The following is a 144,179-nucleotide window of genomic DNA, read 5'->3' as shown; positions in this document are numbered from 1 at the left end:
TATACATAAATGATATCACCAAAACAATACCTGCCGAACTCCTAAAACTTTATGCAGATGACACAATTTTAATGCTTGCAGGGAAGAATTTAGATCTTCTCACAAAGAAAGGGAATGAGCTTCTAAGGGTTATAAATAACTGGATAGAAAATAATGGTTTAAAATTAAATAAACTTAAAACGGAGTACATGATTTTTGTGAATAGGAATAAGAAAATAATTGACTCGGTCTGTAAAATAATTATAAATGGAGTTGAAATAAAAAAAGTACATAAATTTAAATATTTAGGGGTATGGTTGGACGATACACTAACATGGAATAGTCATATAAATTACTTATGTAAAAAACTGGCTGGCGCAACTTATATTATTAGAAAATGTAAAGAGTTTTTTCCAAGGAGTGCTCTGTTTAACCTTTACTATAGTTTTTTCTATTCTCATCTAAGCTACGGCATTGTGATCTGGGGTAATACCTCAAATAATAATTTAAATAGAGTTAAAACTTTACAAAAACGAGCCCTAAGAGGAATCTATAATCTAAACTGGCTTGCTCCATCAAAACCCTTATATACAAAAAGTAGACTTTTAAATATTGAACAACTATATAAAATGTCATGTCTGAAATTTATCTACAAAAATATAAGTCTTATGTGTACCCCCTTATTTGAATTCAATATAGAAAAACGCCTAACCAGACAAAAAAAATTATTAAAACCTCCGATGTGTCGCACAATGAAAAAACTTAGTTCTGTATTCTACCAAGGAGTTATTTTATTTAATATGTACTATACAAACATACAAGGTCTTAGAACTATAAGTGCAGTCACAAGTTCTTTTAAAAACTTAATACTAAATAGCTTTTAAATGTAGTCTTTAAATAAATTTAATGAATTAATATTTTTTTTTCTCGTTTTTGTGTATACTCTTTTGTTTCTTTTTTATTTTTTATTTATTTCAAATTTATTTCAAATTTGTTAATTTTTTTTTAATGTTTGTTTGTTTTTTTTTCTTTGTTTACCAAAACTTGTTAATTTTATTAATGACAAAAAGGGGCTATAAGTCGCTTGAAGACTTGGCCCCTGGACAACCTACTTAACTCATAATCATAAAAATAAAATACTTTGAATTGATATTTCTTCAAAACCCTGTTTGACTGAAAAAATTTACCAAAATTAGGCATTTCAACACGGCAATTTGACAGATAAATGGATTTTGGAGCTGGAATTAATTCAAAATTTATATTTATTTTCTTAGTGTGGTTAACAAAACAGAGCTGCCAGGCTTATTTATATCAATAATTATTCAAGTTTATTGATTTGTTAATCAATTGCTAGTGTCAATGTTTCTTCAAAACCCTGTTTGACTGAAGAAATTTACCAAAATTTGGCATTTCAACACGGCAATCTGACAGATAAATGGATTTTGGAGCTGGAATTAATTCAAAATTTATATTTATTTTCTTAGTGTGGTTAACAAAACAGAGCTGCCAGGCTTATTTATATCAATAATTATTCAAGTTTATTGATTTGTTAATCAATTGCTAGTGTCAATGTTTCTTCAAAACCCTGTTTGACTGAAGAAATTTACCAAAATTTGGCATTTCAACACGGCAATCTGACAGATAAATGGATTTTGCAGCTGGAATTAATTCAAAATTAATATTTATTTTCTTAGTGTGGTTAACAAAACAGAGCTGCCAGGCTTATTTATATCGCTAATTATTCAAGTTTATTGATTTGTTAATCAATTGCTAGTGTCAATGTTTCTTCAAAACCCTGTTTGACTGAAGATATTTACCAAAATTTGGCATTTCAACACGGCAATCTGACAGATAAATGGATTTTGGAGCTGGAATTAATTCAAAATTTATATTTATTTTCTTAGTGTGGTTAACAAAACAGAGCTGCCAAGCTTATATATATCAATAATTATTCAAGTTTATTGGTTTGTTAATCAATTGCTATTGTCAATATTTCTTCAAAACCCTGTTTGACTGAAGAAATTTACCAAAATTAGGCATTTCAACACGGCAATTTGACAGATAAATGGATTTTGGAGCTGGAATTAATTCAAAATTTATATTTATTTTCTTAGTGTGGTTAACAAAACAGAGCTGCTAAGCTTATTTATATCAATAATTATTTAAGTTTATTGATTTGTTAATCAATTGCTAGTGTCAATGTATCTTCAAAACCCTGTTGACTGAAGAAATTTACCAAAATTTGGCATTTCAACACGGCAATCTGCCAGATAAATGAATTTTGGAGCTGGAATTAATTCAAAATTTTCATTTATTTTCTTAGTGTGATTAACAAAACAGAGCTGCGAGGCTTATTTATATCAATTATTATTCAAGTTTATTGATTTGTTAATCAATTGCTATTGTCAATATTTCTTCAAAACCAAGAAATTTACCAAAATTTGGCATTTCAACACGGCAATGTGCCAGATAAATGGATTTTGGAGCTGGAAATATCCATAATTCTCAAGAATTAATTCTAAATTTATATTTATTTTCTTAGTGTGGTTAACAAAACAGAGCTGCCAGGCTTATTTATATCAATAATTATACAAGTTTATTGATTTGTTAATCAATTGCTAGTGTCAATGTATCTTCAAAACCCCGTTTGACTGAAGAAATTTACCAAAATTTGGCATTTCAACACGGCAATTTGAGAGATAAATTGATTTTGGAGCTGGAATTAATTCAAAATTTATATTTATTTTCTTAGTGTGGTTAACAAATAGAGCTGCCAGGCTTATTTATATCAATAATTATTCAAGTTTATTGATTTGTTAATCAATTGCTAGTGTCAATGTTTCTTCAAAACCCTGTTTGACTGAAGAAATTTACCAAAATTTGGCATTTCAACACGGCAATCTGACAGATAAATGGATTTTAAAGCTGGAATTAATTCAAAATTAATATTTATTTTCTTAGTGTGGTTAACAAAACAGAGCTGCCAAGCTTTTTTATATCAATAATTATTCAAGTTTATTGATTTGTTAATCAATTGCTATTGTCAATATTTCTTCAAAACCCTGTTTGACTGAAGAAATTTACCAAAATTAGGCATTTCAACACGGCAATTTGACAGATAAATGGATTTTGGAGCTGGAATTAATTCAAAATTTATATTTATTTTCTTAGTGTGGTTAACAAAACAGAGCTGCCAGGCTTATTTATATCAATAATTATTCAAGTTTATTGATTTGTTAATCAATTGCTAGTGTCAATGTTTCTTCAAAACCCTGTTTGACTGAAGAAATTTACCAAAATTTGGCATTTCAACACGGCAATCTGACAGATAAATGGATTTTGGAGCTGGAATTAATTCAAAATTTATATTTATTTTCTTAGTGTGGTTAACAAAACAGAGCTGCCAGGCTTATTTATATCAATAATTATTCAAGTTTATTGATTTGTTAATCAATTGCTAGTGTCAATGTTTCTTCAAAACCCTGTTTGACTGAAGAAATTTACCAAAATTTGGCATTTCAACACGGCAATCTGACAGATAAATGGATTTTGCAGCTGGAATTAATTCAAAATTAATATTTATTTTCTTAGTGTGGTTAACAAAACAGAGCTGCCAGGCTTATTTATATCGCTAATTATTCAAGTTTATTGATTTGTTAATCAATTGCTAGTGTCAATGTTTCTTCAAAACCCTGTTTGACTGAAGATATTTACCAAAATTTGGCATTTCAACACGGCAATCTGACAGATAAATGGATTTTGGAGCTGGAATTAATTCAAAATTTATATTTATTTTCTTAGTGTGGTTAACAAAACAGAGCTGCCAAGCTTATATATATCAATAATTATTCAAGTTTATTGGTTTGTTAATCAATTGCTATTGTCAATATTTCTTCAAAACCCTGTTTGACTGAAGAAATTTACCAAAATTAGGCATTTCAACACGGCAATTTGACAGATAAATGGATTTTGGAGCTGGAATTAATTCAAAATTTATATTTATTTTCTTAGTGTGGTTAACAAAACAGAGCTGCCAAGCTTATTTATATCAATAATTATTTAAGTTTATTGATTTGTTAATCAATTGCTAGTGTCAATGTATCTTCAAAACCCTGTTGACTGAAGAAATTTACCAAAATTTGGCATTTCAACACGGCAATCTGCCAGATAAATGAATTTTGGAGCTGGAATTAATTCAAAATTTTCATTTATTTTCTTAGTGTGATTAACAAAACAGAGCTGCGAGGCTTATTTATATCAATTATTATTCAAGTTTATTGATTTGTTAATCAATTGCTATTGTCAATATTTCTTCAAAACCAAGAAATTTACCAAAATTTGGCATTTCAACACGGCAATGTGCCAGATAAATGGATTTTGGAGCTGGAAATATCCATAATTCTTAAGAATTAATTCTAAATTTATATTTATTTTCTTAGTGTGGTTAACAAAACAGAGCTGCCAGGCTTATTTATATCAATAATTATACAAGTTTATTGATTTGTTAATCAATTGCTAGTGTCAATGTATCTTCAAAACCTCGTTTGACTGAAGAAATTTACCAAAATTTGGCATTTCAACACGGCAATTTGAGAGATAAATTGATTTTGGAGCTGGAATTAATTCTAAATTTATATTTATTTTCTTAGTGTGGTTAACAAATAGAGCTGCCAGGCTTATTTATATCAATAATTATTCAAATTTATTGATTTGTTAATCAATTGCTAGTGTCAATGTTTCTTCAAAACCCTGTTTGACTGAAGAAATTTACCAAAATTTGGCATTTCAACACGGCAATCTGACAGATAAATGGATTTTAAAGCTGGAATTAATTCAAAATTTATATTTATTTTCTTAGTGTGGTTAACAAAACAGAGCTGCCAGGCTTATTTATACAATAATTATTCAAGTTTATTGATTTGTTAATCAATTGCTAGTGTCAATGTTTCTTCAAAACCCTGTTTGACTGAAGAAATTTACCAAAATTTGGCATTTCAACACGGCAATCTGACAGATAAATCGATTTTGGAGCTGGAATTAATTCAAAATTAATATTTATTTTCTTAGTGTGGTTAACAAAACAGAGCTGCCAGGCTTATTTATATCGCTAATTATTCAAGTTTATTGATTTGTTAATCAATTGCTAGTGTCAATGTTTCTTCAAAACCCTGTTTGACTGAAGATATTTACCAAAATTTGGCATTTCAACACGGCAATCTGACAGATAAATGGATTTTGGAGCTGGAATTAATTCAAAATTTATATTAATTTTCTTAGTGTGGTTAACAAAACAGAGCTGCCAAGCTTATTTATATCAATAATTATTCAAGTTTATTGGTTTGTTAATCAATTGCTATTGTCAATATTTCTTCAAAACCCTGTTTGACTGAAGAAATTTACCAAAATTAGGCATTTCAACACGGCAATTTGACAGATAAATGGATTTTGGAACTGGAATTAATTCAAAATTTATATTTATTTTCTTAGTGTGGTTAACAAAACAGAGCTGCCAAGCTTATTTATATCAATAATTATTCAAGTTTATTGATTTGTTAATCAATTGCTAGTGTCAATGTATCTTCAAAACCCTGTTGACTGAAGAAATTTACCAAAATTTGGCATTTCAACACGGCAATCTGCCAGATAAATGAATTTTGGAGCTAGAATTAATTCAAAATTTTCATTTATTTTCTTAGTGTGATTAACAAAACAGAGCTGCGAGGCTTATTTATATCAATAATTATTCAAGTTTATTGATTTGTTAATCAATTGCTATTGTCAATATTTCTTCAAAACCAAGAAATTTACCAAAATTTGGCATTTCAACACGGGAATGTGCCAGATAAATGGATTTTGGAGCTGGAAATATCCATAATTCTTAAGAATTAATTCTAAATTTACATTTATTTTCTTAGTGTGGTTAACAAAACAGAGCTGCCAGGCTTATTTATATCAATAATTATTCAAGTTTATTGATTTGTTAATCAATTGCTAGTGTCAATGTATCTTCAAAACCCCGTTTGACTGAAGAAATTTACCAAAATTTGGCATTTCAACACGGCAATTTGAGAGATAAATTGATTTTGGAGCTGGAATTAATTCAAAATTTATATTTATTTTCTTAGTGTGGTTAACAAATAGAGCTGCCAGGCTTATTTATATCAATAATTATTCAAGTTTATTGATTTGTTAATCAATTGCTAGTGTCAATGTATCTTCAAAACCCTGTTTGACTGAAGAAATTTACCAAAATTTGGCATTTCAACACGGCAATCTGACAGATAAATGGATTTTGCAGCTGGAATTAATTCAAAATTAATATTTATTTTCTTAGTGTGGTTAACAAAACAGAGCTGCCAGGCTTATTTATATCGCTAATTATTCAAGTTTATTGATTTGTTAATCAATTGCTAGTGTCAATGTTTCTTCAAAACCCTGTTTGACTGAAGATATTTACCAAAATTTGGCATTTCAACACGGCAATCTGACAGATAAATGGATTTTGGAGCTGGAATTAATTCAAAATTTATATTTATTTTCTTAGTGTGGTTAACAAAACAGAGCTGCCAAGCTTATATATATCAATAATTATTCAAGTTTATTGGTTTGTTAATCAATTGCTATTGTCAATATTTCTTCAAAACCCTGTTTGACTGAAGAAATTTACCAAAATTAGGCATTTCAACACGGCAATTTGACAGATAAATGGATTTTGGAGCTGGAATTAATTCAAAATTTATATTTATTTTCTTAGTGTGGTTAACAAAACAGAGCTGCCAAGCTTATTTATATCAATAATTATTTAAGTTTATTGATTTGTTAATCAATTGCTAGTGTCAATGTATCTTCAAAACCCTGTTGACTGAAGAAATTTACCAAAATTTGGCATTTCAACACGGCAATCTGCCAGATAAATGAATTTTGGAGCTGGAATTAATTCAAAATTTTCATTTATTTTCTTAGTGTGATTAACAAAACAGAGCTGCGAGGCTTATTTATATCAATTATTATTCAAGTTTATTGATTTGTTAATCAATTGCTATTGTCAATATTTCTTCAAAACCAAGAAATTTACCAAAATTTGGCATTTCAACACGGCAATGTGCCAGATAAATGGATTTTGGAGCTGGAAATATCCATAATTCTTAAGAATTAATTCTAAATTTATATTTATTTTCTTAGTGTGGTTAACAAAACAGAGCTGCCAGGCTTATTTATATCAATAATTATACAAGTTTATTGATTTGTTAATCAATTGCTAGTGTCAATGTATCTTCAAAACCTCGTTTGACTGAAGAAATTTACCAAAATTTGGCATTTCAACACGGCAATTTGAGAGATAAATTGATTTTGGAGCTGGAATTAATTCAAAATTTATATTTATTTTCTTAGTGTGGTTAACAAATAGAGCTGCCAGGCTTATTTATATCAATAATTATTCAAATTTATTGATTTGTTAATCAATTGCTAGTGTCAATGTTTCTTCAAAACCCTGTTTGACTGAAGAAATTTACCAAAATTTGGCATTTCAACACGGCAATCTGACAGATAAATGGATTTTAAAGCTGGAATTAATTCAAAATTTATATTTATTTTCTTAGTGTGGTTAACAAAACAGAGCTGCCAGGCTTATTTATACAATAATTATTCAAGTTTATTGATTTGTTAATCAATTGCTAGTGTCAATGTTTCTTCAAAACCCTGTTTGACTGAAGAAATTTACCAAAATTTGGCATTTCAACACGGCAATCTGACAGATAAATCGATTTTGGAGCTGGAATTAATTCAAAATTAATATTTATTTTCTTAGTGTGGTTAACAAAACAGAGCTGCCAGGCTTATTTATATCGCTAATTATTCAAGTTTATTGATTTGTTAATCAATTGCTAGTGTCAATGTTTCTTCAAAACCCTGTTTGACTGAAGATATTTACCAAAATTTGGCATTTCAACACGGCAATCTGACAGATAAATGGATTTTGGAGCTGGAATTAATTCAAAATTTATATTAATTTTCTTAGTGTGGTTAACAAAACAGAGCTGCCAAGCTTATTTATATCAATAATTATTCAAGTTTATTGGTTTGTTAATCAATTGCTATTGTCAATATTTCTTCAAAACCCTGTTTGACTGAAGAAATTTACCAAAATTAGGCATTTCAACACGGCAATTTGACAGATAAATGGATTTTGGAACTGGAATTAATTCAAAATTTATATTTATTTTCTTAGTGTGGTTAACAAAACAGAGCTGCCAAGCTTATTTATATCAATAATTATTCAAGTTTATTGATTTGTTAATCAATTGCTAGTGTCAATGTATCTTCAAAACCCTGTTGACTGAAGAAATTTACCAAAATTTGGCATTTCAACACGGCAATCTGCCAGATAAATGAATTTTGGAGCTAGAATTAATTCAAAATTTTCATTTATTTTCTTAGTGTGATTAACAAAACAGAGCTGCGAGGCTTATTTATATCAATAATTATTCAAGTTTATTGATTTGTTAATCAATTGCTATTGTCAATATTTCTTCAAAACCAAGAAATTTACCAAAATTTGGCATTTCAACACGGGAATGTGCCAGATAAATGGATTTTGGAGCTGGAAATATCCATAATTCTTAAGAATTAATTCTAAATTTACATTTATTTTCTTAGTGTGGTTAACAAAACAGAGCTGCCAGGCTTATTTATATCAATAATTATTCAAGTTTATTGATTTGTTAATCAATTGCTAGTGTCAATGTATCTTCAAAACCCCGTTTGACTGAAGAAATTTACCAAAATTTGGCATTTCAACACGGCAATCTGACAGATAAATGGATTTTGGAGCTGGAATTAATTCAAAATTTATATTTATTTTCTTAGTGTGGTTAACAAAACAGAGCTGCCAGGCTTATTTATATCAATAATTATTCAAGTTTATTGATTTGTTAATCAATTGCTATTGTCAATATTTCTTCAAAACCCTGTTTGACTGAAGAAATTTACCAAAATTAGGCATTTCAATACGGCAATCTGCTAGATAAATGGATTTTGGAGCTGGAATTAATTCAAAATTTATATTTATTTTCTTAGTGTGGTTAACAAAACAGAGCTGCCAAGCTTATTTATATCAATAATTATTTAAGTTTATTGATTTGTTAATCAATTGCTAGTGTCAATGTATCTTCAAAACCCTGTTGACTGAAGAAATTTACCAAAATTTAACATTTCAACACGGCAATCTGCCAGATAAATGAATTTTGGAGCTGGAATTAATTCAAAATTTTCATTTATTTTCTTAGTGTGATTAACAAAACAGAGCTGCGAGGCTTATTTATATCAATAATTATTCAAGTTTATTGATTTGTTAATCAATTGCTATTGTCAATATTTCTTCAAAACCAAGAAATTTACCAAAATTTGGCATTTCAACACGGCAATGTGCCAGATAAATGGATTTTGGAGCTGGAAATATCCATAATTCTTAAGAATTAATTCTAAATTTTTTTTATTTTCTTAGTGTGGTTAACAAAACAGAGCTTCCAGGCTTATTTATATCAATAATTATACAAGTTTATTGATTTGTTAATCAATTGCTAGTGTCAATGTATCTTCAAAACCCCGTTTGACTGAAGAAATTTACCAAAATTTGGCATTTCAACACGGCAATTTGAGAGATAAATGGATTTTGGAGCTGGAATTAATTCAAAATTTATATTTATTTTCTTAGTGTGGTTAACAAATAGAGCTGCCAGGCTTATTTATATCAATAATTATTCAAGTTTATTGATTTGTTAATCAATTGCTAGTGTCAATGTTTCTTCAAAACCCTGTTTGACTGAAGAAATTTACCAAAATTTGGCATTTCAACACGGCAATCTGACAGATAAATGGATTTTAAAGCTGGAATTAATTCAAAATTTATATTTATTTTCTTAGTGTGGTTAACAAAACAGAGCTGCCAGGCTTATTTATATCAATAATTATTCAAGTTTATTGATTTGTTAATCAATTGCTAGTGTCAATGTTTCTTCAAAACCCTGTTTGACTGAAGAAATTTACCAAAATTTGGCATTTCAACACGACAATCTGACAGATAAATCGATTTTGGAGCTGGAATTAATTCAAAATTAATATTTATTTTCTTAGTGTGGTTAACAAAACAGAGCTGCCAGGCTTATTTATATCGCTAATTATTCAAGTTTATTGATTTGTTAATCAATTGCTAGTGTCAATGTTTCTTCAAAACCCTGTTTGACTGAAGATATTTACCAAAATTTGGCATTTCAACACGGCAATCTGACAGATAAATGGATTTTGGAGCTGGAATTAATTCAAAATTTATATTTATTTTCTTAGTGTGGTTAACAAAACAGAGCTGCCAAGCTTATTTATATCAATAATTATTCAAGTTTATTGGTTTGTTAATCAATTGCTATTGTCAATATTTCTTCAAAACCCTGTTTGACTGAAGAAATTTACCAAAATTAGGCATTTCAACACGGCAATTTGACAGATAAATGGATTTTGGAACTGGAATTAATTCAAAATTTATATTTATTTTCTTAGTGTGGTTAACAAAACAGAGCTGCCAAGCTTATTTATATCAATAATTATTCAAGTTTATTGATTTGTTAATCAATTGCTAGTGTCAATGTATCTTCAAAACCCTGTTGACTGAAGAAATTTACCAAAATTTGGCATTTCAACACGGCAATCTGCCAGATAAATGAATTTTGGAGCTGGAATTAATTCAAAATTTTCATTTATTTTCTTAGTGTGATTAACAAAACAGAGCTGCGAGGCTTTTTTATATCAATAATTATTCAAGTTTATTGATTTGTTAATCAATTGCTATTGTCAATATTTCTTCAAAACCAAGAAATTTACCAAAATTTGGCATTTCAACACGGCAATGTGCCAGATAAATGGATTTTGGAGCTGGATATATCCATAATTCTTAAGAATTAATTCTAAATTTTTTTTATTTTCTTAGTGTGGTTAACAAAACAGAGCTTCCAGGCTTATTTATATCAATAATTATACAAGTTTATTGATTTGTTAATCAATTGCTAGTGTCAATGTATCTTCAAAACCCCGTTTGACTGAAGAAATTTACCAAAATTTGGCATTTCAACACGGCAATTTGAGAGATAAATGGATTTTGGAGCTGGAATTAATTCAAAATTTATATTTATTTTCTTAGTGTGGTTAACAAATAGAGCTGCCAGGCTTATTTATATCAATAATTATTCAAGTTTATTGATTTGTGAATCAATTGCTAGTGTCAATGTTTCTTCAAAACCCTGTTTGACTGAAGAAATTTACCAAAATTTGGCATTTCAACACGGCAATCTGACAGATAAATGGATTTTGGAGCTGGAATTAATTCAAAATTTATATTTATTTTCTTAGTGTGGTTAACAAAACAGAGCTGCCAGGCTTATTTATATCAATAATTATTCAAGTTTATTGATTTGTTAATCAATTGCTAGTGTCAATGTTTCTTCAAAACCCTGTTTGAATGAAGAAATTTACCAAAATTTGGCATTTCAACACGGCAATCTGACAGATAAATCGATTTTGGAGCTGGAATTAATTCAAAATTAATATTTATTTTCTTAGTGTGGTTAACAAAACGGAGCTGCCAGGCTTATTTATATCAATAATTATTCAAGTTTATTGATTTGTTAATCAATTGCTATTGTCAATATTTCTTCAAAACCAAGAAATTTACCAAAATTTGGCATTTCAACACGGCAATGTGCCAGATAAATGGATTTTGGAGCTGGAAATATCCATAATTCTTAAGAATTAATTCTAAATTTATATTTATTTTCTTAGTGTGGTTAACAAAACAGAGCTGCCAGGCTTATTTATATCAATAATTATTCAAGTTTATTGATTTGTTAATCAATTGCTAGTGTCAATGTATCTTCAAAACCCCGTTTGACTGAAGAAATTTACCAAAATTTGGCATTTCAACACGGCAATCTGACAGATAAATGGATTTTGGAGCTGGAATTAATTCAAAATTTATATTTATTTTCTTAGTGTGGTTAACAAAACAGAGCTGCCAGGCTTATTTATATCAATAATTATTCAAGTTTATTGATTTGTTAATCAATTGCTATTGTCAATATTTCTTCAAAACCAAGAAATTTACCAAAATTTGGCATTTCAACACGGCAATTTTAGAGATAAATGGATTTTGGAGCTGGAATTAATTCAAAATTTATATTTATTTTCTTAGTGTGGTTAACAAATAGAGCTGCCAGGCTTATTTATATCAATAATTATTCAAGTTTATTGATTTGTTAATCAATTGCTAGTGTCAATGTTTCTTCAAAACCCTGTTTGACTGAAGAAATTTACCAAAATTTGGCATTTCAACACGGCAATATGACAGATAAATGGATTTTGGAGCTGGAATTAATTCAAAATTTATATTTATTTTCTTAGTGTGGTTAACAAAACAGAGCTGCCAGGCTTATTTATATCAATAATTATTCAAGTTTATTGATTTGTTAATCAATTGCTAGTGTCAATGTTTCTTCAAAACCCTGTTTGAATGAAGAAATTTACCAAAATTTGGCATTTCAACACGGCAATCTGACAGATAAATCGATTTTGGAGCTGGAATTAATTCAAAATTAATATTTATTTTCTTAGTGTGGTTAACAAAACGGAGCTGCCAGGCTTATTTATATCGCTAATTATTCAAGTTTATTGATTTGTTAATCAATTGCTAGTGTCAATGTTTCTTCAAAACCCTGTTTGACTGAAGATATTTACCAAAATTTGGCATTTCAACACGGCAATCTGACAGATAAATGGATTTTGGAGCTGGAATTAATTCAAAATTTATATTTATTTTCATAGTGTGGTTAACAAAACAAAGCTGCCAAGCTTATTTATATCAATAATTATTCAAGTTTATTGATTTGTTAATCAATTGCTATTGTCAATATTTCTTCAAAACCCTGTTTGACTGAAAAAATTTACCAAAATTAGGCATTTCAACACGGCAATTTGACAGATAAATGGATTTTGGAGCTGATATTAATTCAAAATTTATAATTATTTTCTTAGTGTGGTTAACAAAACAGAGCTGCCAGGCTTATTTATATCAATACTTATTCAAGTTTATTGATTTGTTAATCAATTGCTAGTGTCAATGTTTCTTCAAAACCCTGTTTGACTGAAGAAATTACCAAAATTTGGCATTTCAACACGGCAATCTGCAAGATAAATGGATTTTGGAGCTGGAATTAATTCAAAATTTATATTTATTTTCTTAGTGTGGTTAACAAAACAGAGCTGCCAGGCTTATTTATATCGCTAATTATTCAAGTTTATTGATTTGTTAATCAATTGCTAGTATCAATGTTTCTTCAAAACCCTGTTTGACTGAAGATATTTACCAAAATTTGGCATTTCAACACGGCAATCTGACAGATAAATGGATTTTGGAGCTGGAATTAATTCAAAATTTATATTTATTTTCTTAGTGTGGTTAACAAAACAGAGCTGCCTTGCTTATTTATATCAATAATTATTCAAGTTTATTGGTTTGTTAATCAATTGCTATTGTCAATATTTCTTCAAAACCCTGTTTGACTGAAGAAATTTACCAAAATTAGGCATTTCAACACGGCAATTTGACAGATAAATGGATTTTGGAGCTGGAATTAATTAAAAATTTATATTTATTTTCTTAGTGTGGTTAACAAAACAGAGCTGCCAAGCTTATTTATATCAATAATTATTCAAGTTTATTGATTTTTTAATCAATTGCTAGTGTCAATGTATCTTCAAAACCCTGTTGACTGAAGAAATTTACCAAAATTTGGCATTTCAACACGGCAATCTGCCAGATAAATGAATTTTGGAGCTAGAATTAATTCAAAATTTTCATTTATTTTCTTAGTGTCATTAACAAAACAGAGCTGCGAGGCTTATTTATATCAATAATTATTCAAGTTTATTGATTTGTTAATCAATTGCTATTGTCAATATTTCTTCAAAACCAAGAAATTTACCAAAATTTGGCATTTCAACACGGCAATGTGCCAGATAAATGGATTTTGGAGCTGGAAATATCCATAATTCTTAAGAATTAATTCTAAATTTATATTTATTTTCTTAGTGTGGTTAACAAAACAGAGCTGCCAGGCTTATTTATATCAATAATTATTCAAGTTTATTGATTTGTTAATCAATTGCTAGTGTCAATGTATCTTCAAAACCCCGTTTGACTGAAGAAATTTACCAAAATTTGGCATTTCAACACGGCAATCTGACAGATAAATGGATTTTGGAGCTGGAATTAATTCAAAATTTATATTTATTTTCTTAGTGTGGTTAACAAAACAGAGCTGCCAGGCTTATTTATATCAATAATTATTCAAGTTTATTGATTTGTTAATCAATTGCTATTGTCAATATTTCTTCAAAACCCTGTTTGACTGAAGAAATTTACCAAAATTAGGCATTTCAATACGGCAATCTGCTAGATAAATGGATTTTGGAGCTGGAATTAATTCAAAATTTATATTTATTTTCTTAGTGTGGTTAACAAAACAGAGCTGCCAAGCTTATTTATATGAATAATTATTCAAGTTTATTGATTTGTTAATCAATTGCTAGTGTCAATGTATCTTCAAAACCCTGTTTGACTGAAGAAATTTACCAAAATTTGGCATTTCAACACGGCAATCTGCCAGATAAATGGATTTTGGAGCTGGAAATATTCATAATTCTTAAGAATTAATTCTAAATTTATATTTATTTTCTTAGTGTGGTTAACAAAACAGAGCTGCCAGGCTTATTTATATCAATAATTATTCAAGTTTATTGATTTGTTAATCAATTGCTAGTGTCAATGTATCTTCAAAACCCCGTTTGACTGAAGAAATTTACCAAAATTTGGCATTTCAACACGGCAATCTGACAGATAAATGGATTTTGGAGTTGGAATTAATTCAAAATTTATATTTATTTTATTAGTGTGGTTAACAAAACAGAGCTGCCAGGCTTATTTATATCAATAATTATTCAAGTTTATTGATTTGTTAATCAATTGCTAGTGTCAATGCATCTTCAAAACCCTGTTTGATTGAAGAAATTTACCAAAATTTGGCATTTCAACACGGCAATCTGCCAAATAAATGGTTTTTGTAGCTGGAATTAATTCAAAATTTATATTTATTTTCTTAGGGTGGTTAACAAAACAGAGCTGCCAGGCTTATTTATATCAATAATTATTCAAGTTTATTGATTTGTTAATCAATTGCTAGTGTCAATGTTTCTTCAAAACCCTGTTTGACTGAAGAAATTTACCAAAATTTGGCATTTCAACACGGCAATCTGCCAGATAAATGGATTTTGGAGCTGGAAATATTCATAATTCTTAAGAATTAATTCTAAATTTATATTTATTTTCTTAGTGTGGTTAACAAAACAGAGCTGCCAGGCTAATTTATATCAATAATTATTCAAGTTTATTGATTTGTTAATCAATTGCTAGTGTCAATGTTTCTTCAAAACCCTGTTTGACTGAAGAAATTTACCAAAATTTGGCATTTCAACACGGCAATCTGACAGATAAATGGATTTTGGAGCTGGAATTAATTCAAAATTTATATTTATTTTCTTAGTGTGGTTAACAAAACAGAGCGGCCAGGCTTATTTATATCAATAATTATTCAAGTTTATTGATTTGTTAATCAATTGCTAGTGTCAATGTTTCTTCAAAACCCTGTTTGACTGAAGAAATTTACCAAAATTTGGCATTTCAACACGGCAATCTGACAGATAAATCGATTTTGGAGCTGGAATTAATTCAAAATTAATATTTATTTTCTTAGTGTGGTTAACAAAACAGAGCTGCCAGGCTTATTTATATCGCTAATTATTCAAGTTTATTGATTTGTTAATCAATTGCTAGTGTCAATGTTTCTTCAAAACCCTGTTTGACTGAAGATATTTACCAAAATTTGGCATTTCAACACGGCAATCTGACAGATAAATGGATTTTGGAGCTGGAATTAATTCAAAATTTATATTTATTTTCATAGTGTGGTTAACAAAACAAAGCTGCCAAGCTTATTTATATCAATAATTATTCAAGTTTATTGATTTGTTAATCAATTGCTATTGTCAATATTTCTTCAAAACCCTGTTTGACTGAAAAAATTTACCAAAATTAGGCATTTCAACACGGCAATTTGACAGATAAATGGATTTTGGAGCTGGAATTAATTCAAAATTTATATTTATTTTCTTAGTGTGGTTAACAAATCAGAGCTGCCAGGCTTATTTATATCGCTAATTATTCAAGTTTATTGATTTGTTAATCAATTGCTAGTGTCAATGTTTCTTCAAAACCCTGTTTGACTGAAGATATTTACCAAAATTTGGCATTTCAACACGGCAATCTGACAGATAAATGGATTTTGGAGCTGGAATTAATTCAAAATTTATATTTATTTTCTTAGTGTGGTTAACAAAACCGAGCTGCCAAGCTTATTTATATCAATAATTATTCAAGTTTATTGGTTTGTTAATCAATTGCTATTGTCAATATTTCTTCAAAACCCTGTTTGACTGAAGAAATTTACCAAAATTAGGCATTTCAACACGGCAATTTGACAGATAAATGGATTTTGGAGCTGGAAATATTCATAATTCTTAAGAATTAATTCTAAATTTATATTTATTTTCTTAGTGTGGTTAACAAAACAGAGCTGCCAGGCTTATTTATATCAATAATTATTCAAGTTTATTGATTTGTTAATCAATTGCTAGTGTCAATGTTTCTTCAAAACCCTGTTTGACTGAAGAAATTTACCAAAATTTGGCATTTCAACACGGCAATCTGACAGATAAATCGATTTTGGAGCTGGAATTAATTCAAAATTAATATTTTTTTTCTTAGTGTGGTTAACAAAACAGAGCTGCCAGGCTTATTTATATCAATAATTATTCAAGTTTATTGGTTTGTTAATCAATTGCTATTGTCAATATTTCTTCAAAACCCTGTTTGACTGAAGAAATTTACCAAAATTAGGCATTTCAACACGGCAATTTGACAGATAAATGGATTTTGGAGCTGGAATTAATTCAAAATTTATATTTATTTTCTTAGTGTGGTTAACAAAACAGAGCTGCCAAGCTTATTTATATCAATAATTATTCAAGTTTATTGATTTGTTAATCAATTGCTAGTGTCAATGTATCTTCAAAACCCCGTTTGACTGAAGAAATTTACCAAAATTTGGCATTTCAACACGGCAATCTGAGAGATAAATGGATTTTGGAGCTGGAATTAATTCAAAATTTATATTTATTTTCTTAGTGTGGTTAACAAAACAGAGCTGCCAGGCTTATTTATATCAATAATTATTCAAGTTTATTGATTTGTTAATCAATTGCTAGTGTCAATGTTTCTTCAAAACCCTGTTTGACTGAAGAAATTTACCAAAATTTGGCATTTCAACACGGCAATCTGCCAGATAAATGGATTTTGGAGCTGGAAATATTCATAATTCTTAAGAATTAATTCTAAATTTATATTTATTTTCTTAGTGTGGTTAACAAAACAGAGCTGCCAGGCTAATTTATATCAATAATTATTCAAGTTTATTGATTTGTTAATCAATTGCTAGTGTCAATGTTTCTTCAAAACCCTGTTTGACTGAAGAAATTTACCAAAATTTGGCATTTCAACACGGCAATCTGACAGATAAATGGATTTTGGAGCTGGAATTAATTCAAAATTTATATTTATTTTCTTAGTGTGGTTAACAAAACAGAGCGGCCAGGCTTATTTATATCAATAATTATTCAAGTTTATTGATTTGTTAATCAATTGCTAGTGTCAATGTTTCTTCAAAACCCTGTTTGACTGAAGAAATTTACCAAAATTTGGCATTTCAACACGGCAATCTGACAGATAAATCGATTTTGGAGCTGGAATTAATTCAAAATTAATATTTATTTTCTTAGTGTGGTTAACAAAACAGAGCTGCCAGGCTTATTTATATCGCTAATTATTCAAGTTTATTGATTTGTTAATCAATTGCTAGTGTCAATGTTTCTTCAAAACCCTGTTTGACTGAAGATATTTACCAAAATTTGGCATTTCAACACGGCAATCTGACAGATAAATGGATTTTGGAGCTGGAATTAATTCAAAATTTATATTTATTTTCATAGTGTGGTTAACAAAACAAAGCTGCCAAGCTTATTTATATCAATAATTATTCAAGTTTATTGATTTGTTAATCAATTGCTATTGCAAATATTTCTTCAAAACCCTGTTTGACTGAAAAAATTTACCAAAATTAGGCATTTCAACACGGCAATCTGCCAAATAAATGGTTTTTGTAGCTGGAATTAATTCAAAATTTATATTTATTTTCTTAGGGTGGTTAACAAAACAGAGCTGCCAGGCTTATTTATATCAATAATTATTCAAGTTTATTGATTTGTTAATCAATTGCTAGTGTCAATGTTTCTTCAAAACCCTGTTTGACTGAAGAAATTTACCAAAATTTGGCATTTCAACACGGCAATCTGCCAGATAAATGGATTTTGGAGCTGGAAATATTCATAATTCTTAAGAATTAATTCTAAATTTATATTTATTTTCTTAGTGTGGTTAACAAAACAGAGCTGCCAGGCTAATTTATATCAATAATTATTCAAGTTTATTGATTTGTTAATCAATTGCTAGTGTCAATGTTTCTTCAAAACCCTGTTTGACTGAAGAAATTTACCAAAATTTGGCATTTCAACACGGCAATCTGACAGATAAATGGATTTTGGAGCTGGAATTAATTCAAAATTTATATTTATTTTCTTAGTGTGGTTAACAAAACAGAGCGGCCAGGCTTATTTATATCAATAATTATTCAAGTTTATTGATTTGTTAATCAATTGCTAGTGTCAATGTTTCTTCAAAACCCTGTTTGACTGAAGAAATTTACCAAAATTTGGCATTTCAACACGGCAATCTGACAGATAAATCGATTTTGGAGCTGGAATTAATTCAAAATTAATATTTATTTTCTTAGTGTGGTTAACAAAACAAAGCTGCCAAGCTTATTTATATCAATAATTATTCAACTTTATTGATTTGTTAATCAATTGCTATTGCAAATATTTCTTCAAAACCCTGTTTGACTGAAAAAATTTACCAAAATTAGGCATTTCAACACGGCAATTTGACAGATAAATGGATTTTGGAGCTGGAATTAATTCAAAATTTATATTTATTTTCTTAGTGTGGTTAACAAATCAGAGCTGCCAAGCTTATTTATATCAATAATTATTCAAGTTTATTGATTTGTTAATCAATGCTAGTGTCAATGTATCTTCAAAACCCTGTTGACTGAAGAAATTTACCAAAATTTGGCATTTCAACACGGCAATCTGCCAGATAAATGAATTTTGGAGCTGGAATTAATTCAAAATTTTCATTTATTTTCTTAGTGTGATTAACAAAACAGAGCTGCGAGGCTTTTTTATATCAATAATTATTCAAGTTTATTGATTTGTTAATCAATTGCTATTGTCAATATTTCTTCAAAACCAAGAAATTTACCAAAATTTGGCATTTCAACACGGCAATGTGCCAGATAAATGGATTTTGGAGCTGGATATATCCATAATTCTTAAGAATTAATTCTAAATTTTTTTTATTTTCTTAGTGTGGTTAACAAAACAGAGCTTCCAGGCTTATTTATATCAATAATTATACAAGTTTATTGATTTGTTAATCAATTGCTAGTGTCAATGTATCTTCAAAACCCCGTTTGACTGAAGAAATTTACCAAAATTTGGCATTTCAACACGGCAATTTGAGAGATAAATGGATTTTGGAGCTGGAATTAATTCAAAATTTATATTTATTTTCTTAGTGTGGTTAACAAATAGAGCTGCCAGGCTTATTTATATCAATAATTATTCAAGTTTATTGATTTGTGAATCAATTGCTAGTGTCAATGTTTCTTCAAAACCCTGTTTGACTGAAGAAATTTACCAAAATTTGGCATTTCAACACGGCAATCTGACAGATAAATGGATTTTGGAGCTGGAATTAATTCAAAATTTATATTTATTTTCTTAGTGTGGTTAACAAAACAGAGCTGCCAGGCTTATTTATATCAATAATTATTCAAGTTTATTGATTTGTTAATCAATTGCTAGTGTCAATGTTTCTTCAAAACCCTGTTTGAATGAAGAAATTTACCAAAATTTGGCATTTCAACACGGCAATCTGACAGATAAATCGATTTTGGAGCTGGAATTAATTCAAAATTAATATTTATTTTCTTAGTGTGGTTAACAAAACGGAGCTGCCAGGCTTATTTATATCAATAATTATTCAAGTTTATTGATTTGTTAATCAATTGCTATTGTCAATATTTCTTCAAAACCAAGAAATTTACCAAAATTTGGCATTTCAACACGGCAATGTGCCAGATAAATGGATTTTGGAGCTGGAAATATCCATAATTCTTAAGAATTAATTCTAAATTTATATTTATTTTCTTAGTGTGGTTAACAAAACAGAGCTGCCAGGCTTATTTATATCAATAATTATTCAAGTTTATTGATTTGTTAATCAATTGCTAGTGTCAATGTATCTTCAAAACCCCGTTTGACTGAAGAAATTTACCAAAATTTGGCATTTCAACACGGCAATCTGACAGATAAATGGATTTTGGAGCTGGAATTAATTCAAAATTTATATTTATTTTCTTAGTGTGGTTAATAAAACAGAGCTGCCAGGCTTATTTATATCAATAATTATTCAAGTTTATTGATTTGTTAATCAATTGCTATTGTCAATATTTCTTCAAAACCCTGTTTGACTGAAGAAATTTACCAAAATTAGGCATTTCAATACGGCAATCTGCTAGATAAATGGATTTTGGAGCTGGAATTAATTCAAAATTTATATTTATTTTCTTAGTGTGGTTAACAAAACAGAGCTGCCAAGCTTATTTATATCAATAATTATTTAAGTTTATTGATTTGTTAATCAATTGCTAGTGTCAATGTATCTTCAAAACCCTGTTGACTGAAGAAATTTACCAAAATTTGGCATTTCAACACGGCAATCTGCCAGATAAATGAATTTTGGAGCTGGAATTAATTCAAAATATTCATTTATTTTCTTAGTGTGATTAACAAAACAGAGCTGCGAGGCTTATTTATATCAATAATTATTCAAGTTTATTGATTTGTTAATCAATTGCTATTGTCAATATTTCTTCAAAACCAAGAAATTTACCAAAATTTGGCATTTCAACACGGCAATTTTAGAGATAAATGGATTTTGGAGCTGGAATTAATTCAAAATTTATATTTATTTTCTTAGTGTGGTTAACAAATAGAGCTGCCAGGCTTATTAATATCAATAATTATTCAAGTTTATTGATTTGTTAATCAATTGCTAGTGTCAATGTTTCTTCAAAACCCTGTTTGACTGAAGAAATTTACCAAAATTTGGCATTTCAACACGGCAATATGACAGATAAATGGATTTTGGAGCTGGAATTAATTCAAAATTTATATTTATTTTCTTAGTGTGGTTAACAAAACAGAGCTGCCAGGCTTATTTATATCAATAATTATTCAAGTTTATTGATTTGTTAATCAATTGCTAGTGTCAATGTTTCTTCAAAACCCTGTTTGAATGAAGAAATTTACCAAAATTTGGCATTTCAACACGGCAATCTGACAGATAAATCGATTTTGGAGCTGGAATTAATTCAAAATTAATATTTATTTTCTTAGTGTGGTTAACAAAACAGAGCTGCCAGGCTTATTTATATCAATACTTATTCAAGTTTATTGATTTGTTAATCAATTGCTAGTGTCAATGTTTCTTCAAAACCCTGTTTGACTGAAGAAATTACCAAAATTTGGCATTTCAACACGGCAATCTGCAAGATAAATGGATTTTGGAGCTGGAATTAATTCAAAATTTATATTTATTTTCTTAGTGTGGTTAACAAAACAGAGCTGCCAGGCTTATTTATATCGCTAATTATTCAAGTTTATTGATTTGTTAATCAATTGCTAGTATCAATGTTTCTTCAAAACCCTGTTTGACTGAAGATATTTACCAAAATTTGGCATTTCAACACGGCAATCTGACAGATAAATGGATTTTGGAGCTGGAATTAATTCAAAATTTATATTTATTTTCTTAGTGTGGTTAACAAAACAGAGCTGCCTTGCTTATTTATATCAATAATTATTCAAGTTTATTGGTTTGTTAATCAATTGCTATTGTCAATATTTCTTCAAAACCCTGTTTGACTGAAGAAATTTACCAAAATTAGGCATTTCAACACGGCAATTTGACAGATAAATGGATTTTGGAGCTGGAATTAATTAAAAATTTATATTTATTTTCTTAGTGTGGTTAACAAAACAGAGCTGCCAAGCTTATTTATATCAATAATTATTCAAGTTTATTGATTTTTTAATCAATTGCTAGTGTCAATGTATCTTCAAAACCCTGTTGACTGAAGAAATTTACCAAAATTTGGCATTTCAACACGGCAATCTGCCAGATAAATGAATTTTGGAGCTAGAATTAATTCAAAATTTTCATTTATTTTCTTAGTGTCATTAACAAAACAGAGCTGCGAGGCTTATTTATATCAATAATTATTCAAGTTTATTGATTTGTTAATCAATTGCTATTGTCAATATTTCTTCAAAACCAAGAAATTTACCAAAATTTGGCATTTCAACACGGCAATGTGCCAGATAAATGGATTTTGGAGCTGGAAATATCCATAATTCTTAAGAATTAATTCTAAATTTATATTTATTTTCTTAGTGTGGTTAACAAAACAGAGCTGCCAGGCTTATTTATATCAATAATTATTCAAGTTTATTGATTTGTTAATCAATTGCTATTGTCAATATTTCTTCAAAACCCTGTTTGACTGAAGATATTTACCAAAATTTGGCATTTCAATACGGCAATCTGCTAGATAAATGGATTTTGGAGCTGGAATTAATTCAAAATTTATATTTATTTTCTTAGTGTGGTTAACAAAACAGAGCTGCCAAGCTTATTTATATCAATAATTATTCAAGTTTATTGATTTGTTAATCAATTGCTATTGTCAATATTTCTTCAAAACCCTGTTTGACTGAAAAAATTTACCAAAATTAGGCATTTCAACACGGCAATTTGACAGATAAATGGATTTTGGAGCTGGAATTAATTCAAAATTTATATTTATTTTCTTAGTGTGGTTAACAAATCAGAGCTGCCAGGCTTATTTATATCGCTAATTATTCAAGTTTATTGATTTGTTAATCAATTGCTAGTGTCAATGTTTCTTCAAAACCCTGTTTGACTGAAGATATTTACCAAAATTTGGCATTTCAACACGGCAATCTGACAGATAAATGGATTTTGGAGCTGGAATTAATTCAAAATTTATATTTATTTTCTTAGTGTGGTTAACAAAACCGAGCTGCCAAGCTTATTTATATCAATAATTATTCAAGTTTATTGGTTTGTTAATTCAATTCAATTCAATTCAATTCTTTTATTTTATCATTTTTTGGACTACAAGGTTAGAATGTATTTTAGGGCCAAGTCAGCTTGCGACTTATAGGCCCGCGATGGTTTGAGAGATAACAAAACAGTGTAAATTAAATTAAATAAAACAACTATACAAAATTACAATGGAAAAATAATCACAAAATATAGTAAAAAAAAAAAAACAGCAAAAACAAAAAAGAAATGCCGGAACAAATAACAAACCTACAGAGTAAAGAGATTTTTAAAACTTCTAGTAAATTTTAAAAATCATTTTCTAAAATTAGGGTCTTTAATGTACGATTCAGGGCGGGTTTTGTTCTACAGTCTTTTAGGTGTGTATATATTATGTTGTATTTTTTACACCCATTATAAAAAATTGAATTTAACTTTTTCGAAATTCGACAGTTTGGTTCGACTAGATATTTTATATTACGTCTAGGGTGTGTTATCGTTAGTTTTTCAAAAATAACATTTTCCTTTGGTCCGTTAATATTGTTGTGTATAAATTTTAAATAGCAGTAATCAATTATCTGTTTTATATTTAACAATGAACATTTTTTAAATAGTGGTTTAGTCGGAGCCAACCAGTCTACGTTGAATATATTTCTCAGCGCTCTTTTTTGGATTACTTGTAATCTGTTTAGGTTGTTTTGTGTCGTATTACCCCATATTTGTACGCCATAAATTAAATAGGGATATAACAGAGCATGGTAAATTTCGAATAATGTTTTTCTCGGAAACATTAATTTGCATTGATAAATTTTATAGCTTGCTGCGTTAATTTTCTTCGAAACTTCCTCAACTTGTTTACCAAAACCTAAATGTTCGTCAAACCAGAGTCCTAGATATTTATATGACGTCACTCGTTTAATTAAGTCTCCTCCGATTTTTAAAACGCATAGATTATTATCTACATTTTTATTTATATTTTTAAAAACAATATACTCAGTTTTAGACGTGTTTAATTTTAGACCATTTTTGTTTAACCAAGAATTAATTATACTTAGGGCTGAATTTGCATTTTCGACAAGTTTTTGAAGGTTAAAATGGTTGAGTAATAAGATAGTATCATCAGCGTACAAATAGAGACCTTTCAAAATTTTGCTAGTTAGATCGTTAATGTAAAGGTTAAAAAGTAAGGGGGATAGTATCGACCCTTGAGGGACCCCAATTGTAATCCCATCGAACGCCGAAAATAAGTTATCTAATTTTGTACAGCACTTCCTATTTGAAAGGTAACTTTTTATCCACAGTAAACCGAGCCCCCTTATACCCAGGAATTCTAGTTTTTTAATTAGCCTTTCGTGCGGAACACTATCGAATGCTTTTTCGAGGTCCAGAAAAATGCCTATACAATATAGACCACTATCTAAGGCGCTAAGTATATCTTTATACACTTTGGTCATGGCTGAATCAGTGCCAGTTCCCGCTTTAAAACCAAACTGATTCCTGGACAGAAGGGAATGTTTGTTACAAAATGAGTTAAGCCTACTGTAGAAACATTTATCGAAAATTTTTGCTATTGTGGATAAAACTGAAATCGGTCTATAATTAGCTAGATTGTTTGGATCGCCTTTTTTAAAGATGGGAGTTATACTGGCTTTTTTTAATTTATCGGGGTATATTCCACTTGTAAAAGAAAGATTTATCAGGAAGACTAGCGGAAGTAATAAATACTTAGCAGCACATTTTATTGTTTTAGGGTGGATACCGTCGTAACCAGGAGCAGAGTTCGGAGGGAGAGAATTAATAGTATCTTCAATTTCAGAGGCTGAGACGTCATAAAGGGCGAACGTTGAGTTATTCTTAGGGCATTCGATGGTTAAATCAAGGTTTTTTCTATGTGTAACGGCGGAAGTAAAATGTTTGTTAAAATCATTCGGGGTGATAGAAACTGGAGTATTACTGGTTTCATTCTTGGCAGTTGCTCGGTTTATGACTTTCCACTTTTCTTTACAGTTTTTGGCTTCCGAAAATTTTTTCGAGATAAACGAGACTCGGGCGTTCCTGACCTGATTATTACAGAAGTTCCGATAGGAGTTATAATTAGCTATATTAGTGAGAGTAGGGTATTTTTTAGAGATTTTATGAAGATTGTGTTTAATTTTTATGATTTTTTTAAGGTCAAAATTTATCCAGGAATCTGAGTTTTTATTAATATATTTATAAGTAAAGATTTTATTATATAATTCTGTTAAAGTTATTTCGAAGAAATCGTACGCCTGGTTTACATCGTTCATGTTGTACATAATGTTCCAGTTTATTTTTGAAATACAGTTTTTAAATGAATTTAGATTTTTAGCACTAAGGTCTCTAATTTTGACAGTTAAGTCGCGTATTTCATTTGAATCAAGATTAACGATAAGGGGGTAGTGGTCAGATACCTCTCGAGTCTCGAGCACCTCAACAGCAGCACAACAATTGTCGAATACGTTGTCGATACATTTGGAAGTGGAACCAGTTACACGAGTGGAGATGTCGACTCTTTTTGTCAATCCGTAATTCGAAAACAGGTCCGTTACTGCAACTGAGCAGGGGGATAGGACGTTAAAGTCGAGATTAAAATCTCCACCTATTATTTTATTGACTTTACTATTTCCTAATTGAGTGGCAATAATTTCGCAATAATTCCGGAATGAATTAAAATTAGCGCCATGCGGTTTATAGATAACGACAAGTGCAAGATTATCCGGGATAACTTTTATAGCGTAACTCTCAATGTCATTGTTAAAAAAACATGCGTTTGGAATAGCATTAAATTTAATTTGATCACTGACATAAAAACCTACACCCCCGCCTTTCCTGTCTCCAATACCAACGTAGGTGTAGTTTGGAAGATAAAAATGAAAATCATTACGAAACCATGTTTCAGATAAGGCGTATATATTAACATTTTTTACATTTAGTTGATTAGTTAATTTTAAAAGATTGCAATTGGCGCTTTGTATATTACAGTAAACAATTTTCATGGGGTGTTGGAGAGTTTTATTAACATACGATAGCACACTAAAGGATATATTCGATTTATTTCTTTATTTCAACACTGTTTTTAGCCTCATTGTAATAGTAAGTATTTCCACTGAACTCAACTAGAAAGTTAGATTTAAATTTGGCCTGGTCACTGCCATTTTCTTTTATAAAATTTCTAAGGTGGAATCGGGCTGTGTCTTGACGAATAGTAAAATCATGAGTACAGAAGATTTTAGAACCCTTGAGTTTAAAGGCGTTTCGCATTATGTCTGATTTGATTTGAGCATTGTCTAGTTTTAAAATAATTCGACGGTTTTCACCCCTTCGAAATATTTGGTGTGGAGCTATATTAATTTCTAGGCCTAAGAGTTCTTTTAAGATATTATAAACGTCTTGTGCAAGTTTGTTTCTATTCTCTCCTGCTGTTTCAGGAAGACCGGATATTACAATATTGTTTTTGCGTTTTTCGATTTCAAGAGAGTCTATCTGGTTTCGGAGTTCAGCAATTTCCTTATCTTTTTCGCTAAGTTTATCTTCAGTGTTAGTCATAAAATTTCCGACCTCAAATTCGAGTGTATTTATTTGGTCAGATTGGGTTTCAAGGGTTTCTAATCTTTTTTCATGGTTGTTAAGTTGTTTGCAAATGGTGTCCATTTTCGTATTAGATTTTTTAATTGCGTCGTTAATGGTCTCAAAATTCTTAAGTATGCTAGCATTGTCATTTTTAGCTTCCGATCTAATTTTTAAGAATTCCGCCTTATTTTCAGACCTCATTAACTGAAGTTCTTTAATAATAGATTGCTGATCTGACATTTTTTCAGTTAATAGGCTTAGATTTAACGAGAGTACCAGTGATTACTATACTTAAATATAACAATAGTAAAAAAAGATACAATATTACCTAGGAGATACGAAACAATTAGATACTGTTGACATTCACTGGCACTCTAACCGGAGTGAGCTTGTGAAACCGCTTATATGTCCTCTGTGTATGACGTCACTTTGATATGTTTTTTTTTTTCTTTCTTTGGCTTTCGGGCGTACAAGATTGTAAAAAATACCGAGATTTCTGGAGTAGGTACGCCGATGTTGATATTAAAAATAAAAAAAAACTGCAGAACCGCGTCGCGGTAATAAAAAAACTGATTCTTCGAGGAAAACGAGAAAATGTAGAAACGGCCAAGAGACAAAACCGTGGCGTCAGCGGAGTACTGTCCTTCGACGGGAATTAAAGATCGTAGACTGAATCCGTTTACTGCGGCGAATTAGAAACAATTTTATAGAAGATCCAATGTTACGCAGAGATGACACAGCAACAACGACTTCCGCTGGGCGATAATCTAGGAGATACGAAACAATTAGATACTGTTGACATTCACTGGCACTCTAACCGGAGTGAGCTTGTGAAACCGCTTATATGTCCTCTGTGTATGACGTCACTTTGATATGTTTTTTTTTTTCTTTCTTTGGCTTTCGGGCGTACAAGATTGTAAAAAATACCGAGATTTCTGGAGTAGGTACGCCGATGTTGATATTAAAAATAAAAAAAAACTGCAGAACCGCGTCGCGGTAATAAAAAAACTGATTCTTCGAGGAAAACGAGAAAATGTAGAAACGGCCAAGAGACAAAACCGTGGCGTCAGCGGAGTACTGTCCTTCGACGGGAATTAAAGATCGTAGACTGAATCCGTTTACTGCGGCGAATTAGAAACAATTTTATAGAAGATCCAATGTTACGCAGAGATGACACAGCAACAACGACTTCCGCTGGGCGATAATCTAGGAGATACGAAACAATTAGATACTGTTGTTGCTATTGTCAATATTTCTTCAAAACCCTGTTTGACTGAAGAAATTTACCAAAATTAGGCATTTCAACACGGCAATTTGACAGATAAATGGATTTTGGAGCTGGAAATATTCATAATTCTTAAGAATTAATTCTAAATTTATATTTATTTTCTTAGTGTGGTTAACAAAACAGAGCTGCCAGGCTTATTTATATCAATAATTATTCAAGTTTATTGATTTGTTAATCAATTGCTAGTGTCAATGTTTCTTCAAAACCCTGTTTGACTGAAGAAATTTACCAAAATTAGGCATTTCAACACGGCAATTTGACAGATAAATGGATTTTGGAGCTGGAATTAATTCAAAATTTATATTTATTTTCTTAGTGTGGTTAACAAAACAGAGCTGCCAAGCTTATTTATATCAATAATTATTCAAGTTTATTGATTTGTTAATCAATTGCTAGTGTCAATGCATCTTCAAAACCCTGTTTGATTGAAGAAATTTACCAAAATTTGGCATTTCAACACGGCAATCTGCCAAATAAATGGTTTTTGTAGCTGGAATTAATTCAAAATTTATATTTATTTTCTTAGGGTGGTTAACAAAACAGAGCTGCCAGGCTTATTTATATCAATAATTATTCAAGTTTATTGATTTGTTAATCAATTGCTAGTGTCAATGTTTCTTCAAAACCCTGTTTGACTGAAGAAATTTACCAAAATTTGGCATTTCAACACGGCAATCTGCCAGATAAATGGATTTTGGAGCTGGAAATATTCATAATTCTTAAGAATTAATTCTAAATTTATATTTATTTTCTTAGTGTGGTTAACAAAACAGAGCTGCCAGGCTAATTTATATCAATAATTATTCAAGTTTATTGATTTGTTAATCAATTGCTAGTGTCAATGTTTCTTCAAAACCCTGTTTGACTGAAGAAATTTACCAAAATTTGGCATTTCAACACGGCAATCTGACAGATAAATGGATTTTGGAGCTGGAATTAATTCAAAATTTATATTTATTTTCTTAGTGTGGTTAACAAAACAGAGCGGCCAGGCTTATTTATATCAATAATTATTCAAGTTTATTGATTTGTTAATCAATTGCTAGTGTCAATGTTTCTTCAAAACCCTGTTTGACTGAAGAAATTTACCAAAATTTGGCATTTCAACACGGCAATCTGACAGATAAATCGATTTTGGAGCTGGAATTAATTCAAAATTAATATTTATTTTCTTAGTGTGGTTAACAAAACAGAGCTGCCAGGCTTATTTATATCGCTAATTATTCAAGTTTATTGATTTGTTAATCAATTGCTAGTGTCAATGTTTCTTCAAAACCCTGTTTGACTGAAGATATTTACCAAAATTTGGCATTTCAACACGGCAATCTGACAGATAAATGGATTTTGGAGCTGGAATTAATTCAAAATTTATATTTATTTTCATAGTGTGGTTAACAAAACAAAGCTGCCAAGCTTATTTATATCAATAATTATTCAAGTTTATTGATTTGTTAATCAATTGCTATTGCAAATATTTCTTCAAAACCCTGTTTGACTGAAAAAATTTACCAAAATTAGGCATTTCAACACGGCAATTTGACAGATAAATGGATTTTGGAGCTGGAATTAATTCAAAATTTATATTTATTTTCTTAGTGTGGTTAACAAATCAGAGCTGCCAGGCTTATTTATATCGCTAATTATTCAAGTTTATTGATTTGTTAATCAATTGCTAGTGTCAATGTTTCTTCAAAACCCTGTTTGACTGAAGATATTTACCAAAATTTGGCATTTCAACACGGCAATCTGACAGATAAATGGATTTTGGAGCTGGAATTAATTCAAAATTTATATTTATTTTCTTAGTGTGGTTAACAAAACCGAGCTGCCAAGCTTATTTATATCAATAATTATTCAAGTTTATTGGTTTGTTAATCAATTGCTATTGTCAATATTTCTTCAAAACCCTGTTTGACTGAAGAAATTTACCAAAATTAGGCATTTCAACACGGCAATTTGACAGATAAATGGATTTTGGAGCTGGAAATATTCATAATTCTTAAGAATTAATTCTAAATTTATATTTATTTTCTTAGTGTGGTTAACAAAACAGAGCTGCCAGGCTTATTTATATCAATAATTATTCAAGTTTATTGATTTGTTAATCAATTGCTAGTGTCAATGTTTCTTCAAAACCCTGTTTGACTGAAGAAATTTACCAAAATTTGGCATTTCAACACGGCAATCTGACAGATAAATCGATTTTGGAGCTGGAATTAATTCAAAATTAATATTTTTTTTCTTAGTGTGGTTAACAAAACAGAGCTGCCAGGCTTATTTATATCAATAATTATTCAAGTTTATTGGTTTGTTAATCAATTGCTATTGTCAATATTTCTTCAAAACCCTGTTTGACTGAAGAAATTTACCAAAATTAGGCATTTCAACACGGCAATTTGACAGATAAATGGATTTTGGAGCTGGAATTAATTCAAAATTTATATTTATTTTCTTAGTGTGGTTAACAAAACAGAGCTGCCAAGCTTATTTATATCAATAATTATTCAAGTTTATTGATTTGTTAATCAATTGCTAGTGTCAATGTATCTTCAAAACCCTGTTGACTGAAAAATTTACCAAAATTTGGCATTTCAACACGGCAATCTGCCAGATAAATGAATTTTGGAGCTAGAATTAATTCAAAATTTTCATTTATTTTCTTAGTGTGATTAACAAAACAGAGCTGCGAGGCTTATTTATATCAATAATTATTCAAGTTTATTGATTTGTTAATCAATTGCTATTGTCAATATTTCTTCAAAACCAAGAAATTTACCAAAATTTGGCATTTCAACACGGCAATTTGAGAGATAAATGGATTTTGGAGCTGGAATTAATTCAAAATTTATATTTATTTTCTTAGTGTGGTTAACAAATAGAGCTGCCAGGCTTATTTATATCAATAATTATTCAAGTTTATTGATTTGTTAATCAATTGCTAGTGTCAATGTTTCTTCAAAACCCTGTTTGACTGAAGAAATTTACCAAAATTTGGCATTTCAACACGGCAATCTGACAGATAAATGGATTTTGGAGCTGGAATTAATTCAAAATTTATATTTATTTTCTTAGTGTGGTTAACAAAACAGAGCTGCCAGGCTTATTTATATCAATAATTATTCAAGTTTATTGATTTGTTAATCAATTACTAGTGTCAATGTTTCTTCAAAACCCTGTTTGACTGAAGAAATTTACCAAAATTTGGCATTTCAACACGGCAATCTGACAGATAAATCGATTTTGGAGCTGGAATTAATTCAAAATTAATATTTATTTTCTTAGTGTGGTTAACAAAACAGAGCTGCCAGGCTTATTTATATCGCTAATTATTCAAGTTTATTGATTTGTTAATCAATTGCTAGTGTCAATGTATCTTCAAAACCCTGTTGACTGAAGAAATTTACCAAAATTTGGCATTTCAACACGGCAATCTGCCAGATAAATGAATTTTGGAGCTAGAATTAATTCAAAATTTTCATTTATTTTCTTAGTGTGGTTAACAAAACAGAGCTGCCAAGCTTATTTATATCAATAATTATTTAAGTTTATTGATTTGTTAATCAATTGCTAGTGTCAATGTATCTTCAAAATTTGGCATTTCAACACGGCAATGTGCCAGATAAATGGATTTTGGAGCTGGAAATATCCATAATTCTTAAGAATTAATTCTAAATTTATATTTATTTTCTTAGTGTGGTTAACAAAACAGAGCTGCCAGACTTATTTATATCAATAATTATACAAGTTTATTGATTTGTTAATCAATTGCTAGTGTCAATGTATCTTCAAAACCCCGTTTGACTGAAGAAATTTACCAAAATTTGGCATTTCAACACGGCAATTTGAGAGATAAATGGATTTTGGAGCTGGAATTAATTCAAAATTTATATTTATTTTCTTAGTGTGGTTAACAAATAGAGCTGCCAGGCTTATTTATATCAATAATTATTCAAGTTTATTGATTTGTTAATCAATTGCTAGTGTCAATGTTTCTTCAAAACCCTGTTTGACTGAAGAAATTTACCAAAATTTGGCATTTCAACACGGCAATCTGACAGATAAATGGATTTTGGAGCTGGAATTAATTCAAAATTTATATTTATTTTCTTAGTGTGGTTAACAAAACAGAGCTGCCAGGCTTATTTATATCAATAATTATTCAAGTTTATTGATTTGTTAATCAATTGCTAGTGTCAATGTTTCTTCAAAATCCTGTTTGACTGAAGAAATTTACCAAAATTTGGCATTTCAACACGGCAATCTGACAGATAAATCGATTTTGGAGCTGGAATTAATTCAAAATTAATATTTATTTTCTTAGTGTGGTTAACAAAACGGAGCTGCCAGGCTTATTTATATCGCTAATTATTCAAGTTTATTGATTTGTTAATCAATTGCTAGTGTCAATGTTTCTTCAAAACCCTGTTTGACTGAAGAAATTTACCAAAATTTGGCATTTCAACACGGCAATCTGACAGATAAATCGATTTTGGAGCTGGAATTAATTCAAAATTAATATTTTTTTTCTTAGTGTGGTTAACAAAACAGAGCTGCCAGGCTTATTTATATCAATAATTATTCAAGTTTATTGGTTTGTTAATCAATTGCTATTGTCAATATTTCTTCAAAACCCTGTTTGACTGAAGAAATTTACCAAAATTAGGCATTTCAACACGGCAATTTGACAGATAAATGGATTTTGGAGCTGGAATTAATTCAAAATTTATATTTATTTTCTTAGTGTGGTTAACAAAACAGAGCTGCCAAGCTTATTTATATCAATAATTATTCAAGTTTATTGATTTGTTAATCAATTGCTAGTGTCAATGTATCTTCAAAACCCTGTTGACTGAAAAATTTACCAAAATTTGGCATTTCAACACGGCAATCTGCCAGATAAATGAATTTTGGAGCTAGAATTAATTCAAAATTTTCATTTATTTTCTTAGTGTGATTAACAAAACAGAGCTGCGAGGCTTATTTATATCAATAATTATTCAAGTTTATTGATTTGTTAATCAATTGCTATTGTCAATATTTCTTCAAAACCAAGAAATTTACCAAAATTTGGCATTTCAACACGGCAATTTGAGAGATAAATGGATTTTGGAGCTGGAATTAATTCAAAATTTATATTTATTTTCTTAGTGTGGTTAACAAATAGAGCTGCCAGGCTTATTTATATCAATAATTATTCAAGTTTATTGATTTGTTAATCAATTGCTAGTGTCAATGTTTCTTCAAAACCCTGTTTGACTGAAGAAATTTACCAAAATTTGGCATTTCAACACGGCAATCTGACAGATAAATGGATTTTGGAGCTGGAATTAATTCAAAATTTATATTTATTTTCTTAGTGTGGTTAACAAAACAGAGCTGCCAGGCTTATTTATATCAATAATTATTCAAGTTTATTGATTTGTTAATCAATTGCTAGTGTCAATGTTTCTTCAAAACCCTGTTTGACTGAAGAAATTTACCAAAATTTGGCATTTCAACACGGCAATCTGACAGATAAATCGATTTTGGAGCTGGAATTAATTCAAAATTAATATTTATTTTCTTAGTGTGGTTAACAAAACAGAGCTGCCAGGCTTATTTATATCGCTAATTATTCAAGTTTATTGATTTGTTAATCAATTGCTAGTGTCAATGTATCTTCAAAACCCTGTTGACTGAAGAAATTTACCAAAATTTGGCATTTCAACACGGCAATCTGCCAGATAAATGAATTTTGGAGCTAGAATTAATTCAAAATTTTCATTTATTTTCTTAGTGTGGTTAACAAAACAGAGCTGCCAAGCTTATTTATATCAATAATTATTTAAGTTTATTGATTTGTTAATCAATTGCTAGTGTCAATGTATCTTCAAAATTTGGCATTTCAACACGGCAATGTGCCAGATAAATGGATTTTGGAGCTGGAAATATCCATAATTCTTAAGAATTAATTCTAAATTTATATTTATTTTCTTAGTGTGGTTAACAAAACAGAGCTGCCAGACTTATTTATATCAATAATTATACAAGTTTATTGATTTGTTAATCAATTGCTAGTGTCAATGTATCTTCAAAACCCCGTTTGACTGAAGAAATTTACCAAAATTTGGCATTTCAACACGGCAATTTGAGAGATAAATGGATTTTGGAGCTGGAATTAATTCAAAATTTATATTTATTTTCTTAGTGTGGTTAACAAATAGAGCTGCCAGGCTTATTTATATCAATAATTATTCAAGTTTATTGATTTGTTAATCAATTGCTAGTGTCAATGTTTCTTCAAAACCCTGTTTGACTGAAGAAATTTACCAAAATTTGGCATTTCAACACGGCAATCTGACAGATAAATGGATTTTGGAGCTGGAATTAATTCAAAATTTATATTTATTTTCTTAGTGTGGTTAACAAAACAGAGCTGCCAGGCTTATTTATATCAATAATTATTCAAGTTTATTGATTTGTTAATCAATTGCTAGTGTCAATGTTTCTTCAAAATCCTGTTTGACTGAAGAAATTTACCAAAATTTGGCATTTCAACACGGCAATCTGACAGATAAATCGATTTTGGAGCTGGAATTAATTCAAAATTAATATTTATTTTCTTAGTGTGGTTAACAAAACGGAGCTGCCAGGCTTATTTATATCGCTAATTATTCAAGTTTATTGATTTGTTAATCAATTGCTAGTGTCAATGTTTCTTCAAAACCCTGTTTGACTGAAGATATTTACCAAAATTTGGCATTTCAACACGGCAATCTGACAGATAAATGGATTTTGGAGCTGGAATTAATTCAAAATTTATATTTATTTTCATAGTGTGGTTAACAAAACAAAGCTGCCAAGCTTATTTATATCAATAATTATTCAAGTTTATTGATTTGTTAATCAATTGCTATTGTCACTATTTCTTCAAAACCCTGTTTGACTGAAGAAATTTACCAAAATTTGGCATTTCAACACGGCAATCTGCCAAATAAATGGTTTTTGTAGCTGGAATTAATTTAAAATTTATATTTATTTTCTTAGGGTGGTTAACAAAACAGAGCTGCCAGGCTTATTTATATCAATAATTATTCAAGTTTATTGATTTGTTAATCAATTGCTAGTGTCAATGTTTCTTCAAAACCCTGTTTGACTGAAGAAATTTACCAAAATTTGGCATTTCAACACGGCAATCTGCCAGATAAATGGATTTTGGAGCTGGAAATATTCATAATTCTTAAGAATTAATTCTAAATTTATATTTATTTTCTTAGTGTGGTTAACAAAACAGAGCTGCCAGGCTTATTTATATCAATAATTATTCAAGTTTATTGATTTGTTAATCAATTGCTAGTGTCAATGTTTCTTCAAAACCCTGTTTGACTGAAGAAATTTACCAAAATTTGGCATTTCAACACGGCAATCTGACAGATAAATGGATTTTGGAGCTGGAATTAATTCAAAATTTATATTTATTTTCTTAGTGTGGTTAACAAAACAGAGCGGCCAGGCTTATTTATATCAATAATTATTCAAGTTTATTGATTTGTTAATCAATTGCTAGTGTCAATGTTTCTTCAAAACCCTGTTTGACTGAAGAAATTTACCAAAATTTGGCATTTCAACACGGCAATCTGACAGATAAATCGATTTTGGAGCTGGAATTAATTCAAAATTAATATTTATTTTCTTAGTGTGGTTAACAAAACAGAGCTGCCAGGCTTATTTATATCGCTAATTATTCAAGTTTATTGATTTGTTAATCAATTGCTAGTGTCAATGTTTCTTCAAAACCCTGTTTGACTGAAGATATTTACCAAAATTTGGCATTTCAACACGGCAATCTGCCAGATAAATGGATTTTGGAGCTGGAAATATTCATAATTCTTAAGAATTAATTCTAAATTTATATTTATTTTCTTAGTGTGGTTAACAAAACAGAGCTGCCAGGCTTATTTATATCAATAATTATTCAAGTTTATTGATTTGTTAATCAATTGCTAGTGTCAATGTTTCTTCAAAACCCTGTTTGACTGAAGAAATTTACCAAAATTTGGCATTTCAACACGGCAATCTGACAGATAAATGGATTTTGGAGCTGGAATTAATTCAAAATTTATATTTATTTTCTTAGTGTGGTTAACAAAACAGAGCGGCCAGGCTTATTTATATCAATAATTATTCAAGTTTATTGATTTGTTAATCAATTGCTAGTGTCAATGTTTCTTCAAAACCCTGTTTGACTGAAGAAATTTACCAAAATTTGGCATTTCAACACGGCAATCTGACAGATAAATCGATTTTGGAGCTGGAATTAATTCAAAATTAATATTTATTTTCTTAGTGTGGTTAACAAAACAGAGCTGCCAGGCTTATTTATATCGCTAATTATTCAAGTTTATTGATTTGTTAATCAATTGCTAGTGTCAATGTTTCTTCAAAACCCTGTTTGACTGAAGATATTTACCAAAATTTGGCATTTCAACACGGCAATCTGACAGATAAATGGATTTTGGAGCTGGAATTAATTCAAAATTTATATTTATTTTCATAGTGTGGTTAACAAAACAGAGCTGCCAGGCTTATTTATATCAATACTTATTCAAGTTTATTGATTTGTTAATCAATTGCTAGTGTCAATGTTTCTTCAAAACCCTGTTTGACTGAAGAAATTACCAAAATTTGGCATTTCAACACGGCAATCTGACAGATAAATGGATTTTGGAGCTGGAATTAATTCAAAATTTATATTTATTTTCTTAGTGTGGTTAACAAATCAGAGCTGCCAGGCTTATTTATATCGCTAATTATTCAAGTTTATTGATTTGTTAATCAATTGCTAGTGTCAATGTTTCTTCAAAACCCTGTTTGACTGAAGATATTTACCAAAATTTGGCATTTCAACACGGCAATCTGACAGATAAATGGATTTTGGAGCTGGAATTAATTCAAAATTTATATTTATTTTCTTAGTGTGGTTAACAAAACCGAGCTGCCAAGCTTATTTATATCAATAATTATTCAAGTTTATTGGTTTGTTAATCAATTGCTATTGTCAATATTTCTTCAAAACCCTGTTTGACTGAAGAAATTTACCAAAATTAGGCATTTCAACACGGCAATTTGACAGATAAATGGATTTTGGAGCTGGAAATATTCATAATTCTTAAGAATTAATTCTAAATTTATATTTATTTTCTTAGTGTGGTTAACAAAACAGAGCTGCCAGGCTTATTTATATCAATAATTATTCAAGTTTATTGATTTGTTAATCAATTGCTAGTGTCAATGTTTCTTCAAAACCCTGTTTGACTGAAGAAATTTACCAAAATTTGGCATTTCAACACGGCAATCTGACAGATAAATGGATTTTGGAGCTGGAATTAATTCAAAATTTATATTTATTTTCTTAGTGTGGTTAACAAAACAGAGCGGCCAGGCTTATTTATATCAATAATTATTCAAGTTTATTGATTTGTTAATCAATTGCTAGTGTCAATGTTTCTTCAAAACCCTGTTTGACTGAAGAAATTTACCAAAATTTGGCATTTCAACACGGCAATCTGACAGATAAATCGATTTTGGAGCTGGAATTAATTCAAAATTAATATTTATTTTCTTAGTGTGGTTAACAAAACAGAGCTGCCAGGCTTATTTATATCGCTAATTATTCAAGTTTATTGATTTGTTAATCAATTGCTAGTGTCAATGTTTCTTCAAAACCCTGTTTGACTGAAGATATTTACCAAAATTTGGCATTTCAACACGGCAATCTGACAGATAAATGGATTTTGGAGCTGGAATTAATTCAAAATTTATATTTATTTTCATAGTGTGGTTAACAAAACAGAGCTGCCAGGCTTATTTATATCAATACTTATTCAAGTTTATTGATTTGTTAATCAATTGCTAGTGTCAATGTTTCTTCAAAACCCTGTTTGACTGAAGAAATTACCAAAATTTGGCATTTCAACACGGCAATCTGACAGATAAATGGATTTTGGAGCTGGAATTAATTCAAAATTTATATTTATTTTCTTAGTGTGGTTAACAAATCAGAGCTGCCAGGCTTATTTATATCGCTAATTATTCAAGTTTATTGATTTGTTAATCAATTGCTAGTGTCAATGTTTCTTCAAAACCCTGTTTGACTGAAGATATTTACCAAAATTTGGCATTTCAACACGGCAATCTGACAGATAAATGGATTTTGGAGCTGGAATTAATTCAAAATTTATATTTATTTTCTTAGTGTGGTTAACAAAACCGAGCTGCCAAGCTTATTTATATCAATAGTTATTCAAGTTTATTGGTTTGTTAATCAATTGCTATTGTCAATATTTCTTCAAAACCCTGTTTGACTGAAGAAATTTACCAAAATTAGGCATTTCAACACGGCAATTTGACAGATAAATGGATTTTGGAGCTGGAATTAATTCAAAATTTATATTTATTTTCTTAGTGTGGTTAACAAAACAGAGCTGCCAAGCTTATTTATATCAATAATTATTCAAGTTTATTGATTTGTTAATCAATTGCTAGTGTCAATGTTTCTTCAAAACCCTGTTTGACTGAAGAAATTTACCAAAATTTGGCATTTCAACACGGCAATCTGCCAGATAAATGGATTTTGGAGCTGGAAATATTCATAATTCTTAAGAATTAATCCTAAATTTATATTTATTTTCTTAGTGTGGTTAACAAAACAGAGCTGCCAGGCTTATTTATATCAATAATTATTCAAGTTTATTGATTTGTTAATCAATTGCTAGTGTCAATGTTTCTTCAAAACCCTGTTTGACTGAAGATATTTACCAAAATTCGGATTTCAACACGGCAATCTGACAGATAAATGGATTTTGGAGCTGGAATTAATTCAAAATTTATATTTATTTTCTTAGTGTGGTTAACAAAACCGAGCTGCCAAGCTTATTTATATCAATAATTATTCAAGTTTATTGGTTTGTTAATCAATTGCTATTGTCAATATTTCTTCAAAACCCTGTTTGACTGAAGAAATTTACCAAAATTAGGCATTTCAACACGGCAATTTGACAGATAAATGGATTTTGGAGCTGGAATTAATTCAAAATTTATATTTATTTTCTTAGTGTGGTTAACAAATCAGAGCTGCCAGGCTTATTTATATCGCTAATTATTCAAGTTTATTGATTTGTTAATCAATTGCTAGTGTCAATGTTTCTTCAAAACCCTGTTTGACTGAAGATATTTACCAAAATTTGGCATTTCAACACGGCAATCTGACAGATAAATGGATTTTGGAGCTGGAATTAATTCAAAATTTATATTTATTTTCTTAGTGTGGTTAACAAAACCGAGCTGCCAAGCTTATTTATATCAATAATTATTCAAGTTTATTGGTTTGTTAATCAATTGCTATTGTCAATATTTCTTCAAAACCCTGTTTGACTGAAGAAATTTACCAAAATTAGGCATTTCAACACGGCAATTTGACAGATAAATGGATTTTGGAGCTGGAAATATTCATAATTCTTAAGAATTAATTCTAAATTTATATTTATTTTCTTAGTGTGGTTAACAAAACAGAGCTGCCAGGCTTATTTATATCAATAATTATTCAAGTTTATTGATTTGTTAATCAATTGCTAGTGTCAATGTTTCTTCAAAACCCTGTTTGACTGAAGAAATTTACCAAAATTTGGCATTTCAACACGGCAATCTGACAGATAAATCGATTTTGGAGCTGGAATTAATTCAAAATTAATATTTTTTTTCTTAGTGTGGTTAACAAAACAGAGCTGCCAGGCTTATTTATATCAATAATTATTCAAGTTTATTGGTTTGTTAATCAATTGCTATTGTCAATATTTCTTCAAAACCCTGTTTGACTGAAGAAATTTACCAAAATTAGGCATTTCAACACGGCAATTTGACAGATAAATGGATTTTGGAGCTGGAATTAATTCAAAATTTATATTTATTTTCTTAGTGTGGTTAACAAAACAGAGCTGCCAAGCTTATTTATATCAATAATTATTCAAGTTTATTGATTTGTTAATCAATTGCTAGTGTCAATGTATCTTCAAAACCCTGTTGACTGAAAAATTTACCAAAATTTGGCATTTCAACACGGCAATCTGCCAGATAAATGAATTTTGGAGCTAGAATTAATTCAAAATTTTCATTTATTTTCTTAGTGTGATTAACAAAACAGAGCTGCGAGGCTTATTTATATCAATAATTATTCAAGTTTATTGATTTGTTAATCAATTGCTATTGTCAATATTTCTTCAAAACCAAGAAATTTACCAAAATTTGGCATTTCAACACGGCAATTTGAGAGATAAATGGATTTTGGAGCTGGAATTAATTCAAAATTTATATTTATTTTCTTAGTGTGGTTAACAAATAGAGCTGCCAGGCTTATTTATATCAATAATTATTCAAGTTTATTGATTTGTTAATCAATTGCTAGTGTCAATGTTTCTTCAAAACCCTGTTTGACTGAAGAAATTTACCAAAATTTGGCATTTCAACACGGCAATCTGACAGATAAATGGATTTTGGAGCTGGAATTAATTCAAAATTTATATTTATTTTCTTAGTGTGGTTAACAAAACAGAGCTGCCAGGCTTATTTATATCAATAATTATTCAAGTTTATTGATTTGTTAATCAATTACTAGTGTCAATGTTTCTTCAAAACCCTGTTTGACTGAAGAAATTTACCAAAATTTGGCATTTCAACACGGCAATCTGACAGATAAATCGATTTTGGAGCTGGAATTAATTCAAAATTAATATTTATTTTCTTAGTGTGGTTAACAAAACAGAGCTGCCAGGCTTATTTATATCGCTAATTATTCAAGTTTATTGATTTGTTAATCAATTGCTAGTGTCAATGTATCTTCAAAACCCTGTTGACTGAAGAAATTTACCAAAATTTGGCATTTCAACACGGCAATCTGCCAGATAAATGAATTTTGGAGCTAGAATTAATTCAAAATTTTCATTTATTTTCTTAGTGTGGTTAACAAAACAGAGCTGCCAAGCTTATTTATATCAATAATTATTTAAGTTTATTGATTTGTTAATCAATTGCTAGTGTCAATGTATCTTCAAAATTTGGCATTTCAACACGGCAATGTGCCAGATAAATGGATTTTGGAGCTGGAAATATCCATAATTCTTAAGAATTAATTCTAAATTTATATTTATTTTCTTAGTGTGGTTAACAAAACAGAGCTGCCAGACTTATTTATATCAATAATTATACAAGTTTATTGATTTGTTAATCAATTGCTAGTGTCAATGTATCTTCAAAACCCCGTTTGACTGAAGAAATTTACCAAAATTTGGCATTTCAACACGGCAATTTGAGAGATAAATGGATTTTGGAGCTGGAATTAATTCAAAATTTATATTTATTTTCTTAGTGTGGTTAACAAATAGAGCTGCCAGGCTTATTTATATCAATAATTATTCAAGTTTATTGATTTGTTAATCAATTGCTAGTGTCAATGTTTCTTCAAAACCCTGTTTGACTGAAGAAATTTACCAAAATTTGGCATTTCAACACGGCAATCTGACAGATAAATGGATTTTGGAGCTGGAATTAATTCAAAATTTATATTTATTTTCTTAGTGTGGTTAACAAAACAGAGCTGCCAGGCTTATTTATATCAATAATTATTCAAGTTTATTGATTTGTTAATCAATTGCTAGTGTCAATGTTTCTTCAAAATCCTGTTTGACTGAAGAAATTTACCAAAATTTGGCATTTCAACACGGCAATCTGACAGATAAATCGATTTTGGAGCTGGAATTAATTCAAAATTAATATTTATTTTCTTAGTGTGGTTAACAAAACGGAGCTGCCAGGCTTATTTATATCGCTAATTATTCAAGTTTATTGATTTGTTAATCAATTGCTAGTGTCAATGTTTCTTCAAAACCCTGTTTGACTGAAGAAATTTACCAAAATTTGGCATTTCAACACGGCAATCTGACAGATAAATCGATTTTGGAGCTGGAATTAATTCAAAATTAATATTTTTTTTCTTAGTGTGGTTAACAAAACAGAGCTGCCAGGCTTATTTATATCAATAATTATTCAAGTTTATTGGTTTGTTAATCAATTGCTATTGTCAATATTTCTTCAAAACCCTGTTTGACTGAAGAAATTTACCAAAATTAGGCATTTCAACACGGCAATTTGACAGATAAATGGATTTTGGAGCTGGAATTAATTCAAAATTTATATTTATTTTCTTAGTGTGGTTAACAAAACAGAGCTGCCAAGCTTATTTATATCAATAATTATTCAAGTTTATTGATTTGTTAATCAATTGCTAGTGTCAATGTATCTTCAAAACCCCGTTTGACTGAAGAAATTTACCAAAATTTGGCATTTCAACACGGCAATTTGAGAGATAAATGGATTTTGGAGCTGGAATTAATTCAAAATTTATATTTATTTTCTTAGTGTGGTTAACAAATAGAGCTGCCAGGCTTATTTATATCAATAATTATTCAAGTTTATTGATTTGTTAATCAATTGCTAGTGTCAATGTTTCTTCAAAACCCTGTTTGACTGAAGAAATTTACCAAAATTTGGCATTTCAACACGGCAATCTGACAGATAAATGGATTTTGGAGCTGGAATTAATTCAAAATTTATATTTATTTTCTTAGTGTGGTTAACAAAACAGAGCTGCCAGGCTTATTTATATCAATAATTATTCAAGTTTATTGATTTGTTAATCAATTGCTAGTGTCAATGTTTCTTCAAAATCCTGTTTGACTGAAGAAATTTACCAAAATTTGGCATTTCAACACGGCAATCTGACAGATAAATCGATTTTGGAGCTGGAATTAATTCAAAATTAATATTTATTTTCTTAGTGTGGTTAACAAAACGGAGCTGCCAGGCTTATTTATATCGCTAATTATTCAAGTTTATTGATTTGTTAATCAATTGCTAGTGTCAATGTTTCTTCAAAACCCTGTTTGACTGAAGAAATTTACCAAAATTTGGCATTTCAACACGGCAATCTGACAGATAAATCGATTTTGGAGCTGGAATTAATTCAAAATTAATATTTTTTTTCTTAGTGTGGTTAACAAAACAGAGCTGCCAGGCTTATTTATATCAATAATTATTCAAGTTTATTGGTTTGTTAATCAATTGCTATTGTCAATATTTCTTCAAAACCCTGTTTGACTGAAGAAATTTACCAAAATTAGGCATTTCAACACGGCAATTTGACAGATAAATGGATTTTGGAGCTGGAATTAATTCAAAATTTATATTTATTTTCTTAGTGTGGTTAACAAAACAGAGCTGCCAAGCTTATTTATATCAATAATTATTCAAGTTTATTGATTTGTTAATCAATTGCTAGTGTCAATGTATCTTCAAAACCCTGTTGACTGAAAAATTTACCAAAATTTGGCATTTCAACACGGCAATCTGCCAGATAAATGAATTTTGGAGCTAGAATTAATTCAAAATTTTCATTTATTTTCTTAGTGTGATTAACAAAACAGAGCTGCGAGGCTTATTTATATCAATAATTATTCAAGTTTATTGATTTGTTAATCAATTGCTATTGTCAATATTTCTTCAAAACCAAGAAATTTACCAAAATTTGGCATTTCAACACGGCAATTTGAGAGATAAATGGATTTTGGAGCTGGAATTAATTCAAAATTTATATTTATTTTCTTAGTGTGGTTAACAAATAGAGCTGCCAGGCTTATTTATATCAATAATTATTCAAGTTTATTGATTTGTTAATCAATTGCTAGTGTCAATGTTTCTTCAAAACCCTGTTTGACTGAAGAAATTTACCAAAATTTGGCATTTCAACACGGCAATCTGACAGATAAATGGATTTTGGAGCTGGAATTAATTCAAAATTTATATTTATTTTCTTAGTGTGGTTAACAAAACAGAGCTGCCAGGCTTATTTATATCAATAATTATTCAAGTTTATTGATTTGTTAATCAATTGCTAGTGTCAATGTTTCTTCAAAACCCTGTTTGACTGAAGAAATTTACCAAAATTTGGCATTTCAACACGGCAATCTGACAGATAAATCGATTTTGGAGCTGGAATTAATTCAAAATTAATATTTATTTTCTTAGTGTGGTTAACAAAACAGAGCTGCCAGGCTTATTTATATCGCTAATTATTCAAGTTTATTGATTTGTTAATCAATTGCTAGTGTCAATGTATCTTCAAAACCCTGTTGACTGAAGAAATTTACCAAAATTTGGCATTTCAACACGGCAATCTGCCAGATAAATGAATTTTGGAGCTAGAATTAATTCAAAATTTTCATTTATTTTCTTAGTGTGGTTAACAAAACAGAGCTGCCAAGCTTATTTATATCAATAATTATTTAAGTTTATTGATTTGTTAATCAATTGCTAGTGTCAATGTATCTTCAAAATTTGGCATTTCAACACGGCAATGTGCCAGATAAATGGATTTTGGAGCTGGAAATATCCATAATTCTTAAGAATTAATTCTAAATTTATATTTATTTTCTTAGTGTGGTTAACAAAACAGAGCTGCCAGACTTATTTATATCAATAATTATACAAGTTTATTGATTTGTTAATCAATTGCTAGTGTCAATGTATCTTCAAAACCCCGTTTGACTGAAGAAATTTACCAAAATTTGGCATTTCAACACGGCAATTTGAGAGATAAATGGATTTTGGAGCTGGAATTAATTCAAAATTTATATTTATTTTCTTAGTGTGGTTAACAAATAGAGCTGCCAGGCTTATTTATATCAATAATTATTCAAGTTTATTGATTTGTTAATCAATTGCTAGTGTCAATGTTTCTTCAAAACCCTGTTTGACTGAAGAAATTTACCAAAATTTGGCATTTCAACACGGCAATCTGACAGATAAATGGATTTTGGAGCTGGAATTAATTCAAAATTTATATTTATTTTCTTAGTGTGGTTAACAAAACAGAGCTGCCAGGCTTATTTATATCAATAATTATTCAAGTTTATTGATTTGTTAATCAATTGCTAGTGTCAATGTTTCTTCAAAATCCTGTTTGACTGAAGAAATTTACCAAAATTTGGCATTTCAACACGGCAATCTGACAGATAAATCGATTTTGGAGCTGGAATTAATTCAAAATTAATATTTATTTTCTTAGTGTGGTTAACAAAACGGAGCTGCCAGGCTTATTTATATCGCTAATTATTCAAGTTTATTGATTTGTTAATCAATTGCTAGTGTCAATGTTTCTTCAAAACCCTGTTTGACTGAAGATATTTACCAAAATTTGGCATTTCAACACGGCAATCTGACAGATAAATGGATTTTGGAGCTGGAATTAATTCAAAATTTATATTTATTTTCATAGTGTGGTTAACAAAACAAAGCTGCCAAGCTTATTTATATCAATAATTATTCAAGTTTATTGATTTGTTAATCAATTGCTATTGTCACTATTTCTTCAAAACCCTGTTTGACTGAAAAAATTTACCAAAATTAGGCATTTCAACACGGCAATCTGACAGATAAATGGATTTTGGAGCTGGAATTAATTCAAAATTTATATTTATTTTCATAGTGTGGTTAACAAAACAGAGCTGCCAAGCTTATTTATATGAATAATTATTCAAGTTTATTGATTTGTTAATCAATTGCTAGTGTCAATGTATCTTCAAAACCCTGTTTGACTGAAGAAATTTACCAAAATTTGGCATTTCAACACGGCAATCTGCCAGATAAATGGATTTTGGAGCTGGAAATATTCATAATTCTTAAGAATTAATTCTAAATTTATATTTATTTTCTTAGTGTGGTTAACAAAACAGAGCTGCCAGGCTTATTTATATCAATAATTATTCAAGTTTATTGATTTGTTAATCAATTGCTAGTGTCAATGTATCTTCAAAACCCCGTTTGACTGAAGAAATTTACCAAAATTTGGCATTTCAACACGGCAATCTGACAGATAAATGGATTTTGGAGTTGGAATTAATTCAAAATTTATATTTATTTTATTAGTGTGGTTAACAAAACAGAGCTGCCAGGCTTATTTATATCAATAATTATTCAAGTTTATTGATTTGTTAATCAATTGCTAGTGTCAATGCATCTTCAAAACCCTGTTTGATTGAAGAAATTTACCAAAATTTGGCATTTCAACACGGCAATCTGCCAAATAAATGGTTTTTGTAGCTGGAATTAATTTAAAATTTATATTTATTTTCTTAGGGTGGTTAACAAAACAGAGCTGCCAGGCTTATTTATATCAATAATTATTCAAGTTTATTGATTTGTTAATCAATTGCTAGTGTCAATGTTTCTTCAAAACCCTGTTTGACTGAAGAAATTTACCAAAATTTGGCATTTCAACACGGCAATCTGCCAGATAAATGGATTTTGGAGCTGGAAATATTCATAATTCTTAAGAATTAATTCTAAATTTATATTTATTTTCTTAGTGTGGTTAACAAAACAGAGCTGCCAGGCTTATTTATATCAATAATTATTCAAGTTTATTGATTTGTTAATCAATTGCTAGTGTCAATGTTTCTTCAAAACCCTGTTTGACTGAAGAAATTTACCAAAATTTGGCATTTCAACACGGCAATCTGACAGATAAATGGATTTTGGAGCTGGAATTAATTCAAAATTTATATTTATTTTCTTAGTGTGGTTAACAAAACAGAGCGGCCAGGCTTATTTATATCAATAATTATTCAAGTTTATTGATTTGTTAATCAATTGCTAGTGTCAATGTTTCTTCAAAACCCTGTTTGACTGAAGAAATTTACCAAAATTTGGCATTTCAACACGGCAATCTGACAGATAAATCGATTTTGGAGCTGGAATTAATTCAAAATTAATATTTTTTTTCTTAGTGTGGTTAACAAAACAGAGCTGCCAGGCTTATTTATATCAATAATTATTCAAGTTTATTGGTTTGTTAATCAATTGCTATTGTCAATATTTCTTCAAAACCCTGTTTGACTGAAGAAATTTACCAAAATTAGGCATTTCAACACGGCAATTTGACAGATAAATGGATTTTGGAGCTGGAATTAATTCAAAATTTATATTTATTTTCTTAGTGTGGTTAACAAAACAGAGCTGCCAAGCTTATTTATATCAATAATTATTCAAGTTTATTGATTTGTTAATCAATTGCTAGTGTCAATGTATCTTCAAAACCCCGTTTGACTGAAGAAATTTACCAAAATTTGGCATTTCAACACGGCAATTTGAGAGATAAATGGATTTTGGAGCTGGAATTAATTCAAAATTTATATTTATTTTCTTAGTGTGGTTAACAAATAGAGCTGCCAGGCTTATTTATATCAATAATTATTCAAGTTTATTGATTTGTTAATCAATTGCTAGTGTCAATGTTTCTTCAAAACCCTGTTTGACTGAAGAAATTTACCAAAATTTGGCATTTCAACACGGCAATCTGACAGATAAATGGATTTTGGAGCTGGAATTAATTCAAAATTTATATTTATTTTCTTAGTGTGGTTAACAAAACAGAGCTGCCAGGCTTATTTATATCAATAATTATTCAAGTTTATTGATTTGTTAATCAATTGCTAGTGTCAATGTTTCTTCAAAATCCTGTTTGACTGAAGAAATTTACCAAAATTTGGCATTTCAACACGGCAATCTGACAGATAAATCGATTTTGGAGCTGGAATTAATTCAAAATTAATATTTATTTTCTTAGTGTGGTTAACAAAACGGAGCTGCCAGGCTTATTTATATCGCTAATTATTCAAGTTTATTGATTTGTTAATCAATTGCTAGTGTCAATGTTTCTTCAAAACCCTGTTTGACTGAAGAAATTTACCAAAATTTGGCATTTCAACACGGCAATCTGACAGATAAATCGATTTTGGAGCTGGAATTAATTCAAAATTAATATTTTTTTTCTTAGTGTGGTTAACAAAACAGAGCTGCCAGGCTTATTTATATCAATAATTATTCAAGTTTATTGGTTTGTTAATCAATTGCTATTGTCAATATTTCTTCAAAACCCTGTTTGACTGAAGAAATTTACCAAAATTAGGCATTTCAACACGGCAATTTGACAGATAAATGGATTTTGGAGCTGGAATTAATTCAAAATTTATATTTATTTTCTTAGTGTGGTTAACAAAACAGAGCTGCCAAGCTTATTTATATCAATAATTATTCAAGTTTATTGATTTGTTAATCAATTGCTAGTGTCAATGTATCTTCAAAACCCTGTTGACTGAAAAATTTACCAAAATTTGGCATTTCAACACGGCAATCTGCCAGATAAATGAATTTTGGAGCTAGAATTAATTCAAAATTTTCATTTATTTTCTTAGTGTGATTAACAAAACAGAGCTGCGAGGCTTATTTATATCAATAATTATTCAAGTTTATTGATTTGTTAATCAATTGCTATTGTCAATATTTCTTCAAAACCAAGAAATTTACCAAAATTTGGCATTTCAACACGGCAATTTGAGAGATAAATGGATTTTGGAGCTGGAATTAATTCAAAATTTATATTTATTTTCTTAGTGTGGTTAACAAATAGAGCTGCCAGGCTTATTTATATCAATAATTATTCAAGTTTATTGATTTGTTAATCAATTGCTAGTGTCAATGTTTCTTCAAAACCCTGTTTGACTGAAGAAATTTACCAAAATTTGGCATTTCAACACGGCAATCTGACAGATAAATGGATTTTGGAGCTGGAATTAATTCAAAATTTATATTTATTTTCTTAGTGTGGTTAACAAAACAGAGCTGCCAGGCTTATTTATATCAATAATTATTCAAGTTTATTGATTTGTTAATCAATTGCTAGTGTCAATGTTTCTTCAAAACCCTGTTTGACTGAAGAAATTTACCAAAATTTGGCATTTCAACACGGCAATCTGACAGATAAATCGATTTTGGAGCTGGAATTAATTCAAAATTAATATTTATTTTCTTAGTGTGGTTAACAAAACAGAGCTGCCAGGCTTATTTATATCGCTAATTATTCAAGTTTATTGATTTGTTAATCAATTGCTAGTGTCAATGTATCTTCAAAACCCTGTTGACTGAAGAAATTTACCAAAATTTGGCATTTCAACACGGCAATCTGCCAGATAAATGAATTTTGGAGCTAGAATTAATTCAAAATTTTCATTTATTTTCTTAGTGTGGTTAACAAAACAGAGCTGCCAAGCTTATTTATATCAATAATTATTTAAGTTTATTGATTTGTTAATCAATTGCTAGTGTCAATGTATCTTCAAAATTTGGCATTTCAACACGGCAATGTGCCAGATAAATGGATTTTGGAGCTGGAAATATCCATAATTCTTAAGAATTAATTCTAAATTTATATTTATTTTCTTAGTGTGGTTAACAAAACAGAGCTGCCAGACTTATTTATATCAATAATTATACAAGTTTATTGATTTGTTAATCAATTGCTAGTGTCAATGTATCTTCAAAACCCCGTTTGACTGAAGAAATTTACCAAAATTTGGCATTTCAACACGGCAATTTGAGAGATAAATGGATTTTGGAGCTGGAATTAATTCAAAATTTATATTTATTTTCTTAGTGTGGTTAACAAATAGAGCTGCCAGGCTTATTTATATCAATAATTATTCAAGTTTATTGATTTGTTAATCAATTGCTAGTGTCAATGTTTCTTCAAAACCCTGTTTGACTGAAGAAATTTACCAAAATTTGGCATTTCAACACGGCAATCTGACAGATAAATGGATTTTGGAGCTGGAATTAATTCAAAATTTATATTTATTTTCTTAGTGTGGTTAACAAAACAGAGCTGCCAGGCTTATTTATATCAATAATTATTCAAGTTTATTGATTTGTTAATCAATTGCTAGTGTCAATGTTTCTTCAAAATCCTGTTTGACTGAAGAAATTTACCAAAATTTGGCATTTCAACACGGCAATCTGACAGATAAATCGATTTTGGAGCTGGAATTAATTCAAAATTAATATTTATTTTCTTAGTGTGGTTAACAAAACGGAGCTGCCAGGCTTATTTATATCGCTAATTATTCAAGTTTATTGATTTGTTAATCAATTGCTAGTGTCAATGTTTCTTCAAAACCCTGTTTGACTGAAGATATTTACCAAAATTTGGCATTTCAACACGGCAATCTGACAGATAAATGGATTTTGGAGCTGGAATTAATTCAAAATTTATATTTATTTTCATAGTGTGGTTAACAAAACAAAGCTGCCAAGCTTATTTATATCAATAATTATTCAAGTTTATTGATTTGTTAATCAATTGCTATTGTCACTATTTCTTCAAAACCCTGTTTGACTGAAAAAATTTACCAAAATTAGGCATTTCAACACGGCAATCTGACAGATAAATGGATTTTGGAGCTGGAATTAATTCAAAATTTATATTTATTTTCATAGTGTGGTTAACAAAACAGAGCTGCCAAGCTTATTTATATGAATAATTATTCAAGTTTATTGATTTGTTAATCAATTGCTAGTGTCAATGTATCTTCAAAACCCTGTTTGACTGAAGAAATTTACCAAAATTTGGCATTTCAACACGGCAATCTGCCAGATAAATGGATTTTGGAGCTGGAAATATTCATAATTCTTAAGAATTAATTCTAAATTTATATTTATTTTCTTAGTGTGGTTAACAAAACAGAGCTGCCAGGCTTATTTATATCAATAATTATTCAAGTTTATTGATTTGTTAATCAATTGCTAGTGTCAATGTATCTTCAAAACCCCGTTTGACTGAAGAAATTTACCAAAATTTGGCATTTCAACACGGCAATCTGACAGATAAATGGATTTTGGAGTTGGAATTAATTCAAAATTTATATTTATTTTATTAGTGTGGTTAACAAAACAGAGCTGCCAGGCTTATTTATATCAATAATTATTCAAGTTTATTGATTTGTTAATCAATTGCTAGTGTCAATGCATCTTCAAAACCCTGTTTGATTGAAGAAATTTACCAAAATTTGGCATTTCAACACGGCAATCTGCCAAATAAATGGTTTTTGTAGCTGGAATTAATTTAAAATTTATATTTATTTTCTTAGGGTGGTTAACAAAACAGAGCTGCCAGGCTTATTTATATCAATAATTATTCAAGTTTATTGATTTGTTAATCAATTGCTAGTGTCAATGTTTCTTCAAAACCCTGTTTGACTGAAGAAATTTACCAAAATTTGGCATTTCAACACGGCAATCTGCCAGATAAATGGATTTTGGAGCTGGAAATATTCATAATTCTTAAGAATTAATTCTAAATTTATATTTATTTTCTTAGTGTGGTTAACAAAACAGAGCTGCCAGGCTTATTTATATCAATAATTATTCAAGTTTATTGATTTGTTAATCAATTGCTAGTGTCAATGTTTCTTCAAAACCCTGTTTGACTGAAGAAATTTACCAAAATTTGGCATTTCAACACGGCAATCTGACAGATAAATGGATTTTGGAGCTGGAATTAATTCAAAATTTATATTTATTTTCTTAGTGTGGTTAACAAAACAGAGCGGCCAGGCTTATTTATATCAATAATTATTCAAGTTTATTGATTTGTTAATCAATTGCTAGTGTCAATGTTTCTTCAAAACCCTGTTTGACTGAAGAAATTTACCAAAATTTGGCATTTCAACACGGCAATCTGACAGATAAATCGATTTTGGAGCTGGAATTAATTCAAAATTAATATTTATTTTCTTAGTGTGGTTAACAAAACAGAGCTGCCAGGCTTATTTATATCGCTAATTATTCAAGTTTATTGATTTGTTAATCAATTGCTAGTGTCAATGTTTCTTCAAAACCCTGTTTGACTGAAGATATTTACCAAAATTTGGCATTTCAACACGGCAATCTGACAGATAAATGGATTTTGGAGCTGGAATTAATTCAAAATTTATATTTATTTTCATAGTGTGGTTAACAAAACAGAGCTGCCAGGCTTATTTATATCAATACTTATTCAAGTTTATTGATTTGTTAATCAATTGCTAGTGTCAATGTTTCTTCAAAACCCTGTTTGACTGAAGAAATTACCAAAATTTGGCATTTCAACACGGCAATCTGACAGATAAATGGATTTTGGAGCTGGAATTAATTCAAAATTTATATTTATTTTCTTAGTGTGGTTAACAAATCAGAGCTGCCAGGCTTATTTATATCGCTAATTATTCAAGTTTATTGATTTGTTAATCAATTGCTAGTGTCAATGTTTCTTCAAAACCCTGTTTGACTGAAGATATTTACCAAAATTTGGCATTTCAACACGGCAATCTGACAGATAAATGGATTTTGGAGCTGGAATTAATTCAAAATTTATATTTATTTTCTTAGTGTGGTTAACAAAACCGAGCTGCCAAGCTTATTTATATCAATAATTATTCAAGTTTATTGGTTTGTTAATCAATTGCTATTGTCAATATTTCTTCAAAACCCTGTTTGACTGAAGAAATTTACCAAAATTAGGCATTTCAACACGGCAATTTGACAGATAAATGGATTTTGGAGCTGGAAATATTCATAATTCTTAAGAATTAATTCTAAATTTATATTTATTTTCTTAGTGTGGTTAACAAAACAGAGCTGCCAGGCTTATTTATATCAATAATTATTCAAGTTTATTGATTTGTTAATCAATTGCTAGTGTCAATGTTTCTTCAAAACCCTGTTTGACTGAAGAAATTTACCAAAATTTGGCATTTCAACACGGCAATCTGACAGATAAATGGATTTTGGAGCTGGAATTAATTCAAAATTTATATTTATTTTCTTAGTGTGGTTAACAAAACAGAGCGGCCAGGCTTATTTATATCAATAATTATTCAAGTTTATTGATTTGTTAATCAATTGCTAGTGTCAATGTTTCTTCAAAACCCTGTTTGACTGAAGAAATTTACCAAAATTTGGCATTTCAACACGGCAATCTGACAGATAAATCGATTTTGGAGCTGGAATTAATTCAAAATTAATATTTATTTTCTTAGTGTGGTTAACAAAACAGAGCTGCCAGGCTTATTTATATCGCTAATTATTCAAGTTTATTGATTTGTTAATCAATTGCTAGTGTCAATGTTTCTTCAAAACCCTGTTTGACTGAAGATATTTACCAAAATTTGGCATTTCAACACGGCAATCTGACAGATAAATGGATTTTGGAGCTGGAATTAATTCAAAATTTATATTTATTTTCATAGTGTGGTTAACAAAACAGAGCTGCCAGGCTTATTTATATCAATACTTATTCAAGTTTATTGATTTGTTAATCAATTGCTAGTGTCAATGTTTCTTCAAAACCCTGTTTGACTGAAGAAATTACCAAAATTTGGCATTTCAACACGGCAATCTGACAGATAAATGGATTTTGGAGCTGGAATTAATTCAAAATTTATATTTATTTTCTTAGTGTGGTTAACAAATCAGAGCTGCCAGGCTTATTTATATCGCTAATTATTCAAGTTTATTGATTTGTTAATCAATTGCTAGTGTCAATGTTTCTTCAAAACCCTGTTTGACTGAAGATATTTACCAAAATTTGGCATTTCAACACGGCAATCTGACAGATAAATGGATTTTGGAGCTGGAATTAATTCAAAATTTATATTTATTTTCTTAGTGTGGTTAACAAAACCGAGCTGCCAAGCTTATTTATATCAATAGTTATTCAAGTTTATTGGTTTGTTAATCAATTGCTATTGTCAATATTTCTTCAAAACCCTGTTTGACTGAAGAAATTTACCAAAATTAGGCATTTCAACACGGCAATTTGACAGATAAATGGATTTTGGAGCTGGAATTAATTCAAAATTTATATTTATTTTCTTAGTGTGGTTAACAAAACAGAGCTGCCAAGCTTATTTATATCAATAATTATTCAAGTTTATTGATTTGTTAATCAATTGCTAGTGTCAATGTTTCTTCAAAACCCTGTTTGACTGAAGAAATTTACCAAAATTTGGCATTTCAACACGGCAATCTGCCAGATAAATGGATTTTGGAGCTGGAAATATTCATAATTCTTAAGAATTAATCCTAAATTTATATTTATTTTCTTAGTGTGGTTAACAAAACAGAGCTGCCAGGCTTATTTATATCAATAATTATTCAAGTTTATTGATTTGTTAATCAATTGCTAGTGTCAATGTTTCTTCAAAACCCTGTTTGACTGAAGATATTTACCAAAATTCGGATTTCAACACGGCAATCTGACAGATAAATGGATTTTGGAGCTGGAATTAATTCAAAATTTATATTTATTTTCTTAGTGTGGTTAACAAAACCGAGCTGCCAAGCTTATTTATATCAATAATTATTCAAGTTTATTGGTTTGTTAATCAATTGCTATTGTCAATATTTCTTCAAAACCCTGTTTGACTGAAGAAATTTACCAAAATTAGGCATTTCAACACGGCAATTTGACAGATAAATGGATTTTGGAGCTGGAATTAATTCAAAATTTATATTTATTTTCTTAGTGTGGTTAACAAAACAGAGCTGCCAAGCTTATTTATATCAATAATTATTCAAGTTTATTGATTTGTTAATCAATTGCTAGTGTCAATGTTTCTTCAAAACCCTGTTTGACTGAAGAAATTTACCAAAATTTGGCATTTCAACACGGCAATCTGCCAGATAAATGGATTTTGGAGCTGGAAATATTCATAATTCTTAAGAATTAATTCTAAATTTATATTTATTTTCTTAGTGTGGTTAACAAAACAGAGCTGCCAGGCTTATTTATATCAATAATTATTCAAGTTTATTGATTTGTTAATCAATTGCTAGTGTCAATGTTTCTTAAAAACCCTGTTTGACTGAAGAAATTTACCAAAATTTGGCATTTCAACACGGCAATCTGACAGATAAATGGATTTTGGAGCTGGAATTAATTCAAAATTTATATTTATTTTCTTAGTGTGGTTAACAAAACAGAGCGGCCAGGCTTATTTATATCAATAATTATTCAAGTTTATTGATTTGTTAATCAATTGCTAGTGTCAATGTTTCTTCAAAACCCTGTTTGACTGAAGAAATTTACCAAAATTTGGCATTTCAACACGGCAATCTGACAGATAAATCGATTTTGGAGCTGGAATTAATTCAAAATTAATATTTATTTTCTTAGTGAGGTTAACAAAACAGAGCTGCCAGGCTTATTTATATCGCTAATTATTCAAGTTTATTGATTTGTTAATCAATTGCTAGTGTCAATGTTTCTTCAAAACCCTGTTTGACTGAAGATATTTACCAAAATTTGGCATTTCAACACGGCAATCTGACAGATAAATGGATTTTGGAGCTGGAATTAATTCAAAATTTATATTTATTTTCATAGTGTGGTTAACAAAACAAAGCTGCCAAGCTTATTTATATCAATAATTATTCAAGTTTATTGATTTGTTAATCAATTGCTATTGTCAATATTTCTTCAAAACCCTGTTTGACTGAAAAAATTTACCAAAATTTGGCATTTCAACACGGCAATCTGACAGATAAATGGATTTTGGAGCTGGAATTAATTCAAAATTTATATTTATTTTCTTAGTGTGGTTAACAAAACAGAGCTGCCAGGCTTATTTATATCAATAATCATTCAAGTTTATTGATTTGTTAATCAATTGCTAGTGTCAATGTTTCTTCAAAACCCTGTTTGACTGAAGAAATTTACCAAAATTTGGCATTTCAACACGGCAATCTGACAGATAAATGGATTTTGGAGCTGGAATTAATTCAAAATTTATATTTATTTTCTTAGTGTGGTTAACAAAGCCAGGCTTATTTATATCAATAATTATTCAAGTTTATTGATTTGTTAATCAATTGCTAGTGTCAATGTTTCTTCAAAACCCTGTTTGACTGAAGATGTTTACCAAAATTTGGCATTTCAACACGGCAATCTGCCAGATAAATGGATTTTGGAGCTGGAAATATTCATAATTCTTAAGAATTAATTCTAAATTTATATTTATTTTCTTAGTGTGGTTAACAAAACAGAGCTGCCAGGCTTATTTATATCAATAATTATTCAAGTTTATTGATTTGTTAATCAATTGCTAGTGTCAATGTTTCTTCAAAACCCTGTTTGACTGAAGAAATTTACCAAAATTTGGCATTTCAACACGGCAATCTGACAGATAAATGGATTTTGGAGCTGGAATTAATTCAAAATTTATATTTATTTTCTAAGTGTGGTTAACAAAACGGAGCTGCCAGGCTTATTTATATCAATAATTATTCAAGTTTATTGATTTGTTATTCAATTGCTAGTGTCAATGTTTCTTCAAAACCCTGTTTGACTGAAGAAATTTACCAAAATTTGGCATTTCAACACGGCAATCTGACAGGTAAATGTATTTTGGAGCTGGAATTAATTCAAAATTTATTTTTATTTTCTTAGTGTGGTTAACAAAACAGAGCTGCCAGGCTTATTTATATCAATAATTATTCAAGTTTATTGATTTGTTAATCAATTGCTAGTGTCAATGTTTCTTCAAAACCCTGTTTGACTGAAGAAATTTACCAAAATTTGGCATTTCAACACGGCAATCTGACAGATAAATGGATTTTGGAGCTGGAATTAATTCAAAATTTATATTTATTTTCTTAGTGTGGTTAACAAAACAGAGCTGCCAGGCTTATTTATATCAATAATCATTCAAGTTTATTGATTTGTTAATCAATTGCTAGTGTCAATGTTTCTTCAAAACCCTGTTTGACTGAAGAAATTTACCAAAATTTGGCATTTCAACACGGCAATCTGACAGATAAATGGATTTTGGAGCTGGAATTAATTCAAAATTTATATTTATTTTCTTAGTGTGGTTAACAAAGCCAGGCTTATTTATATCAATAATTATTCAAGTTTATTGATTTGTTAATCAATTGCTAGTGTCAATGTTTCTTCAAAACCCTGTTTGACTGAAGATGTTTACCAAAATTTGGCATTTCAACACGGCAATCTGCCAGATAAATGGATTTTGGAGCTGGAAATATTCATAATTCTTAAGAATTAATTCTAAATTTATATTTATTTTCTTAGTGTGGTTAACAAAACAGAGCTGCCAGGCTTATTTATATCAATAATTATTCAAGTTTATTGATTTGTTAATCAATTGCTAGTGTCAATGTTTCTTCAAAACCCTGTTTGACTGAAGAAATTTACCAAAATTTGGCATTTCAACACGGCAATCTGACAGATAAATCGATTTTGGAGCTGGAATTAATTCAAAATTAATATTTATTTTCTTAGTGAGGTTAACAAAACAGAGCTGCCAGGCTTATTTATATCGCTAATTATTCAAGTTTATTGATTTGTTAATCAATTGCTAGTGTCAATGTTTCTTCAAAACCCTGTTTGACTGAAGATATTTACCAAAATTTGGCATTTCAACACGGCAATCTGACAGATAAATGGATTTTGGAGCTGGAATTAATTCAAAATTTATATTTATTTTCATAGTGTGGTTAACAAAACAAAGCTGCCAAGCTTATTTATATCAATAATTATTCAAGTTTATTGATTTGTTAATCAATTGCTATTGTCAATATTTCTTCAAAACCCTGTTTGACTGAAAAAATTTACCAAAATTTGGCATTTCAACACGGCAATCTGACAGATAAATGGATTTTGGAGCTGGAATTAATTCAAAATTTATATTTATTTTCTTAGTGTGGTTAACAAAACAGAGCTGCCAGGCTTATTTATATCAATAATCATTCAAGTTTATTGATTTGTTAATCAATTGCTAGTGTCAATGTTTCTTCAAAACCCTGTTTGACTGAAGAAATTTACCAAAATTTGGCATTTCAACACGGCAATCTGACAGATAAATGGATTTTGGAGCTGGAATTAATTCAAAATTTATATTTATTTTCTTAGTGTGGTTAACAAAGCCAGGCTTATTTATATCAATAATTATTCAAGTTTATTGATTTGTTAATCAATTGCTAGTGTCAATGTTTCTTCAAAACCCTGTTTGACTGAAGATGTTTACCAAAATTTGGCATTTCAACACGGCAATCTGCCAGATAAATGGATTTTGGAGCTGGAAATATTCATAATTCTTAAGAATTAATTCTAAATTTATATTTATTTTCTTAGTGTGGTTAACAAAACAGAGCTGCCAGGCTTATTTATATCAATAATTATTCAAGTTTATTGATTTGTTAATCAATTGCTAGTGTCAATGTTTCTTCAAAACCCTGTTTGACTGAAGAAATTTACCAAAATTTGGCATTTCAACACGGCAATCTGACAGATAAATGGATTTTGGAGCTGGAATTAATTCAAAATTTATATTTATTTTCTAAGTGTGGTTAACAAAACGGAGCTGCCAGGCTTATTTATATCAATAATTATTCAAGTTTATTGATTTGTTATTCAATTGCTAGTGTCAATGTTTCTTCAAAACCCTGTTTGACTGAAGAAATTTACCAAAATTTGGCATTTCAACACGGCAATCTGACAGGTAAATGTATTTTGGAGCTGGAATTAATTCAAAATTTATTTTTATTTTCTTAGTGTGGTTAACAAAACAGAGCTGCCAGGCTTATTTATATCAATAATTATTCAAGTTTATTGATTTGTTAATCAATTGCTAGTGTCAATGTTTCTTCAAAACCCTGTTTGACTGAAGAAATTTACCAAAATTTGGCATTTCAACACGGCAATCTGACAGATAAATGGATTTTGGAGCTGGAATTAATTCAAAATTTATATTTATTTTCTTAGTGTGGTTAACAAAACAGAGCTGCCAGGCTTATTTATATCAATAATCATTCAAGTTTATTGATTTGTTAATCAATTGCTAGTGTCAATGTTTCTTCAAAACCCTGTTTGACTGAAGAAATTTACCAAAATTTGGCATTTCAACACGGCAATCTGACAGATAAATGGATTTTGGAGCTGGAATTAATTCAAAATTTATATTTATTTTCTTAGTGTGGTTAACAAAGCCAGGCTTATTTATATCAATAATTATTCAAGTTTATTGATTTGTTAATCAATTGCTAGTGTCAATGTTTCTTCAAAACCCTGTTTGACTGAAGATGTTTACCAAAATTTGGCATTTCAACACGGCAATCTGCCAGATAAATGGATTTTGGAGCTGGAAATATTCATAATTCTTAAGAATTAATTCTAAATTTATATTTATTTTCTTAGTGTGGTTAACAAAACAGAGCTGCCAGGCTTATTTATATCAATAATTATTCAAGTTTATTGATTTGTTAATCAATTGCTAGTGTCAATGTTTCTTCAAAACCCTGTTTGACTGAAGAAATTTACCAAAATTTGGCATTTCAACACGGCAATCTGACAGATAAATGGATTTTGGAGCTGGAATTAATTCAAAATTTATATTTATTTTCTAAGTGTGGTTAACAAAACGGAGCTGCCAGGCTTATTTATATCAATAATTATTCAAGTTTATTGATTTGTTATTCAATTGCTAGTGTCAATGTTTCTTCAAAACCCTGTTTGACTGAAGAAATTTACCAAAATTTGGCATTTCAACACGGCAATCTGACAGGTAAATGTATTTTGGAGCTGGAATTAATTCAAAATTTATTTTTATTTTCTTAGTGTGGTTAACAAAACAGAGCTGCCAGGCTTATTTATATCAATAATTATTCAAGTTTATTGATTTGTTAATCAATTGCTAGTGTCAATGTTTCTTCAAAACCCTGTTTGACTGAAGAAATTTACCAAAATTTGGCATTTCAACACGGCAATCTGACAGATAAATGGATTTTGAAGATGGAATTAATTCAAAATTTATATTTATTTTCTTAGTGTGGTTAACAAAACAGAGCTGCCAGGCTTATTTATATCAATAATTATTCAAGTTTATTGATTTGTTAATCAATTGCTAGTGTCAATGTTTCTTCAAAACCCTGTTTGACTGAAGAAATTTACCAAAATTTGGCATTTCAACACGGCAATCTGACAGATAAAAGGATTTTGGAGCTGGAATTAATTCAAAATTTTCATTTATTTTCTTAGTGTGATTAACAAAACAGAGCTGCGAGGCTTATTTATATCAATAATTATTCAAGTTTATTGATTTATTAATCAATTGCTATTGTCAATATTTCTTCAAAACCAAGAAATTTACCAAAATTTGGCATTTCAACACGGCAATGTGCCAGATAAATGGATTTTGGAGCTGGAAATATCCATAATTCTTAAGAATTAATTCTAAATTTATATTTATTTTCTTAGTGTGGTTAACAAATCAGAGCTGCCAGGCTTATTTATATCAATAATTATTCAAGTTTATTGATTTGTTAATCAATTGCTAGTGTCAATGTATCTTCAAAACCCCGTTTGACTGAAGAAATTTACCAAAATTTGGCATTTCAACACGGCAATCTGACAGATAAATGGATTTTAAGCTGGAATTAATTCAAAATTTATATTTATTTTCTTAGTGTGGTTAACAAAACAGAGCTGCCAGGCTTATTTATATCAATAATTATTCAAGTTTATTGATTTGTTAATCAATTGCTATTGTCAATATTTCTTCAAAACCCTGTTTGACTGAAGAAATTTACCAAAATTAGGCATTTCAATACGGCAATTTGACAGATAAATGGATTTTGGAGCTGGAATTAATTCATAATTTATATTTATTTTCTTAGTGTGGTTAACAAAGCCAGGCTTATTTATATCAATAATTATTCAAGTTTATTGATTTGTTAATCAATTGCTAGTGTCAATGTTTCTTCAAAACCCTGTTTGACTGAAGATATTTACCAAAATTTGGCATTTCAACACGGCAATCTGCCAGATAAATGGATTTTGGAGCTGGAAATATTCATAATTCTTAAGAATTAATTCAAAATTTATATTTATTTTCTTAGTGTGGTTAACAAAACAGAGCTAACAAGCTTATTTATATCAATAATTATTCAAGTTTATTGATTTGTTAATCAATTGCTAGTGTCAATGTTTCTTCAAAACCCTGTTTGACTGAAGAAATTTACCAAAATTTGGCATTTCAACACGGCAATCTTACAGATAAATGGATTTTGGAGCTGGAATTAATTCAAAATTAATATTTATTTTCTTAGTGTGGTTAACAAAACAGAGCTGCCAGGCTTATTTATATCAATAATTATTCAAGTTTATTGATTTGTTAATCAATTGCTAGTGTCAATGTATCTTCAAAACCCCGTTTGACTGAAGAAATTTACCAAAATTTGGCATTTCAACACGGCAATCTGACAGATAAATGGATTTTAAGCTGGAATTAATTCAAAATTTATATTTATTTTCTTAGTGTGGTTAACAAAACAGAGCTGCCAGGCTTATTTATATCAATAATTATTCAAGTTTATTGATTTGTTAATCAATTGCTATTGTCAATATTTCTTCAAAACCCTGTTTGACTGAAGAAATTTACCAAAATTAGGCATTTCAATACGGCAATTTGACAGATAAATGGATTTTGGAGCTGGAATTAATTCATAATTTATATTTATTTTCTTAGTGTGGTTAACAAAGCCAGGCTTATTTATATCAATAATTATTCAAGTTTATTGATTTGTTAATCAATTGCTAGTGTCAATGTTTCTTCAAAACCCTGTTTGACTGAAGATATTTACCAAAATTTGGCATTTCAACACGGCAATCTGCCAGATAAATGGATTTTGGAGCTGGAAATATTCATAATTCTTAAGAATTAATTCAAAATTTATATTTATTTTCTTAGTGTGGTTAACAAAACAGAGCTAACAAGCTTATTTATATCAATAATTATTCAAGTTTATTGATTTGTTAATCAATTGCTAGTGTCAATGTTTCTTCAAAACCCTGTTTGACTGAAGAAATTTACCAAATTTTGGCATTTCAACACGGCAATCTTACAGATAAATGGATTTTGGAGCTGGAATTAATTCAAAATTAATATTTATTTTCTTAGTGTGGTTAACAAAACAGAGCTGCCAGGCTTATTTATATCAATAATTATTCAAGTTTATTGATTTGTTAATCAATTGCTAGTGTCAATGTTTCTTCAAAACCCTGTTTGACTGAAGAAATTTACCAAAATTTGGCATTTCAACACGGCAATCTGACAGATAAATGGATTTTGGAGCTGGAATTAATTCAAAATTTATTTTTATTTTCTTAGTGTGGTTAACAAAACAGAGCTGCCAGGCTTATTTATATCAATAATTATTCAAGTTTATTGATTTGTTAATCAATTGCTAGTGTCAATGTTTCTTCAAAACCCTGTTTGACTGAAGAAATTTACCAAAATTTGGCATTTCAACACGGCAATCTGACAGATAAAAGGATTTTGGAGCTGGAATTAATTCAAAATTTTCATTTATTTTCTTAGTGTGATTAACAAAACAGAGCTGCGAGGCTTATTTATATCAATAATTATTCAAGTTTATTGATTTATTAATCAATTGCTATTGTCAATATTTCTTCAAAACCAAGAAATTTACCAAAATTTGGCATTTCAACACGGCAATGTGCCAGATAAATGGATTTTGGAGCTGGAAATATCCATAATTCTTAAGAATTAATTCTAAATTTATATTTATTTTCTTAGTGTGGTTAACAAAACAGAGCTGCCAGGCTTATTTATATCAATAATTATTCAAGTTTATTGATTTGTTAATCAATTGCTAGTGTCAATGTATCTTCAAAACCCCGTTTGACTGAAGAAATTTACCAAAATTTGGCATTTCAACACGGCAATCTGACAGATAAATGGATTTTGAGCTGGAATTAATTCAAAATTTATATTTATTTTCTTAGTGTGGTTAACAAAACAGAGCTGCCAGGCTTATTTATATCAATAATTATTCAAGTTTATTGATTTGTTAATCAATTGCTATTGTCAATATTTCTTCAAAACCCTGTTTGACTGAAGAAATTTACCAAAATTAGGCATTTCAATACAGCAATTTGACAGATAAATGGATTTTGGAGCTGGAATTAATTCAAAATTTATATTTATTTTCTTAGTGTGGTTAACAAAGCCAGGCTTATTTATATCAATAATTATTCAAGTTTATTGATTTGTTAATCAATTGCTAGTGTCAATGTTTCTTCAAAACCCTGTTTGACTGAAGATATTTACCAAAATTTGGCATTTCAACACGGCAATCTGCCAGATAAATGGATTTTGGAGCTGGAAATATTCATAATTCTTAAGAATTAATTCTAAATTTATATTTATTTTCTTAGTGTGGTTAACAAAACAGAGCTTCCAGGCTTATTTATATCAATAATTATTCAAGTTTATTGATTTGTTAATCAATTGCTAGTGTCAATGTTTCTTCAAAACCCTGTTTGACTGAAGAAATTTACCAAAATTTGGCATTTCAACACGGCAATCTGACAGATAAATGGATTTTGGAGCTGGAGTTAATTCAAAATTAATATTTATTTTTTTAGTGTGGTTAACAAAACAGAGCTGCCAGGCTTATTTATATCGCTAATTATTCAAGTTTATTGATTTGTTAATCAATTGCTAGTGTCAATGTTTCTTCAAAACCCTGTTTGACTGAAGATATTTTCCAAAATTTGGCATTTCAAAACGGCAATCTGACAGATAAAAGGATTTTGGAGCTGGAATTAATTCAAAATTTTCATTTATTTTCTTAGTGTGATTAACAAAACAGAGCTGCGAGGCTTATTTATATCAATAATTATTCAAGTTTATTGATTTGTTAATCAATTGCTAGTGTCAATGTATCTTCAAAACCCCGTTTGACTGAAGAAATTTACCAAAATTTGGCATTTCAACACGGCAATCTGCCAGATAAATGGATTTTGGAGCTGGAAATATTCATAATTCTTAAGAATTAATTCTAAATTTATATTTATTTTCTTAGTGTGGTTAACAAAACAGAGCTGCCAGGCTTATTTATATCAATAATTATTCAAGTTTATTGATTTGTTAATCAATTGCTAGTGTCAATGTATCTTCAAAACCCCGTTTGACTGAAGAAATTTACCAAAATTTGGCATTTCAACACGGCAATCTGACAGATAAATGGATTTTGGAGCTGGAATTAATTCAAAATTTATATTTATTTTCTTAGTGTGGTTAACAAAACAGAGCTGCCAGGCTTATTTATATCAATAATTATTCAAGTTTATTGATTTGTTAATCAATTGCTAGTGTCAATGTTTATTCAAAACCCTGTTTGACTGAAGAAATTTACCAAAATTTGGCATTTCAACACGGCAATCTGCCAGATAAATGGATTTTGGAGCTGGAAATATTCATAATTCTTAAGAATTAATTCTAAATTTATATTTATTTTCTTAGTGTGGTTAACAAAACAGAGCTGCCAGGCTTATTTATATCAATAATTATTCAAGTTTATTGATTTGTTAATCAATTGCTATTGTCAATATTTCTTCAAAACCCTGTTTGACTGAAGAAATTTACCAAAATGAGGCATTTCAATACGGCAATTTGACAGATAAATGGATTTTGGAGCTGGAATTAATTCAAAATTTATATTTATTTTCTTAGTGTGGTTAACAAAACAGAGCTGCCAAGCTTATTTATATGAATAATTATTGAAGTTTTTTGATTTGTTAATCAATTGCTAGTGTCAATGTATCTTCAAAACCCTGTTTGACTGAAGAAATTTACCAAAATTTGGCATTTCAACACGGCAATCTGCCAGATAAATGGATTTTGGAGCTGGAAATATTCATAATTCTTAAGAATTAATTCTAAATTTATATTTATTTTCTTAGTGTGGTTAACAAAACAGAGCTGCCAGGCTTATTTATATCAATAATTATTCAAGTTTATTGATTTGTTAATCAATTGCTAGTGTCAATGTATCTTCAAAACCCCGTTTGATTGAAGAAATTTACCAAAATTTGGCATTTCAACACGGCAATCTGACAGATAAATGGATTTTGGAGCTGGAATTAATTCAAAATTTATATTTATTTTCTTAGTGTGGTTAACAAAACAGAGCTGCCAGGCTTATTTATATCAATAATTATTCAAGTTTATTGATTTGTTAATCAATTGCTAGTGTCAATGTTTCTTCAAAACCCTGTTTGACTGAAGAAATTTACCAAAATTTGGCATTTCAACACGGCAATCTGCCAGATAAATGGATTTTGGAGCTGGAAATATTCATAATTCTTAAGAATTAATTCTAAATTTATATTTATTTTCTTAGTGTGGTTAACAAAATAGAGCTGCCAGGCTTATTTATATCAATAATTATTCAAGTTTATTGATTTGTTAATCAATTGCTATTGTCAATATTTCTTCAAAACCCTGTTTGACTGAAGAAATTTACCAAAATGAGGCATTTCAATACGGCAATTTGACAGATAAATGGATTTTGGAGCTGGAATTAATTCAAAATTTATATTTATTTTCTTAGTGTGGTTAACAAAACAGAGCTGCCAAGCTTATTTATATGAATAATTATTGAAGTTTTTTGATTTGTTAATCAATTGCTAGTGTCAATGTATCTTCAAAACCCTGTTTGACTGAAGAAATTTACCAAAATTTTGCATTTCAACACGGCAATCTGCCAGATAAATGGATTTTGGAGCTGGAAATATTCATAATTCTTAAGAATTAATTCTAAATTTATATTTATTTTCTTAGTGTGGTTAACAAAACAGAGCTTCCAGGCTTATTTATATCAATAATTATTCAAGTTTATTGATTTGTTAATCAATTGCTAGTGTCAATGTTTCTTCAAAACCCTGTTTGACTGAAGAAATTTACCAAAATTTGGCATTTCAACACGGCAATCTGACAGATAAATGGATTTTGGAGCTGGAGTTAATTCAAAATTAATATTTATTTTTTTAGTGTGGTTAACAAAACAGAGCTGCCAGGCTTATTTATATCGCTAATTATTCAAGTTTATTGATTTGTTAATCAATTGCTAGTGTCAATGTTTCTTCAAAACCCTGTTTGACTGAAGATATTTTCCAAAATTTGGCATTTCAAAACGGCAATCTGACAGATAAAAGGATTTTGGAGCTGGAATTAATTCAAAATTTTCATTTATTTTCTTAGTGTGATTAACAAAGCCAGGCTTATTTATATCAATAATTATTCAAGTTTATTGATTTGTTAATCAATTGCTAGTGTCAATGTTTCTTCAAAACCCTGTTTGACTGAAGATATTTACCAAAATTTGGCATTTCAACACGGCAATCTGCCAGATAAATGGATTTTGGAGCTGGAAATATTCATAATTCTTAAGAATTAATTCTAAATTTATATTTATTTTCTTAGTGTGGTTAACAAAACAGAGCTTCCAGGCTTATTTATATCAATAATTATTCAAGTTTATTGATTTGTTAATCAATTGCTAGTGTCAATGTTTCTTCAAAACCCTGTTTGACTGAAGAAATTTACCAAAATTTGGCATTTCAACACGGCAATCTGACAGATAAATGGATTTTGGAGCTGGAGTTAATTCAAAATTAATATTTATTTTTTTAGTGTGGTTAACAAAACAGAGCTGCCAGGCTTATTTATATCGCTAATTATTCAAGTTTATTGATTTGTTAATCAATTGCTAGTGTCAATGTTTCTTCAAAACCCTGTTTGACTGAAGATATTTTCCAAAATTTGGCATTTCAAAACGGCAATCTGACAGATAAAAGGATTTTGGAGCTGGAATTAATTCAAAATTTTCATTTATTTTCTTAGTGTGATTAACAAAACAGAGCTGCGAGGCTTATTTATATCAATAATTATTCAAGTTTATTGATTTGTTAATCAATTGCTAGTGTCAATGTATCTTCAAAACCCCGTTTGACTGAAGAAATTTACCAAAATTTGGCATTTCAACACGGCAATCTGCCAGATAAATGGATTTTGGAGCTGGAAATATTCATAATTCTTAAGAATTAATTCTAAATTTATATTTATTTTCTTAGTGTGGTTAACAAAACAGAGCTGCCAGGCTTATTTATATCAATAATTATTCAAGTTTATTGATTTGTTAATCAATTGCTAGTGTCAATGTATCTTCAAAACCCCGTTTGACTGAAGAAATTTACCAAAATTTGGCATTTCAACACGGCAATCTGACAGATAAATGGATTTTGGAGCTGGAATTAATTCAAAATTTATATTTATTTTCTTAGTGTGGTTAACAAAACAGAGCTGCCAGGCTTATTTATATCAATAATTATTCAAGTTTATTGATTTGTTAATCAATTGCTAGTGTCAATGTTTATTCAAAACCCTGTTTGACTGAAGAAATTTACCAAAATTTGGCATTTCAACACGGCAATCTGCCAGATAAATGGATTTTGGAGCTGGAAATATTCATAATTCTTAAGAATTAATTCTAAATTTATATTTATTTTCTTAGTGTGGTTAACAAAACAGAGCTGCCAGGCTTATTTATATCAATAATTATTCAAGTTTATTGATTTGTTAATCAATTGCTATTGTCAATATTTCTTCAAAACCCTGTTTGACTGAAGAAATTTACCAAAATGAGGCATTTCAATACGGCAATTTGACAGATAAATGGATTTTGGAGCTGGAATTAATTCAAAATTTATATTTATTTTCTTAGTGTGGTTAACAAAACAGAGCTGCCAAGCTTATTTATATGAATAATTATTGAAGTTTTTTGATTTGTTAATCAATTGCTAGTGTCAATGTATCTTCAAAACCCTGTTTGACTGAAGAAATTTACCAAAATTTGGCATTTCAACACGGCAATCTGCCAGATAAATGGATTTTGGAGCTGGAAATATTCATAATTCTTAAGAATTAATTCTAAATTTATATTTATTTTCTTAGTGTGGTTAACAAAACAGAGCTGCCAGGCTTATTTATATCAATAATTATTCAAGTTTATTGATTTGTTAATCAATTGCTAGTGTCAATGTATCTTCAAAACCCCGTTTGATTGAAGAAATTTACCAAAATTTGGCATTTCAACACGGCAATCTGACAGATAAATGGATTTTGGAGCTGGAATTAATTCAAAATTTATATTTATTTTCTTAGTGTGGTTAACAAAACAGAGCTGCCAGGCTTATTTATATCAATAATTATTCAAGTTTATTGATTTGTTAATCAATTGCTAGTGTCAATGTTTCTTCAAAACCCTGTTTGACTGAAGAAATTTACCAAAATTTGGCATTTCAACACGGCAATCTGCCAGATAAATGGATTTTGGAGCTGGAAATATTCATAATTCTTAAGAATTAATTCTAAATTTATATTTATTTTCTTAGTGTGGTTAACAAAATAGAGCTGCCAGGCTTATTTATATCAATAATTATTCAAGTTTATTGATTTGTTAATCAATTGCTATTGTCAATATTTCTTCAAAACCCTGTTTGACTGAAGAAATTTACCAAAATGAGGCATTTCAATACGGCAATTTGACAGATAAATGGATTTTGGAGCTGGAATTAATTCAAAATTTATATTTATTTTCTTAGTGTGGTTAACAAAACAGAGCTGCCAAGCTTATTTATATGAATAATTATTGAAGTTTTTTGATTTGTTAATCAATTGCTAGTGTCAATGTATCTTCAAAACCCTGTTTGACTGAAGAAATTTACCAAAATTTTGCATTTCAACACGGCAATCTGCCAGATAAATGGATTTTGGAGCTGGAAATATTCATAATTCTTAAGAATTAATTCTAAATTTATATTTATTTTCTTAGTGTGGTTAACAAAACAGAGCTGCCAGGCTTATTTATATCAATAATTATTCAAGTTTATTGATTTGTTAATCAATTGCTAGTGTCAATGTTTCTTCAAAACCCTGTTTGACTGAAGATATTTACCAAAATTTGGCATTTCAACACGGCAATCTGACAAATAAAAGGATTTTGGAGCTGGAATTAATTCAAAATTTTCATTTATTTTCTTGGTGTGATTAACAAAACAGAGCTGCGAGGCTTATTTATATCAATCATTATTCAAGTTTATTGATTTGTTAATCAATTGCTATTGTCAATATTTCTTCAAAAACAAGAAATTTACCAAAATTTGGCATTTCAACACGGCAATGTGCCAGATAAATGGATTTTGGAGCTGGAAATATCCATAATTCTTAAGAATTAATTCTAAATTTATATTTATTTTCTTAGTGTGGTTAACAAAACAGAGCTGCCAGGCTTATTTATATCAATAATTATTTAAGTTTATTGATTTGTTAATCAATTGCTAGTGTCAATGTATCTTCAAAACCCTGTTGACTGAAGAAATTTACCAAAATTTGGCATTTCAACACGGCAATCTGCCAGATAAATGAATTTTGGAGCTGGAATTAATTCAAAATTTTCATTTATTTTCTTAGTGTGATTAACAAAACAGAGCTGCGAGGCTTATTTATATCAATAATTATTCAAGTTTATTGATTTGTTAATCAATTGCTATTGTCAATATTTCTTCAAAACCAAGAAATTTACCAAAATTTGGCATTTCAACACGGCAATGTGCCAGATAAATGGATTTTGGAGCTGGAAATATCCATAATTCTTAAGAATTAATTCTAAATTTATATTTATTTTCTTAGTGTGGTTAACAAAACAGAGCTGCCAGGCTTATTTATATCAATAATTATACAAGTTTATTGATTTGTTAATCAATTGCTAGTGTCAATGTATCTTCAAAACCCCGTTTGACTGAAGAAATTTACCAAAATTTGGCATTTCAACACGGCAATTTGAGAGATAAATGGATTTTGGAGCTGGAATTAATTCAAAATTTATATTTATTTTCTTAGTGTGGTTAACAAATAGAGCTGCCAGGCTTATTTATATCAATAATTATTCAAGTTTATTGATTTGTTAATCAATTGCTAGTGTCAATGTTTCTTCAAAACCCTGTTTGACTGAAGAAATTTACCAAAATTTGGCATTTCAACACGGCAATCTGACAGATAAATGGATTTTGGAGCTGGAATTAATTCAAAATTTATATTTATTTTCTTAGTGTGGTTAACAAAACAGAGCTGCCAGGCTTATTTATATCAATAATTATTCAAGTTTATTGATTTGTTAATCAATTGCTAGTGTCAATGTTTCTTCAAAACCCTGTTTGACTGAAGAAATTTACCAAAATTTGGCATTTCAACACGGCAATCTGACAGATAAATCGATTTTGGAGCTGGAATTAATTCAAAATTAATATTTATTTTCTTAGTGTGGTTAACAAAACAGAGCTTCCAGGCTTATTTATATCGCTAATTATTCAAGTTTATTGATTTGTTAATCAATTGCTAGTGTCAATGTTTCTTCAAAACCCTGTTTGACTGAAGATATTTACCAAAATTTGGCATTTCAACACGGCAATCTGACAGATAAATGGATTTTGGAGCTGGAATTAATTCAAAATTTATATTTATTTTCATAGTGTGGTTAACAAAACAAAGCTGCCAAGCTTATTTATATCAATAATTATTCAAGTTTATTGATTTGTTAATCAATTGCTATTGTCAATATTTCTTCAAAACCCTGTTTGACTGAAAAAATTTACCAAAATTAGGCATTTCAACACGGCAATTTGACAGATAAATGGATTTTGGAGCTGGAATTAATTCAAAATTTATATTTATTTTCTTAGTGTGGTTAACAAAACAGAGCTGCCAGGCTTATTTATATCAATACTTATTCAAGTTTATTGATTTGTTAATCAATTGCTAGTGTCAATGTTTCTTCAAAACCCTGTTTGACTGAAGAAATTACCAAAATTTGGCATTTCAACACGGCAATCTGACAGATAAATGGATTTTGGAGCTGGAATTAATTCAAAATTTATATTTATTTTCTTAGTGTGGTTAACAAAACAGAGCTGCCAGGCTTATTTATTTCGCTAATTTTTCAAGTTTATTGATTTGTTAATCAATTGCTAGTGTCAATGTTTCTTCAAAACCCTGTTTGACTGAAGATATTTACCAAAATTTGGCATTTCAACACGGCAATCTGACAGATAAATGGATTTTGGAGCTGGAATTAATTCAAAATTTATATTTATTTTCTTAGTGTGGTTAACAAAACAGAGCTGCCAAGCTTATTTATATCAATAGTTATTCAAGTTTATTGGTTTGTTAATCAATTGCTATTGTCAATATTTCTTCAAAACCCTGTTTGATTGAAGAAATTTACCAAAATTAGGCATTTCAACACGGCAATTTGACAGATAAATGGATTTTGGAGCTGGAATTAATTCAAAATTTATATTTATTTTCTTAGTGTGGTTAACAAAACAGAGCTGCCAAGCTTATTTATATCAATAATTATTCAAGTTTATTGATTTGTTAATCAATTGCTAGTGTCAATGTATCTTCAAAACCCTGTTGACTGAAGAAATTTACCAAAATTTGGCATTTCAACACGGCAATCTGCCAGATAAATGAATTTTGGAGCTAGAATTAATTCAAAATTTTCATTTATTTTCTTAGTGTGATTAACAAAACAGAGCTGCGAGGCTTATTTATATCAATAATTATTCAAGTTTATTGATTTGTTAATCAATTGCTATTGTCAATATTTCTTCAAAACCAAGAAATTTACCAAAATTTGGCATTTCAACACGGCAATGTGCCAGATAAATGGATTTTGGAGCTGGAAATATCCATAATTCTTAAGAATTAATTCTAAATTTATATTTATTTTCTTAGTGTGGTTAACAAAACAGAGCTGCCAGGCTTATTTATATCAATAATTATTCAAGTTTATTGATTTGTTAATCAATTGCTAGTGTCAATGTATCTTCAAAACCCCGTTTGACTGAAGAAATTTACCAAAATTTGGCATTTCAACACGGCAATCTGACAGATCAATGGATTTTGGAGCTGGAATTAATTCAAAATTTATATTTATTTTCTTAGTGTGGTTAACAAAACAGAGCTGCCAGGCTTATTTATATCAATAATTATTCAAGTTTATTGATTTGTTAATCAATTGCTATTGTCAATATTTCTTCAAAACCCTGTTTGACTGAAGAAATTTACCAAAATTAGGCATTTCAATACGGCAATCTGCTAGATAAATGGATTTTGGAGCTGGAATTAATTCAAAATTTATATTTATTTTCTTAGTGTGGTTAACAAAACAGAGCTGCCAAGCTTATTTATATCAATAATTATTTAAGTTTATTGATTTGTTAATCAATTGCTAGTGTCAATGTATCTTCAAAACCCTGTTGACTGAAGAAATTTACCAAAATTTGGCATTTCAACACGGCAATCTGCCAGATAAATGAATTTTGGAGCTAGAATTAATTCAAAATTTTCATTTATTTTCTTAGTGTGATTAACAAAACAGAGCTGCGAGGCTTATTTATATCAATAATTATTCAAGTTTATTGATTTGTTAATCAATTGCTATTGTCAATATTTCTTCAAAACCAAGAAATTTACCAAAATTTGGCATTTCAACACGGCAATGTGCCAGATAAATGGATTTTGGAGCTGGAAATATCCATAATTCTTAAGAATTAATTCTAAATTTATATTTATTTTCTTAGTGTGGTTAACAAAACAGAGCTGCCAGGCTTATTTATATCAATAATTATACAAGTTTATTGATTTGTTAATCAATTGCTAGTGTCAATGTATCTTCAAAACCCCGTTTGACTGAAGAAATTTACCAAAATTTGGCATTTCAACACGGCAATTTGAGAGATAAATGGATTTTGGAGCTGGAATTAATTCAAAATTTATATTTATTTTCTTAGTGTGGTTAACAAATAGAGCTGCCAGGCTTATTTATATCAATAATTATTCAAGTTTATTGATTTGTTAATCAATTGCTAGTGTCAATGTTTCTCAAAACCCTGTTTGACTGAAGAAATTTACCAAAATTTGGCATTTCAACACGGCAATCTGACAGATAAATGGATTTTGGAGCTGGAATTAATTCAAAATTTATATTTATTTTCTTAGTGTGGTTAACAAAACAGAGCTGCCAGGCTTATTTATATCAATAATTATTCAAGTTTATTGATTTGTTAATCAATTGCTAGTGTCAATGTTTCTTCAAAACCCTGTTTGACTGAAGAAATTTACCAAAATTTGGCATTTCAACACGGCAATCTGACAGATAAATCGATTTTGGAGCTGGAATTAATTCAAAATTAATATTTATTTTCTTAGTGTGGTTAACAAAACAGAGCTGCCAGGCTTATTTATATCGCTAATTATTCAAGTTTATTGATTTGTTAATCAATTGCTAGTGTCAATGTTTCTTCAAAACCCTGTTTGACTGAAGATATTTACCAAAATTTGGCATTTCAACATGGCAATCTGACAGATAAATGGATTTTGGAGCTGGAATTAATTCAAAATTTATATTTATTTTCATAGTGTGGTTAACAAAACAAAGCTGCCAAGCTTATTTATATCAATAATTATTCAAGTTTATTGATTTGTTAATCAATTGCTATTGTCAATATTTCTTCAAAACCCTGTTTGACTGAAAAAATTTACCAAAATTAGGCATTTCAACACGGCAATTTGACAGATAAATGGATTTTGGAGCTGGAATAAATTCAAAATTTATATTTATTTTCTTAGTGTGGTTAACAAAACAGAGCTGCCAGGCTTATTTATATCAATACTTATTCAAGTTTATTGATTTGTTAATCAATTGCTAGTGTCAATGTTTCTTCAAAACCCTGTTTGACTGAAGAAATTACCAAAATTTGGCATTTCAACACGGCAATCTGACAGATAAATGGATTTTGGAGCTGGAATTAATTCAAAATTTATATTTATTTTCTTAGTGTGGTTAACAAAACAGAGCTGCCAGGCTTATTTATATCGCTAATTATTCAAGTTTATTGATTTGTTAATCAATTGCTAGTGTCAATGTTTCTTCAAAACCCTGTTTGACTGAAGATATTTACCAAAATTTGGCATTTCAACACGGCAATCTGACAGATAAATGGATTTTGGAGCTGGAATTAATTCAAAATTTATATTTATTTTCTTAGTGTGGTTAACAAAACAGAGCTGCCAAGCTTATTTATATCAATAATTATTCAAGTTTATTGATTTTTTAATCAATTGCTAGTGTCAATGTATCTTCAAAACCCTGTTGACTGAAGAAATTTACCAAAATTTGGCATTTCAACACGGCAATCTGCCTGATAAATGAATTTTGGAGCTAGAATTAATTCAAAATTTTCATTTATTTTCTTAGTGTGATTAACAAAACAGAGCTGCGAGGCTTATTTATATCAATAATTATTCAAGTTTATTGATTTGTTAATCAATTGCTATTGTCAATATTTCTTCAAAACCAAGAAATTTACCAAAATTTGGCATTTCAACACGGCAATGTGCCAGATAAATGGATTTTGGAGCTGGAAATATCCATAATTCTTAAGAATTAATTCTAAATTTATATTTATTTTCTTAGTGTGGTTAACAAAACAGAGCTGCCAGGCTTATTTATATCAATAATTATTCAAGTTTATTGATTTGTTAATCAATTGCTAGTGTCAATGTATCTTCAAAACCCCGTTTGACTGAAGAAATTTACCAAAATTTGGCATTTCAACACGGCAATCTGACAGATAAATGGATTTTGGAGCTGGAATTAATTCAAAATTTATATTTATTTTCTTAGTGTGGTTAACAAAACAGAGCTGCCAGGCTTATTTATATCAATAATTATTCAAGTTTATTGATTTGTTAATCAATTGCTATTGTCAATATTTCTTCAAAACCCTGTTTGACTGAAGAAATTTACCAAAATTAGGCATTTCAATACGGCAATCTGCTAGATAAATGGATTTTGGAGCTGGAATTAATTCAAAATTTATATTTATTTTCTTAGTGTGGTTAACAAAACAGAGCTGCCAAGCTTATTTATATCAATAATTATTTAAGTTTATTGATTTGTTAATCAATTGCTAGTGTCAATGTATCTTCAAAACCCTGTTGACTGAATAAATTTACCAAAATTTGGCATTTCAACACGGCAATCTGCCAGATAAATGAATTTTGGATCTGGAATTAATTCAAAATTTTCATTTATTTTCTTAGTGTGATTAACAAAACAGAGCTGCGAGGCTTATTTATATCAATAATTATTCAAGTTTATTGATTTGGTAATCAATTGCTATTGTCAATATTTCTTCAAAACCAAGAAATTTGCCGTGTTGAAATGCCAAATTTTGGTAAATTTCTTGGTTTTGAAGAAATATTGACAATAGCAATTGATTAACAAATCAATAAACTTGAATAATTATTGATATAAATAAGCCTCGCAGCTCTGTTTTGTTAATCACACTAAGAAAATAAATGAAAATTTTGAATTAATTCCAGATCCAAAATTCATTTATCTGGCACATTGCCGTGTTGAAATGCCAAATTTTGGTAATGTGCCAGATAAATGGATTTTGGAGCTGGAAATATCCATAATTCTTAAGAATTAATTCTAAATTTATATTTATTTTCTTAGTGTGGTTAACAAAACAGAGCTGCCAGGCTTATTTATATCAATAATTATTCAAGTTTATTGATTTGTTAATCAATTGCTAGTGTCAATGTATCTTCAAAACCCCGTTTGACTGAAGAAATTTACCAAAATTTGGCATTTCAACACGGCAATCTGACAGATAAATGGATTTTGGAGCTGGAATTAATTCAAAATTTATATTTATTTTCTTAGTGTGGTTAACAAATAGAGCTGCCAGGCTTATTTATATCAATAATTATTCAAGTTTATTGATTTGTTAATCAATTGCTAGTGTCAATGTTTCTTCAAAACCCTGTTTGACTGAAGAAATTTACCAAAATTAGGCATTTCAACACGGCAATCTGACAGATAAATGGATTTTGGAGCTGGAATTAATTCAAAATTTATATTTATTTTCTTAGTGTGGTTAACAAAACAGAGCTGCCAAGCTTATTTATATCAATAATTATTCAAGTTTATTGATTTGTTAATCAATTGCTAGTGTCAATGTATCTTCAAAACCCTGTTGACTGAAGAAATTTACCAAAATTTGGCATTTCAACACGGCAATCTGCCAGATAAATGAATTTTGGAGCTAGAATTAATTCAAAATTTTCATTTATTTTCTTAGTGTGATTAACAAAACAGAGCTGCGAGGCTTATTTATATCAATAATTATTCAAGTTTATTGGTTTGTTAATCAATTGCTATTGTCAATATTTCTTCAAAACCCTGTTTGACTGAAGAAATTTACCAAAATTAGGCATTTCAACACGGCAATTTGACAGATAAATGGATTTTGGAGCTGGAATTAATTAAAATTTATATTTATTTTCTTAGTGTGGTTAACAAAACAGAGCTGCCCAGCTTATTTATATCAATAATTATTCAAGTTTATTGATTTGTTAATCAATTGCTAGTGTCAATGTATCTTCAAAACCCTGTTGACTGAAGAAATTTACCAAAATTTGGCATTTCAACACGGCAATCTGCCAGATAAATGAATTTTGGAGCTAGAATTAATTCAAAATTTTCATTTATTTTCTTAGTGTGATTAACAAAACAGAGCTGCGAGGCTTATTTATATGAATAACTATTCAAGTTTATTGATTTGTTAATCAATTGCTAGTGTCAATGTATCTTCAAAACCCTGTTTGACTGAAGAAATTTACCAAAATTTGGCATTTCAACACGGCAATCTGCCAGATAAATGGATTTTGGAGCTGGAAATATTCATAATTCTTAAGAATTAATTCTAAATTTATATTTATTTTCTTAGTCTGGTTAACAAAACAGAGCTGCCAGGCTTATTTATATCAATAATTATTCAAGTTTATTGATTTGTTAATCAATTGCTAGTGTCAATGTATCTTCAAAACCCCGTTTGACTGAAGAAATTTACCAAAATTTGGCATTTCAACACGGCAATCTGACAGATAAATGGATTTTGGAGCTGTAATTAATTCAAAATTAATATTTATTTTCTTAGTGTGGTTAACAAAACAGAGCTGCCAGGCTTATTTATATCGCTAATTATTCAAGTTTATTGATTTGTTAATCAATTGCTAGTGTCAATGCATCTTCAAAACCCTGTTTGATTGAAGAAATTTACCAAAATTTGGCATTTCAACACGGCAATCTGACAGATAAATGGATTTTGGAGCTGTAATTAATTCAAAATTAATATTTATTTTCTTAGTGTGGTTAACAAAACAGAGCTGCCAGGCTTATTTATATCGCTAATTATTCAAGTTTATTGATTTGTTAATCAATTGCTAGTGTCAATGTTTCTTCAAAACCCTGTTTGACTGAAGATATTTACCAAAATTTGGCATTTCAACACGGCAATTTGAGAGATAAATGGATTTTGGAGCTGGAATTAATTCAAAATTTATATTTATTTTCTTAGTGTGGTTAACAAATAGAGCTGCCAGGCTTATTTATATCAATAATTATTCAAGTTTATTGATTTGTTAATCAATTGCTAGTGTCAATGTTTCTTCAAAACCCTGTTTGACTGAAGAAATTTACCAAAATTTGGCATTTCAACACGGCAATCTGACAGATAAATCGATTTTGGAGCTGGAATTAATTCAAAATTTATATTTATTTTCATAGTGTGGTTAACAAAACAAAGCTGCCAAGCTTATTTATATCAATAATTATTCAAGTTTATTGATTTGTTAATCAATTGCTATTGTCAATATTTCTTCAAAACCCTGTTTGACTGAAAAATTTTCCAAAATTAGGCATTTCAACACGGCAATTTGACAGATAAATGGATTTTGGAGCTGATATTAATTCAAAATTTATATTTATTTTCTTAGTGTGGTTAACAAAACAGAGCTGCCAGGCTTATTTATATCAATAATTATTCAAGTTTATTGATTTGTTAATCAATTGCTAGTGTCAATGTTTCTTCAAAACCCTGTTTGACTGAAGATATTTACCAAAATTTGGCATTTCAACACGGCAATCTGACAGATAAAAGGATTTTGGAGCTGGAATTAATTCAAAATTTTCATTTATTTTCTTAGTGTGATTAACAAAACAGAGCTGCGAGGCTTATTTATATCAATAATTATTCAAGTTTATTGATTTATTAATCAATTGCTATTGTCAATATTTCTTCAAAACCAAGAAATTTACCAAAATTTGGCATTTCAACACGGCAATGTGCCAGATAAATGGATTTTGGAGCTGGAAATATCCATAATTCTTAAGAATTAATTCAAAATTTATATTTATTTTCTTAGTGTGGTTAACAAAACAGAGCTGCCAGGCTTATTTATATGAATAATTATTCAAGTTTATTGATTTGTTAATCAATTGCTAGTGTCAATGTTTCTTCAAAACCCTGTTTGACTGAAGATATTTACCAAAATTTGGCATTTCAACACGGCAATCTGACAGATAAATGGATTTTGGAGCTGGAATTAATTCAAAATTTATATTTATTTTCTTAGTGTGGTTAACAAAACAGAGCTGCCAAGCTTATTTATATCAATAATTATTCAAGTTTATTGGTTTGTTAATCAATTGCTATTGTCAATATTTCTTCAAAACCCTGTTTGACTGAAGAAATTTACCAAAATTAGGCATTTCAACACGGCAATTTGACAGATAAATGGATTTTGGAGCTGGAATTAGTTAAAAATTTATATTTATTTTCTTAGTGTGGTTAACAAAACAGAGCTGCCAAGCTTATTTATATCAATAATTATTCAAGTTTATTGATTTGTTAATCAATTGCTAGTGTCAATGTATCTTCAAAACCCTGTTGACTGAAGAAATTTACCAAAATTTGGCATTTCAACACGGCAATCTGCCAGATAAATGAATTTTGGAGCTAGAATTAATTCAAAATTTTCATTTATTTTCTTAGTGTGATTAACAAAACAGAGCTGCGAGGCTTATTTATATCAATAATTATTCAAGTTTATTGGTTTGTTAATCAATTGCTATTGTCAATATTTCTTCAAAACCCTGTTTGACTGAAGAAATTTACCAAAATTAGGCATTTCAACACGGCAATTTGACAGATAAATGGATTTTGGAGCTGGAATTAATTAAAATTTATATTTATTTTCTTAGTGTGGTTAACAAAACAGAGCTGCCCAGCTTATTTATATCAATAATTATTCAAGTTTATTGATTTGTTAATCAATTGCTAGGGTCAATGTATCTTCAAAACCCTGTTGACTGAAGAAATTTACCAAAATTTGGCATTTCAACACGGCAATTTGCCAGATAAATGAATTTTGGAGCTAGAATTAATTCAAAATTTTCATTTATTTTCTTAGTGTGATTAACAAAACAGAGCTGCGAGGCTTATTTATATGAATAACTATTCAAGTTTATTGATTTGTTAATCAATTGCTAGTGTCAATGTATCTTCAAAACCCTGTTTGACTGAAGAAATTTACCAAAATTTGGCATTTCAACACGGCAATCTGCCAGATAAATGGATTTTGGAGCTGGAAATATTCATAATTCTTAAGAATTAATTCTAAATTTATATTTATTTTCTTAGTCTGGTTAACAAAACAGAGCTGCCAGGCTTATTTATATCAATAATTATTCAAGTTTATTGATTTGTTAATCAATTGCTAGTGTCAATGTATCTTCAAAACCCCGTTTGACTGAAGAAATTTACCAAAATTTGGCATTTCAACACGGCAATCTGACAGATAAATGGATTTTGGAGCTGTAATTAATTCAAAATTAATATTTATTTTCTTAGTGTGGTTAACAAAACAGAGCTGCCAGGCTTATTTATATCGCTAATTATTCAAGTTTATTGATTTGTTAATCAATTGCTAGTGTCAATGCATCTTCAAAACCCTGTTTGATTGAAGAAATTTACCAAAATTTGGCATTTCAACACGGCAATCTGACAGATAAAAGGATTTTGAAGCTGGAATTAATTCAAAATTTTCATTTATTTTCTTAGTGTGGTTAACAAAACAGAGCTGCCAGGCTTATTTATATCGCTAATTATTCAAGTTTATTGATTTGTTAATCAATTGCTATTGTCAATGTTTCTTCAAAACCCTGTTTGACTGAAGATGTTTACCAAAATTTGGCATTTCAACACGGCAATCTGCCAGATAAATGGATTTTGGAGCTGGAAATATTCATAATTCTTAAGAATTAATTCTAAATTTATATTTATTTTCTTAGTGTGGTTAACAAAACAGAGCTGCCAGGCTTATTTATATCAATAATTATTCAAGTTTATTGATTTGTTAATCAATTGCTAGTGTCAATGTTTCTTCAAAACCCTGTTTGACTGAAGAAATTTACCAAAATTTGGCATTTCAACACGGCAATCTGACAGATAAATGGATTTTGGAGCTGGAATTAATTCAAAATTTATTTTTATTTTCTTAGTGTGGTTAACAAATCAGAGCTGCCAGGCTTATTTATATCAATAATTATTCAAGTTTATTGATTTGTTAATCAATTGCTAGTGTCAATGTTTCTTCAAAACCCTGTTTGACTGAAGAAATTTACCAAAATTTGGCATTTCAACACGGCAATCTGACAGATAAATCGATTTTGGAGCTGGAATTAATTCAAAATTTATATTTATTTTCATAGTGTGGTTAACAAAACAAAGCTGCCAAGCTTATTTATATCAATAATTATTCAAGTTTATTGATTTGTTAATCAATTGCAATTGTCAATATTTCTTCAAAACCCTGTTTGACTGAAAAAATTTACCAAAATTAGGCATTTCAACACGGCAATCTGACAGATAAATCGATTTTGGAGCTGGAATTAATTCAAAATTTATATTTATTTTCATAGTGTGGTTAACAAAACAAAGCTGCCAAGCTTATTTATATCAATAATTATTCAAGTTTATTGATTTGTTAATCAATTGCTATTGTCAATATTTCTTCAAAACCCTGTTTGACTGAAAAAATTTACCAAAATTAGGCATTTCAACACGGCAATTTGACAGATAAATGGATTTTGGAGCTGATATTAATTCAAAATTTATATTTATTTTCTTAGTGTGGTTAACAAAACAGAGCTGCCAGGCTTATTTATATCAATACTTATTCAAGTTTATTGATTTGTTAATCAATTGCTAGTGTCAATGTTTCTTCAAAACCCTGTTTGACTGAAGAAATTTACCAAAATTAGGCATTTCAACACGGCAATTTGACAGATAAATGGATTTTGGAGCTGGAATTAATTAAAATTTATATTTATTTTCTTAGTGTGATTAACAAAACAGAGCTGCGAGGCTTATTTATATGAATAACTATTCAAGTTTATTGATTTGTTAATCAATTGCTAGTGTCAATGTATCTTCAAAACCCTGTTTGACTGAAGAAATTTACCAAAATTTGGCATTTCAACACGGCAATCTGCCAGATAAATGGATTTTGGAGCTGGAAATATTCATAATTCTTAAGAATTAATTCTAAATTTATATTTATTTTCTTAGTCTGGTTAACAAAACAGAGCTGCCAGGCTTATTTATATCAATAATTATTCAAGTTTATTGATTTGTTAATCAATTGCTAGTGTCAATGTATCTTCAAAACCCCGTTTGACTGAAGAAATTTACCAAAATTTGGCATTTCAACACGGCAATCTGACAGATAAATGGATTTTGGAGCTGTAATTAATTCAAAATTAATATTTATTTTCTTAGTGTGGTTAACAAAACAGAGCTGCCAGGCTTATTTATATCGCTAATTATTCAAGTTTATTGATTTGTTAATCAATTGCTAGTGTCAATGCATCTTCAAAACCCTGTTTGATTGAAGAAATTTACCAAAATTTGGCATTTCAACACGGCAATCTGCCAAATAAATGGTTTTTGTAGCTGGAATTAATTCAAAATTTATATTTATTTTCTTAGGGTGGTTAACAAAACAGAGCTGCCAGGCTTATTTATATCAATAATTATTCAAGTTTATTGATTTGTTAATCAATTGCTAGTGTCAATGTTTCTTCAAAACCCTGTTTGACTGAAGAAATTTACCAAAATTTGGCATTTCAACACGGCAATCTGACAGATAAATGGATTTTGGAGCTGTAATTAATTCAAAATTAATATTTATTTTCTTAGTGTGGTTAACAAAACAGAGCTGCCAGGCTTATTTATATCGCTAATTATTCAAGTTTATTGATTTGTTAATCAATTGCTAGTGTCAATGTTTCTTCAAAACCCTGTTTGACTGAAGATATTTACCAAAATTTGGCATTTCAACACGGCAATTTGAGAGATAAATGGATTTTGGAGCTGGAATTAATTCAAAATTTATATTTATTTTCTTAGTGTGGTTAACAAATAGAGCTGCCAGGCTTATTTATATCAATAATTATTCAAGTTTATTGATTTGTTAATCAATTGCTAGTGTCAATGTTTCTTCAAAACCCTGTTTGACTGAAGAAATTTACCAAAATTTGGCATTTCAACACGGCAATCTGACAGATAAATCGATTTTGGAGCTGGAATTAATTCAAAATTTATATTTATTTTCATAGTGTGGTTAACAAAACAAAGCTGCCAAGCTTATTTATATCAATAATTATTCAAGTTTATTGATTTGTTAATCAATTGCTATTGTCAATATTTCTTCAAAACCCTGTTTGACTGAAAAATTTTCCAAAATTAGGCATTTCAACACGGCAATTTGACAGATAAATGGATTTTGGAGCTGATATTAATTCAAAATTTATATTTATTTTCTTAGTGTGGTTAACAAAACAGAGCTGCCAGGCTTATTTATATCAATAATTATTCAAGTTTATTGATTTGTTAATCAATTGCTAGTGTCAATGTTTCTTCAAAACCCTGTTTGACTGAAGATATTTACCAAAATTTGGCATTTCAACACGGCAATCTGACAGATAAAAGGATTTTGGAGCTGGAATTAATTCAAAATTTTCATTTATTTTCTTAGTGTGATTAACAAAACAGAGCTGCGAGGCTTATTTATATCAATAATTATTCAAGTTTATTGATTTATTAATCAATTGCTATTGTCAATATTTCTTCAAAACCAAGAAATTTACCAAAATTTGGCATTTCAACACGGCAATGTGCCAGATAAATGGATTTTGGAGCTGGAAATATCCATAATTCTTAAGAATTAATTCAAAATTTATATTTATTTTCTTAGTGTGGTTAACAAAACAGAGCTGCCAGGCTTATTTATATGAATAATTATTCAAGTTTATTGATTTGTTAATCAATTGCTAGTGTCAATGTTTCTTCAAAACCCTGTTTGACTGAAGATATTTACCAAAATTTGGCATTTCAACACGGCAATCTGACAGATAAATGGATTTTGGAGCTGGAATTAATTCAAAATTTATATTTATTTTCTTAGTGTGGTTAACAAAACAGAGCTGCCAAGCTTATTTATATCAATAATTATTCAAGTTTATTGGTTTGTTAATCAATTGCTATTGTCAATATTTCTTCAAAACCCTGTTTGACTGAAGAAATTTACCAAAATTAGGCATTTCAACACGGCAATTTGACAGATAAATGGATTTTGGAGCTGGAATTAGTTAAAAATTTATATTTATTTTCTTAGTGTGGTTAACAAAACAGAGCTGCCAAGCTTATTTATATCAATAATTATTCAAGTTTATTGATTTGTTAATCAATTGCTAGTGTCAATGTATCTTCAAAACCCTGTTGACTGAAGAAATTTACCAAAATTTGGCATTTCAACACGGCAATCTGCCAGATAAATGAATTTTGGAGCTAGAATTAATTCAAAATTTTCATTTATTTTCTTAGTGTGATTAACAAAACAGAGCTGCGAGGCTTATTTATATCAATAATTATTCAAGTTTATTGGTTTGTTAATCAATTGCTATTGTCAATATTTCTTCAAAACCCTGTTTGACTGAAGAAATTTACCAAAATTAGGCATTTCAACACGGCAATTTGACAGATAAATGGATTTTGGAGCTGGAATTAATTAAAATTTATATTTATTTTCTTAGTGTGGTTAACAAAACAGAGCTGCCCAGCTTATTTATATCAATAATTATTCAAGTTTATTGATTTGTTAATCAATTGCTAGGGTCAATGTATCTTCAAAACCCTGTTGACTGAAGAAATTTACCAAAATTTGGCATTTCAACACGGCAATTTGCCAGATAAATGAATTTTGGAGCTAGAATTAATTCAAAATTTTCATTTATTTTCTTAGTGTGATTAACAAAACAGAGCTGCGAGGCTTATTTATATGAATAACTATTCAAGTTTATTGATTTGTTAATCAATTGCTAGTGTCAATGTATCTTCAAAACCCTGTTTGACTGAAGAAATTTACCAAAATTTGGCATTTCAACACGGCAATCTGCCAGATAAATGGATTTTGGAGCTGGAAATATTCATAATTCTTAAGAATTAATTCTAAATTTATATTTATTTTCTTAGTCTGGTTAACAAAACAGAGCTGCCAGGCTTATTTATATCAATAATTATTCAAGTTTATTGATTTGTTAATCAATTGCTAGTGTCAATGTATCTTCAAAACCCCGTTTGACTGAAGAAATTTACCAAAATTTGGCATTTCAACACGGCAATCTGACAGATAAATGGATTTTGGAGCTGTAATTAATTCAAAATTAATATTTATTTTCTTAGTGTGGTTAACAAAACAGAGCTGCCAGGCTTATTTATATCGCTAATTATTCAAGTTTATTGATTTGTTAATCAATTGCTAGTGTCAATGCATCTTCAAAACCCTGTTTGATTGAAGAAATTTACCAAAATTTGGCATTTCAACACGGCAATCTGACAGATAAAAGGATTTTGAAGCTGGAATTAATTCAAAATTTTCATTTATTTTCTTAGTGTGGTTAACAAAACAGAGCTGCCAGGCTTATTTATATCGCTAATTATTCAAGTTTATTGATTTGTTAATCAATTGCTATTGTCAATGTTTCTTCAAAACCCTGTTTGACTGAAGATGTTTACCAAAATTTGGCATTTCAACACGGCAATCTGCCAGATAAATGGATTTTGGAGCTGGAAATATTCATAATTCTTAAGAATTAATTCTAAATTTATATTTATTTTCTTAGTGTGGTTAACAAAACAGAGCTGCCAGGCTTATTTATATCAATAATTATTCAAGTTTATTGATTTGTTAATCAATTGCTAGTGTCAATGTTTCTTCAAAACCCTGTTTGACTGAAGAAATTTACCAAAATTTGGCATTTCAACACGGCAATCTGACAGATAAATGGATTTTGGAGCTGGAATTAATTCAAAATTTATTTTTATTTTCTTAGTGTGGTTAACAAATCAGAGCTGCCAGGCTTATTTATATCAATAATTATTCAAGTTTATTGATTTGTTAATCAATTGCTAGTGTCAATGTTTCTTCAAAACCCTGTTTGACTGAAGAAATTTACCAAAATTTGGCATTTCAACACGGCAATCTGACAGATAAATCGATTTTGGAGCTGGAATTAATTCAAAATTTATATTTATTTTCATAGTGTGGTTAACAAAACAAAGCTGCCAAGCTTATTTATATCAATAATTATTCAAGTTTATTGATTTGTTAATCAATTGCAATTGTCAATATTTCTTCAAAACCCTGTTTGACTGAAAAAATTTACCAAAATTAGGCATTTCAACACGGCAATCTGACAGATAAATCGATTTTGGAGCTGGAATTAATTCAAAATTTATATTTATTTTCATAGTGTGGTTAACAAAACAAAGCTGCCAAGCTTATTTATATCAATAATTATTCAAGTTTATTGATTTGTTAATCAATTGCTATTGTCAATATTTCTTCAAAACCCTGTTTGACTGAAAAAATTTACCAAAATTAGGCATTTCAACACGGCAATTTGACAGATAAATGGATTTTGGAGCTGATATTAATTCAAAATTTATATTTATTTTCTTAGTGTGGTTAACAAAACAGAGCTGCCAGGCTTATTTATATCAATACTTATTCAAGTTTATTGATTTGTTAATCAATTGCTAGTGTCAATGTTTCTTCAAAACCCTGTTTGACTGAAGAAATTACCAAAATTTGGCATTTCAACACGGCAATCTGACAGATAAATGGATTTTGGAGCTGGAATTAATTCAAAATTTATATTTATTTTCTTAGTGTGGTTAACAAAACAGAGCTGCCAGGCTTATTTATATGAATAATTATTCAAGTTTATTGATTTGTTAATCAATTGCTAGTGTCAATGTTTCTTCAAAACCCTGTTTGACTGAAGATATTTACCAAAATTTGGCATTTCAACACGGCAATCTGACAGATAAATGGATTTTGGAGCTGGAATTAATTCAAAATTTATATTTATTTTCTTAGTGTGGTTAACAAAACAGAGCTGCCAAGCTTATTTATATCAATAATTATTCAAGTTTATTGGTTTGTTAATCAATTGCTATTGTCAATATTTCTTCAAAACCCTGTTTGACTGAAGAAATTTACCAAAATTAGGCATTTCAACACGGCAATTTGACAGATAAATGGATTTTGGAGCTGGAATTAATTAAAAATTTATATTTATTTTCTTAGTGTGGTTAACAAAACAGAGCTGCCAAGCTTATTTATATCAATAATTATTCAAGTTTATTGATTTGTTAATCAATTGCTAGTGTCAATGTATCTTCAAAACCCTGTTGACTGAAGAAATTTACCAAAATTTGGCATTTCAACACGGCAATCTGCCAGATAAATGAATTTTGGAGCTAGAATTAATTCAAAATTTTCATTTATTTTCTTAGTGTGATTAACAAAACAGAGCTGCGAGGCTTATTTATATCAATAATTATTCAAGTTTATTGGTTTGTTAATCAATTGCTATTGTCAATATTTCTTCAAAACCCTGTTTGACTGAAGAAATTTACCAAAATTAGGCATTTCAACACGGCAATTTGACAGATAAATGGATTTTGGAGCTGGAATTAATTAAAATTTATATTTATTTTCTTAGTGTGGTTAACAAAACAGAGCTGCCCAGCTTATTTATATCAATAATTATTCAAGTTTATTGATTTGTTAATCAATTGCTAGTGTCAATGTATCTTCAAAACCCTGTTGACTGAAGAAATTTACCAAAATTTGGCATTTCAACACGGCAATCTGCCAGATAAATGAATTTTGGAGCTAGAATTAATTCAAAATTTTCATTTATTTTCTTAGTGTGATTAACAAAACAGAGCTGCGAGGCTTATTTATATGAATAACTATTCAAGTTTATTGATTTGTTAATCAATTGCTAGTGTCAATGTATCTTCAAAACCCTGTTTGACTGAAGAAATTTACCAAAATTTGGCATTTCAACACGGCAATCTGCCAGATAAATGGATTTTGGAGCTGGAAATATTCATAATTCTTAAGAATTAATTCTAAATTTATATTTATTTTCTTAGTCTGGTTAACAAAACAGAGCTGCCAGGCTTATTTATATCAATAATTATTCAAGTTTATTGATTTGTTAATCAATTGCTAGTGTCAATGTATCTTCAAAACCCCGTTTGACTGAAGAAATTTACCAAAATTTGGCATTTCAACACGGCAATCTGACAGATAAATGGATTTTGGAGCTGTAATTAATTCAAAATTAATATTTATTTTCTTAGTGTGGTTAACAAAACAGAGCTGCCAGGCTTATTTATATCGCTAATTATTCAAGTTTATTGATTTGTTAATCAATTGCTAGTGTCAATGCATCTTCAAAACCCTGTTTGATTGAAGAAATTTACCAAAATTTGGCATTTCAACACGGCAATCTGCCAAATAAATGGTTTTTGTAGCTGGAATTAATTCAAAATTTATATTTATTTTCTTAGGGTGGTTAACAAAACAGAGCTGCCAGGCTTATTTATATCAATAATTATTCAAGTTTATTGATTTGTTAATCAATTGCTAGTGTCAATGTTTCTTCAAAACCCTGTTTGACTGAAGAAATTTACCAAAATTTGGCATTTCAACACGGCAATCTGACAGATAAATGGATTTTGGAGCTGTAATTAATTCAAAATTTATATTTATTTTCTTAGTGTGGTTAACAAAACAGAGCTGCCAGGCTTATTTATATCGCTAATTATTCAAGTTTATTGATTTGTTAATCAATTGCTAGTGTCAATGCATCTTCAAAACCCTGTTTGATTGAAGAAATTTACCAAAATTTGGCATTTCAACACGGCAATCTGCCAAATAAATGGTTTTTGTAGCTGGAATTAATTCAAAATTTATATTTATTTTCTTAGGGTGGTTAACAAAACAGAGCTGCCAGGCTTATTTATATCAATAATTATTCAAGTTTATTGATTTGTTAATCAATTGCTAGTGTCAATGTTTCTTCAAAACCCTGTTTGACTGAAGAAATTTACCAAAATTTGGCATTTCAACACGGCAATCTGACAGATAAATGGATTTTGGAGCTGTAATTAATTCAAAATTATTATTTATTTTCTTAGTGTGGTTAACAAAACAGAGCTGCCAGGCTTATTTATATCGCTAATTATTCAAGTTTATTGATTTGTTAATCAATTGCTAGTGTCAATGTTTCTTCAAAACCCTGTTTGACTGAAGATATTTACCAAAATTTGGCATTTCAACACGGCAATCTGACAGATAAAAGGATTTTGAAGCTGGAATTAATTCAAAATTTTCATTTATTTTCTTAGTGTGGTTAACAAAACAGAGCTGCCAGGCTTATTTATATCGCTAATTATTCAAGTTTATTGATTTGTTAATCAATTGCTATTGTCAATGTTTCTTCAAAACCCTGTTTGACTGAAGATGTTTACCAAAATTTGGCATTTCAACACGGCAATCTGCCAGATAAATGGATTTTGGAGCTGGAAATATTCATAATTCTTAAGAATTAATTCTAAATTTATATTTATTTTCTTAGTGTGGTTAACAGAACAGAGCTGCCAGGCTTATTTATATCAATAATTATTCAAGTTTATTGATTTGTTAATCAATTGCTAGTGTCAATGTTTCTTCAAAACCCTGTTTGACTGAAGAAATTTACCAAAATTTGGCATTTCAACACGGCAATCTGACAGATAAATGGATTTTGGAGCTGGAATTAATTCAAAATTTATTTTTATTTTCTTAGTGTGGTTAACAAATCAGAGCTGCCAGGCTTATTTATATCAATAATTATTCAAGTTTATTGATTTGTTAATCAATTGCTAGTGTCAATGTTTCTTCAAAACCCTGTTTGACTGAAGAAATTTACCAAAATTTGGCATTTCAACACGGCAATCTGCCAGATAAATGGATTTTGGAGCTGGAAATATTCATAATTCTTAAGAATTATTTCAAAATTTATATTTATTTTCTTAGTGTGGTTAACAAAACAGAGCTGCCAGGCTTATTTATATGAATAATTATTCAAGTTTATTGATTTGTTAATCAATTGCTAGTGTCAATGTATCTTCAAAACCCTGTTTGACTGAAGAAATTTACCAAAATTTGGCATTTCAACACGGCAATCTGACAGATAAATGGATTTTGGAGCTGTAATTAATTCAAAATTAATATTTATTTTCTTAGTGTGGTTAACAAAACAGAGCTGCCAGGCTTATTTATATCGCTAATTATTCAAGTTTATTGATTTGTTAATCAATTGCTAGTGTCAATGTTTCTTCAAAACCCTGTTTGACTGAAGATATTTACCAAAATTTGGCATTTCAACACGGCAATCTGACAGATAAAAGGATTTTGGAGCTGGAATTAATTCAAAATTTTCATTTATTTTCTTAGTGTGGTTAACAAAACAGAGCTGCCAGGCTTATTTATATCGCTAATTATTCAAGTTTATTGATTTGTTAATCAATTGCTATTGTCAATGTTTCTTCAAAACCCTGTTTGACTGAAGATGTTTACCAAAATTTGGCATTTCAACACGGCAATCTGCCAGATAAATGGATTTTGGAGCTGGAAATATTCATAATTCTTAAGAATTAATTCTAAATTTATATTTATTTTCTTAGTGTGGTTAACAAAACAGAGCTGCCAGGCTTATTTATATCAATAATTATTCAAGTTTATTGATTTGTTAATCAATTGCTAGTGTCAATGTTTCTTCAAAACCCTGTTTGACTGAAGAAATTTACCAAAATTTGGCATTTCAACACGGCAATCTGACAGATAAATGGATTTTGGAGCTGGAATTAATTCAAAATTTATTTTTATTTTCTTAGTGTGGTTAACAAATCAGAGCTGCCAGGCTTATTTATATCAATAATTATTCAAGTTTATTGATTTGTTAATCAATTGCTAGTGTCAATGTTTCTTCAAAACCTGTTTGACTGAAGAAATTTACCAAAATTTGGCATTTCAACACGGCAATTTGACAGATAAATGGATTTTGGAGCTGATATTAATTCAAAATTTATATTTATTTTCTTAGTGTGGTTAACAAAACAGAGCTGCCAGGCTTATTTATATCAATACTTATTCAAGTTTATTGATTTGTTTATTAATTGCTAGTGTCAATGTTTCTTCAAAACCCTGTTTGACTGAAGAAATTACCAAAATTTGGCATTTCAACACGGCAATCTGACAGATAAATGGATTTTGGAGCTGGAATTAATTCAAAATTTTCATTTATTTTCTTAGTGTGATTAACAAAACAGAGCTGCGAGGCTTATTTATATCAATAATTATTCAAGTTTATTGATTTGTTAATCAATTGCTATTGTCAATATTTCTTCAAAACCAAGAAATTTACCAAAATTTGGCATTTCAACACGGCAATGTGCCAGATAAATGGATTTTGGAGCTGGAAATATCCATAATTCTTAAGAATTAATTCTAAATTTATATTTATTTTCTTAGTGTGGTTAACAAAACAGAGCTGCCAGGCTTATTTATATCAATAATTATTCAAGTTTATTGATTTGTTAATCAATTGCTAGTGTCAATGTATCTTCAAAACCCCGTTTGACTGAAGAAATTTACCAAAATTTGGCATTTCAACACGGCAATCTGACAGATAAATGGATTTTGGAGCTGGAATTAATTCAAAATTTATATTTATTTTCTTAGTGTGGTTAACAAAACAGAGCTGCCAGGCTTATTTATATCGCTAATTATTCAAGTTTATTGATTTGTTAATCAATTGCTAGTGTCAATGTTTCTTCAAAACCCTGTTTGACTGAAGATATTTACCAAAATTTGGCATTTCAACACGGCAATCTGACAGATAAATGGATTTTGGAGCTGGAATTAATTCAAAATTTATATTTATTTTCTTAGTGTGGTTAACAAAACAGAGCTGCCAAGCTTATTTATATCAATAATTATTCAAGTTTATTGGTTTTTTAATCAATTGCTATTGTCAATATTTCTTCAAAACCCTGTTTGACTGAAGAAATTTACCAAAATTAGGCATTTCAACACGGCAATTTGACAGATAAATGGATTTTGGAGCTGGAATTAATTAAAAATTTATATTTATTTTCTTAGTGTGGTTAACAAAACAGAGCTGCCAGGCTTATTTATATCAATAATTATTCAAGTTTATTGATTTGTTAATCAATTGCTATTGTCAATATTTCTTCAAAACCCTGTTTGACTGAAGAAATTTACCAAAATTAGGCATTTCAATACGGCAATCTGCTAGATAAATGGATTTTGGAGCTGGAATTAATTCAAAATTTATATTTATTTTCTTAGTGTGGTTAACAAAACAGAGCTGCCAAGCTTATTTATATGAATAATTATTCAAGTTTATTGATTTGTTAATCAATTGCTAGTGTCAATGTATCTTCAAAACCCTGTTTGACTGAAGAAATTTACCAAAATTTGGCATTTCAACACGGCAATCTGCCAGATAAATGGATTTTGGAGCTGGAAATATTCATAATTCTTAAGAATTAATTCTAAATTTATATTTATTTTCTTAGTGTGGTTAACAAAACAGAGCTGCCAGGCTTATTTATATGAATAATTATTCAAGTTTATTGATTTGTTAATCAATTGCTAGTGTCAATGTATCTTCAAAACCCTGTTTGACTGAAGAAATTTACCAAAATTTGGCATTTCAACACGGCAATCTGCCAGATAAATGGATTTTGGAGCTGGAAATATTCATAATTCTTAAGAATTAATTCTAAATTTATATTTATTTTCTTAGTGTGGTTAACAAAACAGAGCTGCCAGGCTTATTTATATCGCTAATTATTCAAGTTTATTGATTTGTTAATCAATTGCTAGTGTCAATGCATCTTCAAAACCCTGTTTGATTGAAGAAATTTACCAAAATTTGGCATTTCAACACGGCAATCTGCCAAATAAATGGTTTTTGTAGCTGGAATTAATTCAAAATTTATATTTATTTTCTTAGGGTGGTTAACAAAACAGAGCTGCCAGGCTTATTTATATCAATAATTATTCAAGTTTATTGATTTGTTAATCAATTGCTAGTGTCAATGTTTCTTCAAAACCCTGTTTGACTGAAGAAATTTACCAAAATTTGGCATTTCAACACGGCAATCTGACAGATAAATGGATTTTGGAGCTGTAATTAATTCAAAATTAATATTTATTTTCTTAGTGTGGTTAACAAAACAGAGCTGCCAGGCTTATTTATATCGCTAATTATTCAAGTTTATTGATTTGTTAATCAATTGCTAGTGTCAATGTTTCTTCAAAACCCTGTTTGACTGAAGATATTTACCAAAATTTGGCATTTCAACACGGCAATCTGACAGATAAAAGGTTTTTGGAGCTGGAATTAATTCAAAATTTTCATTTATTTTCTTAGTGTGATTAACAAAACAGAGCTGCGAGGCTTATTTATATCAATAATTATTCAAGTTTATTGATTTGTTAATCAATTGCTAGTGTCAATGTTTCTTCAAAACCCTGTTTGACTGAAGATGTTTACCAAAATTTGGCATTTCAACACGGCAATCTGCCAGATAAATGGATTTTGGAGCTGGAAATATTCATAATTCTTAAGAATTAATTCTAAATTTATATTTATTTTCTTAGTGTGGTTAACAAAACAGAGCTGCCAGGCTTATTTATATCAATAATTATTCAAGTTTATTGATTTGTTAATCAATTGCTAGTGTCAATGTTTCTTCAAAACCCTGTTTGACTGAAGAAATTTACCAAAATTTGGCATTTCAACACGGCAATCTGACAGATAAATGGAATTTGGAGCTGGAATTAATTCAAAATTTATATTTATTTTCTTAGTGTGGTTAACAAAACAGAGCTGCCAGGCTTATTTATATCAATAATTATTCAAGTTTATTGATTTGTTAATCAATTGCTAGTGTCAATGTTTCTTCAAAACCCTGTTTGACTGAAGATATTTACCAAAATTTGGCATTTCAACACGGCAATCTGACAGATAAAAGGATTTTGGAGCTGGAATTAATTCAAAATTTTCATTTATTTTCTTAGTGTGATTAACAAAACAGAGCTGCGAGGCTTATTTATATCAATAATTATTCAAGTTTATTGATTTATTAATCAATTGCTATTGTCAATATTTCTTCAAAACCAAGAAATTTACCAAAATTTGGCATTTCAACACGGCAATGTGCCAGATAAATGGATTTTGGAGCTGGAAATATCCATAATTCTTAAGAATTAATTCTAAATTTATATTTATTTTCTTAGTGTGGTTAACAAAACAGAGCTGCCAGGCTTATTTATATCAATAATTATTCAAGTTTATTGATTTGTTAATCAATTGCTAGTGTCAATGTATCTTCAAAACCCCGTTTGACTGAAGAAATTTACCAAAATTTGGCATTTCAACACGGCAATCTGACAGATAAATGGATTTTGGAGCTGGAATTAATTCAAAATTTATATTTATTTTCTTAGTGTGGTTAACAAAACAGAGCTGCCAGGCTTATTTATATCGCTAATTATTCAAGTTTATTGATTTGTTAATCAATTGCTAGTGTCAATGTTTCTTCAAAACCCTGTTTGACTGAAGATATTTACCAAAATTTGGCATTTCAACACGGCAATCTGCCAAATAAATGGTTTTTGTAGCTGGAATTAATTCAAAATTTATATTTATTTTCTTAGTGTGGTTAACAAAACAGAGCTGCCAGGTTTATTTATATCAATAATTATTCAAGTTTATTGATTTGTTAATCAATTGCTAGTGTCAATGTTTCTTCAAAACCCTGTTTGACTGAAGAAATTTACCAAAATTTGGCATTTCAACACGGCAATCTGCCTGATAAATGGATTTTGGAGCTGGAAATATTCATAATTCTTAAGAATTAATTCAAAATTTATATTTATTTTCTTAGTGTGGTTAACAAAACAGAGCTGCCAAGCTTATTTATATCAATAATTATTCAAGTTTATTGATTTGTTAATCAATTGCTAGTGTCAATGTTTCTTCAAAACCCTGTTTGACTGAAGATATTTACCAAAATTTGGCATTTCAACACGGCAATCTGACAGATAAATGGATTTTGGAGCTGGAATTAATTCAAAATTTATATTTATTTTCTTAGTGTGGTTAACAAAACAGAGCTGCCAGGCTTATTTATATCGCTAATTATTCAAGTTTATTGATTTGTTAATCAATTGCTAGTGTCAATGTTTCTTCAAAACCCTGTTTGACTGAAGATATTTACCAAAATTTGGCATTTCAACACGGCAATCTGACAGATAAATGGATTTTGGAGCTGGAATTAATTCAAAATTTATATTTATTTTCTTAGTGTGGTTAACAAAACAGAGCTGCCAAGCTTATTTATATCAATAATTATTCAAGTTTATTGGTTTTTTAATCAATTGCTATTGTCAATATTTCTTCAAAACCCTGTTTGACTGAAGAAATTTACCAAAATTAGGCATTTCAACACGGCAATTTGACAGATAAATGGATTTTGGAGCTGGAATTAATTAAAAATTTATATTTATTTTCTTAGTGTGGTTAACAAAACAGAGCTGCCAGGCTTATTTATATCAATAATTATTCAAGTTTATTGATTTGTTAATCAATTGCTATTGTCAATATTTCTTCAAAACCCTGTTTGACTGAAGAAATTTACCAAAATTAGGCATTTCAATACGGCAATCTGCTAGATAAATGGATTTTGGAGCTGGAATTAATTCAAAATTTATATTTATTTTCTTAGTGTGGTTAACAAAACAGAGCTGCCAAGCTTATTTATATGAATAATTATTCAAGTTTATTGATTTGTTAATCAATTGCTAGTGTCAATGTATCTTCAAAACCCTGTTTGACTGAAGAAATTTACCAAAATTTGGCATTTCAACACGGCAATCTGCCAGATAAATGGATTTTGGAGCTGGAAATATTCATAATTCTTAAGAATTAATTCTAAATTTATATTTATTTTCTTAGTGTGGTTAACAAAACAGAGCTGCCAGGTTTATTTATATCAATAATTATTCAAGTTTATTGATTTGTTAATCAATTGCTAGTGTCAATGTTTCTTCAAAACCCTGTTTGACTGAAGAAATTTACCAAAATTTGGCATTTCAACACGGCAATCTGCCTGATAAATGGATTTTGGAGCTGGAAATATTCATAATTCTTAAGAATTAATTCTAAATTTATATTTATTTTCTTAGTGTGGTTAACAAAACAGAGCTGCCAGGTTTATTTATATCAATAATTATTCAAGTTTATTGATTTGTTAATCAATTGCTAGTGTCAATGTTTCTTCAAAACCCTGTTTGACTGAAGAAATTTACCAAAATTTGGCATTTCAACACGGCAATCTGCCTGATAAATGGATTTTGGAGCTGGAAATATTCATAATTCTTAAGAATTAATTCAAAATTTATATTTATTTTCTTAGTGTGGTTAACAAAACAGAGCTGCCAAGCTTATTTATATCAATAATTATTCAAGTTTATTGATTTGTTAATCAATTGCTAGTGTCAATGTATCTTCAAAACCCCGTTTGACTGAAGAAATTTACCAAAATTTGGCATTTCAACACGGCAATCTGACAGATAAATGGATTTTGGAGCTGGAATTAATTCAAAATTTATATTTATTTTCTTAGTGTGGTTAACAAAACAGAGCTGCCAGGCTTATTTATATCAATAATTATTCAAGTTTATTGGTTTTTTAATCAATTGCTATTGTCAATATTTCTTCAAAACCCTGTTTGACTGAAGAAATTTACCAAAATTAGGCATTTCAACACGGCAATTTGACAGATAAATGGATTTTGGAGCTGGAATTAATTAAAAATTTATATTTATTTTCTTAGTGTGGTTAACAAAACAGAGCTGCCAGGCTTATTTATATCAATAATTATTCAAGTTTATTGATTTGTTAATCAATTGCTAGTGTCAATGTATCTTCAAAACCCTGTTTGACTGAAGAAATTTACCAAAATTTGGCATTTCAACACGGCAATCTGCCAGATAAATGGATTTTGGAGCTGGAAATATTCATAATTCTTAAGAATTAATTCTAAATTTATATTTATTTTCTTAGTGTGGTTAACAAAACAGAGCTGCCAGGCTTATTTATATGAATAATTATTCAAGTTTATTGATTTGTTAATCAATTGCTAGTGTCAATGTATCTTCAAAACCCTGTTTGACTGAAGAAATTTACCAAAATTTGGCATTTCAACACGGCAATCTGCCAGATAAATGGATTTTGGAGCTGGAAATATTCATAATTCTTAAGAATTAATTCTAAATTTATATTTATTTTCTTAGTGTGGTTAACAAAACAGAGCTGCCAGGCTTATTTATATCAATAATTATTCAAGTTTATTGATTTGTTAATCAATTGCTAGTGTCAATGTTTCTTCAAAACCCTGTTTGACTGAAGAAATTTACCAAAATTTGGCATTTCAACACGGCAATCTGACAGATAAATGGATTTTGGAGCTGGAATTAATTCAAAATTTATTTTTATTTTCTTAGTGTGGTTAACAAATCAGAGCTGCCAGGCTTATTTATATCAATAATTATTCAAGTTTATTGATTTGTTAATCAATTGCTAGTGTCAATGTTTCTTCAAAACCTGTTTGACTGAAGAAATTTACCAAAATTTGGCATTTCAACACGGCAATCTGACAGATAAATGGATTTTGGAGCTGGAATTAATTCAAAATTTATATTTATTTTCTTAGTGTGGTTAACAAAACAGAGCTGCCAAGCTTATTTATATCAATAATTATTCAAGTTTATTGGTTTTTTAATCAATTGCTATTGTCAATATTTCTTCAAAACCCTGTTTGACTGAAGAAATTTACCAAAATTAGGCATTTCAACACGGCAATTTGACAGATAAATGGATTTTGGAGCTGGAATTAATTAAAAATTTATATTTATTTTCTTAGTGTGGTTAACAAAACAGAGCTGCCAGGCTTATTTATATCAATAATTATTCAAGTTTATTGATTTGTTAATCAATTGCTATTGTCAATATTTCTTCAAAACCCTGTTTGACTGAAGAAATTTACCAAAATTAGGCATTTCAATACGGCAATCTGCTAGATAAATGGATTTTGGAGCTGGAATTAATTCAAAATTTATATTTATTTTCTTAGTGTGGTTAACAAAACAGAGCTGCCAGGCTTATTTATATGAATAATTATTCAAGTTTATTGATTTGTTAATCAATTGCTAGTGTCAATGTATCTTCAAAACCCTGTTTGACTGAAGAAATTTACCAAAATTTGGCATTTCAACACGGCAATCTGCCAGATAAATGGATTTTGGAGCTGTAATTAATTCAAAATTAATATTTATTTTCTTAGTGTGGTTAACAAAACAGAGCTGCCAGGCTTATTTATATCGCTAATTATTCAAGTTTATTGATTTGTTAATCAATTGCTAGTGTCAATGTTTCTTCAAAACCCTGTTTGACTGAAGATATTTACCAAAATTTGGCATTTCAACACGGCAATCTGACAGATAAAAGGATTTTGGAGCTGGAATTAATTCAAAATTTTCATTTATTTTCTTAGTGTGATTAACAAAACAGAGCTGCGAGGCTTATTTATATCAATAATTATTCAAGTTTATTGATTTGTTAATCAATTGCTAGTGTCAATGTTTCTTCAAAACCCTGTTTGACTGAAGATGTTTACCAAAATTTGGCATTTCAACACGGCAATCTGCCAGATAAATGGATTTTGGAGCTGGAAATATTCATAATTCTTAAGAATTAATTCTAAATTTATATTTATTTTCTTAGTGTGGTTAACAAAACAGAGCTGCCAGGCTTATTTATATCAATAATTATTCAAGTTTATTGATTTGTTAATCAATTGCTAGTGTCAATGTTTCTTCAAAACCCTGTTTGACTGAAGAAATTTACCAAAATTTGGCATTTCAACACGGCAATCTGACAGATAAATGGAATTTGGAGCTGGAATTAATTCAAAATTTATATTTATTTTCTTAGTGTGGTTAACAAAACAGAGCTGCCAGGCTTATTTATATCAATAATTATTCAAGTTTATTGATTTGTTAATCAATTGCTAGTGTCAATGTTTCTTCAAAACCCTGTTTGACTGAAGATATTTACCAAAATTTGGCATTTCAACACGGCAATCTGACAGATAAAAGGATTTTGGAGCTGGAATTAATTCAAAATTTTCATTTATTTTCTTAGTGTGATTAACAAAACAGAGCTGCGAGGCTTATTTATATCAATAATTATTCAAGTTTATTGATTTATTAATCAATTGCTATTGTCAATATTTCTTCAAAACCAAGAAATTTACCAAAATTTGGCATTTCAACACGGCAATGTGCCAGATAAATGGATTTTGGAGCTGGAAATATCCATAATTCTTAAGAATTAATTCTAAATTTATATTTATTTTCTTAGTGTGGTTAACAAAACAGAGCTGCCAGGCTTATTTATATCAATAATTATTCAAGTTTATTGATTTGTTAATCAATTGCTAGTGTCAATGTATCTTCAAAACCCCGTTTGACTGAAGAAATTTACCAAAATTTGGCATTTCAACACGGCAATCTGACAGATAAATGGATTTTGGAGCTGGAATTAATTCAAAATTTATATTTATTTTCTTAGTGTGGTTAACAAAACAGAGCTGCCAGGCTTATTTATATCAATAATTATTCAAGTTTATTGATTTGTTAATCAATTGCTAGTGTCAATGTTTCTTCAAAACCCTGTTTGACTGAAGAAATTTACCAAAATTTGGCATTTCAACACGGCAATCTGACAGATAAATGGATTTTGGAGCTGGAGTTAATTCAAAATTAATATTTATTTTCTTAGTGTGGTTAACAAAACAGAGCTGCCAGGCTTATTTATATCGCTAATTATTCAAGTTTATTGATTTGTTAATCAATTGCTAGTGTCAATGTTTCTTCAAAACCCTGTTTGACTGAAGATATTTACCAAAATTTGGCATTTCAACACGGCAATCTGCCAAATAAATGGTTTTTGTAGCTGGAATTAATTCAAAATTTATATTTATTTTCTTAGGGTGGTTAACAAAACAGAGCTGCCAGGCTTATTTATATCAATAATTATTCAAGTTTATTGATTTGTTAATCAATTGCTAGTGTCAATATTTCTTCAAAACCCTGTTTGACTGAAGAAATTTACCAAAATTAGGCATTTCAATACGGCAATCTGCTAGATAAATGGATTTTGGAGCTGGAATTAATTCAAAATTTATATTTATTTTCTTAGTGTGGTTAACAAAACAGAGCTGCCAAGCTTATTTATATAAATAATTATTCAAGTTTATTGATTTGTTAATCAATTGCTAGTGTCAATGTATCTTCAAAACCCTGTTTGACTGAAGAAATTTACCAAAATTTGGCATTTCAACACGGCAATCTGCCAGATAAATGGATTTTGGAGCTGGAAATATTCATAATTCTTAAGAATTAATTCTAAATTTATATTTATTTTCTTAGTGTGGTTAACAAAACAGAGCTGCCAGGCTTATTTATATGAATAATTATTCAAGTTTATTGATTTGTTAATCAATTGCTAGTGTCAATGTATCTTCAAAACCCTGTTTGACTGAAGAAATTTACCAAAATTTGGCATTTCAACACGGCAATCTGCCAGATAAATGGATTTTGGAGCTGGAAATATTCATAATTCTTAAGAATTAATTCTAAATTTATATTTATTTTCTTAGTGTGGTTAACAAAACAGAGCTGCCAGGCTTATTTATATCAATAATTATTCAAGTTTATTGATTTGTTAATCAATTGCTAGTGTCAATGTATCTTCAAAACCCCGTTTGACTGAAGAAATTTACCAAAATTTGGCATTTCAACACGGCAATCTGACAGATAAATGGATTTTGGAGCTGTAATTAATTCAAAATTAATATTTATTTTCTTAGTGTGGTTAACAAAACAGAGCTGCCAGGCTTATTTATATCGCTAATTATTCAAGTTTATTGATTTGTTAATCAATTGCTAGTGTCAATGCATCTTCAAAACCCTGTTTGATTGAAGAAATTTACCAAAATTTGGCATTTCAACACGGCAATCTGCCAAATAAATGGTTTTTGTAGCTGGAATTAATTCAAAATTTATATTTATTTTCTTAGGGTGGTTAACAAAACAGAGCTGCCAGGCTTATTTATATCAATAATTATTCAAGTTTATTGATTTGTTAATCAATTGCTAGTGTCAATGTTTCTTCAAAACCCTGTTTGACTGAAGAAATTTACCAAAATTTGGCATTTCAACACGGCAATCTGACAGATAAATGGATTTTGGAGCTGTAATTAATTCAAAATTAATATTTATTTTCTTAGTGTGGTTAACAAAACAGAGCTGCCAGGCTTATTTATATCGCTAATTATTCAAGTTTATTGATTTGTTAATCAATTGCTAGTGTCAATGTTTCTTCAAAACCCTGTTTGACTGAAGATATTTACCAAAATTTGGCATTTCAACACGGCAATCTGACAGATAAAAGGATTTTGGAGCTGGAATTAATTCAAAATTTTCATTTATTTTCTTAGTGTGATTAACAAAACAGAGCTGCGAGGCTTATTTATATCAATAATTATTCAAGTTTATTGATTTGTTAATCAATTGCTAGTGTCAATGTTTCTTCAAAACCCTGTTTGACTGAAGATGTTTACCAAAATTTGGCATTTCAACACGGCAATCTGCCAGATAAATGGATTTTGGAGCTGGAAATATTCATAATTCTTAAGAATTAATTCTAAATTTATATTTATTTTCTTAGTGTGGTTAACAAAACAGAGCTGCCAGGCTTATTTATATCAATAATTATTCAAGTTTATTGATTTGTTAATCAATTGCTAGTGTCAATGTTTCTTCAAAACCCTGTTTGACTGAAGAAATTTACCAAAATTTGGCATTTCAACACGGCAATCTGACAGATAAATGGAATTTGGAGCTGGAATTAATTCAAAATTTATATTTATTTTCTTAGTGTGGTTAACAAAACAGAGCTGCCAGGCTTATTTATATCAATAATTATTCAAGTTTATTGATTTGTTAATCAATTGCTAGTGTCAATGTTTCTTCAAAACCCTGTTTGACTGAAGATATTTACCAAAATTTGGCATTTCAACACGGCAATCTGACAGATAAAAGGATTTTGGAGCTGGAATTAATTCAAAATTTTCATTTATTTTCTTAGTGTGATTAACAAAACAGAGCTGCGAGGCTTATTTATATCAATAATTATTCAAGTTTATTGATTTATTAATCAATTGCTATTGTCAATATTTCTTCAAAACCAAGAAATTTACCAAAATTTGGCATTTCAACACGGCAATGTGCCAGATAAATGGATTTTGGAGCTGGAAATATCCATAATTCTTAAGAATTAATTCTAAATTTATATTTATTTTCTTAGTGTGGTTAACAAAACAGAGCTGCCAGGCTTATTTATATCAATAATTATTCAAGTTTATTGATTTGTTAATCAATTGCTAGTGTCAATGTATCTTCAAAACCCCGTTTGACTGAAGAAATTTACCAAAATTTGGCATTTCAACACGGCAATCTGACAGATAAATGGATTTTGGAGCTGGAATTAATTCAAAATTTATATTTATTTTCTTAGTGTGGTTAACAAAACAGAGCTGCCAAGCTTATTTATATGAATAATTATTCAAGTTTATTGATTTGTTAATCAATTGCTAGTGTCAATGTATCTTCAAAACCCTGTTTGACTGAAGAAATTTACCAAAATTTGGCATTTCAACACGGCAATCTGCCAGATAAATGGATTTTGGAGCTGGAAATATTCATAATTCTTAAGAATTAATTCTAAATTTATATTTATTTTCTTAGTGTGGTTAACAAAACAGAGCTGCCAGGCTTATTTATATGAATAATTATTCAAGTTTATTGATTTGTTAATCAATTGCTAGTGTCAATGTATCTTCAAAACCCTGTTTGACTGAAGAAATTTACCAAAATTTGGCATTTCAACACGGCAATCTGCCAGATAAATGGATTTTGGAGCTGGAAATATTCATAATTCTTAAGAATTAATTCTAAATTTATATTTATTTTCTTAGTGTGGTTAACAAAACAGAGCTGCCAGGCTTATTTATATCAATAATTATTCAAGTTTATTGATTTGTTAATCAATTGCTAGTGTCAATGTATCTTCAAAACCCCGTTTGACTGAAGAAATTTACCAAAATTTGGCATTTCAACACGGCAATCTGACAGATAAATGGATTTTGGAGCTGTAATTAATTCAAAATTAATATTTATTTTCTTAGTGTGGTTAACAAAACAGAGCTGCCAGGCTTATTTATATCGCTAATTATTCAAGTTTATTGATTTGTTAATCAATTGCTAGTGTCAATGCATCTTCAAAACCCCGTTTGACTGAAGAAATTTACCAAAATTTGGCATTTCAACACGGCAATCTGACAGATAAATGGATTTTGGAGCTGGAATTAATTCAAAATTTATATTTATTTTCTTAGTGTGGTTAACAAAACAGAGCTGCCAGGCTTATTTATATCAATAATTATTCAAGTTTATTGATTTGTTAATCAATTGCTAGTGTCAATGTTTCTTCAAAACCCTGTTTGACTGAAGAAATTTACCAAAATTTGGCATTTCAACACGGCAATCTGACAGATAAATGGATTTTGGAGCTGGAGTTAATTCAAAATTAATATTTATTTTCTTAGTGTGGTTAACAAAACAGAGCTGCCAGGCTTATTTATATCGCTAATTATTCAAGTTTATTGATTTGTTAATCAATTGCTAGTGTCAATGTTTCTTCAAAACCCTGTTTGATTGAAGAAATTTACCAAAATTTGGCATTTCAACACGGCAATCTGCCAAATAAATGGTTTTGTAGCTGGAATTAATTCAAAATTTATATTTATTTTCTTAGGGTGGTTAACAAAACAGAGCTGCCAGGCTTATTTATATCAATAATTATTCAAGTTTATTGATTTGTTAATCAATTGCTAGTGTCAATGTTTCTTCAAAACCCTGTTTGACTGAAGAAATTTACCAAAATTTGGCATTTCAACACGGCAATCTGACAGATAAATGGATTTTGGAGCTGTAATTAATTCAAAATTAATATTTATTTTCTTAGTGTGGTTAACAAAACAGAGCTGCCAGGCTTATTTATATCGCTAATTATTCAAGTTTATTGATTTGTTAATCAATTGCTAGGGTCAATGTTTCTTCAAAACCCTGTTTGACTGAAGATATTTACCAAAATTTGGCATTTCAACACGGCAATCTGACAGATAAAAGGATTTTGGAGCTGGAATTAATTCAAAATTTTCATTTATTTTCTTAGTGTGATTAACAAAACAGAGCTGCGAGGCTTATTTATATCAATAATTATTCAAGTTTATTGATTTGTTAATCAATTGCTAGTGTCAATGTATCTTCAAAACCCTGTTTGACTGAAGAAATTTACCAAAATTTGGCATTTCAACACGGCAATCTGCCAGATAAATGGATTTTGGAGCTGGAAATATTCATAATTCTTAAGAATTAATTCTAAATTTATATTTATTTTCTTAGTGTGGTTAACAAAACAGAGCTGCCAGGCTTATTTATATCAATAATTATTCAAGTTTATTGATTTGTTAATCAATTGCTAGTGTCAATGTTTCTTCAAAACCCTGTTTGACTGAAGAAATTTACCAAAATTTGGCATTTCAACACGGCAATCTGACAGATAAATGGATTTTGGAGCTGGAATTAATTCAAAATTTATTTTTATTTTCTTAGTGTGGTTAACAAATCAGAGCTGCCAGGCTTATTTATATCAATAATTATTCAAGTTTATTGATTTGTTAATCAATTGCTAGTGTCAATGTTTCTTCAAAACCTGTTTGACTGAAGAAATTTACCAAAATTTGGCATTTCAACACGGCAATCTGACAGATAAATGGATTTTGGAGCTGGAATTAATTCAAAATTTATATTTATTTTCTTAGTGTGGTTAACAAAACAGAGCTGCCAAGCTTATTTATATCAATAATTATTCAAGTTTATTGGTTTTTTAATCAATTGCTATTGTCAATATTTCTTCAAAACCCTGTTTGACTGAAGAAATTTACCAAAATTAGGCATTTCAACACGGCAATTTGACAGATAAATGGATTTTGGAGCTGGAATTAATTAAAAATTTATATTTATTTTCTTAGTGTGGTTAACAAAACAGAGCTGCCAGGCTTATTTATATCAATAATTATTCAAGTTTATTGATTTGTTAATCAATTGCTATTGTCAATATTTCTTCAAAACCCTGTTTGACTGAAGAAATTTACCAAAATTAGGCATTTCAATACGGCAATCTGCTAGATAAATGGATTTTGGAGCTGGAATTAATTCAAAATTTATATTTATTTTCTTAGTGTGGTTAACAAAACAGAGCTGCCAGGCTTATTTATATGAATAATTATTCAAGTTTATTGATTTGTTAATCAATTGCTAGTGTCAATGTATCTTCAAAACCCTGTTTGACTGAAGAAATTTACCAAAATTTGGCATTTCAACACGGCAATCTGCCAGATAAATGGATTTTGGAGCTGTAATTAATTCAAAATTAATATTTATTTTCTTAGTGTGGTTAACAAAACAGAGCTGCCAGGCTTATTTATATCGCTAATTATTCAAGTTTATTGATTTGTTAATCAATTGCTAGTGTCAATGTTTCTTCAAAACCCTGTTTGACTGAAGATATTTACCAAAATTTGGCATTTCAACACGGCAATCTGACAGATAAAAGGATTTTGGAGCTGGAATTAATTCAAAATTTTCATTTATTTTCTTAGTGTGATTAACAAAACAGAGCTGCGAGGCTTATTTATATCAATAATTATTCAAGTTTATTGATTTGTTAATCAATTGCTAGTGTCAATGTTTCTTCAAAACCCTGTTTGACTGAAGATGTTTACCAAAATTTGGCATTTCAACACGGCAATCTGCCAGATAAATGGATTTTGGAGCTGGAAATATTCATAATTCTTAAGAATTAATTCTAAATTTATATTTATTTTCTTAGTGTGGTTAACAAAACAGAGCTGCCAGGCTTATTTATATCAATAATTATTCAAGTTTATTGATTTGTTAATCAATTGCTAGTGTCAATGTTTCTTCAAAACCCTGTTTGACTGAAGAAATTTACCAAAATTTGGCATTTCAACACGGCAATCTGACAGATAAATGGAATTTGGAGCTGGAATTAATTCAAAATTTATATTTATTTTCTTAGTGTGGTTAACAAAACAGAGCTGCCAGGCTTATTTATATCAATAATTATTCAAGTTTATTGATTTGTTAATCAATTGCTAGTGTCAATGTTTCTTCAAAACCCTGTTTGACTGAAGATATTTACCAAAATTTGGCATTTCAACACGGCAATCTGACAGATAAAAGGATTTTGGAGCTGGAATTAATTCAAAATTTTCATTTATTTTCTTAGTGTGATTAACAAAACAGAGCTGCGAGGCTTATTTATATCAATAATTATTCAAGTTTATTGATTTATTAATCAATTGCTATTGTCAATATTTCTTCAAAACCAAGAAATTTACCAAAATTTGGCATTTCAACACGGCAATGTGCCAGATAAATGGATTTTGGAGCTGGAAATATCCATAATTCTTAAGAATTAATTCTAAATTTATATTTATTTTCTTAGTGTGGTTAACAAAACAGAGCTGCCAGGCTTATTTATATCAATAATTATTCAAGTTTATTGATTTGTTAATCAATTGCTAGTGTCAATGTATCTTCAAAACCCCGTTTGACTGAAGAAATTTACCAAAATTTGGCATTTCAACACGGCAATCTGACAGATAAATGGATTTTGGAGCTGGAATTAATTCAAAATTTATATTTATTTTCTTAGTGTGGTTAACAAAACAGAGCTGCCAGGCTTATTTATATCAATAATTATTCAAGTTTATTGATTTGTTAATCAATTGCTAGTGTCAATGTTTCTTCAAAACCCTGTTTGACTGAAGAAATTTACCAAAATTTGGCATTTCAACACGGCAATCTGACAGATAAATGGATTTTGGAGCTGGAGTTAATTCAAAATTAATATTTATTTTCTTAGTGTGGTTAACAAAACAGAGCTGCCAGGCTTATTTATATCGCTAATTATTCAAGTTTATTGATTTGTTAATCAATTGCTAGTGTCAATGTTTCTTCAAAACCCTGTTTGACTGAAGATATTTACCAAAATTTGGCATTTCAACACGGCAATCTGCCAAATAAATGGTTTTTGTAGCTGGAATTAATTCAAAATTTATATTTATTTTCTTAGGGTGGTTAACAAAACAGAGCTGCCAGGCTTATTTATATCAATAATTATTCAAGTTTATTGATTTGTTAATCAATTGCTAGTGTCAATATTTCTTCAAAACCCTGTTTGACTGAAGAAATTTACCAAAATTAGGCATTTCAATACGGCAATCTGCTAGATAAATGGATTTTGGAGCTGGAATTAATTCAAAATTTATATTTATTTTCTTAGTGTGGTTAACAAAACAGAGCTGCCAAGCTTATTTATATAAATAATTATTCAAGTTTATTGATTTGTTAATCAATTGCTAGTGTCAATGTATCTTCAAAACCCTGTTTGACTGAAGAAATTTACCAAAATTTGGCATTTCAACACGGCAATCTGCCAGATAAATGGATTTTGGAGCTGGAAATATTCATAATTCTTAAGAATTAATTCTAAATTTATATTTATTTTCTTAGTGTGGTTAACAAAACAGAGCTGCCAGGCTTATTTATATGAATAATTATTCAAGTTTATTGATTTGTTAATCAATTGCTAGTGTCAATGTATCTTCAAAACCCTGTTTGACTGAAGAAATTTACCAAAATTTGGCATTTCAACACGGCAATCTGCCAGATAAATGGATTTTGGAGCTGGAAATATTCATAATTCTTAAGAATTAATTCTAAATTTATATTTATTTTCTTAGTGTGGTTAACAAAACAGAGCTGCCAGGCTTATTTATATCAATAATTATTCAAGTTTATTGATTTGTTAATCAATTGCTAGTGTCAATGTATCTTCAAAACCCCGTTTGACTGAAGAAATTTACCAAAATTTGGCATTTCAACACGGCAATCTGACAGATAAATGGATTTTGGAGCTGTAATTAATTCAAAATTAATATTTATTTTCTTAGTGTGGTTAACAAAACAGAGCTGCCAGGCTTATTTATATCGCTAATTATTCAAGTTTATTGATTTGTTAATCAATTGCTAGTGTCAATGCATCTTCAAAACCCTGTTTGATTGAAGAAATTTACCAAAATTTGGCATTTCAACACGGCAATCTGCCAAATAAATGGTTTTTGTAGCTGGAATTAATTCAAAATTTATATTTATTTTCTTAGGGTGGTTAACAAAACAGAGCTGCCAGGCTTATTTATATCAATAATTATTCAAGTTTATTGATTTGTTAATCAATTGCTAGTGTCAATGTTTCTTCAAAACCCTGTTTGACTGAAGAAATTTACCAAAATTTGGCATTTCAACACGGCAATCTGACAGATAAATGGATTTTGGAGCTGTAATTAATTCAAAATTAATATTTATTTTCTTAGTGTGGTTAACAAAACAGAGCTGCCAGGCTTATTTATATCGCTAATTATTCAAGTTTATTGATTTGTTAATCAATTGCTAGTGTCAATGTTTCTTCAAAACCCTGTTTGACTGAAGATATTTACCAAAATTTGGCATTTCAACACGGCAATCTGACAGATAAAAGGATTTTGGAGCTGGAATTAATTCAAAATTTTCATTTATTTTCTTAGTGTGATTAACAAAACAGAGCTGCGAGGCTTATTTATATCAATAATTATTCAAGTTTATTGATTTGTTAATCAATTGCTAGTGTCAATGTTTCTTCAAAACCCTGTTTGACTGAAGATGTTTACCAAAATTTGGCATTTCAACACGGCAATCTGCCAGATAAATGGATTTTGGAGCTGGAAATATTCATAATTCTTAAGAATTAATTCTAAATTTATATTTATTTTCTTAGTGTGGTTAACAAAACAGAGCTGCCAGGCTTATTTATATCAATAATTATTCAAGTTTATTGATTTGTTAATCAATTGCTAGTGTCAATGTTTCTTCAAAACCCTGTTTGACTGAAGAAATTTACCAAAATTTGGCATTTCAACACGGCAATCTGACAGATAAATGGAATTTGGAGCTGGAATTAATTCAAAATTTATATTTATTTTCTTAGTGTGGTTAACAAAACAGAGCTGCCAGGCTTATTTATATCAATAATTATTCAAGTTTATTGATTTGTTAATCAATTGCTAGTGTCAATGTTTCTTCAAAACCCTGTTTGACTGAAGATATTTACCAAAATTTGGCATTTCAACACGGCAATCTGACAGATAAAAGGATTTTGGAGCTGGAATTAATTCAAAATTTTCATTTATTTTCTTAGTGTGATTAACAAAACAGAGCTGCGAGGCTTATTTATATCAATAATTATTCAAGTTTATTGATTTATTAATCAATTGCTATTGTCAATATTTCTTCAAAACCAAGAAATTTACCAAAATTTGGCATTTCAACACGGCAATGTGCCAGATAAATGGATTTTGGAGCTGGAAATATCCATAATTCTTAAGAATTAATTCTAAATTTATATTTATTTTCTTAGTGTGGTTAACAAAACAGAGCTGCCAGGCTTATTTATATCAATAATTATTCAAGTTTATTGATTTGTTAATCAATTGCTAGTGTCAATGTATCTTCAAAACCCCGTTTGACTGAAGAAATTTACCAAAATTTGGCATTTCAACACGGCAATCTGACAGATAAATGGATTTTGGAGCTGGAATTAATTCAAAATTTATATTTATTTTCTTAGTGTGGTTAACAAAACAGAGCTGCCAAGCTTATTTATATGAATAATTATTCAAGTTTATTGATTTGTTAATCAATTGCTAGTGTCAATGTATCTTCAAAACCCTGTTTGACTGAAGAAATTTACCAAAATTTGGCATTTCAACACGGCAATCTGCCAGATAAATGGATTTTGGAGCTGGAAATATTCATAATTCTTAAGAATTAATTCTAAATTTATATTTATTTTCTTAGTGTGGTTAACAAAACAGAGCTGCCAGGCTTATTTATATGAATAATTATTCAAGTTTATTGATTTGTTAATCAATTGCTAGTGTCAATGTATCTTCAAAACCCTGTTTGACTGAAGAAATTTACCAAAATTTGGCATTTCAACACGGCAATCTGCCAGATAAATGGATTTTGGAGCTGGAAATATTCATAATTCTTAAGAATTAATTCTAAATTTATATTTATTTTCTTAGTGTGGTTAACAAAACAGAGCTGCCAGGCTTATTTATATCAATAATTATTCAAGTTTATTGATTTGTTAATCAATTGCTAGTGTCAATGTATCTTCAAAACCCCGTTTGACTGAAGAAATTTACCAAAATTTGGCATTTCAACACGGCAATCTGACAGATAAATGGATTTTGGAGCTGTAATTAATTCAAAATTAATATTTATTTTCTTAGTGTGGTTAACAAAACAGAGCTGCCAGGCTTATTTATATCGCTAATTATTCAAGTTTATTGATTTGTTAATCAATTGCTAGTGTCAATGCATCTTCAAAACCCCGTTTGACTGAAGAAATTTACCAAAATTTGGCATTTCAACACGGCAATCTGACAGATAAATGGATTTTGGAGCTGGAATTAATTCAAAATTTATATTTATTTTCTTAGTGTGGTTAACAAAACAGAGCTGCCAGGCTTATTTATATCAATAATTATTCAAGTTTATTGATTTGTTAATCAATTGCTAGTGTCAATGTTTCTTCAAAACCCTGTTTGACTGAAGAAATTTACCAAAATTTGGCATTTCAACACGGCAATCTGACAGATAAATGGATTTTGGAGCTGGAGTTAATTCAAAATTAATATTTATTTTCTTAGTGTGGTTAACAAAACAGAGCTGCCAGGCTTATTTATATCGCTAATTATTCAAGTTTATTGATTTGTTAATCAATTGCTAGTGTCAATGTTTCTTCAAAACCCTGTTTGATTGAAGAAATTTACCAAAATTTGGCATTTCAACACGGCAATCTGCCAAATAAATGGTTTTGTAGCTGGAATTAATTCAAAATTTATATTTATTTTCTTAGGGTGGTTAACAAAACAGAGCTGCCAGGCTTATTTATATCAATAATTATTCAAGTTTATTGATTTGTTAATCAATTGCTAGTGTCAATGTTTCTTCAAAACCCTGTTTGACTGAAGAAATTTACCAAAATTTGGCATTTCAACACGGCAATCTGACAGATAAATGGATTTTGGAGCTGTAATTAATTCAAAATTAATATTTATTTTCTTAGTGTGGTTAACAAAACAGAGCTGCCAGGCTTATTTATATCGCTAATTATTCAAGTTTATTGATTTGTTAATCAATTGCTAGGGTCAATGTTTCTTCAAAACCCTGTTTGACTGAAGATATTTACCAAAATTTGGCATTTCAACACGGCAATCTGACAGATAAAAGGATTTTGGAGCTGGAATTAATTCAAAATTTTCATTTATTTTCTTAGTGTGATTAACAAAACAGAGCTGCGAGGCTTATTTATATCAATAATTATTCAAGTTTATTGATTTGTTAATCAATTGCTAGTGTCAATGTTTCTTCAAAACCCTGTTTGACTGAAGATGTTTACCAAAATTTGGCATTTAAACACGGCAATCTGCCAGATAAATGGATTTTGGAGCTGGAAATATTCATAATTCTTAAGAATTAATTCTAAATTTATATTTATTTTCTTAGTGTGGTTAACAAAACAGAGCTGCCAGGCTTATTTATATCAATAATTATTCAAGTTTATTGATTTGTTAATCAATTGCTAGTGTCAATGTTTCTTCAAAACCCTGTTTGACTGAAGAAATTTACCAAAATTTGGCATTTCAACACGGCAATCTGACAGATAAATGGATTTTGGAGCTGGAATTAATTCAAAATTTATATTTATTTTCTTAGTGTGGTTAACAAAACAGAGCTGCCAGGCTTATTTATATCAATAATTATTCAAGTTTATTGATTTGTTAATCAATTGCTAGTGTCAATGTTTCTTCAAAACCCTGTTTGACTGAAGATATTTACCAAAATTTGGCATTTCAACACGGCAATCTGACAGATAAAAGGATTTTGGAGCTGGAATTAATTCAAAATTTTCATTTATTTTCTTAGTGTGATTAACAAAACAGAGCTGCGAGGCTTATTTATATCAATAATTATTCAAGTTTATTGATTTATTAATCAATTGCTATTGTCAATATTTCTTCAAAACCAAGAAATTTACCAAAATTTGGCATTTCAACACGGCAATGTGCCAGATAAATGGATTTTGGAGCTGGAAATATCCATAATTCTTAAGAATTAATTCTAAATTTATATTTATTTTCTTAGTGTGGTTAACAAAACATAGCTGCCAGGCTTATTTATATCAATAATTATTCAAGTTTATTGATTTGTTAATCAATTGCTAGTGTCAATGTATCTTCAAAACCCCGTTTGACTGAAGAAATTTACCAAAATTTGGCATTTCAACACGGCAATCTGACAGATAAATGGATTTTGGAGCTGGAATTAATTCAAAATTTATATTTATTTTCTTAGTGTGGTTAACAAAACAGAGCTGCCAGGCTTATTTATATCAATAATTATTCAAGTTTATTGATTTGTTAATCAATTGCTATTGTCAATATTTCTTCAAAACCCTGTTTGACTGAAGAAATTTACCAAAATTAGGCATTTCAATACGGCAATTTGACAGATAAATGGATTTTGGAGCTGGAATTAATTCAAAATTTATATTTATTTTCTTAGTGTGGTTAACAAAGCCAGGCTTATTTATATCAATAATTATTCAAGTTTATTGATTTGTTAATCAATTGCTAGTGTCAATGTTTCTTCAAAACCCTGTTTGACGGAAGATATTTACCAAAATTTGGCATTTCAACACGGCAATCTGCCAGATAAATGGATTTTGGAGCTGGAAATATTCATAATTCTTAAGAATTAATTCTAAATTTATATTTATTTTCTTAGTGTGGTTAACAAAACAGAGCTGCCAGGCTTATTTATATCAATAATTATTCAAGTTTATTGATTTGTTAATCAATTGCTAGTGTCAATGTTTCTTCAAAACCCTGTTTGACTGAAGAAATTTACCAAAATTTGGCATTTCAACACGGCAATCTGACAGATAAATGGATTTTGGAGCTGGAATTAATTCAAAATTTATATTTATTTTCTTAGTGTGGTTAACAAAACAGAGCTGCCAGGCTTATTTATATCAATAATTATTCAAGTTTATTGATTTGTTAATCAATTGCTAGTGTCAATGTTTCTTCAAAACCCTGTTTGACTGAAGAAATTTACCAAAATTTGGCATTTCAACACGGCAATCTGACAGATAAATGGATTTTGGAGCTGGAGTTAATTCAAAATTAATATTTATTTTCTTAGTGTGGTTAACAAAACAGAGCTGCCAGGCTTATTTATATCGCTAATTATTCAAGTTTATTGATTTGTTAATCAATTGCTAGTGTCAATGTTTCTTCAAAACCCTGTTTGACTGAAGATATTTACCAAAATTTGGCATTTCAACACGGCAATCTGCCAAATAAATGGTTTTTGTAGCTGGAATTAATTCAAAATTTATATTTATTTTCTTAGGGTGGTTAACAAAACAGAGCTGCCAGGCTTATTTATATCAATAATTATTCAAGTTTATTGATTTGTTAATCAATTGCTAGTGTCAATGTTTCTTCAAAACCCTGTTTGACTGAAGAAATTTACCAAAATTTGGCATTTCAACACGGCAATCTGACAGATAAATGGATTTTGGAGCTGGAAATATTCATAATTCTTAAGAATTAATTCTAAATTTATATTTATTTTCTTAGTGTGGTTAACAAAACAGAGCTGCCAGGCTTATTTATATCAATAATTATTCAAGTTTATTGATTTGTTAATCAATTGCTAGTGTCAATGCATCTTCAAAACCCTGTTTGACTGAAGAAATTTACCAAAATTTGGCATTTCAACACGGCAATCTGCCAAATAAATGGTTTTTGTAGCTGGAATTAATTCAAAATTAATATTTATTTTCTTAGTGTGGTTAACAAAACAGAGCTGCCAGGCTTATTTATATCAATAATTAGCAAGTTTATTGATTTGTTAATCAATTGCTAGTGTCAATGTTTCTTCAAAACCCTGTTTGACTGAAGAAATTTACCAAAATTTTGCATTTCAACACGGCAATCTGACAGATAAATGGATTTTGGAGCTGGAATTAATTCAAAATTTATATTTATTTTCTTAGTGTGGTTAACAAAGCCAGGCTTGTTTATATCAATAATTATTCAAGTTTATTGATTTGTTAATCAATTGCTAGTGTCAATGTTTCTTCAAAACCCTGTTTGACTGAAGATGTTTACCAAAATTTGGCATTTCAACACGGCAATCTGCCAGATAAATGGATTTTGGAGCTGGAAATATTCATAATTCTTAAGAATTAATTCTAAATTTATATTTATTTTCTTAGTGTGGTTAACAAAACAGAGCTGCCAGGCTTATTTATATCAATAATTATTCAAGTTTATTGATTTGTTAATCAATTGCTAGTGTCAATGTTTCTTCAAAACCCTGTTTGACTGAAGAAATTTACCAAAATTTGGCATTTCAACACGGCAATCTGACAGATAAATGGATTTTGGAGCTGGAATTAATTCAAAATTTATATTTATTTTCTTAGTGTGGTTAACAAAACAGAGCTGCCAGGCTTATTTATATCGCTAATTATTCAAGTTTATTGATTTGTTAATCAATTGCTAGTGTCAATGTTTCTTCAAAACACTGTTTGACTGAAGATATTTACCAAAATTTGGCATTTCAACACGGCAATCTGACAGATAAAAGGATTTTGGAGCTGGAATTAATTCAAAATTTTCATTTATTTTCTTAGTGTGATTAACAAAACAGAGCTGCGAGGCTTATTTATATCAATAATTATTCAAGTTTATTGATTTGTTAATCAATTGCTAGTGTCAATGTTTCTTCAAAACCCTGTTTGACTGAAGATGTTTACCAAAATTTGGCATTTCAACACGGCAATCTGCCAGATAAATGGATTTTGGAGCTGGAAATATTCATAATTCTTAAGAATTAATTCTAAATTTATATTTATTTTCTTAGTGTGGTTAACAAAACAGAGCTGCCAGGCTTATTTATATCAATAATTATTCAAGTTTATTGATTTGTTAATCAATTGCTAGTGTCAATGTTTCTTCAAAACCCTGTTTGACTGAAGAAATTTACCAAAATTTGGCATTTCAACACGGCAATCTGACAGATAAATGGATTTTGGAGCTGGAATTAATTCAAAATTTATTTTTATTTTCTTAGTGTGGTTAACAAAACAGAGCTGCCAGGCTTATTTATATCAATAATTATTCAAGTTTATTGATTTGTTAATCAATTGCTAGTGTCAATGTTTCTTCAAAACCCTGTTTGACTGAAGAAATTTACCAAAATTTGGCATTTCAACACGGCAATCTGACAGATAAATGGATTTTGGAGCTGGAGTTAATTCAAAATTAATATTTATTTTCTTAGTGTGGTTAACAAAACAGAGCTGCCAGGCTTATTTATATCGCTAATTATTCAAGTTTATTGATTTGTTAATCAATTGCTAGTGTCAATGTTTCTTCAAAACCCTGTTTGACTGAAGATATTTACCAAAATTTGGCATTTCAACACGGCAATCTGCCAAATAAATGGTTTTTGTAGCTGGAATTAATTCAAAATTTATATTTATTTTCTTAGGGTGGTTAACAAAACAGAGCTGCCAGGCTTATTTATATCAATAATTATTCAAGTTTATTGATTTGTTAATCAATTGCTAGTGTCAATGTTTCTTCAAAACCCTGTTTGACTGAAGAAATTTACCAAAATTTGGCATTTCAACACGGCAATCTGACAGATAAATGGATTTTGGAGCTGGAAATATTCATAATTCTTAAGAATTAATTCTAAATTTATATTTATTTTCTTAGTGTGGTTAACAAAACAGAGCTGCCAGGCTTATTTATATCAATAATTATTCAAGTTTATTGATTTGTTAATCAATTGCTAGTGTCAATGCATCTTCAAAACCCTGTTTGACTGAAGAAATTTACCAAAATTTGGCATTTCAACACGGCAATCTGCCAAATAAATGGTTTTTGTAGCTGGAATTAATTCAAAATTAATATTTATTTTCTTAGTGTGGTTAACAAAACAGAGCTGCCAGGCTTATTTATATCAATAATTAGCAAGTTTATTGATTTGTTAATCAATTGCTAGTGTCAATGTTTCTTCAAAACCCTGTTTGACTGAAGAAATTTACCAAAATTTTGCATTTCAACACGGCAATCTGACAGATAAATGGATTTTGGAGCTGGAATTAATTCAAAATTTATATTTATTTTCTTAGTGTGGTTAACAAAGCCAGGCTTGTTTATATCAATAATTATTCAAGTTTATTGATTTGTTAATCAATTGCTAGTGTCAATGTTTCTTCAAAACCCTGTTTGACTGAAGATGTTTACCAAAATTTGGCATTTCAACACGGCAATCTGCCAGATAAATGGATTTTGGAGCTGGAAATATTCATAATTCTTAAGAATTAATTCTAAATTTATATTTATTTTCTTAGTGTGGTTAACAAAACAGAGCTGCCAGGCTTATTTATATCAATAATTATTCAAGTTTATTGATTTGTTAATCAATTGCTAGTGTCAATGTTTCTTCAAAACCCTGTTTGACTGAAGAAATTTACCAAAATTTGGCATTTCAACACGGCAATCTGACAGATAAATGGATTTTGGAGCTGGAATTAATTCAAAATTTATATTTATTTTCTTAGTGTGGTTAACAAAACAGAGCTGCCAGGCTTATTTATATCGCTAATTATTCAAGTTTATTGATTTGTTAATCAATTGCTAGTGTCAATGTTTCTTCAAAACACTGTTTGACTGAAGATATTTACCAAAATTTGGCATTTCAACACGGCAATCTGACAGATAAAAGGATTTTGGAGCTGGAATTAATTCAAAATTTTCATTTATTTTCTTAGTGTGATTAACAAAACAGAGCTGCGAGGCTTATTTATATCAATAATTATTCAAGTTTATTGATTTGTTAATCAATTGCTAGTGTCAATGTTTCTTCAAAACCCTGTTTGACTGAAGATGTTTACCAAAATTTGGCATTTCAACACGGCAATCTGCCAGATAAATGGATTTTGGAGCTGGAAATATTCATAATTCTTAAGAATTAATTCTAAATTTATATTTATTTTCTTAGTGTGGTTAACAAAACAGAGCTGCCAGGCTTATTTATATCAATAATTATTCAAGTTTATTGATTTGTTAATCAATTGCTAGTGTCAATGTTTCTTCAAAACCCTGTTTGACTGAAGAAATTTACCAAAATTTGGCATTTCAACACGGCAATCTGACAGATAAATGGATTTTGGAGCTGGAATTAATTCAAAATTTATTTTTATTTTCTTAGTGTGGTTAACAAAACAGAGCTGCCAGGCTTATTTATATCAATAATTATTCAAGTTTATTGATTTGTTAATCAATTGCTAGTGTCAATGTTTCTTCAAAACCCTGTTTGACTGAAGAAATTTACCAAAATTTGGCATTTCAACACGGCAATCTGACAGATAAATGGATTTTGGAGCTGGAATTAATTCAAAATTTATATTTATTTTCTTAGTGTGGTTAACAAAGCCAGGCTTATTTATATCAATAATTATTCAAGTTTATTGATTTGTTAATCAATTGCTAGTGTCAATGTTTCTTCAAAACCCTGTTTGACTGAAGATGTTTACCAAAATTTGGCATTTCAACACGGCAATCTGCCAGATAAATGGATTTTGGAGCTGGAAATATTCATAATTCTTAAGAATTAATTCTAAATTTATATTTATTTTCTTAGTGTGGTTAACAAAACAGAGCTGCCAGGCTTATTTATATCAATAATTATTCAAGTTTATTGATTTGTTAATCAATTGCTAGTGTCAATGTTTCTTCAAAACCCTGTTTGACTGAAGAAATTTACCAAAATTTGGCATTTCAACACGGCAATCTGACAGATAAATGGATTTTGGAGCTGGAATTAATTCAAAATTTATATTTATTTTCTTAGTGTGGTTAACAAAGCCAGGCTTATTTATATCAATAATTATTCAAGTTTATTGATTTATTAATCAATTGCTATTGTCAATATTTCTTCAAAACCAAGAAATTTACCAAAATTTGGCATTTCAACACGGCAATGTGCCAGATAAATGGATTTTGGAGCTGGAAATATCCATAATTCTTAAGAATTAATTCTAAATTTATATTTATTTTCTTAGTGTGGTTAACAAAACAGAGCTGCCAGGCTTATTTATATCAATAATTATTCAAGTTTATTGATTTGTTAATCAATTGCTAGTGTCAATGTTTCTTCAAAACCCTGTTTGACTGAAGAAATTTACCAAAATTTGGCATTTCAACACGGCAATCTGACAGATAAATGGATTTTGGAGCTGGAATTAATTCAAAATTTATATTTATTTTCTTAGTGTGGTTAACAAAGCCAGGCTTATTTATATCAATAATTATTCAAGTTTATTGATTTGTTAATCAATTGCTAGTGTCAATGTTTCTTCAAAACCCTGTTTGACTGAAGATGTTTACCAAAATTTGGCATTTCAACACGGCAATCTGCCAGATAAATGGATTTTGGAGCTGGAAATATTCATAATTCTTAAGAATTAATTCTAAATTTATATTTATTTTCTTAGTGTGGTTAACAAAACAGAGCTGCCAGGCTTATTTATATCAATAATTATTCAAGTTTATTGATTTGTTAATCAATTGCTAGTGTCAATGTTTCTTCAAAACCCTGTTTGACTGAAGAAATTTACCAAAATTTGGCATTTCAACACGGCAATCTGACAGATAAATGGATTTTGGAGCTGGAATTAATTCAAAATTTATATTTATTTTCTTAGTGTGGTTAACAAAGCCAGGCTTATTTATATCAATAATTATTCAAGTTTATTGATTTGTTAATCAATTGCTAGTGTCAATGTTTCTTCAAAACCCTGTTTGACTGAAGATGTTTACCAAAATTTGGCATTTCAACACGGCAATCTGCCAGATAAATGGATTTTGGAGCTGGAAATATTCATAATTCTTAAGAATTAATTCTAAATTTATATTTATTTTCTTAGTGTGGTTAACAAAACAGAGCTGCCAGGCTTATTTATATCAATAATTATTCAAGTTTATTGATTTGTTAATCAATTGCTAGTGTCAATGTTTCTTCAAAACCCTGTTTGACTGAAGAAATTTACCAAAATTTGGCATTTCAACACGGCAATCTGACAGATAAATGGATTTTGGAGCTGGAATTAATTCAAAATTTATATTTATTTTCTTAGTGTGGTTAACAAAGCCAGGCTTATTTATATCAATAATTATTCAAGTTTATTGATTTATTAATCAATTGCTATTGTCAATATTTCTTCAAAACCAAGAAATTTACCAAAATTTGGCATTTCAACACGGCAATGTGCCAGATAAATGGATTTTGGAGCTGGAAATATCCATAATTCTTAAGAATTAATTCTAAATTTATATTTATTTTCTTAGTGTGGTTAACAAAACAGAGCTGCCAGGCTTATTTATATCAATAATTATTCAAGTTTATTGATTTGTTAATCAATTGCTAGTGTCAATGTTTCTTCAAAACCCTGTTTGACTGAAGAAATTTACCAAAATTTGGCATTTCAACACGGCAATCTGACAGATAAATGGATTTTGGAGCTGGAATTAATTCAAAATTTATATTTATTTTCTTAGTGTGGTTAACAAAGCCAGGCTTATTTATATCAATAATTATTCAAGTTTATTGATTTGTTAATCAATTGCTAGTGTCAATGTTTCTTCAAAACCCTGTTTGACTGAAGATGTTTACCAAAATTTGGCATTTCAACACGGCAATCTGCCAGATAAATGGATTTTGGAGCTGGAAATATTCATAATTCTTAAGAATTAATTCTAAATTTATATTTATTTTCTTAGTGTGGTTAACAAAACAGAGCTGCCAGGCTTATTTATATCAATAATTATTCAAGTTTATTGATTTGTTAATCAATTGCTAGTGTCAATGTTTCTTCAAAACCCTGTTTGACTGAAGAAATTTACCAAAATTTGGCATTTCAACACGGCAATCTGACAGATAAATGGATTTTGGAGCTGGAATTAATTCAAAATTTATATTTATTTTCTTAGTGTGGTTAACAAAGCCAGGCTTATTTATATCAATAATTATTCAAGTTTATTGATTTATTAATCAATTGCTATTGTCAATATTTCTTCAAAACCAAGAAATTTACCAAAATTTGGCATTTCAACACGGCAATGTGCCAGATAAATGGATTTTGGAGCTGGAAATATCCATAATTCTTAAGAATTAATTCTAAATTTATATTTATTTTCTTAGTGTGGTTAACAAAACAGAGCTGCCAGGCTTATTTATATCAATAATTATTCAAGTTTATTGATTTGTTAATCAATTGCTAGTGTCAATGTTTCTTCAAAACCCTGTTTGACTGAAGAAATTTACCAAAATTTGGCATTTCAACACGGCAATCTGACAGATAAATGGATTTTGGAGCTGGAGTTAATTCAAAATTAATATTTATTTTCTTAGTGTGGTTAACAAAACAGAGCTGCCAGGCTTATTTATATCGCTAATTATTCAAGTTTATTGATTTGTTAATCAATTGCTAGTGTCAATGTTTCTTCAAAACCCTGTTTGACTGAAGATATTTACCAAAATTTGGCATTTCAACACGGCAATCTGCCAAATAAATGGTTTTTGTAGCTGGAATTAATTCAAAATTTATATTTATTTTCTTAGGGTGGTTAACAAAACAGAGCTGCCAGGCTTATTTATATCAATAATTATTCAAGTTTATTGATTTGTTAATCAATTGCTAGTGTCAATGTTTCTTCAAAACCCTGTTTGACTGAAGAAATTTACCAAAATTTGGCATTTCAACACGGCAATCTGACAGATAAATGGATTTTGGAGCTGGAAATATTCATAATTCTTAAGAATTAATTCTAAATTTATATTTATTTTCTTAGTGTGGTTAACAAAACAGAGCTGCCAGGCTTATTTATATCAATAATTATTCAAGTTTATTGATTTGTTAATCAATTGCTAGTGTCAATGCATCTTCAAAACCCTGTTTGACTGAAGAAATTTACCAAAATTTGGCATTTCAACACGGCAATCTGCCAAATAAATGGTTTTTGTAGCTGGAATTAATTCAAAATTAATATTTATTTTCTTAGTGTGGTTAACAAAACAGAGCTGCCAGGCTTATTTATATCAATAATTAGCAAGTTTATTGATTTGTTAATCAATTGCTAGTGTCAATGTTTCTTCAAAACCCTGTTTGACTGAAGAAATTTACCAAAATTTTGCATTTCAACACGGCAATCTGACAGATAAATGGATTTTGGAGCTGGAATTAATTCAAAATTTATATTTATTTTCTTAGTGTGGTTAACAAAGCCAGGCTTGTTTATATCAATAATTATTCAAGTTTATTGATTTGTTAATCAATTGCTAGTGTCAATGTTTCTTCAAAACCCTGTTTGACTGAAGATGTTTACCAAAATTTGGCATTTCAACACGGCAATCTGCCAGATAAATGGATTTTGGAGCTGGAAATATTCATAATTCTTAAGAATTAATTCTAAATTTATATTTATTTTCTTAGTGTGGTTAACAAAACAGAGCTGCCAGGCTTATTTATATCAATAATTATTCAAGTTTATTGATTTGTTAATCAATTGCTAGTGTCAATGTTTCTTCAAAACCCTGTTTGACTGAAGAAATTTACCAAAATTTGGCATTTCAACACGGCAATCTGACAGATAAATGGATTTTGGAGCTGGAATTAATTCAAAATTTATATTTATTTTCTTAGTGTGGTTAACAAAACAGAGCTGCCAGGCTTATTTATATCGCTAATTATTCAAGTTTATTGATTTGTTAATCAATTGCTAGTGTCAATGTTTCTTCAAAACCCTGTTTGACTGAAGATGTTTACCAAAATTTGGCATTTCAACACGGCAATCTGCCAGATAAATGGATTTTGGAGCTGGAAATATTCATAATTCTTAAGAATTAATTCTAAATTTATATTTATTTTCTTAGTGTGGTTAACAAAACAGAGCTGCCAGGCTTATTTATATCAATAATTATTCAAGTTTATTGATTTGTTAATCAATTGCTAGTGTCAATGTTTCTTCAAAACCCTGTTTGACTGAAGAAATTTACCAAAATTTGGCATTTCAACACGGCAATCTGACAGATAAATGGATTTTGGAGCTGGAATTAATTCAAAATTTATTTTTATTTTCTTAGTGTGGTTAACAAAACAGAGCTGCCAGGCTTATTTATATCAATAATTATTCAAGTTTATTGATTTGTTAATCAATTGCTAGTGTCAATGTTTCTTCAAAACCCTGTTTGACTGAAGAAATTTACCAAAATTTGGCATTTCAACACGGCAATCTGACAGATAAATGGATTTTGGAGCTGGAATTAATTCAAAATTTATATTTATTTTCTTAGTGTGGTTAACAAAGCCAGGCTTATTTATATCAATAATTATTCAAGTTTATTGATTTGTTAATCAATTGCTAGTGTCAATGTTTCTTCAAAACCCTGTTTGACTGAAGATGTTTACCAAAATTTGGCATTTCAACACGGCAATCTGCCAGATAAATGGATTTTGGAGCTGGAAATATTCATAATTCTTAAGAATTAATTCTAAATTTATATTTATTTTCTTAGTGTGGTTAACAAAACAGAGCTGCCAGGCTTATTTATATCAATAATTATTCAAGTTTATTGATTTGTTAATCAATTGCTAGTGTCAATGTTTCTTCAAAACCCTGTTTGACTGAAGAAATTTACCAAAATTTGGCATTTCAACACGGCAATCTGACAGATAAATGGATTTTGGAGCTGGAATTAATTCAAAATTTATATTTATTTTCTTAGTGTGGTTAACAAAGCCAGGCTTATTTATATCAATAATTATTCAAGTTTATTGATTTATTAATCAATTGCTATTGTCAATATTTCTTCAAAACCAAGAAATTTACCAAAATTTGGCATTTCAACACGGCAATGTGCCAGATAAATGGATTTTGGAGCTGGAAATATCCATAATTCTTAAGAATTAATTCTAAATTTATATTTATTTTCTTAGTGTGGTTAACAAAACAGAGCTGCCAGGCTTATTTATATCAATAATTATTCAAGTTTATTGATTTGTTAATCAATTGCTAGTGTCAATGTTTCTTCAAAACCCTGTTTGACTGAAGAAATTTACCAAAATTTGGCATTTCAACACGGCAATCTGACAGATAAATGGATTTTGGAGCTGGAATTAATTCAAAATTTATATTTATTTTCTTAGTGTGGTTAACAAAGCCAGGCTTATTTATATCAATAATTATTCAAGTTTATTGATTTGTTAATCAATTGCTAGTGTCAATGTTTCTTCAAAACCCTGTTTGACTGAAGATGTTTACCAAAATTTGGCATTTCAACACGGCAATCTGCCAGATAAATGGATTTTGGAGCTGGAAATATTCATAATTCTTAAGAATTAATTCTAAATTTATATTTATTTTCTTAGTGTGGTTAACAAAACAGAGCTGCCAGGCTTATTTATATCAATAATTATTCAAGTTTATTGATTTGTTAATCAATTGCTAGTGTCAATGTTTCTTCAAAACCCTGTTTGACTGAAGAAATTTACCAAAATTTGGCATTTCAACACGGCAATCTGACAGATAAATGGATTTTGGAGCTGGAATTAATTCAAAATTTATATTTATTTTCTTAGTGTGGTTAACAAAGCCAGGCTTATTTATATCAATAATTATTCAAGTTTATTGATTTGTTAATCAATTGCTAGTGTCAATGTTTCTTCAAAACCCTGTTTGACTGAAGATGTTTACCAAAATTTGGCATTTCAACACGGCAATCTGCCAGATAAATGGATTTTGGAGCTGGAAATATTCATAATTCTTAAGAATTAATTCTAAATTTATATTTATTTTCTTAGTGTGGTTAACAAAACAGAGCTGCCAGGCTTATTTATATCAATAATTATTCAAGTTTATTGATTTGTTAATCAATTGCTAGTGTCAATGTTTCTTCAAAACCCTGTTTGACTGAAGAAATTTACCAAAATTTGGCATTTCAACACGGCAATCTGACAGATAAATGGATTTTGGAGCTGGAATTAATTCAAAATTTATATTTATTTTCTTAGTGTGGTTAACAAAGCCAGGCTTATTTATATCAATAATTATTCAAGTTTATTGATTTATTAATCAATTGCTATTGTCAATATTTCTTCAAAACCAAGAAATTTACCAAAATTTGGCATTTCAACACGGCAATGTGCCAGATAAATGGATTTTGGAGCTGGAAATATCCATAATTCTTAAGAATTAATTCTAAATTTATATTTATTTTCTTAGTGTGGTTAACAAAACAGAGCTGCCAGGCTTATTTATATCAATAATTATTCAAGTTTATTGATTTGTTAATCAATTGCTAGTGTCAATGTTTCTTCAAAACCCTGTTTGACTGAAGAAATTTACCAAAATTTGGCATTTCAACACGGCAATCTGACAGATAAATGGATTTTGGAGCTGGAATTAATTCAAAATTTATATTTATTTTCTTAGTGTGGTTAACAAAGCCAGGCTTATTTATATCAATAATTATTCAAGTTTATTGATTTATTAATCAATTGCTATTGTCAATATTTCTTCAAAACCAAGAAATTTACCAAAATTTGGCATTTCAACACGGCAATGTGCCAGATAAATGGATTTTGGAGCTGGAAATATCCATAATTCTTAAGAATTAATTCTAAATTTATATTTATTTTCTTAGTGTGGTTAACAAAACAGAGCTGCCAGGCTTATTTATATCAATAATTATTCAAGTTTATTGATTTGTTAATCAATTGCTAGTGTCAATGTATCTTCAAAACCCCGTTTGACTGAAGAAATTTACCAAAATTTGGCATTTCAACACGGCAATCTGACAGATAAATGGATTTTGGAGCTGGAATTAATTCAAAATTTATATTTATTTTCTTAGTGTGGTTAACAAAACAGAGCTGCCAGGCTTATTTATATCAATAATTATTCAAGTTTATTGATTTGTTAATCAATTGATAGTGTCAATGTTTCTTCAAAACCCTGTTTGACTGAAGAAATTTACCAAAATTTGGCATTTCAACACGGCAATCTGACAGATAAATGGATTTTGGAGCTGGAGTTAATTCAAAATTAATATTTATTTTCTTAGTGTGGTTAACAAAACAGAGCTGCCAGGCTTATTTATATCGCTAATTATTCAAGTTTATTGATTTGTTAATCAATTGCTAGTGTCAATGTTTCTTCAAAACCCTGTTTGACTGAAGATATTTACCAAAATTTGGCATTTCAACACGGCAATCTGACAGATAAAAGGATTTTGGAGCTGGAATTAATTCAAAATTTTCATTTATTTTCTTAGTGTGATTAACAAAACAGAGCTGCGAGGCTTATTTATATCAATAATTATTCAAGTTTATTGATTTGTTAATCAATTGGTATTGTCAATATTTCTTCAAAACCAAGAAATTTACCAAAATTGGGCATTTCAACACGGCAATGTGTCAGATAAATGGATTTTGGAGCTGGAAATATCCATAATTCTTAAGAATTAATTCTAAATTTATATTTATTTTCTTCGTGTGGTTAACAAAACAGAGCTGCCAGGCTTATTTATATCAATAATTATTCAAGTTTATTGATTTGTTAATCAATTGCTAGTGTCAATGTATCTTCAAAACCCCGTTTGACTGAAGAAATTTACCAAAATTTGGCGTTTCAACACGGCAATCTGACAGATAAATGGATTTTGGAGCTGGAATTAATTCAAAATTTATATTTATTTTCTTAGTGTGGTTAACAAAACAGAGCTGCCAGGCTTATTTATATCAATAATTATTCAAGTTTATTGATTTGTTAATCAATTGCTATTGTCAATATTTCTTCAAAACCCTGTTTGACTGAAGAAATTTACCAAAATGAGGCATTTCAATACGGCAATTTGACAGATAAATGGATTTTGGAGCTGGAATTAATTCAAAATTTATATTTATTTTCTTAGTGTGGTTAACAAAACAGAGCTGCCAAGCTTATTTATATGAATAATTATTGAAGTTTATTGATTTGTTAATCAATTGCTAGTGTCAATGTATCTTCAAAACCCTGTTTGACTGAAGAAATTTACCAAAATTTGGCATTTCAACACGGCAATCTGCCAGATAAATGGATTTTGGAGCTGGAAATATTCATAATTCTTAAGAATTAATTCTAAATTTATATTTATTTTCTTAGTGTGGTTAACAAAACAGAGCTGCCAGGCTTATTTATATCAATAATTATTCAAGTTTATTGATTTGTTAATCAATTGCTAGTGTCAATGTATCTTCAAAACCCCGTTTGACTGAAGAAATTTACCAAAATTTGGCATCTCAACACGGCAATCTGACAGATAAATGGATTTTGGAGCTGGAATTAATTCAAAATTTATATTTATTTTCTTAGTGTGGTTAACAAAACAGAGCTGCCAGGCTTATTTATATCGCTAATTATTCAAGTTTATTGATTTGTTAATCAATTGCTAGTGTCAATGTTTCTTCAAAACCCTGTTTGACTGAAGATATTTACCAAAATTTGGCATTTCAACACGGCAATCTGACAAATAAAAGGATTTTGGAGCTGGAATTAATTCAAAATTTTCATTTATTTTCTTAGTGTGATTAACAAAACAGAGCTGCGAGGCTTATTTATATCAATAATTATTCAGGTTTATTGATTTGTTAATCAATTGCTATTGTCAATATTTCTTCAAAACCAAGAAATTTACCAAAATTTGGCATTTCAACACGGCAATGTGCCAGATAAATGGATTTTGGAGCTGGAAATATCCATAATTCTTAAGAATTAATTCTAAATTTATATTTATTTTCTTAGTGTGGTTAACAAAACAGAGCTGCCAGGCTTATTTATATCAATAATTATTCAAGTTTATTGATTTGTTAATCAATTGCTAGTGTCAATGTATCTTCAAAACCCCGTTTGACTGAAGAAATTTACCAAAATTTGGCATTTCAACACGGCAATCTGACAGATAAATGGATTTTGGAGCTGGAATTAATTCAAAATTTATATTTATTTTCTTAGTGTGGTTAACAAAACAGAGCTGCTAGGCTTATTTATATCAATAATTATTCAAGTTTATTGATTTGTTAATCAATTGCTATTGTCAATATTTCTTCAAAACCCTGTTTGTCTGAAGAAATTTACCAAAATTAGGCATTTCAATACGGCAATTTGACAGATAAATGGATTTTGGAGCTGGAATTAATTCAAAATTTATATTTATTTTCTTAGTGTGGTTAACAAAACAGAGCTGCCAAGCTTATTTATATGAATAATTATTCAAGTTTATTGATTTGTTAATCAATTGCTAGTGTCAATGTATCTTCAAAACCCGTTTGACTGAAGAAATTTACCAAAATTTGGCATTTCAACACGGCAATCTGCCAGATAAATGGATTTTGGAGCTGGAATTAATTCAAAATTTATATTTATTTTCTTAGTGTGGTTAACAAAACAGAGCTGCCAGGCTTATTTATATCAATAATTATTAGAGAGAAGGGTGTGCCGCTGGTGATTGAGAATTTCATTCTCAATCACCAGAAGGACACAAAGAGCTTGGCTCCCGCCGTTCACCCGCGCCTCTCCCGTTCCTCCCCCACCCGCGCCTCTCCCCCATCTCAATCACCAGAATTTCTAATCACCAGAATTTCTAATCACCAGAATTTCTAATCACCAGAATTTCTAATCACCAGAATTTCTAATCACCAGATTCTCCCGTTCACGGGTTGCTTTCCCCCCAACCCCCATTCACTGGATACTTTATCTCTCGTTCACCAGCTCCTTTCCCCCATTGCTTTCACCCCTTCTAATCACCAGATTCTCCCGTTCATCCCTTAATCACCAGAATTCCTAATCACCAGATTCTCTCTCTCTCTCTCTCTCTCTCTCGTTCACGGGTTGCTTTCCCCCATCCCCATTCTCCAAAATTAGTTTTGCTCGCACAGATATCTGGAGATTAGATTTTTACCCGTTTGCTTATCGCTTCAGAACTCCTTAATTTCTAATCTCTAGGCAATAAAAACAAGTTATTTACATTTAATTTTTTTATTTTAGAACTTTGTTTTACATGTTAGTAGGTACTATCAGATATTCCATTAAATGGTTATCTTGTGCATTACACAATGAAAACAAATTAAAGTAGCTAAGTTTACAGGTTAATTGATTATCTACGAGTAAATTAGTAAAATCTTGTAGTACTTCCGAGGGTGATTTAAAACAGCCAAAATAAGATTTTACTTGATGGTACGAATTAAATTGATCTGGGTACAAAAATAAACCCTCGAAAGGTTTTCCATATAATAATTCGTGAATTTTTTTAAGGTTTTTAACAATAGCTAAGTACATGCATTCGATAACATTTTTATGTTCGTTTAAAAGATTTATTTGAAACCGAATAAAATCAATTTTTTTTTGGAACTCACCGATTTCGCGAGCTCCCAGATCCAGAACATGACCGTAGGCAGAGTTCAATTTGATGTTGTTGGTAGTGGCGACGACGAATACGTTGTTGTCGTGATAGTCGATGATGTTGTGGGTTAGAGACGATGCTCCGGTTTGCGTAGCGGCGAAAAGCTCTCCCCAAAGAGAGAGTAGATTGGTGAAAGCTTCGGAGGTCAGGAACAGAATATTTTCGTTCGATTTTTTGAAGAAGAGAACTTGTAATTTTGATCCGTCGAAACCAAAAGAAATGTAGACTGATCCTCCTAACGTGATTTTTATGTTGATACGTCTTTCTTGGCCCCTGCGTTTGGATACGGTATGCGTCTCGGCTATAGAAAATTAAAATGTTAAGCCTTTGTCTATTGAAATAGTAATAGTATTAATAAAATAATGCTTACCAATAGATCGTTTTTCCATGTTTACGGTAGATGAGGAGAGCAAAGCGTATGCACTTCTTTTCAGTTCAGCGTCTCAGAGAGAAATGACGCATGGGAGATTAATCAGTTCCTATCTTGTTGAGATTAATTCATCACGTGATCTAAACTTCAAATAACCCTCAAATTCTATCGGCTCTCTCTCTCTCTGAGATAACAGTTCTAGACACTCGAAATTAAACCGTCCCGTGCTCGAAACTGCCTCTAATTATTCCCATTGACGTCACATATTAATCCACTTGGAAGAAGAAAAAAAACCCATTGTAGTTTCCTCTCGAGAGCTTGTGATGCAATCATATCCTAGAAAACAATACAATTAATAGAAATTAACATAAAATTAGTATACTTTTAATACCATTTTGTGAACTACAGTGAAAAAAGTTACAATTTTACGGTAGAAACGTTTTCAAAATACCACAAAATGAACTCAAATAAGAAAATTGTAATTAAAATAATCACTACGGCTATAATTTTAGAAGGTTGTTTCAGGACGGTGATTATGGCAGATGTTTGTACTTCAGTGTCCATATCGGAAATGAAGTTAAATGGAATATTTTGCGTAAATAAGTATAAATTTTAGCATAACCCTAATATATTCTCGAGAACTGAACAAGTTCTTTGGGAATAAGAGATAAGCTTACTATCTTCCCCTAGGCCCTATATAAGGGGGGGTGCCTGAACCGGGGGAACGTCACTCTATTGTTGTTCTTTGTGCGTCTAGTACCAGGATTTTTGAAGCGCGCTCTCTCTCTCTCTCTCTCTACGTAAGTTTATTTTGATTTTTTTTTATCGTAATTTTTTGAATAAGGTTTAAGTAAATCGGCATTAAAATGAAAGGTGTACAATACCCAGAAATTAATTTAGTTGATACCCCGGAAATGATTATAATCGACTCCCCTGAATTGATTGATATAACTGATAACGAGCTCCCGGAAGTACCCATAGTAACTTTACCCAATTCTCCAGAAATGGAAATAATAGATTTAACTGATACCCAAGACCCTACCCTTTCCTTAACTACAGTAACTGATTCGCAATTGGAACGTTTAAAAGAAATGACAATGGTACGAGATTATCTTAGAGAATATCAACTAACCCATCAAATCTGTTCGCCCCCTATCGATAATTTACCTTCACCCCTTTTAAGACCTAGTTCTATTCCACCTGACGAAGTACGTTTTTCGCCCACGTATACGCCTATGGATGCTCCCTCACCCTTTCTAGAATCAGATGACACATGTCACTCTTTATCTTTGGAAGATAATTTTATCATGTCGTCCCTCAGTACGGACAGCATTCAGCGCTTAGCTGAGAACGTACAATTTTCATTTGTACGCTAGTACTCGAAGGGAGATAACCATGCAATTTATTCATCCGTTTAATTGCGTAACGGCAGGCCCGAGTCAGAGTGGCAAAAGCTATTTAATTGAATCTATAATTAATCACGAAGAAGAAATGTTTGTTCCGGGTTTCAAAGAAATACATTGGTATTACGGAGAATGGCAAGCTCTATACGATAAAATGAAGCACAGGGTAGTTTTTAAAGAAGGATTGCCTGTTTTATCTGATTATGACGGAAAAGATCCTATATTATTAGTTATCGACGACCAGATGAGCGAGAGTAAAGGTCAAATTGGTGATTTATTCGTGAAAGGGACCCATCACCGTTCTCTAAGCGTTATTTTTATTACACAGAACTTATTCCATCAATCAAAAGATAGCAGATCCATTTCCCTGAATTCGAATTACATAATTTTATTGAAAAGCCCCCGAGACCGTCAGCAAGTGGCTTATCTCGCTAGACAAATGTTCCCTGATAAGTGGCGTTTTGTAGTTGACGCTTACGAAGACGCGACTTCGAGACCTCACGGTTACCTAGTATTCAATTTAACTCAAACTTGTCCCGAAGATCAAAGAGTCTTGACTAATATTTTACCGGGAGAAACGTGCTACGCTTATCTCCCTAAATAAATAAATAGAACTAACATTTCGTAATTTCTATCAGTTATGAATCATGTCTCGTAGAGTACGTATCGAGAGAGACGCTCTCCGATATCTCGGTCGTTGCAAACCCGTTCAAAGAAAAGCCATTTTAGCTAAAGCCGACAAATCCCTCATAGACGCTATCAGTGAATGTATTCATAACACTTTAATTGGTAACGTAAAACTATCAAATACCCAAAAAACCAGGTTATCTCGTCATAAAAATACCCTTCGAAAACTAGCTAGTAAGCGGGTAGCTTGGAAAAGTAAAAAGAAATTGTTAGTTCAGTCTGGGGGCGGATTTTTCTCGTTTCTTCTACCCGTCGTTTCAACCCTTCTTGGTTCTATATTCGGTAGTAAACAATGAAACACGCCAGAAAAATGATTCTCGTCCCTAGCGGCGTTTTAAAGCCAGACCCGTTCTAGCACCCCCTCGCTCTGACAGTCTCTGAATTAGACGTTAAGATGGACCAAATATTAAATATGAAAGATTTAGACGACGCCTCGAAATGGATTTTATACGAACAAGCTTTAATGAGACACGGAAATCTACGTAAGCAAGCCTCGGCTCCTAAAGAAATCGAAATTGCCCCCGCATTCGACTCGCTAAGTAGGGACTGGATAGACGATTTGCCTTTGATATATTACCAAAAAGCGCAAAGCATGGTGGATCAGTTGGAAACTGTACCCGAAAGAATACGGTGGGATGAAAACGGGGAGCTCGTAATAAACGGTCGACCTATTAAAGGTTCCAATATTAGCGAAATTACCAAAGCGTATTTAAATCCTAAAACCCACCCAAAACCTATCGGATATTTCGCGTTTATTTCCAATTTAACCCAATTTAACTCTTCACCGGCAATCCAAGGCTTTCCCTCCCCGCTAGCTCCGAGAACCCGACAACGACGTTCTCCCGTTAAGCGCGAGTATCCGGTTCCTCAAAGTGGGCGTGCGCGCAGGACAGATAAGCCCCGCCCCACTCGTAGCCTTGACCGAGATCACTCCTCCACGTCTGACTCTTCTCTTCACTCTTATAAACAAACAAGGAGTCGCGCGCAAAAGTCTAAAGTATGGGCGAAGCTATTTTAGAAAAAATATATTTTAACCCGAAGCATCCGGCTTCTTTCGGAGGCGCTGAAAGGTTATTCCAGTCCGTAAAGTCTCACGGCTTAAGTAGGGAAACTGTAGAAAAATGGTTAAGAGGAATCGACGCTTTTACGATGCATAGGCCGAAATATAAAAAGTTTCAACGAAATAAAATAGTAATTAGTAATATAAGGGAACAATACCAGGCTGATATTAACGATATGCGCTCGTTAGAGGCAGATAATGACGGATACAAATACATTTTAACAATTATAGACTGTTTTAGTAGAAAAGCGTGGGGGTTACCTCTTAAAACTAAATCGGGGAAAGAGGTTTTGAAAAATATAAAAATTGTTTTTAAAGACGGAATTCCAGATAAATTTCAATCGGACAAGGGTACGGAATTTAGGAATAAAGAAGTACAAGGATATTTCAAAAAGAATAAAGTTAAATTTTTTAGTACCGAAAATGACGAAATAAAAGCCTCTATCGTAGAAAGGTTTAATAGAACGTTAAAAACAAAAATGTATAGATATTTTACCCATCACTCCACAAATAGATATTTGGAAGTCTTACAGGACTTGGTCGAAGCGTACAATTCCTCTTATCATAGCTCAATTAAAATGGCCCCTAATGACGTTTCGGAAAATAACGTATTACGTGTGTACAATAATATCTACTCTAAATATTATGCCGAGAAACTGAAAATGAAACCGCAATTCCAAGTAGGGGATTTGGTTAGAATAAATACAACTAAAATGATATTTCAAAAGGGTTTCGAAGCTAATTATACCGAAGAAATATTTAAAGTCGTAGCTATAGTTAAAAGACATCCTCCCGTTTATAAAATAAAAGACCTATCAGAAATCGATATAAAAGGGACGTTCTATTCGAGAGAGCTTCAAAAGGTCAGTGCGCCTCGTTCGTTCAAGTTAAACAAGATTTTACGTCAGAGAACTAAAAACGGAGTAAAACAATTGTACGTTAGTTGGCTAGGATATCCTCCATCGTTTAATAGTTGGGTTAATCAAGATGACGTCTGGGATTTACATAACTCTTCCTAGTAATACTAGAGATAAGAATAAGAATAATTCAGAAAATACTCTAGCCTCGTATTCTACAACGTTGGCCAAACCCATTAGTTTACGCGGAGATTGGGAAATTGCTCTGGTAGAAATTATTTATCCTTTATCTTTTTATAACGTAAGCGAGCCAATGGGATGTGGAATAGAAATTAAGGAATTACTATCGAAACCTCCAGCCCACATAGTAGATTACAAATATACCTACGACTTCCGCGAGATACCTCAGGGCTACTACAAAAATCCTCATGAACTTTTGGCCGTACTTAATGAAAGTATTAAAAGTTTGAACCTTGATTTAAAGGAAAGCGCTAATTCAGAGTTCGATAATGATTCATTAGGAAAATTTGAATATAGTTTAGAAAGTGGACACGTACAATACACTTCCTATAGTAAACATTATTATCAACTCGAGTTAACGCCAAAGTTGAGGAAAATTTTAGGATTTAGAGATAATGTTACTGATATTTCACCAAAGGTAGCATTCAGATCAGATTCCCCTATGCAATTAAACTTATTCATCCCCGATCTTATGTTCGTGTATTCCGATTTGGTAGGAAATGAAATGGTTGGGGATACATTAGCCCCCCTTTTGCGAACAATTGTTGTAGACCAAAACGCCCCCAATGGATCAACCGTTTCAAAAACTTTCGATTCTCCGCATTACCTTAAACCGAGTAGAAATTATTTTGACTGTATCGACATTAATATAAGAACTAGTTTAGGTGAATTCGTGCCATTTCAGTTTGGTTCAGTCACGTGTAAAGTACATTTACGACGAGCTCAGTAAAAAAAAAGAATGGCTTATCAGTACGTCGATAGAAATTGTCCCTACATGCAATATTATTTAAATCAGGCGGGGGGCGGAGTAGATTTACCTTATTTCTCTGGGTTTGCGGGACAAAAAGGACACGGAATTGGTAGCTTTTTTTCTGGGCTAGCTAGGTTTGTATTCCCATTCCTAAAACAGTCTGCCAAATACGTGGGAAAAAGGGCCATTTCTACAGGAAAGAAAGTACTCGGAGACGTCTTGCAAGGTCAGGACTTAAAAACGTCGGCCAATAAACGAATGACAGAAACTGTGGACGAAATGGCAGCGCAAGAAGGTTCGGGTTCGGGTCGTCGCAAGAGAAGAAAAACTACTAAGAAAGCATTGAAGAAGAAGAAAAAGAGTTCAGTTAAACGCCGCAAGTTCACGCGTACGGTTCGCGATATTTTTGCTCTCTAAAAAAATGGAAGTACTTAAAAGCGAATTAAATATTTTCAACGAACTACCAACTCAACTCAGCGTTGAAAAGGGTCAAACGGTATGATGTAAGCCAATTTCATCTATCGACAGCAGTTCTATCATCGAATTCGTGGTACCGGGTACGGGAGACTCTTACACAGATTTGGCAATGACAATGATATATTGTAAAGTAAAAATCGTCAAAACCAACGGTGACAACTTGGATGCCGGGTCTAACGTTTCGCTCGTGAACAATTATCTGCATTCGCTATTCAAACAATGCGAAGTGAAACTCAATGATACGACGGTTTCACCATCGGCCTCAAATTACCCCTATAGGGCCTATATCGAAACCTTGCTCAACTTTGGGTACGATGCAAAAAACACTCACCTTGCGACATCTGGATGGTACGATGACACGGCTGGAAGTATGGATCTGATAACAAACGCAGGATTCATAAAACGTCAGGTTCTAGCTGCTGAATCAAAAGAAATTGAACTTTACGGGAACATTTTTTGGGACATTTTTAATTTCAACAAATATTTAATTAATGGCGTACAACTTAAGGTTTCACTCACTAGAAATAGCGATAATTTTACCCTTTTTAGCGACACTGTCGACGCGTATAAAGTCGAATTTATAGACGCTGCTCTAATTGTACGTAAAGTTAAAATTATGCCTAAAATTTTATTAGCCCATCAGCAAGGATTATTACGTAGCAATGCCAAATATCCCTTTACTCGTACTGAAATTAAAGTTAAAACATTAGCTAGTTCTATTCAGAACGATAGTTTTGACAATATATTCTTAGGTCCGATGCCCAACAGAGTCATTATTGGTTTAGCCACCAACAAAGCGTATAAGGGCTCCGTTAAGTCTAATCCTTATAATTTTGAAAATTTCGACCTAAATTATCTGGCTCTATACGTTGATAACGAACAAATCCCTTCGAAAGCGTTGACCCCTAATTTTAATAGTAAACAATTTACGCTAGCCTATCATTCGCTATTCTCGGGATCTGGGATACTCTATCAAGACGAGGGAAATCACATCGCGTTGGCTCACTTTCCTCTAGGCTTTGCCCTATATGCTTTTGATTTAACCCCCGACAATTCGGCCAGTGACGTCACGTTTTGGAACCCCGTAAAGAGAGGGCAACTACGTTTAGATTTAGGATTTGGTACCCCTTTAAAAGATTCTACGGTCGTTATCGTGTACGCTGAATTTCAATCTTGTTTACAGATAGATAAAAATAGGAACATTATTCGAGACTATTAAAATGACTACGACAAACGTGGACTTATCTCAGGCACTGTATAAAACACCGAACTTTTTAGGCGTGTTTTCTTCAGATAATTTAAAACCCATGGTGAAATATCCGCAATCGCTTATCATTAATTTTGATAAAAGGGGAGAAACAGGTTCTCATTGGATTTGCGTCTACGTCGATGGCCGAAAACGGGGATTCTATTTTGATTCAATGGGGCTTCCCCCATTTTTACCCACAATCAGAAAATATTTAAATTCAATGTGTAAGACGTGGACATTTAGCAAAAGACGATTGCAAGGACTAACTAGTAACGTTTGCGGCGAATATTGCGTAATGTATATTTTGCATAGAACTAAAGGACAGAGTACAAAAACGTACTACCAAAAGTTTTCCAAAAATTGGGAAAAAAACGACAGCAAGATATTTTTATCTTTCGCAAATCATGCTAGAAAAATCATCACATCGAATTTAGCGAATCCATTAGCTAGAGAGAGAGGTATGGTGACTGACTGGAAAAAATCCGGTTCCAGAGGATAAAACAATATATTCCCACGCTATCTGGTATCTTTTAGAGATATGACCCGACCTCTCTCGAAAACATGCGCGCGCTTCTATGAGCGCCAAACCATTTACTTTCGAATAAAATAAACCATCCAAAAACAAAAAAATTAAAATAGAATCAGAAAGTATTGGTAAAGTAGTTAGGACAACGTGGGTGGTTTACGCAATCTAGCATGAAAACAAAACAAAACATTGGTAGAAATATATTATTGCATTATTCCTGTACGTTCTATTTAAAGTACTTTCTAAAAGTCATTGAAATCTGTTACCGTCTTGAACCATTGAAATATGTTTTCTACCCTGTCATTAACAAAATATCTTTAGTACACGCAAAATAAGATTGGTGAAAAAAAACATTGCCTTAGATAATTTAACAGGGATTTAGTTAGCTTTGGGTCTTGTAATGATAAAAAAGATTGAAATTTGACTCTACCATTTTATTTAATAATATAAACTCATGTACGCGAAAAAAACAATTGTAAACAATTTTTCCTATGTAACTTTTTTCACTCTTAATAAATACTTTAAAAAACGTAACAAAAAAAAGACTCTTTATTGAAAATCGCTTACCCTTTTTTTCCAGAATTTCGTTAAGTCAACCAGTCCGATGCAAGAACGTACTACAATGCGGACTCTTATCTGTAAATTTGTTAGACTTTGCACGAACCTAAACCATCTTCTCGTGACGTACGCTAAGAGGAAGATGGTGGAAATTCCCAGTCTCACGAAATTAATTATCTACGAACACTATTTAACCAATGGAAAAATTTACAGACTTTACCCACTTATTTACACACTGAATAGATTCCACACTCAATCACTAACTTAGATTTCATCACGGAAAAGAAGGAGATAGGATATAGGGGCTAGGAATTGGTGGGGATGGAAAATGGTATAAAAAGGGAGTAAATCAATTAGAACAAATTATTCCAACCTTTTTCTTTGCTTGGAGCAAAAACTAAATCGAAATCAAAAATGAGGTAAATATTATTTTAAGATTTAAATAACTTTTAGAACAAAAATTTTAGATTTTAATTTTCTTCATGTAGAATTGAAGAAATTAAGGGGATATTAATACAAAGTGCGAGCGATGATTCTATTAAATTTGAGATTAGAATAAGGTAATAAATTAAATTTCACGAATTATTTATACTGTACTAAAGTTAAAATTTTATGTATTGTTCTGTTAGCTTTGAGGTTGGAGAGCCCAGGAAGCTTCTTCAAGTCTGGGAACATCAATTATATTGGGACGATGAGGGCGAAATACATTCCAGTAGGATACTACTCATCGTCCCAATTATTTTATAATAAAAAAATTAACATTTATCACGATTCTTTTATTTTCCTATCCAACAATAATCATTTCAGTATATATCAAACATTACAATAACAAGGATTATATGCAATTGCAATTGCTAAAATAGTGTATTCTACCGAGTTAATAGTCTCTAAGATTTCCTCCTGGGGGTTCCCCCCGAAACAGGATTAATTTTTATCAAAGTTGTATCAGAAGTAAATTAGTGCGAAGTAAGCGCAATGTATTTTCAGCTATTCTAATTTGCCTAATTTAACACGTGACGAATTTTTTTCGCTAACCGATGAGCAGTAACCTCTATTTTTGGTTACATTTTACATTCTCCCGTGACGTCAATTGGTTTCAGCCAATGAGAAATCAGGATTTACTTGAAGTTTCGAGTGTTATTTGATCTCTAGATATACGACTCAACGTTCTTTTAGTTCCTGGACCTCATCGAGAAGAGACACGTAGATTTTCGCGCTCCGTTCCCCGCCTTCTCGACTCTATTTACTGGCAAAGGCTTCAGGATTTCCGTAAAAGTAAGTGACTTTATTATTTTACTGTAGAGGGAAATTAGGCCTTGTTTAAATTGAAGTAAATAGACTTAGATTCTAGTCAAATAGTAATAGAGTCTAACCAAAATAAATAGAAAAACATTTATTGAAATTTAGGCTTAACCAATTAGGCTTAAGAATGTTGACAATAGCTTATAGAAACTATCAGTTTACAGTATGGACATCGAAGCGTATCGACTTGAAACTTTTCGTCACTGGAGAAATCCGCACGTTACTAAGGAACAACTAGCGAAGGCTGGATTCTACTATATTCAGCGGGGCGATGAAGTACGATGTTACAAGTGCCACGGCGTATTAGAAGGATGGGAATCAGGAGACGTACCAGAATGGGAACATGCTAGATTCTTTCCAAACTGTCCGGCTAGGGATAATTCACCATCGGAAAAAAAGTACCTTTCGCTAGAATGGGACATTCCCCCGACGCCAAAAGCAACTACGGTCTCTGACAAAAGCTTCTCACCTGTACCAGAAGAAGACGTTTGTGACTGTCCCTCGGATGTCAGACGATACTGTTGCTAAACACTACAAATACGTGAGTTAGAACTTTTAATTAAATTAAGTTGCAGGAGATCGTTTCACCTCATTTAAATGCCTGTAAACTTAACTACTTTAATTTGTTTTAATTGTGTAATGTACAAGATAACCATCTAATGGAATATCTGATAGTACCTACTAACATGTAAAACAAAGTTCTAAAATAAAAAATTAAATGTAAATAACTTGTTTTTATTACCTAGAGATTAGAAAATTAAGGGGTTCTGAAGCGATAAGCAAACGGGTAAAAAATCTAATCTCCAGATATCTGCGCGAGGAAAACTAATTTTGGAGAATGGGGATGGGGGAAAGCAACTGGTGATTAGAAGGGGTGAAAGCAATGGGGGAAAGGAGCTGGTGAACGAGAGATAAAGTATCCAGTGAATGGGGGTTGGGGGGAAAGCAACCCGTGAACGGGAGAATCTGGTGATTAGAAATTCTGGTGATTAGAAATTCTGGTGATTAGAAATTCTGGTGATTAGAAATTCTGGTGATTGAGATGGGGGAGAGGCGCGGGTGGGGGAGGAACGGGAGAGGCGCGGGTGAACGGCGGGAGCCAAGCTCTTTGTGTCCTTCTGGTGATTGAGAATGAAATTCTCAATCACCAGCGGGACACCCTTCTCTCTATTATTCAAGTTTATTGATTTGTTAATCAATTGCTAGTGTCAATGTTTCTTCAAAACCCTGTTTGACTGAAGAAATTTACCAAAATTTGGCATTTCAACACGGCAATCTGACAGATAAATGGATTTTGGAGCTGGAATTAATTCAAAATTTATATTTATTTTCTTAGTGTGGTTAACAAAACAGAGCTGCCAGGCTTATTTATATCAATAATTATTCAAGTTTATTGATTTGTTAATCAATTGCTAGTGTCAATGTTTCTTCAAAACCCTGTTTGACTGAAGATATTTACCAAAATTTGGCATTTCAACACGGCAATCTGCCAGATAAATGGATTTTGGAGCTGGAAATATTCATAATTCTTAAGAATTAATTCTAAATTTATATTTATTTTCTTAGTGTGGTTAACAAAACAGAGCTGCCAGGCTTATTTATATCAATAATTATTCAAGTTTATTGATTTGTTAATCAATTGCTAGTGTCAATGTTTCTTCAAAACCCTGTTTGACTGAAGAAATTTACCAAAATTTGGCATTTCAACACGGCAATCTGACAGATAAATGGATTTTGGAGTTGGAATTAATTCAAAATTTATATTTATTTTCTTAGTGTGGTTAACAAAACAGAGCTGCCAGGCTTATTTATATCAATAATTATTCAAGTTTATTGATTTGTTAATCAATTGCTAGGGTCAATGTTTCTTCAAAACCCTGTTTGACTGAAGAAATTTACCAAAATTTGGCATTTCAACACGGCAATCTGACAGATAAATGGATTTTGGAGCTGGAATTAATTCAAAATTAATATTTATTTTCTTAGTGTGGTTAACAAAACAGAGCTGCCAGGCTTATTTATATCGCTAATTATTCAAGTTTATTGATTTGTTAATCAATTGCTAGTGTCAATGTTTCTTCAAAACCCTGTTTGACTGAAGAAATTTACCAAAATTTGGCATTTCAACACGGCAATCTGCCAGATAAATGGATTTTGGAGCTGGAAATATTCATAATTCTTAAGAAATTTACCAAAATTTGGCATTTCAACACGGCAATCTGACAGATAAATGGTTTTTGGAGCTGGAATTAATTCTAAATTTATATTTATTTTCTTAGTGTGGTTAACAAAACAGAGCTGCCAGGCTTATTTATATCAATAATTATTCAAGTTTATTGATTTGTTAATCAATTGCTAGTGTCAATGTTTCTTCAAAACCCTGTTTGACTGAAGAAATTTACCAAAATTTGGCATTTCAACACGGCAATCTGCCAGATAAATGGATTTTGGAGCTGGAAATATTCATAATTCTTAAGAAATTTACCAAAATTTGGCATTTCAACACGGCAATCTGACAGATAAATGGATTTTGGAGCTGGAATTAATTCAAAATTTATATTTATTTTCTTAGTGTGGTTAACAAAACAGAGCTGCCAGGCTTATTTATATCAATAATTATTCAAGTTTATTGATTTGTTAATCAATTGCTAGTGTCAATGTTTCTTCAAAACCCTGTTTGACTGAAGAAATTTACCAAAATTTGGCATTTCAACACGGCAATCTGACAGATGAATTAATTCCAGCTCCAAAATCCATTTAAAATTAATATTTATTTTCTTAGTGTGGTTAACAAAACAGAGCTGCCAGGCTTATTTATATCGCTAATTATTCAATTTTATTGATTTGTTAATTAATTGCTAATGTCAATGTTTCTTCAAAACCCTGTTTGACTGAAGAAATTTACCAAAATTTGGCATTTCAACAAGGCAATCTGACAGATAAATGGATTTTGGAGCTGGAATTAATTCAAAATTTATATTTATTTTCTTAGTGTGATTAACAAAACAGAGCTGCCAGGCTTATTTATATCAATAATTATTCAAGTTTATTGATTTGTTAATCAATTGCTAGTGTCAATGTATCTTCAAAACCCTGTTTGACTGAAGAAATTTACCAAAATTTGGAATTTCAACACGGCAATCTGCCAGATAAAGGATTTTGGAGCTGGAAATATTCATAATTCTTAAGAATTAGTTCTAAATTTATATTTATTTTCTTAGTGTGGTTAACAAAACAGAGCTTCCAAGCTTATTTATATCAATAATTATTCAAGTTTATTGATTTGTTAATTAATTGCTAGTGTCAATGTTTCTTCAAAACCCTGTTTGACTGAAGAAATTTACCAAAATTTGGCATTTCAACAAGGCAATCTGACAGATAAATGGATTTTGGAGCTGGAATTAATTCAAAATTTATATTTATTTTCTTAGTGTGATAAACAAAACAGAGCTGCCAGGCTTATTTATATCGCTAATTATTCAAGTTTATTGATTTGTTAATCAATTGCTAGTGTCAATGTTTCTTCAAAACCCTGTTTGACTGAAGAAATTTACCAAAATTTGGCATTTCAACACGGCAATCTGCCAGATAAATGGATTTTGGAGCTGGAAATATTCATAATTCTTAAGAAATTTACCAAAATTTGGCATTTCAACACGGCAATCTGACAGATAAATGGATTTTGGAGCTGGAAATATTCATAATTCTTAAGAAATTTACCAAAATTTGGCATTTCAACACGGCAATCTGACAGATAAATGGATTTTGGAGCTGGAATTAATTCAAAATTTATATTTATTTTCTTAGTGTGGTTAACAAAACAGAGCTGCCAGGCTTATTTATATCAATAATTATTCAAGTTTATTGATTTGTTAATCAATTGCTAGTGTCAATGTTTCTTCAAAACCCTGTTTGACTGAAGAAATTTACCAAAATTTGGCATTTCAACACGGCAATCTGACAGATGAATTAATTCCAGCTCCAAAATCCATTTAAAATTAATATTTATTTTCTTAGTGTGGTTAACAAAACAGAGCTGCCAGGCTTATTTATATCGCTAATTATTCAATTTTATTGATTTGTTAATTAATTGCTAATGTCAATGTTTCTTCAAAACCCTGTTTGACTGAAGAAATTTACCAAAATTTGGCATTTCAACAAGGCAATCTGACAGATAAATGGATTTTGGAGCTGGAATTAATTCAAAATTTATATTTATTTTCTTAGTGTGATTAACAAAACAGAGCTGCCAGGCTTATTTATATCAATAATTATTCAAGTTTATTGATTTGTTAATCAATTGCTAGTGTCAATGTATCTTCAAAACCCTGTTTGACTGAAGAAATTTACCAAAATTTGGAATTTCAACACGGCAATCTGCCAGATAAAGGATTTTGGAGCTGGAAATATTCATAATTCTTAAGAATTAGTTCTAAATTTATATTTATTTTCTTAGTGTGGTTAACAAAACAGAGCTTCCAAGCTTATTTATATCAATAATTATTCAAGTTTATTGATTTGTTAATTAATTGCTAGTGTCAATGTTTCTTCAAAACCCTGTTTGACTGAAGAAATTTACCAAAATTTGGCATTTCAACAAGGCAATCTGACAGATAAATGGATTTTGGAGCTGGAATTAATTCAAAATTTATATTTATTTTCTTAGTGTGATAAACAAAACAGAGCTGCCAGGTTTATTTATATCAATAATTATCCAAGTTTATTGATTTGTTAATCAATTGCTTGTGTCAATGTTTCTTCAAAACCCTGTTTGACTGAAGAAATTTACCAAAATTTGGCATTTCAACACGGCAATCTGCAAGATAAATGGATTTTGGAGCTGGAATTAATTCAAAATTTATATTTATTTTCTTAGTGTAGTTAACAAAACAGAGCTGCCAGACTTATTTATATCAATAATTAATCAAGTTTATTGATTTGTTAATCAATTGCTAGTGTCAATGTATCTTCAAAACCCTGTTTGATTGAAGAAATTTACCAAAATTTGGCATTTCAACACGGCAAACTGCCAGATAAATGGATTTTGGAGCTGGAATTAATTCAAAATTTATGTTTATTTTCTTAGTGTGGTTAAAAAACAGAGCTGCCAGGCTTATTTATATCAATAATTATTCAACATTATTGATTTGTTAATCAATTGCTAGTGTCAATGCATCTTCAAAACCCTGTTTGACTGAAGAAATTTACCAAAATTTTGCATTTCAACACGGCAATCTGCCAGATAAATGGATTTTGGAGCTGGAATTAATTCAAAATTTATATTTATTTTCTTAGTGTGGTTAACAAAACAGAGCTGCCAGGCTTATTTATATCAATAATTATTCAAGTTTATTGATTTGTTAATCAATTGCTATTGTCAATATTTCTTCAAAACCAAGTTTGACTGAAGAAATTTACCAAAATTTGGCATTTCAACACGGCAATCTGCCAGATAAATGGATTTTGGAGCTGGAATTAATTCAAAATTTATATTTATTTTCTTAGTGTGGTTAACAAAACAGAGCTGCCAGGCTTATTTATATCAATAATTATTCAAGTTTATTGATTTGTTAATCAATTGCTATTGTCAATATTTCTTCAAAACCAAGTTTGACTGAAGAAATTTACCAAAATTTGGCATTTCAACACGGCAATCTGCCAGATAAATGGATTTTGGAGCTGGAATTAATTCAAAATTTATATTTATTTTCTTAGTGTGGTTAACAAAACAGAGCTGCCAGGCTTATTTATATCAATAATTATTCAAGTTTATTGATTTGTTAATCAATTGCTATTGTCAATATTTCTTCAAAACCAAGTTTGACTGAAGAAATTTACCAAAATTTGGCATTTCAACACGGCAATCTGCCAGATAAATGGATTTTGGAGCTTGAAATATTCATAATTCTTAAGAATTAATTCTAAATTTATATTTATTTTCTTAGTGTGGTTAACAAAACAGAGCTTCCAAGCTTATTTATATCAATAATTATTCAAGTTTATTGATTTGTTAATTAATTGCTAGTGTCAATGT

The 144,179-nt window shown here is 29.8% G+C and overlaps 2 protein-coding genes across 2 annotated transcripts; one reads left to right on the top strand and one right to left on the bottom strand.

The window, feature by feature from the left end:
- Nucleotides 1–27,798: 27,798 nt before the first annotated feature.
- On the bottom strand, nt 27,799–129,076 carry LOC149940609 (uncharacterized). Its single transcript, XM_090179336.1, has 3 exons — nt 129,036–129,076; nt 128,368–128,966; nt 27,799–27,861 (listed from the first exon to the last, which is right to left on the bottom strand). The coding sequence occupies exons 1-3, from the start codon at nt 129,052–129,054 to the stop codon at nt 27,799–27,801; spliced, it is 681 nt and encodes a 226-aa protein (XP_090035462.1). The 5' UTR covers nt 129,055–129,076.
- Nucleotides 129,077–138,097: 9,021 nt separating this feature from the next.
- On the top strand, nt 138,098–138,729 carry LOC149940608 (death-associated inhibitor of apoptosis 2-like). The gene is made up of 2 exons (XM_090178434.1): nt 138,098–138,118; nt 138,303–138,729. Exon 2 carries the CDS (start codon nt 138,311–138,313, stop codon nt 138,671–138,673), a length of 363 nt encoding a protein of 120 aa, XP_090034560.1. The 5' UTR covers nt 138,098–138,118; nt 138,303–138,310; the 3' UTR covers nt 138,674–138,729.
- The last annotated feature ends 5,450 nt before the right edge of the window (nt 138,730–144,179 follow it).

The sequence above is a fragment of the Leiobunum rupestre genome, chromosome 6, assembly GCF_980474605.1.
Source record: "Leiobunum rupestre chromosome 6, qqLeiRupe1.1.hap1, whole genome shotgun sequence".
Classification (NCBI taxonomy): domain Eukaryota; kingdom Metazoa; phylum Arthropoda; class Arachnida; order Opiliones; family Sclerosomatidae; genus Leiobunum; species Leiobunum rupestre.
The sequence above is the reverse complement of the archived record's forward strand: the minus strand, read 5'-3'. Positions and strand labels throughout refer to the sequence as shown.

Excerpts from the sequence above, each read along its gene's own strand:
- LOC149940608 (XM_090178434.1), top strand. The coding sequence starts at position 138,311 with ATGGACATCGAAGCGTATCGACTTGAAACTTTTCGTCACTGGAGAAAT.
- LOC149940609 (XM_090179336.1), bottom strand. Across the intron at positions 27,862-128,367 it reads AAGATTTTACTAATTTACTC|ATTATCGCCCAGCGGAAGTC; the intron begins GTAGATAATCAA and ends CGTATCTCCTAG.